At 40.0% G+C, this 144,179-nt stretch overlaps 7 protein-coding genes and 3 long non-coding RNA genes across 13 annotated transcripts; 6 read left to right on the top strand and 4 right to left on the bottom strand.

Moving 5' to 3' along the window:
- Positions 1-2,422: 2,422 nt before the first annotated feature.
- LOC144709444 (uncharacterized) lies at positions 2,423-8,878 on the bottom strand. Of its 2 annotated transcripts, none has more exons than XM_078582997.1 (8): positions 6,701-8,878; positions 6,573-6,606; positions 6,336-6,506; positions 5,964-6,053; positions 5,794-5,859; positions 5,609-5,700; positions 5,491-5,538; positions 2,423-3,001 (listed from the first exon to the last, which is right to left on the bottom strand). In XM_078582997.1, the coding sequence occupies exons 1-8, from the start codon at positions 7,075-7,077 to the stop codon at positions 2,998-3,000; spliced, it is 882 nt and encodes a 293-aa protein (XP_078439123.1). In that variant the 5' UTR covers positions 7,078-8,878; the 3' UTR covers positions 2,423-2,997. The 2 variants fall into 2 exon arrangements, with proteins under 2 accessions (XP_078439123.1, XP_078439122.1); XM_078582996.1 differs by lacking the exon at positions 2,423-3,001 and adding an exon at positions 5,067-5,197.
- Positions 8,879-31,454: 22,576 nt separating this feature from the next.
- Positions 31,455-35,046, top strand: LOC144709326 (phosphoenolpyruvate/phosphate translocator 1, chloroplastic-like). The gene is made up of 8 exons (XM_078582855.1): positions 31,455-31,909; positions 32,643-32,765; positions 32,855-33,007; positions 33,271-33,356; positions 33,447-33,531; positions 33,753-33,872; positions 33,953-34,021; positions 34,647-35,046. The coding sequence occupies exons 1-8, from the start codon at positions 31,508-31,510 to the stop codon at positions 34,854-34,856; spliced, it is 1,248 nt and encodes a 415-aa protein (XP_078438981.1). The 5' UTR covers positions 31,455-31,507; the 3' UTR covers positions 34,857-35,046.
- A 4,871-nt stretch (positions 35,047-39,917) lies between these two features.
- On the top strand, positions 39,918-46,416 carry LOC144709912 (DEAD-box ATP-dependent RNA helicase 14-like). The gene is made up of 9 exons (XM_078583583.1): positions 39,918-40,010; positions 40,542-41,012; positions 42,426-42,605; positions 43,235-43,303; positions 43,922-44,191; positions 44,690-45,040; positions 45,116-45,393; positions 45,459-45,818; positions 45,885-46,416. Exons 2-9 carry the CDS (start codon positions 40,689-40,691, stop codon positions 46,276-46,278), a joined length of 2,226 nt encoding a protein of 741 aa, XP_078439709.1. The 5' UTR covers positions 39,918-40,010; positions 40,542-40,688; the 3' UTR covers positions 46,279-46,416.
- A 26,547-nt stretch (positions 46,417-72,963) lies between these two features.
- Positions 72,964-75,459, top strand: LOC144709611 (uncharacterized). Of its 2 annotated transcripts, XM_078583183.1 has the most exons (8): positions 72,964-73,461; positions 73,679-73,712; positions 73,822-73,992; positions 74,413-74,502; positions 74,608-74,673; positions 74,764-74,855; positions 74,925-74,972; positions 75,257-75,459. In XM_078583183.1, the coding sequence occupies exons 1-8, from the start codon at positions 73,055-73,057 to the stop codon at positions 75,375-75,377; spliced, it is 1,029 nt and encodes a 342-aa protein (XP_078439309.1). In that variant the 5' UTR covers positions 72,964-73,054; the 3' UTR covers positions 75,378-75,459. The 2 variants fall into 2 exon arrangements, with proteins under 2 accessions (XP_078439309.1, XP_078439310.1); XM_078583184.1 differs by lacking the exon at positions 74,764-74,855.
- Positions 75,460-88,518: 13,059 nt separating this feature from the next.
- LOC144709845 (uncharacterized) lies at positions 88,519-90,871 on the bottom strand. The gene is made up of 2 exons (XR_013583114.1): positions 89,925-90,871; positions 88,519-89,548 (listed from the first exon to the last, which is right to left on the bottom strand). It is a non-coding gene; the product is annotated as an uncharacterized LOC144709845 (long non-coding RNA).
- Positions 90,872-101,333: 10,462 nt separating this feature from the next.
- Positions 101,334-103,277, top strand: LOC144709571 (large ribosomal subunit protein uL29-like). The gene is made up of 4 exons (XM_078583148.1): positions 101,334-101,517; positions 101,750-101,885; positions 101,974-102,130; positions 103,037-103,277. Exons 1-4 carry the CDS (start codon positions 101,349-101,351, stop codon positions 103,109-103,111), a joined length of 537 nt encoding a protein of 178 aa, XP_078439274.1. The 5' UTR covers positions 101,334-101,348; the 3' UTR covers positions 103,112-103,277.
- A 5,806-nt stretch (positions 103,278-109,083) lies between these two features.
- Positions 109,084-113,134, bottom strand: CRK2 (cysteine-rich RLK (RECEPTOR-like protein kinase) 2). Of its 2 annotated transcripts, none has more exons than XM_078583457.1 (8): positions 112,891-113,134; positions 112,083-112,818; positions 111,905-112,018; positions 111,697-111,845; positions 111,414-111,624; positions 110,771-111,005; positions 110,554-110,704; positions 109,084-109,687 (listed from the first exon to the last, which is right to left on the bottom strand). In XM_078583457.1, the coding sequence occupies exons 1-8, from the start codon at positions 112,993-112,995 to the stop codon at positions 109,343-109,345; spliced, it is 2,046 nt and encodes a 681-aa protein (XP_078439583.1). In that variant the 5' UTR covers positions 112,996-113,134; the 3' UTR covers positions 109,084-109,342. The 2 variants fall into 2 exon arrangements, with proteins under 2 accessions (XP_078439583.1, XP_078439584.1); XM_078583458.1 differs by having other exon boundaries at positions 111,697-111,836.
- Positions 113,117-120,707, bottom strand: RCK (DNA helicase ROCK-N-ROLLERS). Its single transcript, XM_078583459.1, has 25 exons — positions 119,778-120,707; positions 119,436-119,533; positions 118,750-118,933; positions 118,195-118,356; positions 117,554-117,791; positions 117,445-117,481; positions 117,321-117,367; positions 117,032-117,069; positions 116,932-116,953; positions 116,636-116,848; positions 116,381-116,537; positions 116,231-116,282; positions 116,033-116,104; positions 115,845-115,894; positions 115,638-115,755; positions 115,494-115,557; positions 115,341-115,424; positions 115,139-115,264; positions 114,378-114,763; positions 114,079-114,318; positions 113,968-114,017; positions 113,873-113,890; positions 113,727-113,809; positions 113,483-113,653; positions 113,117-113,418 (listed from the first exon to the last, which is right to left on the bottom strand). The coding sequence occupies exons 2-25, from the start codon at positions 119,501-119,503 to the stop codon at positions 113,117-113,119; spliced, it is 2,982 nt and encodes a 993-aa protein (XP_078439585.1). The 5' UTR covers positions 119,504-119,533; positions 119,778-120,707.
- LOC144709815 (uncharacterized) lies at positions 114,760-115,645 on the top strand. Its single transcript, XR_013583109.1, has 2 exons — positions 114,760-115,235; positions 115,345-115,645. It is a non-coding gene; the product is annotated as an uncharacterized LOC144709815 (long non-coding RNA).
- A 19,655-nt stretch (positions 120,708-140,362) lies between the features above and the next one.
- LOC144709388 (uncharacterized) lies at positions 140,363-141,018 on the top strand. The gene is made up of 2 exons (XR_013583018.1): positions 140,363-140,480; positions 140,866-141,018. It is a non-coding gene; the product is annotated as an uncharacterized LOC144709388 (long non-coding RNA).
- The last annotated feature ends 3,161 nt before the right edge of the window (positions 141,019-144,179 follow it).

Below are 144,179 nucleotides of genomic sequence, written 5' to 3'. Positions count from 1 at the left end.
CAAGAAGGACATCAGAATATTTGGTTAGAATAACAATATCTAGCCTCACTTATAAAATGAGTATGGCTAGTCCTATAGCTATTAGTATGGAGAACTCTAATGATAAATAGTGGGTGCTCTTTAATGGAAAGAGTTCACCAAATTGATCGGTATGAATCCCTAAATGGTATTATACTAAATTATCAATCATGTTGATTTGCATCATGGTTGTATAAGTGGTCCTCAGACTTAAGACAACAAAGATGTTTTGTACAAGGTCAATTTTACTTAAGACAACAAAGATGTTTTGTACGAGTTCCTAATCATGGGATTATAAGCAGTCTTAGTCCAGGTGCATTAAGAAGTTTACGAAGATGATTAAATGGTTAACATGGGATCGCCCACTCTCTATTTAAGAGGAGACAACTCAAGGAAGTTCTTTGCCAAAGTACTGAAATATTGGAGAAGATTTCTTCAATAATTTCCAAATGCATCTGAACTAACTTAGATGACCAATTAGAGGTTCGATAGTTGACAATAACCTAAGTTCTCCTTGGAGTATCAAGCGAATGAAGGAGGTGTAGCTTCTCAACCCAAAGGTTGGAGATTCATCCTATCAATTGGGTTAAATTGATCTAACATAAATTCATCTATATGATGATATAGTTAATTAATATGGAAGGTCAATAAAGGTTACTAAGACACTAGGGTCATCAACTAGACTGATACATGGCTAGAGGGTCACACACTAATGGTCTTTTGGACTTAGAAGATATACTTAAAGTTTGGGAGTTTTATGAAAAATCTACTTAGTATAAATAGGGGATGGCCCTAAACAAAATTCAACCAGGCCTGAATTATTTAGGGGTGTTAACCTTTTTTTCCCTTCTCCACATAGCCCCCCTCCATTCCCAGTGCAATCAATATAACGTAACTAGGATGATGAAGGGTGAACAAAGCTCATCAAGGTGAAGGAGAATATTCGATGTGCCAAGGATCATGTAGATACTTCTAGAGGCCGTACACATGAGCAGCTACACACGACTCATTCAAGTATCAAAGGAATCATGGATGCAACTCATGTCGAGGTGATTCGTTTCATGGTTTTTAATCATGGTAGTTCAATTTTGTTTGGCTTCCCCGATGAATTGTTCTTAGTTTTTTCAACTATATCAATGACACATAACCAAACAAAGGTCATCTAGGAAGCCAGATTGGTGTGAACCTAGCTGATGTTGGACGTCATTCGATCGACACAAAATATGATGGTTCGGTGCCGATAAAGGATGATGGTATCAACGTCGACGGTGTCGCCGTCCGACGGATGAACCCTGATGGTCGATGTAACTATGATGAGGTGAATGAGTGCCCTACGTGTTGTACATGTAGGCTCCAACTCGAGGGAGGCGCCGAGCTCCAAGCTTGGACTAGGTCACTGAGTGTCGACGACTGTGGCCTCTCGAACCTCGTCAGAGTGACGAAGGCATCTACGGCCGAATGGAAGCAATCCGTTGGGCTCGCATGTGATTGACGGACTCATTTGTATCGGTAAGACACTCGTGATGTCCTAGTTTTCTCTCAATTATTTCCTCTCACACCTAGCTAGCCCGAGCGCGGTGGAATCAATACAAAAAGTACACTGCAAAGAGTAATATAACAAGCGGCAAAGAGAGGGCGTACCTCGTCGTCGGGCAGCTCATTGTGCAGGTTGTTCGTCGATACGACTGCTGGCGCAGATACGATGGAGAGGGTGCTGGATAGTGTGGGCTGGGAGGTTGAAGAGGGGCCGAGGGGAGCGGCACGAGGCAAAACTTCAGCTCAAGCGAATGAGGACCCAGCTTGCACGTCCCTATGGAACCGACATAGGCAGGGTCCGAAGACGGTCGCGAGCGATGATGCGTCTCAGCGATGGATCGTAGGACGCCACGACTGTCAGCAGCAACACAAAATTCTTGCAGTTTGGTGGAGGCGATGACACAATCTGGGTACCAACACGGATCGAGCGACGCCAGTTAACTGGCATTAGTCTGATCGGAGACAATTGATCAGCGTTAACTCGAGCAATGTCGGCTGGACCATGATAACTGGTCAGAGTGATCGGTTCAGCAGCAGCAATATCAGGAACCAATCGATCAGATTCGAAGTGACTCCGATCAGTCTTGCGTTGGCCGTTGCCTACCGGTCGATTGTCGAAGAGTTGTTTGATCAATCAAGGACATATTCTGCTTCACTTGATCACTACACCCGGTTGTTTTGCCGTCGATTCGATGACCCCTTTTTAAATCATCGGCAGTGTAGGTTGGAGACTTGATCAACGACCGTAGATCACAATCATGTTCTTGCTGCCGGAGACTCACGAATCGAGGAATTTCTATCGGTGATGATTTCAGATGGTGAAGAATTGAGAACTCACAGTGGCTCATGGTGAATTCCCGTTTACTCCGGGGTGAGAATTTTCATTCTGCCGAAGTATCTAGATCTTCTGTCCAGCCAATTGTCGATTTCTGCGATCGTAGACTGGTCGAGAAATGCCGCGGCGTAGAATCAGTTCAGCGTGGCCGAGTTTGGGGGATCAACATGATTCCCACTACTTGAGTTCAATCTCTGTGCGTCTTCCACGGGCAGGAAACTGGTCGATTGTAGAAGATTGCCTGCAACACTGCTGTGGGAGGGGCTCAGCAAACTTGGGGCGAGGTTACCCGTCGCCAAATCTGTTGAGGGGCGAACCTCCTCAGGCGATCGAAGGACAAGACAAGGGGCAATGAAGGGGATCCAAAAGACTAAGGATCCCTTCACTTTGATGGTGAAAACACAAACACGGGGTGCATTGCCATGCTAAGAAGATGGGACGACCGCGACGAAAACACGAGACACGACTAGGAAAACAACGAAAATCAAATGGGATAATCGAGCATTTCTTTCACCCAGTCCTCGACGACGACGGCGGGTGGCTTGGACGACGTCGATGACGCTCCTTGATGGTGTGCGCCATCACTAGCCAAGCATCTATCTTTCTCATCAACTAGCCTCCCAAGCATCCATGTAGATAGTCAGCAAGGTAGTTAACCAACAAAAGATAATATTTAAACACCAAGCTGATATCAACCAACAAGCTCCAACCAAAATAGTATTAACGATTCACCTTACTATTAGGTAGCTAAACAAGGAGACAATACAAAGGCACTCAACCAGACAAGGAGACAAATAAGGAGTGCATAACTCATGTGACATACAAGGTGAGTATTTATTTCTTAAATTTATTATGAGTATACTTTAATATAATTAAGTTACTTAATTTAAAATAAATTGATTAGGTGTAGTAGAACAACCAGCTTTTGCAGCACTTAGATGCCCCTTAGCACGTCGGCACAGAGGATTTTTTCATTTGAATTTTAATTAAATTTTATTGTATGAGTTTAATATTCTTATGTTTTTGAGACACCCATGTTAGTAAGGCCAACCCTAGCGAAATGATTGGCCAAACAGACAGACACATTTTACCATTTGATGTAAGTTGAAAATAAAATCAGACTATATGTCCATCTCAACTGTAGTGACGTGAGGGAATATGTGGAAACATATGAGTATGTAACTATGTGACAAGTAAATAATGTGATATATTGTAATCACAGCCATATGATGCAGATTATTTATAAATGGACTCAAAAATCTCAGCGGTGTAGAAAATCCATTATACTATTCTATTAGGATTTTGTTTCAATCTGATGCAATCTTAGAGATGAATCTATGTGTGCCCAAAACAATAGATTTGATTCCAAATTAAATGCAAAATACACTTGAAATGAGGGCCCTGTCATCTATACAAATGAGTTTTTAGCCTCTTATCCATAAAAAATAGATCAGTAGAGAGGTAATATTTGTTACTTCAGTGTCAATATTTATTACAAATGTTTTTCACATTTATTAATTATTATTTTGATTGTACAATCGGATCACAATAATTATGAAAATTTTATTTTATTTATGATTTGAAATATCTGGATATTCCTTTTGTTCTATCCCTTTCATTCCAATACTCTAATCCCTATATCTTCTACCTAGTTTTTTACCTTCTTGATATTGATTATTCCTACACGAATACCCACCTCTTTTGGTTTCTATAGCAAAATCTTTGAGTTCTTACTTAATACATACACTTTGGTTTTAATACGTTTTGATTGATCCTGTGACAAGAATTGGAATGCTGGAGAAATATACCAGATGGTTAAAATATACCACAATTTTACAGGTTACATGAAGTTAATGAGATGATAGAATAGAAAATATCAATTTTTGCTTTAGGGAAACGTTAATCAGCTTGTGAAAGTGTAACACAGTTAGTGAAACCAGGAATGTTGTTAAAATATACTACAACTTCTGAGGACATGCTCAACAAGAACCGATGAGATGATAGACCGGAAACCCTCAATATTTTTTAGGGAAACATAAATCAGCTAGTGGGAGTAGTATCCAAAGATAAATAATTATCTTAAAATTAAATTAAATCTTTCATATGTTAACTGTAAAGCCATATTGGGTATTTAATTCTAGATACTACTATGTGTAAGCCATCAAGTGAAAAAATGTTTTTTTTCCACTATAATATGTTTCCACACAAAAAAATTGAAACTAATAACCCAAAAGTGAAACAAATTGTAAATAGTAAATATTTTGTCACTCAATGACAATGTGTGCCCTTTCTCATTGTCCAATTGAAGCAGATACATCTTTAACATTAATGGTAGTGCACAAATTGTATAGCTTAAATTATATAAAAAAGTTGAATATATATATATATATATATATATATTAACATAAGTATTATATTTTATTTTTCTGATTTGGGGTATTGAATGCACTTCATGTTCTCTATTATTTTTCACATATGAAAATGGCTCACAAATTTTATTATTTTATGCATCAATTCAATACATGATCTTGATCTTTTTGAAGAAACAAAATCTTCCACAAATTATTTGTCAAAGATATTCTTCCAAAAAAATACTGAACAAGTCCCAGAATTTTATCCGGCAGCATTGTTGGTAATTTACAGGTAAATAAATATGGGTGAATATGATTTTACCAAATTTACTAGCTTTACCCAATGGTATTTTTGTAAGATTGAGGAAATAACTTAGATAACAACATATGTTTTGACTTCATTATCAAGGAGAAGATAGCAAAGCAAGGAATATGTAGCAACCCGACAAGGAAATACCTGAAATTCAAATCATGGTGGTCATCATGATGGGCTCTATTAAAACTTGCAAAGAGATTAGTAATTAAACAAATTTACAGCAGGGCTAGGAAAAAATAAAGAGATATAAAAAAATCCTACAGGTTGGACTCCCATGGATATAAGAGTATGTATTAAAATGTGAGTCAAGAAAAAAATCTATCTCCTCACAAAACCTAAGATTTTAACCCATCAAAAACTAAACCTAGAGTTTAAATATCTTTCAACTATTTGAAGTGATCAATCATCAAAAGAACATAGATAAATAATCTTACCACATTGGGGAAAAAGGAGAAGACATGTCTAGAAAAGGATAAGGCCACCTGAAACAATAAAAAAATGTTATGAAAGTCACATGATCATAATTATTTGAGGTTATGTTTGGAAACTTACCAGATTTTAATGGATGCATGTAAAATCCATTGAAAAATTACATATGTCACCGTCCATAGGAAGAAATAGGAAATCCGAAACCAGGGGAATTTCTATACAGCAAGAAATAGAAAATGATTTAGGACCCAAGTTTTCTATCACAGGGATAAGGACTCGGTAAGTGAGTGTATCCAGCAGGAGCATACCAAAGAGTTAAGAGCAGCCTCTCCAAAGACAAAGATAGCGTTTACTGAGTGCATCCCAATCATAATCTGCCAGAGTTTAAATTAAAAAATAGGGGAAATGTCAAAAAAAATCTATTTTCCTAAAAGTTCCCATTTTTTTCTTAAAAACAGGGGTGTTCCTGAATACTAACAAAATTAAGACTGTAATTTTTGGTGGCCAGAAATGGGACTATGACGACCCAAAAAACGAGGTCGGTGAGCATCACAGCTCCTGCATTCATCTGTAGACCAAAGAACAGTGAGGATTTGAAAATCAAAGCAATGGAGAACATCATGCGTCTTGTTTTTATACGAAACAAGACACATCTATGTATTTATAATAAACTCATCTACAATGCTACAAAATATCTTTCTGAAAATGTGTTATTAAGCTCACAATCTTTTATATAACATCGATGACGACTTCCGGAATGACTGATGGAATTGCAATCCCCACCATTTTCAAAGAGTTCACCCAACCAAAATTTAAAATACAAGATTTTGAAAGATGATAATTCAATTACCTGGAAAATAATTTGGAGTGAGCATCCGAGAAAGGCAGCAATCCGATGAACCCTACGGTCATCCAAATTTCTATGAGCACTTCCTGCCTCCACCTTTGTGCTACTTGATATATCATCATCATCGTTCTTTAACAGCTCATAGCAACCGCAAACGGACAGCAGAGATCCGATCTGCATGCAAATTCTCAGTAATCTGATGGATTTTCCACCGCACGATAAACATGAATAATTGCTTACCCCAAAGTAAAGAGTGACCGATGCAAATGTCCACCTGTAGAAGCAAAGATCAAATATCAAATACAACCTATGAATATAAGATGGATATATCCTAAAGTCAAGCATTAATCTGATAGGCGAATACTTACTGGGTGTAGTAACAGAACATCTGTCCACCCTTCAAATACAGGGTGGTGATGAGAAGTGCCAGAAGAAGAAGGAAGGCCAACGCTCGATAGATCAACAGCCATGCAGGATGAATTTCCTTGAGACAGGGCCTCCAAGATTCTTCTTTAGATGAAGAACCGACAGCCTTTTCTCTGGCTTCCTCTCCGCTCTCCTGCGTTGATTTTAATCCTTCGTAACGCCGTATTAATATCCCTGCCATGACCGTAGCGAAGATAATCCAGATGGAGCAGAGCAAGACTCTCCAGTTCAGCCAGTACTCTGCCGTGTTCGTCACAGAACTCGCGGCCGGCCTCCATGAATGGTCTGAATAACCTGGAGAAAAATGGATGCCGATCATCTTCTTTCTTCTTCTTCTTCTTCTTCTTCTTCTTCTTCTTCTTCTTCTTCTTCTTCTTCTTCTTCTTCTTCTAGGTCTAGGCGTTATATATGGGTAGCCATTAATGTGGAGAGTAAATTGGGTATGGAGCACGAGGACGAAGAGGAGTAAGGGGGGGCTTCCACATCGCCTTCAACTCCGGAAGAACTTAATACATCAGTAACTCAACCAAACCGTTGGGAACAAATCTCTAGAAGTTCTCCGAGAAATTCCGGGCATTGATTTCGATACTCACCGAGAACATGATGATGAGATGACCCAGAACAGAATCCAGAGGAAATTAGTGACGAATCATGAGTTCGATTCTCCGACTTGACCGTAACCCGACCGACAGAATCATGTTATGAACAAGCGGAAGACCTTCAATGACGATAATCAGATGGACGAAACTGATTAAAAGAAGAGATGCCTTGACTTGCCTCTTCACCAAGCTGATCAACAGGTAGAACAAGAGAGAGAGAGAGAGAGAGAGACTTAAATTCTTGGAGCTGGCGTAGGACTGAGACAGTCGAATAAAGGAAACGGAGAGCCCAGTTGCCTTCAACAAAAACTTCGTCTCTCTCACTTCTCTTTGCAGAGAACATGCGATCTACCTTCTTCTCTCTCTCTCTCTAGAGCGAGGATTTGGCGCTGGACCGGAGTAAAATTATTGCGCGGACCAAAAGGCAATTTAAGTCCAATGGCGTATTGACGGCGTAGAACACAGCCCACCTAACAGTTTCGTCAGCGGAGATGTTGCAATTCCAAAAACAACATCGCTGTACGCCACAATCGGAGTAACCCGGATGTTTGTTCCTCTTCTCCTAAAAGAATGGGATTTCCTATTCCTTTCCAGGGACAAGACCAACTATCGCTGGCAAAAAGGTTGAACCTTTCCATGAATACCTCCGTCTCACTCTACCCAATTATGAGTAACCTTTTCTCGAACAAGAGTGGAATTACCCTGAAATCCACTCTCTCTCCTGGGGCATGACCAACTCTAGCAGGCAAAAATGAGCAACCTCTCTCTCTCTCTGCCCAATACTGAGCAACCTTTTGTCGAACAAGAGTGGCATTACCTAGAAATCCACTCTCTCTCTCTCCAGAGGCATGACGAACCGTCGCAGGTAAATATGAGAAAGCTTTCCATCTCGCTCTATCTCTATCTCTCTATCTCTATCTCTGGCTGTATCTCTATCTCTCTTTCTCTCTATATATGTATCCCTCTCTTTGGCTGCATCTCTATCTCTGGCTGTATCTCTATCTCTCTTTCTCTCTATATATGTATCCCTCTCTTTGGCTGCATCTCTATCTCTGGCTGTATCTCTATCTCTCTTTCTCTCTATATATCTATCCCTCTCTTTGGCTGCATCTCTATCTCTGGCTGTATCTCTATCTCTCTTTCTCTCTATATATCTATCCCTCTCTTTGGCTGCATCTCTATCTCTGGCTGTATCTCTATCTCTCTTTCTCTCTATATATCTATCCCTCTCTTTGGCTGCATCTCTATCTCTGGCTGTATCTCTATCTCTCTTTCTCTCTATATATGTATCCCTCTCTTTGGCTGCATCTCTATCTCTGGCGGTATCTCTATCTCTCTTTCTCTCTCTATATGTATCCCTCTCTTTGGCTGCATCTCTATCTCTGGCTGTATCTCTATCTCTATCTCTATTTCTCTCTCGCCATTTCTCTCTATCTCTCTCCATATCTCTCTCTATCTTCCCTCTCTCTCTTCTCTCTCTATCTATATCTCTCTCTCTTCCCTCTCTCTTCTCTCTAACTATATCTCTATCTCTTCCCTCTCTCTCTTCTCTCTATCTATATCTCTATCTCTTCCCTCTCTCTCTTCTCTCTATCTATATCTCTATCTCTTCCCTCACTCTCTTCTCTCTAACTATATCTCTATCTCTTCCCTCTCTCTCTTCTCTCTATCTATATCTCTATCTCTTCCCTCTCTCTCTTCTCTCTATCTATATCTCTATCTCTTCCCTCTCTCTCTTCTCTCTATCTATATCTCTATCTATATCTCTATCTCTTCCCTCTCTCTCTTCTCTCTCTATCTATATCTCTATCTCTATCTCCTCTCCATATATATCTCTCTATCTCTCTCTACCTCTATCTCTCTCTATCTCTCTTTATCTCTCCATCGCTATATTTATCTCTCTCTACTCTGTCTCTCTCTTAGATTCGTCGGCAGGAGTATGGGGGGAAGTGCAAGGATCTTGGGGGGCACGCATGCTTGCCCCACTCTAGATTTGGACGTCTGGTTCTTTAATTGCCTTTATTCGTCCTATTAAAGCTTGCTATAGTTTGTGTAGAAGAAATTATTCAACTCTTCCCTCTTTCTTAGAAGTGTAACAGAAGGAGGCATTTATAAAAATATTCGATTAAAACATTCGGTAGAATGCCACAGTAGCCTCGAAATTACACGTATTAATTAGAGGCCCAATACCCTTTATTACGCAATTATTCCTATGGTTGACAGTATATTGATTCGAAAGTTGGCATGGCTTTCTCGAGATGCTGAAACTGTACAGTATCTTCATGTGCTTATTTAGTGAAAATAAATATTCCCCAAACTCTACAAAGTCACTAATAATTTATGTGAAACATTAGGCAGCGTAAAAGTTTTATGAGTTAAGTGTTGGATCTCAAAGTGGGCTTGCACAAATTTTACTGTGTATCCATGGTCATTATTGAAGTTGTTTATCTCATTTGATGTGGATTTATAATGTGTGGGATTAAGTCATCAACCATATTGCTATGATTGCATACATGTTTAGAAACCGGGTCAGCTATATAACCGTAATGGGTGTTTTGTAAACTGACATGCCCGGGAAGGCCTATAAGAGAATGGTTGTCGTCCCTAGATTAAGTAGAACGTGAGACCCTCCAGGCCCCATTTGCACTTGAGGAATCAGTCTCCACTATTGTGATCCAGAAGATTCACTTCAGGCCATCAAGGAAGATGGACTCTGGCATATTTTGTTGATGATAATTTCTATCAATTGGTATTTGAGCATCCTTTGATATAATCCACTCCAATTAAATCCAGTGCCTTCTGTTTTTGTTAACATTGACATTTAAATCATCTTTTGGGTGCCTGATGATCGTATCACAATTGCATGCTACTTATGCGTTCTGAAACATCAACAATTATTGGATTTCATGTTCTGGAAATACAAAATAAAAAATAATGAATAAAAAAGCAAAATAAAAAGATGTGAGTGATCGCTTAAAGCGACTGCCACGGAACTTAAAAAAAGGCTTGTGAGCGATCAATTTAATGAACAGATCACCCAGGTCAAATTGACCAAAGGCTGGGGTGAGCTGTCGCTTAAAGCGACTAACCCAAATCCAAGTTTAGAAAATGGCCCAGTAGGGCAGTTTTGATTATTAAAGGTGATATGGGCTGTATTTATTATTGTTACTAATATCTTTGAGAGCCCAATACTCCAAAATGTCAGTATGGCCGCCCATCAAGTCTAAAACTTGGACACGCGAAATGGCCCATTAAGGGCTAGGGAAAGATTAAAAAATGGGTAGCTCAATATGCATAACTCATCATAATTCTCATCAATTTTAACTTTTTTATTTATGCAAAAGAACCAATTTCATTCTAAATTCAATTCAATTATGCAATTTTCTATTTGCATTATATGCATAATGAATTGGATACGTTGAAATTGGTGAATGAGAATTATTTTGTGCATGATACCCATTTTGATGCACATAATGTACTTTAAGATTATGGTGTGCAATATGTTCATGCGGACGCTTATGGGCCCAAAGGAAAATAGGTGTTTGGCCAAATTGAGTGCACAAATGTCTAATCAAAATAGTGGTATTGTCACGGTATTTATTTTTAGAAATATAGTGATGGGGGACTATCAATCCTTAAGGAGTTATCTTCCTTGTTTTTTTTATGTTTCTCTGTTTTCTGTTTTTTTGTTGTTTCATCTTCCCTAAAACCTCTTGGGCTTCCCCTTTTCCCCTATAAAAAGGAAGGATGCCCATTGTAATAGAAGAAGACCAGACTTGAAAAATCGAAATTGAAGTGTTTCCAAAATGTAGCCCCTTGTTCTTTTGAGTTTTTAGGCATTTTAGAAGAGTTTTCAAGATTATTTTGAGGGATTTTAGAAGTTGGGACAATTTACGTAATTGCCCTCAAGAAAGGGGCTGTTAGGGCTTCTCCTCGTCGTTCTCGCCCCCCCACCCCGACCAGTCCAGCGTCCGTACATCCTGCCTTCCGGCCTCCATGGATTCCTCACCCTTGTCAAGCTGCCGCGATCGCCTCTGTCACCTCGGTCGAACACGGCCATGATCGCTATGGCCGTGGCCTCCATGATCGCTACGGCCGCCCTACTACAGCCGCCGCCTGGAGATTCGGGCACCCTCGGCCTTCTGCTCGGCCGCTCGCTCGGGTGCGCGGCAGCCCTCAGCTGTCTGACTGTCGCTCGGCTGCCCAGCCGCCCACGGGTCGCATGGCCTCCCTCGGTCGCAAGGCTGCCCTTGGCAGCTCAACGGCGCCGCCAGGCCGTCCCTTGGCCTCCCTGGCTCCCTGCAGCGCCATCTGGTCGTCCTGGATCAGTTCGCCTCTTGCCCGCCGACGGTTTCCAACACCTCCGGCCTCGAGCCGGCCGTTACGAGCCACCCGACCACGACCTCCTCCTGCGGTCGACTACGCGTGCCTCAGCCGCCCTCGATCTCCTCTTCTTGCTTAGCTCCACGACCAATTATCTTCATTCGCCCCGTCGAGATTACTCGGGGACGAATCCAGAAGAATCCAGACTTTCAGTTCTCGATGGTTGACGTTGCCAACATTTCTTCGTCGAGATCACTCCGAAGACTTGTTGACGACCCGCCGCCGCTGATACCCTCGTCAGTTACCGTCCATTCGTAGTTAGTTAGAGCCCTCTCAGTCACAAGCCTACGCAGTTGGGACCCTCTTGTTACGGGCCTCGGAGTTAGTCGTATCCTTCAACGCCCTTCGATAGGATATAGATGTAGCCGCCTTATGCCGCTGCCTTCGTAGTTAGTTCGTGGTCACTGCATTCCCTCACGTCGAGATTACTCCGTGAGTCATCACTATGCATTCTCATGTCGAGATCACTCCGTGAGTTTCCACCTCGTGACCTCGTCGAGATCACTCCGAGGACGTGTTGACATCCCCGCCATCAAACCCCATTTTCTTACCAAAATTTGGCCCACCCCGTCACAACCGTAGAAGCGTCCGCCCCATGCTGCCGCTCCGCCGCCCTGACCTCCACTCCCTGTGGTGTTTACGTGCGCCGCACGATCCCGGCAGGTCATGTTACATCAAATAGACTTTTAGTTGAGATGTTGCAAAGACAACTTCTGGTTATGAAAGTATGTCTATTTCAATACTAAGACATATGTTATGTTATTTTTGCGAATACTTGTTGGCCCAAAGGAAAATAAGTTACTGGCCAAATAACACTCATATCAGTAGTAGGAAATTTGACAATTATTAAGATACAATGTCGACATTGAGTCAGCCCAAAGGAAGGTTCTTTGAATGTCATTTTTATCGATGATATTTGACTATCATGCCGAGAGGATCACTTAGAAGTTATCCAAAAATGAGAAATGATGTTGTAATAGATCTCTTGAGATGGGAAATACCATTTTTGAATTATGCCTAATTATTTTTCATTATGATGTGTGTGTTTAAATCCTTGTTTAGGCTCAAGTTCAGTTTCAAATATTTGCGTGAATGTTATAATAAATTTTAATAAATGGAATGAATTTGTGACGCTTTATCTCGGTGCAATGGACCAAGACTATGCATTGAGAAATGATCAACCAAAGGGCATTAGAGACTCTTCGTTGGTTTAAAAAAAGAATGTCTATGATAAATGTGAAAGATAAAATCACATGAGTTTGATGGTCATAAAGTCCACTGATCCTGAATCCTCGAGGGATACAGTAGCTGAAGAGGTAACTAAAGCTAAAGTTATTCTTCAAGAGCTTGGAAAGAGGTACTAAAAAAGTGATAGAGCTGAGATTAGCACCTTTACGAATCGCCCAACTGCCATGAGGAATAAAGGTAACGGTAACATAAGAGAGAACATATTTGAAATGTCTCACTTAAGGCTCTATGTTCGGAACTATCTGAAGACTCTATTGTTTACATGGCTCTCAATTATCTTCCTACACAATTCAATCAGTTCAAAGTGAGGTATAACTATCAAAGATACCCTTGGTCTCCCAATGAGCTCATCTCCATTGTGTACAAAAATAAGAGATTGAAGTCTGAACAACGTGAAAATGCTCACCTCATTGTTGCCTCCAAGGAAAAATTCAAGGATAAAGGAGGGAAAGCAAGCTGCTAATGGTCTACCTAGAAAGAAATAACATAAGGAATGTGCTTTCATTTTGTAAGCATGGTGGAGACATCAAGAAAGAATGTTCTAAATATCATGTTAGATGTAGGAAAAATGGTACACATTTCTCTCTTGTTTTTTCAGAATTCAACCTTGATTAAGTACCAAGATACACATGTGGGTAGATTCCGGTGCTACTACTCACACAAGTGTATCAGTGCAAGGCTGCCGCAACCATCGCAAGCCGAATGAATATGAACGATTCATCTCTCAAGCTGATGGCAAAGCGATGGAAGTTGTTGTTGTTGGTGTCTTCAAATTAAAGTTAAATACCGGTTATAATTTGTATTTAAATCAGACTTTTATTGTACTATCCATTTGGACGCAACTTAATACATATTTCTGTCTTGGACAAATATGTTTGTCATTATTCATTTGGAGATAGGAAGATTAGTCAGTTTAAAATTCAGTACTCATAGGTACTAGATGTTTGGTGGCTTATGGTAACTTGTATTTAGTTGACACTATCACATCTTCGTTAGATCTGTCATTGCAAATCAGTTCTTCAAGTACGAAATGCAAGTTATGTAATCAGAATTCCTCATCTTTTGATATAAAGTTTGGGCCACATTTCTCAAAAGAGAATTGCTAGGCTTGTTTCATAAGGAATTATTAATTCCCTAGATTTTAAATACTTAGACATATGTGTCAAATACATTAAGGGAAAATGGACAAACGTAAGGAGAACATGTTCCCATCGTGCTTTAGATGATTATTCTCGTTATGGATAATTGTACCTCATCCATGAGAAATCTCAAGCAATAGACATGGTCAAAAGTTAAAAACCCGAAGTTGAAAATCAACTCGGCAAAAAACCATTCGTTGTGACGGAGGTGGAGAATACTATGGCAAAAATGATGGCTCCGGAGAACAACATCCAGGTCATTTTGCTATGTTTCGTTATTTAGGTTCTCTATTAGTTTTATCTTAGTTAAGTAATCTAGCATGTTTCTAATTAGAAAATGAGGTAGATGATATGGGAGACACATCTTTTAGACAGCTAAGGCTAGACTAATCCTTGATTTGTTCAGGGTTATCCATCTCAAGGTCCTGACGTGCCCTAACCATGTTTGTGTGAAAAGCTAAAACTTGAAAATAGGTATGAAAAAGGATATTTATAAAAAGAAAAGGTCAAAGGCGATATGTCATTCTCCACCCCCAAAGTCTTCCATGAAGCAATGGTGCTTGACATACTTCAACTAGGCCCCTGAAGCCTTCTCTATTTTAGCCTCCGAAGCCTTCTTCCTATGGCCCCAAAAGCCTTAACCTATCTAACCACAAATATCTAACAAGAGCAATATATTTCTCAATAGTATGGATTTCTCCTCAACACTAATTAGTATATAATTGATCTCCTTCAGTAGTGTTCGAGCAAAGGCATAATTTTGTCTATTTCTACACGAATATTATTTCCTTGTTGGAATATTATTTCACCCAAAATATCAAAAAGGCATAGAGGCTAGTTTTTACTTTTAACCTTGAGAGGTGTTTTGAGCTTTATAGCAAAATAGTAAATATAAAAATTCAAAATTTAGAGCTCTACTATTTCATATTATCTAATTATTACTAATACATATGATTGTTGGACTCTTAATAAATTACCATTGTGCCTCTTTGGATTTACAGGTCCATATATATAGTTTTGAGCCCTAATTTCAAATTCTCCTTCTCCTTCCTCTCTGAAAATAGCAATCCAAATGCAAGAGATGTTTCACACCTTGAAGCATTTGTGAAAATAGCAATCCAAGTTCAAGTATTTTTTCAGCATTTATGAAAGAAGATACTTTTTATAACATCAGTTCAAGTCCAAAGGATTTGGAATCCTATTTTTGAGTGTAGGGTGATTCAAGATTCAAAGGAAAGAAAGTAGGCCACCACATTTCCACGCCCTCAACCCTTGTGATAAGTTTGATATCTTTAATTTAAAATTTAGGTTGATTTTGATATTTTGTTCAACTCACAACTAGTTTTTAACATTCATATAAATCCATAGAACTCAGACCTAAAGTTTTTGATTTATTTTTGAAAGATTTACAACGGTTTGAACTTGGACGTGGAGGAATCAAGTGATTGACTAAGCACGTGGAAATATCAACCTCTAGAGATTGGTTCTGTTTCATTATGAAGATTTTGTCTGAGACAAAAGTTGTTTCTTATTATGTATTGAATACATATGAGATAGAATCATATCATTTGGTGGAGGAATGAAGGACATAATCATATCATTCGGGGGAGGAGGGGGGGCATTTAGTGGGACATGCCTCATTCTAACCCCTTTTAATTATTTTATCTGAATACTCACAAATATTCAGATAATTTCATCCAGATAAATTTTTGAGAATATTCAATAAGAAATAATTATTAAATGTATTTCAATGGCAAATACTTTGAATACTCAATCAAGTATAACAATATGGTTCGATTTACCTTGCTTTTGCTTATCTCCTAATTCATTATTCCATTGTTTTTTATCTCTATATCCTATAGCATATTTTTTATAATTAATCTTTCTTTATATAAATTCACCAACCTTTTGATGGAAATATATGTGGCCAGCAAGCCAATCACACATTCTGCATCTCGTTCCATGTTGATTAATAGAACATATTCATTATAGTGCATGTGTTATGCTTGTAATCAAGTCCATGAATACAAGATCGGACTTAGTGAATTATGATGACATCATAATACGGAGATCACTAGTCTTTAAGCACGTGTTCTAAATATTCATATTCAAAGGATACACGAGAAGGACATCAAAGTATTCAGATAGAATAACACTATCTCACCTCACTCATATGATGAGTATGGTCGGTCCCGTAGCCATTAGTGTGGAGACACTAAGTATAGATAGTAGGTGCTCTTTAGCGAAAAGAGTTCACTGAATTGATACGTACAAATCCCTGAAAGTATTATACCAAACTGTCAATCAAGTTGATTCACGTCACGGTTGTGTAAGTGGTCCTTAGTCCTGAGACACCAAAGACCTCTTGTGGACAGACGATTGTACTTTGACTGTGGCCAATGAGTCTCTAATAATGGGATTCTAAACGGTCTTAGTTCGATGCATCAAGAAGTTCACGAGGACTATTGAATGGTCAAGATATGATTGTCCACCCTTGATATAAGAGGTGATAGCTTAAGGAAGATGATGCGATGAAGTCCTTGGCCAAGGCAGTGAAATATCATAGAAGTGTTCTCCGATGACCGATTAGGGTTTGATAGTTGACCATACCCTAAGTCATCCTTGGAGCGTCAGGTGGATGAGGGACTATACGCACATGGTCAATGATGATGAACAGGTTCCGTGAGTGAGTCGATACACACTCCTTTGTATCTTCTAGAACACAAGGTGTAGCTTGGCACCCCACGTTGGAGACTAAACCTATCGATTCAGTAAAATCCATCCGACAGTAATTAATCTATAATGATGATATAGTTAATTAATTTGGAAGGTCAATAAAGGTTATTAGGCCATTGGAGTCGTTACTAGACTGATACATGGGCCTAGAGGGTCACATGCAAATGGTCTTTTGGACGTCCAAAGATATGCTTAAAATTTACGGGGTTTAATGAAAAATACCCACTTAGTATAAATAGGGTAAGACCCTAAAAAAAATTCACCTAGGTCAGAATTTTTCAGGGCCCTTTCCCCTTCTTCTCCCTTCTCCCCACAACCCCTTTCCTTCCCCGATATGATCGGCATGACCTAACGATGACAAAGGAGATTAAACTAGGCTCATCAACAAGGAGGAGATTCAATGTGTCGCGGATCATGTGGATACATCTAGAGGATGCACTCTTGAGCAGCTTGACATGTCTCTCTCTGGGATCCAAGAAATCATGGATGCTAGCTATGCAAAGGTACTTTGTTTCAATAATTTTATAGATGTCGTTCGATTCCGTTTAAGTCTTTCGCTATGGAATTTTTTTATTTATTCATCCATGTCAAGGCCTCTAGAAACCAAAACCTTTGATGATGCATCAAAATCAGTTTCTTCATAAGCATAATTTTACTGTAACTAACTAGGTTAATTACTATCGTTGTTTATAATCAATTTATACAATAATATTTATAATAAACCTTCTATCTTAAGATGTACATGATGAGTAGAGGGGTCGTCCACATGGAGGCAAATTTCAAGGATTTAATTTAAGCTATTTAGAATGTATTTTTAGTAGGTTTAGTCTTAGTTATATATGATCTTCAGTGAAGATCATATTTCCAAAGTTAAATGGGTATGATTTTTTTTTTCAATTTAAAAAAAAGGTTGATCCTTACAGATCATAAGGGAAGAAAATTGATAAGAGGAGATACAAGAAATGAGAGAATGTTAAGAGAATATAGGTCCTAAATTCATTCACTGTGATCTTTAAAAGAAGATCCAAAATCAGAATTTAATGAGATAAAGGAGTACTTAATGTAGGGTTCTTAAAGAATGATGGTTGGTGAAGAATGTGGGGATTTAGAGGTTAGTGAGGAATAGATAAAACATCTAATTTATATAGTATTCTTATATCTGATAATAGAACTTGATCATTAGCTAACTTCCTTCTTGAATCAAGACAAGGGCTAATACATTTTTCACTAGCCAAGATGATTTAGGAGAGCACAACTCTAGATCAATGAAGATGGAAACTAAAAATCAAAAAAATATCAAGACAATAGTTCATCCAAGGAGAGCTTCCCTCTGAGTGTAGACTGTGGTCGAGCATCCAAGAATGAAAAAAAAGAGAAAAATAGGGTTCTATATCTAGGGTAGAGTGAGACAATTCTACTTTTGCCCCCACATATTCCTTAATTTTCTTTAGTTTGGGAGCTCCTCATGTCCATCCATCCATACGGATAGAAAGAGGAAACAATGAAGAATTAGCCCTCAAAATTTGAGCTCAGTCAAATGGTTGGATCTTCAGATATTAACAGTTGATTATGGAGCAATCTAAAGCATTTGATCATTTTGGCCTTCTCTCTCTACAAAACTTGCAGAAAAACCCTTTCGTTTTTGCAAAATTTTATTTGGATGTTTCACTAGAAATATTTGGATACATGCTTCTCAGCTCCTATTTCACCTTGAAATTTTCAAAAAACCCCTCTGTTCTTCCAAAACAAGTAATAATACCAAAAAACTTCAAGAAAATAGGAGCTTTACACCTGCAAAAACTATCGGGAGCAGTTTTAGAGCCCTTTTCTTCATGTTCTCCACTAAATAATTTCTAGAAAAAACCAGGAAATCAGTGAAAATCAGGAAATTTCACAAGAATATAGTAAAGACAAATTTGTTTCATTTTTAAGATAACATGTAAATATAATCATTTAAGTATAAATAAAAATGCAATATGTATAAAAGTAATGCTATAAATTACATGTTATCATATACCGCCATACTTGGATCATTTCTAGTCCCTGGCAATGGTATTTGTGTATTTCTGGGCACAGTTTTTTGTCGTTGTAAATTCTTTAAATCTGCTCTAAGAAATATCATTCTGAATCCAGTGGATGTTGGATGAAGTTAAAACAAACTTAACTTGAAATTTTAAATTTCTGAAAAATTATATATCTGATACTTTCTCCTTGAAATGCTACTTTAGAGAGAGAGAATAAGTAATTTGACATTAGGGCTTGATCTGCTTATATGCACTTGAAAATTGAAAGGCAAAAGTCTTAAATCTTCATAAAGACAACAAATATTTCCATTTCCTCCTTGAATTTAACATCAAAAACTTTGAAAAAAATTTACATGTGTGAATTTTCAACTATATTTAAGCTTATTCAAAATATTTTAATTATTGAATTTTATTCAACTATGTTTAATATATGATATGTGTATAAATCCATGTTGGCCATTATGGTTCATGGACCATGTTGACCATTAGACACACATAGTCTACAAAATCTGGGAGATCATATGAAGGTGAATTTTCTATCTTCCATTAAAGGCTTGGAGGTTACACAGCCCCATGATGATGGCACATGATTGAGTCAAATGGGTCCTAGTCAATTCGGTTGATTTTTGATATTATTATGATTTATCACTTTTTTCTTATATTTAGTTGAAAAATAGTAATTTGTATGTTTAAAATTACATCCAGACATTTATTTTTATAAGTTTACTTATTTTGTTTTAATTTGAGGAGATATGCGGTTGGTTAAAATGATCAATAAATAAAGAGATTAAGTTGAGCTCAACTCAGAGATGAAGATAAAGTCAGATTGAATGATGTATGATAGATACTATGACAACAGTAAATTAATTAGATCCCATGTTTATGGCTAAAATTTTAAGTAAAGGCATATTGGAGAAAGAAATGTAACATCTCCATGAAAATATCATGTTATACAATAAAAGTTATACAAGGATTAAAGAAGTAAAACAAAAAAATTTAACTAGCTTTGATTGATTATTTATATTATAACTATAATGTTAATAAAGGCATTTCCATTGGTTTAGCAATTAAGAGAGCTTTAATTGAGAAACTAGAGCGAAAGAAAATCCTCTAATCAACCCAGAGCTTTTGGAGGATATCCTAGCTCGGAAATGTGAAATCCTTGGTGGCATTCTCAAAGGAGCCAAACCTATAAGATTTTTTTCCGGTGCATATGGTTAAGGTCTTAGTGATAAATTACTGATAGGGTTACAGTGAGAGTCAATTTTAGAAAGAGAACGCCCACAACAGCACTTGTGAGTCCTCTGAATCTGCATAAAAGCTATTATATTATTTTACATCGCAAATAGTTATAGAAATTAGTTCTTTAACCTATAACCGACTCTTTAGATACCGTCATAAGTAGGCATAACTACATAGAATTTAAGATTTTTATTCACTTTCCTAGGTTTTTCATCATCGCCTCAAGTTTCCAACAAAGTCGTAGTACAAAAATTAAGTTATATTATCTAATCTACATAGTTGAATTATGTTCATTAAAAAAATGTTTGAAATAAGTATGTAAATTCAATATAGTAATCATAGTAGATTACCATTTGTCTGTGCGTATAAGAGGGGTAGGAGATAAGGGGCTAAACTATTTTTACATGTTTGGATAACACCTAATCATGTTGTGCTTAACTTTTCTTTATTGAACTTCCTTAATGGTTACATTTTTCCTTTACATTTTTCAAAAAACTTGATGAAAAATTTTGTGTTGTTTTATCTGATTTCAATTGTTTATCTCTTATGTGTGTGTATGAATAATTTAGTAGTAATTGAATCATAAAGTTGACCGCGCGTATGATGTCAATATCCTTGGACAAAAACTTTCAACAATGAGCAATCATCGGACTACAATCTTCCTAGAAATTCTTAAAAAGAGAACATCATACTCTTTATGGAACATTAGAATGATGATGATACTAATCAGATATTACACAATAAGGTCATGCAAAAATCTTTCATAAAAAGAAACAAGACTAGCATAAATTTGGGTTAAAAGTGGACAGGGTGGAGACATGAATAAATGAAATATATATTAATGACGGGGAGCCTACTTAAATTTGAAGTTATAGCTCCAAATAAAAGCATACACACTGTTTTTGCCAATTTTAACAAATAGATGATGGATCCATCAATTAGATTTCTTTATATATCATAACAGTATTTACTGAAGTATAATTGAAATAAAAAATAAATGATTCTTAAGGATTCTTTAATATAACATTTGATTTGGTTAGAATAATATTCCAATTGGGTTGCCCCACTTAGAGTTTAGCATGAAATCAAAGTTAATTCATTACAATGGAGTTTTTTGCAAACCTATAAGTTCCATCCTCTTATTTAAAACATTTAAAATTTTATTGTTTTACATCTGAGAAAATTGGAAAGTTGTAAAAGACAATAGTCTGGACCTTATAAAAGACAACATAATTAAACCCTAATTACTTGCTCATCAATATTCTAGACCACATAAAAGATGACAAAGCACACATTTCTAGGCCCACCAACTCCCAGAAACTAAAAAACATATAATAAATAGAAATCAGCCAGCCAACCACTAACATAATTCGCAAACTTATGTTCAACTCGGTATATTATATCAATTCTGGAAAATGGTCTTCACCTAGTGAAAGATGGCAAAGTATGCATTGTCAGGCCAACAAAATCCAAAAAAATTATTCATTAATAATAATTAGAAATCATTCATCCAACCACTAATATAATATCACAAGCGTATGTTCAAATCTGTAAAATCTGTATATTATATAATTCTTAACATAGTCTTGACCAAGTGAAAGATGACAAAGCTTGCACTACCAGGCTGACTTAGCCTTGACCTAGTGAAATATTACAAACATAGAATAATACCCAACTAACTCCCGACAACTCAGGTTTTTACAATAAATACTAACAAACTTATTTTCAACTCTGTATATTACATGAATTCTCACCATAGTCTTGATCTACTAAAAGATGGCAAAGCATGCACTGCCAACCAACCAACTGCCAGGAAAACTTAGACTTGGCCTAGAAAAAGATAACAAATATAATACTCAAAAGCTCATGTTCAACTATGTATAATAAAAAAATTAACAACATAGTCTGGTCCTAGTGAAATATAACAAATACAAATACTCACCAGCTTATGTTAAACTCTGTCTATTAAATCAATCAACAACATAGTCTTAACCTAGTGAAAGATAAAAAATATAATTCTCACAACCTTGTGTTCAAATCTGTATATTAAACCAATTAACAACATAGTCCTGAACTAATGAAAGATAACAAATATAATACTCACAAGCTTATGTTCCACTCTGTATACTAAACTAATTAACAACATACTCTTGACCTAGTGAAGGATGACAAACATAATTCTCACACTCTTATGTTCAACTCTGTATATTAAATCAATCAAAAACATAATCCTGACCTAATAAAAGATAACTAATATAATACTCACAAGTCTATGTTCAACTCTGTATATTCAACCAATTAACAACATAGTTCTAACCTAGTGACAGATAACAAATATAACACTCACAAGCTTATGTTCAAATCTTTATATTAAATCAATCAACAAAATATCCTTGACCTAGTGAAAGATAACAAATATCATACTCAGAAGCTTGGGTTCAACTCTGTAATTAAACCAATCAACAACATAGTCTTTGACCTAGAGAAAGATAACAAATTATAATACTCGCAACCTTATGTTAAACTCTGTATATTAAATCAATCAACAACATAGTCCTGACCTAATGAAAGGTAACAAATATAAGACTCACAAGCTTATGTTCAACTCTGTATATTAAATCAAACAACAACATAGTCCTGACCTAATGAAAGGTAACAAATATAAGACTCACAAGCTTATGTTCAACTCTGTATATTAAATCAATCAACGACATAGTCCTGACCTAGTGAAAGATAACAAATATCACACTCAGAAGCTTGGGTTCAACTCTGTAAATTAAACCAATCAACAGCATAGTCTTTGACCTAGTGTTAGGCCCCTAACTAGGTGGCATTCCCTGCCCAGAGGCCTGCATGCTTATTGGGATGGCGTGTCCGTGTATTTTGGCTCACGACATTAAAGGACTGAGTCATTATGGGTAGCGATGCCCAAATACCTGATCTTTCAGGCCATTGCCCCTGTACGTGGTGATACACTACAGACGGTGCACGTGCCCCTCCACGCCCAAGGCGGGACGGATCAAGTATGGTCCGCGCATACTGGGCGCGCTGGCTGATTGGTGTGTGTGCGCGCGCGCCAAGCGCCACGCGCCAACGCCAAGCGCCAACACCAAGCGCCAACACCAAGCGCCAACACCAAGCGCCATGCGCGGGCGCCAACGCTGAGCGCTTGGCGCGGGGGCGAGAAGTGCTGTGCGCGGGTGCGGGACGCGCAAGCCGGGCGACGTGCCACGTTTGCAACGCGCAGAGTTGTGCGAGGTATCGCGTAGCGGCCGCGCGCACATTTCGTGTGCGGGGCACGGGGCCAGGAGACATCCCGTCAGGAGACTAAGGCATGTGGCGCACAGAGAGCGCCGAGACGGCACAGCGGGCGCGTAGCGCTCCTACGGGTAGTGCTGGATGCACAGCGCCCACCTCGAGGGCGTCGAATGCGGCGGCGTCATGCAGGCTACATGCGAGGGTGTAGACACGGGTGCTGGTGGTGTGTGCGATCGTCAAGGCAGGGGTGGCGTGTGTGATTGCCACGACCGCGGGCGCGCGGCGCCCGGCCCGGCGCACTTGTGTAGCGGCAGAGCATGTGCGTATGCGCGGAGCGGCGGCCTTGAGGCGGTGTGGTGACATTACCTCGGCGCAAAGCGCCTCGTCTCGTTCCTTGTATCACCCCTCGTCTTCCCCCATGTAATGATCCCAACGATGATGTATTGTTTCATGATATAAATGCAATGACCTTATTCCCTGACGAGGCTGCGTCCCCACCATCTTCTCTAACCCCTTCTATGCGATCTTAAGCAATTGCAAAGCTTTCGCTGCAAGAGATCAAGGCTGCTCAGTGTTTTGCCCTGAACATTGAGGTCGGCACACGCCAAATTTGAGCAAGAGACCTAGCTCAGGATTTGACCGTGTGACAACTGGTATCAGAGCCAGGTTGGATCGCCTCCCCTTGTGCTTCTGACTCTGGTTGAGGAGATGGAGTTGTTTTGCGCACAGTTACACGAAGAGAGACGGCAAAAGGAGAAGGAGTATAGGCTGACTATTCGCTTGCTGCACAAGAATATGTTGGGTTTGAAGATCCACGTTGACAGGAACTACGATGAGTTAAAGTCGGATGTAAAAGACTTGCGGGTGGAGACCCGCCAGAGGCACGAGGTCCTCGAAGAAACTGGGAGACAACATGAAGACATCATCCGACAGTTGACCGAGATGGTCTTGACCCTAAAACTCAAGGTGGAAAAGCTGGAAGCAGGACCCAGCAGTCGTCCCGACAGCGATGACAAGGAGAAGCACTCACTCCCTCGACCGCGGTTCGACGGATCTCGCAGGGAAGACGCAGTGGCGGATTTCCTATATGACAGCGACCGGTATTTTGGTGAGAGAGACCTCTTAGACGAGAGGAAAATACTACGGGCTAGTTACTTCCTCATAGATGAAGCCAAGTTGTGGTGGCGTCAGTGAGAGGAGTGTGGTAATTGGCCACCTCCCACATATGAAGACTTTGTGCGAGAGATAAAGGAAAGCTTCATGCCACACAACACGACGTGGATTGCGAGGGGAGAACTTAAAAACCTCAAGATGATGGGCAATCTGAGGGAATATGTGGGCCAATTTGTGTCCATAATCCGGAGGATCACCGACATGTCTGAGGCGGACAAGCTCTACCGCTTTGCCAAGGGCCTTCCCCACTTGCTCTAGACATTTCTGGAGAGGAGACATTGTAGAGACCTAAACTCGGCCAACAAGGTCGTGGAAGGAACAGAGCTCCGCCCCGCTAGACCCGCCAAAGTAGAGGATAAACCCATGAAAGGGAACAAGCTGCGCCAAGAGCGCGCCGAGGCACCAGCAGGACCAAGCAGTCAAGGCCTGAAGAGGAAGTTCAAGCCAGGCCACGGCAAGAGCCGAGACAAGGGCAAGAGCCCGAGAGTGTGGAAACAGGCTCTAGGCGATGGGGCCAACAAGTTAACTTGTTTCGCTTGCGGAGGACCCCATTTCATGAGGGATTGCCCAAGAGGGACGGCGGCGGCCACCAACGTTAATGCAATGGTCGTGCCGCCGGCCCAACCGAATGTTCCAGGGGGTAGTAGTACGGTGACCTTGAACCCCCTCCAGTGCTTGGCAGCACTACAGGGGGGCGCCCCAGTCCAGTATGAGGGTTTGAACCTCTTGCACATCCCGATACTGATCAACAACAAGCCCTCCACGGCCATGGTCGACACGGGGGCGACGCACAACATCCTCGCCGAGAGAGAAGCCAAGAAGCTCGGCTTGAAGCTGTCCCCAAGTACGGGGAAGATCAAGGCCGTTAACTCGGAAGCTCGAGACATCGTCAGCGTGGCCAAGGGGGTGCTGCTGCAGGTGGGAACGTGGGAGGGCCGGACCAACTTCACGGTGTCCCCCATGGATGACTTCACGGTCGTCCTAGGTCTTGATATTCTAATGGGTTCACGCGTTGTTGTGTTCCCCCAATACCACGGCATACTGTTCCCGGAGGGATCTCACCCATGTTTCGTGAGGGACCAAGGAGTCCAGAAGCCGCAGAACACCGCTCTCTTGTCCGCTATGCAAATTAAGGACGGATTGAGGAAGGGGGAAGAGACCTTCCTTGTCACCATATGAGGGCCAACACCCTGGAAAAAGGGTGAAAGGCAGGGGTGTGCACCAGCTCGTTTGGCGACACTTAGTTGAGGTGACGACGACGACAACAACCCTGGTGCAGCCGCGGGTGGATTACCGGGGCCAATTGTAGATGTACTACGGGAGTTTTCCAAGGTGATGCCCGTGCAACTCCCCGCGAAGCTGCTGCCTAGGCGGGATGTGGACCATGAGATCGAATTGCTCCCCGTTACACGTCCCCCTGTGTGGGCACCCTATAAGATGCCCCCCCCCTTACCTGGAGGAGCTAAGGAAACAACTCCAAGAACTGCTGGAGAGCAAGCTCATCCGGCCGTCCAAGGCTCCCTTCGGCGCCCCAGTTCTCTTCCAAAAGAAGGACGGGTCGCTCCGACTTTGTGTGGACTACCGAGCGTTAAACAAGGTAACAGTGAAAAATAAATATCATGTACCGAATGCTGAAGAGATGTTTGACAAGCTCGGTGAGGCTCGCTACTTCTCACAGATGGACTTGAAGGGCGGGTACCACCAAGTGCGGATCAAGGAGGGGGATGAACAGAAGACGGCGTGCGTGACTCGCTATGGATCCTTCGAATTTTGTGTGATGCCCTTTGGGCTCACGAACGTTCCTACTACTTTTTGTTGCCTCATGAACACTATTTTTCAAGATTATATCGATGATTTTGTCATCGTGTACTTGGATGATATTCTCGTATACAGCCAGAGCTTGGATGACCATGTGAGGCACCTGAGGAAGGTGATGGCCAAGTTGAAGGAGCACGAGCTCTAACTCAACCTGAAAAAGTGTGAGTTTGCCTTGTAGGAGATTGAGTTCCTTGGACACCTAGTCGGGAAGGGAAGTGTGCACATGGATCCCTCGAAGGTGAAGGCCATCGAGAATTAGACGGAGCCGAAGGGAGTGCCACAATTGAGATCGTTCCTTGAGTTGGCTAATTACTACCAGAAGTTCATCAAAGGCTTCTCCCGACTAGCTGCCCCTCCAACGGACTTGTTGAAGAAAGATGTGAAGTGGTAGTGGGTAGACCGGTGTCAAAGAGCATTTGACAAGTTGAAGAGTGCAGTCTCCAGCGAGTCGGTGCTCCAATTGCCCAAGTTCAACAAATCGTACGAGGTACATACTAATGCTTCTGTTTTCGCACTTGGAGGTGGCTTGATGCAGGATGGACACCCCGTGGCTTACGAGAACTGCAAACTTAACGACGCGGAAAGAAGGTACTCAGTACACGAGAAGGAGATGACAGCGGTGGTCCATTGCCTGAGAGTTTGGCACCACTATCTCCTCGGAGGGAAATTCGTGGTCTACACCGACAACATGGCCACCAGTTTCTTCGAGTCCCAGAAGAAGTTGACCCCGAAGTAAGCGAGATGGCAGGACTTCTTAGCATAGTTTGACTTCGACTTGAAGTACAAGCCGGGGCGCGCCAATCACGTGGCCGACGCCCTAAGCCGCAAAGAATCAGAAGTGTTTGTGGCTGCACTTTCAGCAGTCCAAGGAAGCATCCTCGACGAAATCAAGTTGGCGCTGAAAGATGACCGGGAAGCCATTCGCCTGATGAAGCGCATCGCTGCGAGCAAGACAAGGAGATTCTGGAGCAATGATGGCATCATATGCAAATGGGAACAGGTCGTATGTGCCGCGTGCGGGTGGGTTGCGCCGGAAGCTCCTCTACGAGGCACACGACGCACCCCACGCCGCACACCCAAGGCAGGCTCGGACGCTTGCACTCTTGTCCAGCAACTATCACTGGCCAGGAATGGAACGTGAGGTAGAAGCCTATGTTCGTTCATGCCTGGTGTGTCAACAAGACAAGACGAAGAAGGCAAAGGCAACTGGAATGCTAGAACCTCTCCCGAGGGCGAGCAGACCGTGGGAGTCCATCTCAATGGATTTCATCACTTGCCTTCCACGCGTGGGTGGGCACGACGCTATCCTGGTTGTCGTGGATCATTTCTCCAAATATGCGACGTTCCTCCCCACCATGTCGGAGGTGCACGCAGATGGCGTGGCTCATCTGTTCATGTCCTATGTGGCGCATCACTGGGGTCTTCCACTGGACATTATTAGTGACCGAGATATAAGATTCACAGGGCATTTCTGGGAGTCGTTGTTCAAGTACATGGGCTCCAAGCTCAAATTTTCTACAAGCTTCCACCCCCAAATAGATGGTTAGACGGAACGTGTTAACTCCATGCTCGAAGAATACCTCCGGCATTACGTTTTGGTCAATCAAGAGAACTAGGTGAAGCTGCTGGATGCAGCGCAATTTGCACACAACATCAACCGGAGCTTGGCTACGGGTCACTCGCCGTTTGAGATTGCAACGGAAAGACAGCCATTGACTCCTCCGGAAGTTGTAAAGAGGAAAGGGAACGGGTATTTCCCTACGGCCTTTCGATTTGAGCGCGACCATCATGCTCGCATTGAGGAAGCCTGTGAGGCATTGGAGCGTGCTGCTCAAAGAATGAAGAAATACACCGATCAACACAGAAGGGACGTAGAGTTCCAAGTTGGCGACAAGGTTCTGTCGAAGACCAACACGTAGATGTTGAAGACGAAGCAAGCAAAGCAGCGTCACAAGGGTCTGGTACCCCGCTATGATGGACCTGTCGAAGTGGTAGCAAAAATCGAGCGGGTTGCCTACCGACTCAACATTCCTTGTTGGCTGGCGGTCCATCCGGTCTTCCATGTGTCAGTTCTGAAGAAATATATACCAGATCCCGAAGACGTGGCGAGGAACCAGCCCCAGCGTGCGCCACCAAATGTGCAAGCGCATTTCGATCAAGAAGTAGAAGCTGTCCTGGCGAAGTGGGAAATTGATCGGGGAGGACATCATGGTTGCTATCACAAGATCGAGTACCTAATCAAGTGGAAGGACAGACCAGAGGAATCAGCCACGTGGGAGCGCGACTTGGACCTATGGCAGTTCGAGGACCTACTACGAGCATATGAAGCGGAGCAGCGGGCGTCGACGAGGGCGTCGACAAGTTCAGGCGGTGGGGGCGTGGTAGGCCCCTAACTAGGCAGCATTCTCTGCCCATAGGCCTGCGTGCTTATTGGGAGGGTGTGTCCGTGTATTTTGGCTGACGACATTAAAGGATTGAGTCATTATGGGTAGTGATGCCCAAATACCTGATCTTTCAGGCCATTGCCCCTATACGTGGTGATACACTACAAACGATGCATGTGCTCGTCCACGCCCAAGGCGGGACGGATCAGGTACGGTTCGCGCATGCTGGGCGCATGGGCTGATTGGTGTATGCGCGCGCGCCAAGCGCCATGCGCGGGCGCCAACGCTACGCGCCAAGCGCCATGCGCGGGTGCCAAAGCTACGCGCCAACGCTGAGCGCTTGGCGCAGGGGCGGGAAGCGCCGCGCGCGGGTGTGGGACGCGCAGGTCGGGTGACGTGCCATGGTTGCAGCGCGCGGAGTTGTGCAGGGTGTCGCGCAGTGGCCGCGCGGGCAGCGCGCACATTGCGTGTGCGGGGCGCAGGGCCGGGAGATATCCCGCCAGGAGACTAAGGCATGTGGCACACAGAGAGCGCCGCGACGGCATAGCGGGCGCGTAGCGCTCCTACGAGTAGTGCCGGATGCACAGCGCCCAGCTCGGGGGCGTCGAATGCGGAGGCGTCGCGCAGACTGCACGCGAGGGTGTAGACACGGGTGCTGGTGGCGTGTGTGATCGTCAAGGCAGGGGTGGTGTGTGTGATCGCCACGCCCGCGGGCGCGCGGCGCCTGGCCCGGCTCACTTTTGTAGCGACAGAGCGGCGGCCTTGAGGCAGTGTGGCGACATTACCTCGGCACAAAGCGCCTCGTCTCGTTCCTTGTATCACCCCTCGTCTTCCCCCATGTAATGATCCCAACGATGATGTATTGTTTGATGATATAAATGTAATGACCCTATTCCCTAATGGGGCTGCGTCCCCACCATCTTCTCTAACCCCTTCTATGCGATCTTAAGCAATTGCAAAGCTTTCGCTGCAAGAGATCAAGGCTACTCAGTGTTTTGCCCTGAACATTGAGGTCGGCACACACCAAATTCGAGCAAGAGACCTAGCTCGGGATTTGACCGTGTGACACCTAGTGAAAGATAACAAATTATAATACTCACAACCTTATGTTAAACTCTGTATATTAAATCAATCAACAACATAGTCCTGACCTAATGAAAGGTAACAAATATAAGACTCACAATCTTATGTTCAACTCTGTATATTAAATCAATCAACAACATAGTGTTGACCTAGTAGTGAAAGATAACAAATATAACACTCACAAGCATATGTTAAACTCTGTATATTAAATTAATTAACAACAAAGTCTTGACCTAGTAGTGAAAGATAACAAATAAAATAATCACAATCTTATGTTCAACTTTGCATACTAAATCAATTAACAACGTAATCTTGACGTACTACAAATATCAAATATAATACTCACAAGCTTTTGTTCAGCTTTTTTAGGTAAATCAATAAGCAACATAGTCTTGACCTAGTGAAAGTTAACAAATATATTAGTCACGCTCTTATGTTCAACTCTGTAAATTAAATTAATCAACAACCTAATTTTGACCTACTTAAAGATATCAAAGATAATACTCACAAGCTTATGTTCAACTTTTTAACTTATATCAATTAGCAATATAGTCTTGACCTAGTGAAACTTTACAAATATAACACTCACAACCTTACGTTCAACTCTGTATATTAAACCAATTAACAACATAGTCTTGACCCAGAAAAAGATAACAAATATAATACTCGCAAGCTTATGTTCAACTCTGTATATTAAATCAATCAACAACATAATCCTGACCCAATGAAAGATAACAATTATAATACTCACAAGCTTATGTTCAACTCTGTATATTAAATTAATCAACATCATAATCCTGACCTAATGAAAGAAAACAATTGTAATACTCACAACCTTATCTTTAACTCTGTATGTTTAATTAATCATCAACATAGTCTTGACCAAGTGAAAGATAACAAACATAAGACTCACAACCTTATCTTCAACTCTGTATGTTTAATTAATCATCAACATAGTCTTGACCTAGTGAAAGATTACAAAGAACTTTATGTTCAACACTGTATATTAAATCAATTAACAACATAGTCTTGACCTAGTGACACGATAACCAATTAACAATAAAGTGTTTGCCTATTGAAAGATAACAAATATAAGACTCACATGCTTATGTTTAACTCTGTATATTAAATCAATTAACAACATAGTCCTGACCTAGTGAAAGATAGCAAACAACCTTATGTTCAACTCTTTATATTAGAGCAATTAACAACATAGTCCTGACCTAGTGAAATGTAACAAATATAATACTCAGAAGCTTTTGTTCAACTCTGTATATTAAATCAATTAACAACATAATCTTGACCTAGTGAAAGATGACAAAGCATGCATGAATAATTAAAAAATGATGGAATATTACACCGCCCAGCCAACCAACTCCCAAAAACTCAGGCATTTATAATGAGACGCCAACCGGGTATAGCGGAGCCTCCAAAGCGGGTCCAACGCCCGGTTCGAAGTCACTACTCCTTCGTAACACGATAATCCTCCATTCCCATCTACGCGGCGGCTCCAGAGCCCGACCCACCGCAGAGCAACCTCAAACATAACCTATTCCGCGGCGCATTGTAAAGTCTGATATCGTATTAGAAGTTCTTCGATCCAGCGTTGTCTTCTTCTTCCTCGCGCTTCAGAGAGAGTGAAGTTCAGAGAGAGAGGGCGAAATGCAGGGGGCGGCAGGTGCCCTATCGCCGGCGATCTCCTGCATTGGCCATGGCGGAAGCTCGAGGAAGATCTACGGATCGAGTAGGCTGAGATTCAGCCCTTTTGCGGTCTCTCAGGCCTCCAAAGCTTGCCGATTGTCGCCTGTTCAGTGCTCGATTGGGTCTCCGCCTTTGTCTTCTTCCTTGGATCAGTGTTTCCAATCTGGGTTTGGAAGGTTTTCGGAGAATCAGCGGTTTTTGCTCTACGGGAGGAGGGCGGAGGTTAAGGCCCGGGCTAGCTCGACCCCTGATAATGCTGAGGCGAAGCCTGAGAGCGGCGGGGTTGTGAAGACTCTTCAGCTCGGGGCGCTTTTCGGGCTCTGGTATCTGTTCAATATCTACTTCAATATCTTCAACAAACAGGTTTCTCTCGACTCTTAATCGTCTGCGTTTTTTTTTTCTTTTTCCTGTATGTCCGGTTAGTTTTTTTATGCTGATTTCTGAATTCGCGCATTCGGGGTTTTGTTTTTTTGCATGTGATTTAGTTTTCGATTATTTTCTTGTTTAACTGAATGCATTATAGGTTGATGTAATTTCCCCTACTTTCATTCATGAGTTATTGTTCTTCCATTTTCCTTGATTTTTTTTCCATGATGATTCTATCTTTATGTAAGACAGTTCTTAATTACTTCACGTTCAACCTCACCCTTATTTTTATAATTTACTTACTTTTTCTCTGTTTACATGCATTTGGCTCTACATTACTGCTGTAGAGTCCAGTAATTTATTAGTTTAATGCTTCGAAGGACGGAATAGCTTCGTCTTTCATATATGTTCTTCTTGCCAAATGTGCGTCTTTGCTGATGTTCTGCTTTCCGACAAATCAAAAGGGGACTAGATTTTCATGTATTGGATTATAATAATAAAAAGGATTCCCGACTTGTTTTTCATGTATTGGACTGGATTTATGTTTTACGGCTTGCTTCACAATTATGGAGTTCATTAAACGGAAGAGCTATTAGTTCTGTTAAATATTCGTTCTTCACTTATTAATCCCATCCTATGATACACGGGGTCGACTTTTCTGCTTGAAATTTACCCTCATTAAATACGGACTGAGATTTTTTATTTTTTATTTTTTATTTTCTCTTACCAGGTTCTAAAAGTCTATCCGTATCCCGTTACAATAACGGCAGTACAATTCGCTGTCGGGTCTTCTTTTGTTCTTCTGATGTGGATCACCAACCTGCTAAAGAGGCCGAAGATCTCTCTCTCTCAGGTTTTTTACTTCTAAAAATTTACCTTTAATCTCGTTATAAAAGTAATTTTCAAAGTGTCCCCAAAGTTGAAATTTAACCAACTCCACAGATTGCTGCAATACTTCCACTAGCTGCTGTACACACGCTTGGAAATCTCTTCACGAACATGAGCCTCGGAAAAGTGGCCGTCTCTTTCACGCACACGATTAAAGCCATGGAACCGTTCTTCTCGGTTCTTCTTTCTGCACTTTTCCTTGGCGAGGTTTGTGTTTCTACTCTTCGTCAAATTACTTTTTAATTGTTAGTTAATTTTCTTAACTAGTATCGGAGAAGCCGCTATTTTTTATCAGAACCTCATTTCTCTCGGATTAAGTTGCTTCTTTTAGAAAACTTGTGATAAGTATTACTTAAATTGGAAGGCCAATCTTAATCAATTGGTATTTGAGGCACATTAATTTCATGTGGACGAGTTTATGGGTTTTGCAATTTGTTGCTAACTGTGATTTCTGGCAATATCATATACAGAAACCGTCTCTTCTTGTCTTGCTGTCTCTCGCACCCATTGTCGGCGGGGTCGGGCTCGCCTCTCTGACTGAAGTTTCTTTCAACTGGTAGGCTGGTTTTGTTTTTCTTCAAAAAAATCGTATTTATATTTATTTGTCTAAAAAATATTTTGGTTCTCTATACTTCTTCCCTACCAGGGCTGGTTTCTGGAGTGCGATGGCCTCCAATGTAACGTTCCAATCTCGTAATGTTCTCAGCAAGAAGCTCATGATCAAGAAAGAGGTATAACCCATGACAGATATTCTCTCTCTCCATTTTTTCCAAAATTTTTTTTCTCTTCATCTCTCTCTCGCTCCCTCTATTCTTTTCATTAAGTTTGTATATCATGGTCAAGAAAGAGGTATAACCCAAGACCCAGACATATTCACTCTCTTCATCTCTCTCTCTATCTCCATCCATCTATCTATCTCTATTTCTTTCACTGACTTGATATAATGATACAGGAATCGCTGGATAACATATCTCTCTTCTCAATAATAACTATCCTCTCATTCGTTCTGTTGGCCCCCGTCGCCCTGGTAATGGAAGGAGTCAAGTTTACTCCCACATATCTGCAGTCTGCGGTAAGGACCTACTCCCAAGAAAAAAATTTAATTTTTAATTTGCGGCTTTTTAAACCCATGTTTATTTTCATCTCTTACAGGGTCTAAATCTCAAGGAAATTTACGTCAGATCCCTCCTTTCCAGCCTCTGTTTCCATGCTTACCAGCAGGTTAGTCCCCATCCTTCATTGCGTTATGTGGGCATGACAATTAGTGTTCGAGAATTTGATCAGATCAATTGACTGATCGGCTGCTACGATATTCGATCTGGCTGACTGGCTGCGGGTTCAGTTTGTAATCAAGGCTGAATGGATCAATCAGTGATCTAGCCTTGTAGATCGATCAGCGATCGTGAGTCGATGCGATCTGCAATCAGATCATTTGATTGGATTGCACAATGGATGACATGTTCCCATTGACATGTGGCAGCTCTCCATGACACTATTGACAAGTGGCAACTCTCCAGTGGACAAATGCGCCTTTCGTCATTAATACGCAAGCAATAGATCAGATTGAAAAGTTAAAATCTGATTGCCAATCTATGATCGAATGACTGTAGAGATTGAATTGTCTAAGTAGCATGATCAAGATACAGCTCACTTGATCAATCTGCTAACTCGATCAGATCGACTTTTTGATTGTTGGATTGCTCGACATCGATGATCGATAGTGATCTGATCTAATCAATTGATCGGATCAGAGATTCCTGATGATGATGATTTGTCATCTGTGTTCTTGGCTCTCCATCTTTTGGTTTATCTCTCTCTCTCTCTCTAACGCCATGGGTGGGGGCAGGTGTCGTATATGATACTGTCTCAGGTGACGCCGGTGACGCACTCGGTGGGGAACTGTGTGAAGCGGGTGGTGGTGATCGTAACGTCGGTGTTCTTCTTCAGGACGCCGGTCTCCCCCATCAACTCTTTGGGTACTGGCATTGCCCTGGCTGGTGTTTTCCTCTACTCCTGGATCAAGCGCCTCAAGCCAAAGAAGCTCAAGTCCCCTTGATCTCTCTCTCTCTCTCTCTTCTTTACATCTCTCTATTTTCTATCTCTCTATCTTTCTCTCCGTATGTTCCTAAGTCGCACTTGTTCCATTCTTCCTGAGATCTTTGAAATAGCTGAGTCTTCCCTTTAATCAAACTATTACTGTGGTAACTTATGATACGAACCCCAATGTATCTAGGCCTTTTTCATCATTTGGCACAATAGGGGCATTTAGGTCATATGGACCTTTGTAATCCCTTTAAATAGAGCAGCCCTCCCTTGAGGAGGGCAGCCAAGAAGTATTCCAGAAATGTGTTTGGCTCTCTCTGGCGACGTCCACTCCACCGGACCTCTCTCGTAGGCGACGTCCATTCCGCCTGCCCTTGTCCTGCCGTAGTCCATCCTAGCACGCCGGCGACCATCCCGGCGCCTTCTCCCTCCCTTTTGTCTTCTCACCGCTACGAACCAGCAGGTTCGTACCAATTGGTATCAGAGCCATTCTCCATGAGGTTATAGAGTCGTGCCTTCAGTGGCTGGAAGACCAAGCTATGGAGTCACGCCTTCAGCGCATGGAAGAGCAGCTCGAGCAGGTGCTCCTTTTGTTGGAGTGGCATTTCCACAGTTCGATTGACTTGCTGTCGGGGGAGCCAGCACCGCTCGTTCTGCGAGAACTGCTGCACTTGCCGCAAGAATCGCCGTGTCACCGCCACCCTGCCGCCGGGACCTCCACCGTGTGTGCCTCCTCCACCGTCTGATCCTCCACCGTACCAACTTCATTGTATTCTCCCTTTTTCTCTCAGTATAAAAATGGATAATTACATGAAAAACTGCCTCTGGAATAGTGTTTAGATGGTAGTGTCGCTTTGATTTATTACTATTTTCCAATTATTTTTTCTTATCTTCTTCTCTACAGGGTCTTAACCAAGGGTCAGGTCTGTCCCACCCCAGGATTGTACCTACTTCACTTTTAATTATTATTTAAGACTCAATCGTTTGGTTTAATAAGCAATATATTTATGAAATGCAACTATTTTATGTTCATCATTATTCATACTGTGCTATAAAATTTTACATGTATTGTACCTATTACTGCTACAAATTTAATTAAAATCATCTATCCCAGAATACAACACAACTTAAGTTTTAATTGAGCTATTTACTAATTGTATTTGTTAGAAGTTAGAAGTCAGAAGCTCATTTCCAAACATGTTTTTCTTCTATATTTGTCATGTTATCCTCGTTATTTCATTTATTTTTATACCCAATGTAATGTACATCTCTTTCATGGCCATTGTAAAGCGCTCAATAGTGTTCGTTCGCCTAATATCTGATAACGGACAACGTATATCGAGACGAAATAGAGGCAATTTCATATACCAGATATCCAGATGAAATCAAGGAAACCGATGAAATCACGGCAATTCCAAATATCCACCTGATACTCGATATTGGGAATGATATTGTATGGCTCAGGATGTAGCAGATGCCAATACCTGATACAGGATATTGAAATCCTCACCTAAAAATTGGTTTTTAGATTTCAATATCCCAAATTTGTCATCTGAATGCTGAGATGAAGACGACACTGATACCTGGCTGATGCTGTATGAGTTGCCGATACTATAGCAACCGACATCTGATATCATCATCTGATATCCAGATATCGGTAAAGACAGATATTGGATTTTCCAATTTCTGATATTAGATAAAGCATACGTCCTGATATCATCATCTGACATTGGTCTTGTCGCAGGTGAACACTAGCACTCGTATTCACATCTTACGATCAGAACCTAGCATGTACTTTATAAAATGAGCCCTTCGCCCTATCAATAGACAATTCATTTTTATGTTAATGCCACTGGTCATCTCCATGCTTGGATTTTCCACAGCTGATCGTGCATTCATGTATTTTTTACGTAGACATACTACTCATATTCGACATTGCAAATTAGTAAGAGTCAACTGAAGGCATCGATACAAATTTGTCTTATTAAAGACAATTGATAATTCCATGTCCATTTAATGCCAACTGATATCAGTTTCTAAACTATTTTCAAACCTTGATTGAGTTCTATTTTTTCCTGTATTTAATCCTTGAGAATGACTCATTTCGCATTTGAATTACATATATTTTAAACTATATATTTATAAACAAAGTAAAATTTTGAAATCATAAATAAAAAAAATTAAATGTACATAAATTATTCAAACATCTGTTCATATAAATTTAGTTAAAATGTATAAACTCTTTTATACATAATATCACAGTCTGGAAAATCCATATGTAAGTAATATCACTAAACTCATATGTATAAAATGCTGCTTATATTTCTGATCCAGTAATTACTTTCGCAAGATTTTTTTTTAAATAATAAAACTAAATGTACAGTTTTATTTGCATCAACTCTCAGCCATCTTTGGATACATAAACATCCAAATTTATTGCACATTAATAATATTCGTCTACTAAAACTTTAAACATGAAGTTTTATGAGTTCATATCTATTCAACATCAAAATCATAATCACTTTACTATTTGTCTTTTCATGCCCATAATGAATCTCCATTTGTTCCCTCCATCAAACTCGTAGCCCAATTGATGATAAAGGCTAACTGCATCGATTATTATGCATTTAATTTATAATTTCGTGTACACGCTTAACATTTATTGTATTGTAGAGTAATACGACTTAACTGACAACACTTCAAGCATTGATTTAAGTTATTCAGGTAAAGTCTTCAAATTCAATGTATACGTAAATAAAACCATTATTATTTATCTTTTTTTTATACAATATTCGAGTTGTAATTTTTTCCTATTTCATTTAGATAAGAATGAAACTAAAAGTAACTTTTTAAGTTGCAATTTTGTTCAATTATATCCCTTCTCTATTCATTGTTCGAACTATATATTAATCACAAATTATAACATCTGTTTCATTTGTAATACAACATAATGTACATCTTAACTGTATCCATTTTTATCCTAAATTAAACAACTAAACGTAACCAATAACATTCAATTTATGAATCATGATGGTTTAACTAGGCTGAATAAGTCGGGTAATCCAAATGACTAAATGAGTTCACTAGGATGATCTAGTTTGATAACTAAACATGACACACCTACCTAGGTGACGCAGACTGTCTACCTGGTCCTCTAGTTGACCTTATACAGAACCCTAGTCCAGGTTAATAGTATTTTTAAAAAGTTGAATATTTTGCCTATAAAAAATAAAAATGATTAAATTCAATAAATGAACCTCTAACTACCATTCAAAACTTCAAGTTAAAGCAAACATTTATGTCACTTGACCTTAATTGACTGTACTTACCTCGAAGAAAGCAAATTAAATTTCTACCATACCTGACCTGCCCCGGGTTGACCTAATAGGGAATTTAGTCAAGTTTAATAGTATTTTTAAAAAGTTGAAAAATTTGCATATAAGAAATTAAAATATAATTTCAATCAAGGGTTAATAGCACGGTATGTCCCAAACTTTTTCAAAAATCTGAGATATAACCTAAACTTTTTTTTTGGCACGGTATATCCCAAACTCTCTAAGTCGACGCCGACATATCCCGGTGATGACGTGGAATCCATCGTGGCTGCCAGGTGGATTTCCGGCCAGATTTTGACCTGGCGAAATCCACCTAGCACCACGATGGATTCCACGTCATAACGGGGATTCCACTGCCAGGTGTTTTCTGATAAGAGAGAGAGAGGTATTCTAGAGAGAGAAAGAGAGGCTTTCTAGAGAGAGAGAAAAAGGGAGACGAAGCGGCCATGGCGTCCATGGCGTCCGCCCATGATCGCTCACCCCAAGCTCGACTCAGTCACCAAGGAGCTCTTCTCAATCGGATACGACGTCGTCCGCAAACCCAACCTCCGTTATTTCTGGTTCTCGCTTGACGGGAAGATGTCTACCAGCAGATCATTTTTGAACTGAAAGAGATGGTCCGCGGAGGGTCCCCTGTCGTATTCAACAAGACGAATGTCACAAGATTCGGGATTCTCCCTCGTTAAGCGGAGGATGCGTCCGAGCTGAAGTGGGTTGACGTTCCGGGGTGCTTCTGCTTCCACATTTGGAACGCTTGGGAGGAGGTTGAGACGGGGGAAATCGTCGTAATCGGGTCTTGTATGACCCCCCTGAACTCGGTGTTCAACGAGGGCGCGGAGGGCCTGAGCAGCGTTCTGTCCGAAATCAGGCTATGAAAGAGAGCGAGAGTATAACGCAAACTTCCTCTCTCTCTCTCTAGAACGCCTCTCTCCCTCTCTCTCTAGAATGCCTCTCTGTCTCTCTCCTTATCTCTCTCTAGAATGCCTCTCTCTCTCCCCCTTATCGGAAACACCTGGCAGTGGAATCCCCGTTATGACATGGAATCCAACGTGGCTGCCAGGTGGATTCCGCCAGGTCAAAATCTGGCCGGAAATCCACATGGCAGCCATGATGGATTCCACGTTATCACCGGGATATGTCAGCGTCGGACTTAGAGAGTTTGGGATATACCGTGCCAAAAAAAAACTTTAGGTTATATCTCAGATATTTGAAAAAGTTTGGGACATACCGTGCTATTAACCCTTCAATCAATGAACCTCTAGCTACCATTCAAAAGTTCAAGTTAAAATCAAACATTTATGTCACTTGACCTTAATTGACTGTACTTACTTGAAGAAAGCAAAGAAAAGTTCTATCATACCAGACCTGGCCCCAGGTTGACCTAATACAGAACCCTAGTCCAGGTTAAACTATGCTTTAAACATTTCGAACATTTTACCAAGAAAAATTAAAAATATACAATTCAATTGACAAACCTCTAGCCACCATTCAAGTTAAATCAAACAATTTTATCACTTAGTCAAAGAAATCAAATAAATAAGAGACAAGAAAATGATTCTAGTTATTTATTTTTCTGAGTTTAAAATTTTCTCTTATTTAAGTTTTTGAGTGGCAGAGAAGGGAGGGAAGGGAGGTGAGAATAACGACCGGTCTTTTTGTTGGGTGAGCGGGTAATCTCACCAGGCGGTGACCTGACTACGGTTCCGAGCCTATAAAAACCCTGACCTTGACTGAATCGTAGTTTCCGTTGGTGTTCTTCCTCGCTCAAGCGGTGAGCAAGCGTCGCCTGAGCGGGAGAATACGGCGGCGAGAGGCTCGATCTTGCAGCTGCGGTACAGTCTTTGATCGATTCGTTTCCTTCTTCGTTATAGACCTCTCCGATGTTTGATTCTTGGGGTTTTTTTTTGGGTCGCGGGAAGAATAACCTAGCCCTTCATGTAGTCGTGATTCCCTTTGTGCATTTCTTCGTTCGTGTTGGGTCGTTTGGGGATATGGTTTCTGAGGGGGAAATTTGATGATTTGTCGGGTTGATTGATGGTCTTCGTGTTGTTTGTGGTCTGGGTTTGGTCTATTTTGGTTAGGGTTTTCTTTTTTGGGGGGAAATTCGGTTTTTTTTAGGGGCCGGCAATTCTGTGTTCATGATTTTAGTGACGGTACTCATGTTGCCCTAATTCTCATCTTATTATGATTATTATCGCGGGTTGATGAATTTCTTACTCTTTGAGGTCTGGGGTTGTACTACTTTGGCTAGGTGTTCTTGTTTTTTGAACAATATGAAATTCTTGTTTTTTGGTCAGTTTCACGTTCATAATTTTAGCGACGGTTTTCCTGCTGCCCTAATTCTTATCTTTTTATCCTCGCAGGAATTAATTTCGTGCAATAGACTCTGCAAGGATTCCCTTAGAATGTTTATGCAAATGATACACTAGTTTGCTTGAGAAATTGTAGTCAGAAGGGATTGTTTTGTGCGAACTGTTCTTAGAGTTTTAAGTATTGTTCGATCTTGGGCAATGATGGCTTCTGCGGCGGCCGGATCTACCTCTGTGCGATATGCCCCTGAAGATCCAACACTACCCAAGCCATGGAAAGGCCTGATCGATGGAAACACTGGATATCTTTATTTCTGGAATCCTGTTACAAATATTACTCAGTACGAGAGGCCTGTTCCTCTTGATGCTCCTAGCTTGCCTCCTCCACCACCCAACCCTCCAAAGCCCGTAGTTCTTACTCCGAACTCGGTCATACAAGGGAAGCAAACTGTTGCTGCAATGCATGGGCACCAGCGCGATATGAAGGAAGACGATGGACGACACGGCGGGGCTCGTGGCTATGGGGTATAAATTCTTTTGCGATTTCCTCGCGGTTGTTGGGATTAGAGAAGTAAATTATTATTTTCTTTTGATTTTGGAAATTTTTTAACCGAAAGTCGTTTTTATAACTTTGATCATGGTATCCTTATAAGTTCCGGTTATACTAATGTCAAATTCACTCAATAGTAACCCTGAACGATTGATTTAGTTTGCTTCTCATTTTTGTCTGCTTGCGAATGGGGGAGAAGGATTTTATGATTAACAATATTTTATTTGGTTTCAGCAACATGGGTCTAAGACTAGTACATACTCATAAGTTCCGGTTATACTAATGTCAAATTCACACAATAGTAACCCTGAACGATTGATTTAGTTTGCTTCTCATTTTTGTCTGCTTGTGAATGGGGGAGAAGGAATTTATGATTAACGATATTTTATTTGGTTTCAGCAACATGGGTCTAAGACTAGTACATACTTATAAGTTCCGGTTATACTAATGTCAAATTCACTCAATAGTAACCCTGAACGATTGATTTAGTTTGCTTCTCATTTTTGTCTGCTTGCGAATGGGGGAGAAGGATTTTATGATTAACGATATTTTATTTGGTTTCAGCAACATGGGTCTAAGACTAGTACATACTTATAAGTTCCGGTTATACTAATGTCAAATTCACTCAATAGTAACCCTGAACGATTGATTTAGTTTGCTTCTCATTTTTGTCTGCTTGCGAATGGGGGAGAAGGATTTTATGATTAACAATATTTTATTTGGTTTCAGCAACATGGGTCTAAGACTAGTACATACTCATAAGTTCCGGTTATACTAATGTCAAATTCACACAATAGTAACCCTGAACGATTGATTTAGTTTGCTTCTCATTTTGTCTGCTTGCGAATGGGGGAGAAGGAATTTATGATTAACGATATTTTATTTGGTTTCAGCAACATGGGTCTAAGACTAGTACATACTTATAAGTTCCGGTTATACTAATGTCAAATTCACTCAATAGTAACCCTGAACGATTGATTTAGTTTGCTTCTCATTTTTGTCTGCTTGCGAATGGGGGAGAAGGATTTTATGATTAACAATATTTTATTTGGTTTCAGCAACATGGGTCTAAGACTAGTACATACTCATAAGTTCCGGTTATACTAATGTCAAATTCACACAATAGTAACCCTGAACGATTGATTTAGTTTGCTTCTCATTTTTGTCTGCTTGCGAATGGGGGAGAAGGATTTTATGATTAACGATATTTTATTTGGTTTCAGCAACATGGGTCTAAGACTAGTACATACTTATAAGTTCCGGTTATACTAATGTCAAATTCACTCAATAGTAACCCTGAACGATTGATTTAGTTTGCTTCTCATTTTTGTCTGCTTGCGAATGGGGGAGAAGGAATTTATGATTAACGATATTTTATTTGGTTTCAGCAACATGGGTCTAAGACTACTACATACTGTCAGAGTTATACTAATGGATCAGTTAGCATCGGTCATGGTACATCGTCAGTTCACATTTCCAAGTCATCTCTGAGAGGCCATGATTCCGCGGAAATTGGAGCTGCTCTGTCAGTTGAATCTTATCGCCGTCAGCACGAGATAACTGCTATGGTAAGTGTCATTGAACATTTATTATAATTGAAAGGAAAATCATTGAGCAATTATTTAGGATTGTTTTTATTTTTGAGTTTATTGACTTTTAAACGTCTCTTTTTGTGAGTTTTAGTAGATATAGAAATCGTGTTCTCCAGCACTTCAAGTGGTTCCTCATGGATCCTGTTTCTAGTTTCTCTAATATTTGATCATTTTTCAAATGATCCATTTCTATCTATTTTTTTTTGAAATTTCCCGTTTTCGCGCGCGCCAGCTGCTTCAACCAGAGGGGGGGGGCGCGCAAGCGCAACGCCCAACTCTATCTATAATCCTCATTCTGTCTTTTTGTCGATATTGCTTGCAAAAACATGTCACCATTGTCTTACTTTTTGCGTCAAAAAGAATTTATCTTTGAATGATTGTTTATTCATGCATCACGGGTTAGGTTTACGACATAATTAACTTCCTCTCTTTGAAACCAAACATGACTCTGATGGGAGACAAAAAGAAAGGTTATTGTCTTTGTTTGATTGACACGTAGTGATAAAACACATAAGATTTTACCATTTTCAGTACTAAGTTAACCTTCTAGTTTGCAATTTTTTCTCACGGCTGATTATTTCAGAATATCATATTTTACTTTACAGGGAGATGATATTCCAGCTCCGTACATGACGTTTGAGTCTACAGGCTTTCCCTCTGAAGTGCTGCAAGAGGTACACATATTTTCATAGATTCCAGCCAAAGTCGTTGCTTAGTAATCCAGGAATGTGTCTCCTAGTTCTTTCAAACGTGCGATTGGCGGGTGGCGGACATCGATTCTAAGACTCATATCCACGTTTTTTCCGGCTTCTGCATTTTGGTCGCAGGTGCGATATTTGCTCCGGGGTGGAGCTAATGTCGTACGCTGCGCATAGCCGGTGCCGCCTTCATTTGGCGGCTTGCTTAATGGGGGCGGTGGTGGACCAGCTTTGTCGGGTGGTCCTCTGAGCTTACATCTTATGTGGCTCAGCAAGAGCCCGGCGGCTCGGTCCAGTCCACCTCTGAGCGGGACTTGTGTTCCGCCCTCTTTTTCTGGCGGGGCGCGTTGCACAGCATGCAACTTTAGTTTGGGCTGGCGGTGTTGCTGGTCTTTTCCCATGATGACTGGTTCGCCATCTGCCGCCTTCATTCCTCTCACTGCGGATGACCTAATTGTCCGCCTTAATTGGAGAAATTTAGTGGGATACTTTCATCAGCGGCCAAATTAAGGAGGGGAAATGTGGACAAAAATGGTAGGTCGGGAGGTTTTTATTTTCCCAGAGTGTTTTTAATTCCGTTTTTTTTTCTGATAGGTGCAACATGCTGGGTTTTCATTTCCCACCCCAATCCAAGCTCAGTCCTGGCCTATTGCCCTCCAGGGCCACGATATCGTAGCCATTGCAAAGACAGGCTCTGGGAAAACTCTCGGCTATCTATTTCCTGCGTTCATTCATCTAAAGAAGGTCCGGAACAACTCTCGAATGGGTCCGACTGTGCTGATCCTTGCTCCTACACGAGAGCTTGCGACGCAGATTCAAGAAGAGGCCGTCAAATTTGGGCGATCTTCCAGAGTCTCCTGCACGGTTAGATAGCTAGATATACATATAATTAGGTAGATTATTTCATGGATAGATTGATTGACTAATATTTTGATGGATAGATACAAAGATAAGACACATAAGTATGCAAAAATACAGATAGAAAGTCATATTTACAGATTAATTCATGGATAGCTTTTAGATAGATAGATTCATACGTACAAAGATATGTATAAAGACTAACAGATAGATAACCTGATTGATGGATTGATATATAGATTGAAAAATAAGTATATTAGTTGATGGATAGATAAATACATTATTAGGTAGGTGATGATACATACGGATAAACAAATAGAGAGCTAGATATATAGTAGCATAGATAGATTGATTGATTGATAGAAAGTGACAAATATAGAATGATGGATAGCTAAATAGGTTGAAAACTAGATGGATGGATAGCTAGATAGCCAGATATATAGATGGATGGATGGTTGATCGACTGGAGAAGTTGAGACCTTTTTTTCCTTCTGTTGACTGTAGTGCTTGTACGGTGGGGCGCCAAAGGGACCACAATTGAGAGATATTGAACGGGGAGCTGATGTGGTAGTTGCAACTCCAGGCCGGTTAAATGACATACTGGAGATGCGGAGGATCAGCCTGCGTCAGGTCTCATACCTCGTTCTGGATGAAGCGGACCGGATGCTGGACATGGGCTTTGAGCCCCAGATCCGGAAGATCGTCAAGGAAATACCAACCCGTCGTCAGACCCTGATGTTCACAGCCACCTGGCCCAAGGAGGTCCGCAAGATTGCCGCTGATCTCCTCGATCGTCCCCTCCAGGTCAACATCGGCAACATTGATGAGCTCGTTGCCAACGCCGCCATCACCCAGGTATCATCATCTTCACCACCATTATCACCATTGCCATCACCATGTCATAATTTGATTTTGGATGCTATGTCACAGTATGTGGAGGTGATGTCATCAATGGAGAAACAACGGCGACTGGAGCAGATCTTGCGGTCACAAGAGCCTGGTTCAAAGATGATCGTCTTCTGTTCGACAAAGAGGATGTGCGATCAACTGTCCCGCTTGCTGGCGCGCACCTTCGGTGCAGCAGCCATCCACGGAGACAAGTCCCAGAGCGAGCGGGACTTTGTGCTGAACCAATTCCGCTCTGGCCGTGCCCCCATCCTCGTCGCCACTGACGTTGCCGCCCGAGGCCTTGACATCAAAGACATCAGGTCCGTCAATCCTCATCATCATAATCATCGTACATTTGATGGCATAATTATTATAATAAGTGCAGGGTGGTGATCAACTACGATTTCCCGACGGGGGTGGAGGACTATGTGCATAGGATTGGGCGGACCGGGCGGGCGGGGGCAACAGGCCTGGCCTACACCTTCTTCTGTGATCAGGATGCCAAGTATGCGGGAGACCTGATCAAGGTGCTGGAAGGGGCGAGCCAGCGGGTCCCGTCAGAGCTGCGGGCCCTCGCTACCCGTGGTGGATATGGCAAAGCCCGCAGCCGCTGGGCCCCCACCTCCGGCGGCCCCGCCCGCCCCCATGCCGGTGGCCTTGCCAGAGGCCCGACCTGGGCCTCCTCTGCCACGGCCACTGCCGGAAGGTCTGACCGTGACCGGGACCTCCACCACCATCGCGACAGGTAATTCATTTCATTTTAATATAATTAAAATAGAAGTAAGCACTGATGTCACTTATATTGTTGTAGGTATGATAGAGGGTACTACGAGGAGCCACGAAAGGGGGGGAGAAGCCGGAGCCGGAGTCGGAGCCCGGCTAGGGGAGGTCACGGTAGGGGCCGGAGCCGGAGTCCAAGCCGGGGAAGGGTCCACAGTGCACGTCGTAGCCGGAGCCACACCCGGAGCCGTAGCAGGAGCCGAAGCCACGAGAGGTACGAGCCAGCTCATGTGTCGGCACGGGGATCGCCATCCCGGTCAGCAGAGAGGGGTTCAGGGTCGCCTTACGGTGGAGGCGGCAGAAGGGAAGAGAAGGGCGGGTCACCTCGTAAAGGGAATTCGCCAGTACCGAGGTTTGCTGCGGACGAAGAGGATGCTGGCGTTGCCGGTCCTGTCGCCAACGAGGTCGAGGCGGCGCCGCAGTAGTGGGCAGCTTCTGTAAGCGTACATCTCCCTTTTTATTGCCAGCCATTTTGCTTCCCTCTCATCTCTGCGTTTGCTGAGAGGACGATTTTAGGCACTCACAATTGTGTTCGTTTGCTAGTCGTTGATTGTTTAACTCGACATGCTCTCTCACTAACGCTCTTCTCACTAAGTCCAAAACTGAGGGGAGGGGAATACTCCAAAACTTGTTCCCAAGTTCTCAGTGATAGTCACTTTTGCAACTTTCATTTCTAACTTACTATCCACTCAGAACAAGGTTTTAGAGGGTTGTGTAGTGAAATGAGCATTTCTTCCTTGACCATTTGGATTATTGCCGGTGATGCTTACCAGAAAGTAGGGTTTGACTGTCGTGGTCTGGTCCGGTTTTCCGGCATGGACCTAAACCTAACCTGAAGTTTGGTCTGGTTCCAGTCCTTTTGGTCAATCCCGATTCGGTCCGGTACGGGGGGTGGCGGAGGAGCACGGGGGTGGCGGAGGCATTGTGAGCGTGGAGGAGTGACGATGAGTGCTTGGGGCGGGTGATGGGAAGGGCGACGGGGAGGGGGATGGTTAGTGCATGGGACAGGGTCCGGTCTGGTCCTGTTTTTTGGCATGGACCTAAACTGTACCTGAAGTTCGATCCAGTTCTAGTTCCGTCTTGTTCAGTCTCGGTCCGACAGGTCCAAAATGTCAAAGCCTACCAGAAAGTACACTTCTTTTATCTCTTCACTGATTCTTCAATTGCGCCTGTTTGGGTCTTCCCTCCTAGAAAAAAATACACATTAAGATAGATATCAGTAACATATTATCCTTCCTGATGTGACATGGACATTTTTTCTCAAAGGGTTTTTTTATAAAGAGCTCGCTTATATGCAATCTCATGGGAACGTAGGACGACATGTTGAATTCGAATGATCTAATTTGTCTTCACTGGTTTTATTTTATTTGCTGTTCTACTTTACAACCGGCTACATTTCCAGGTACAAAAATATAGGGAGGAGGAGATCTAGATATACAGAATTTGTACAGATTCTATCAACTTTTTCAGGGGGGTATTTATACTGACTCGACCCCATTTCCTGATTCATATTTCTCTCTCAGTGTTTGACATCTCTTTCTCTATACTATATCCAGTCCTCATCTTTTTTGCTGCTCCCCGTGCAAACCAGATTTGTATCAAGTATCTGCTGATTTCGGAGAAGGTACAAGCAATCTATTGATATTATATTATATTAAAGAAAGTTCATCTGGGGTACTGAATTCATAGCATGAAGTTAGGAATTCAGAATTCAGTGGCTTGTGCCTGGTAGGTAAGAGTGTTGCTAAAATATTGATAGTTATCATGCTGTGATGACATAGCATGTGAACATCAGATTCTACTCACAGGTGGATGCATATTTAACTGTTGTGAATTTATATTGAACGTTCTAACTTCAGAACCTCATTCTAAATTCAAAGTATCAATTGTTATTTAAAAACTAGATTCTTAATCTCCATCTTACTTCAGTGAACTTGTGGATTACACCTAGATCAAAATCACTCTTATCCATTTTAACCCTTGTGATTAGAACATGAGTCCTGCAAAAGTTTTAGTCACAATGGGCATGATCCTGAGTCTTTTATGAGTCATCAATCTATTTTCATCACAGTCTGTAATCCTATGATACTGATAATAAAAAAATAATGTTAATTTTGATAGTAATTTTATGAATCTTTTGTGTGTATTCTCATTGAAATGATCATAAACACATGTTATTAAGGCTTAAAATGATTAATTAAATTTTTTGAATGAAGTTAATATTTTTTATCATTTTATAAAAATAACCAAAAATGTTCTGACATAAATTTTACAAATAAGATAGTTAGATAGGTTAAAAATTATATACTTTGGTTATTTTTAATGGGTTTTTAATATTTTAAGAACGAAATTCTGATTTTTTATATTTTGGCTATTTTTATGGAAATTTCTGATGTTCAACTCACAATATTTTTATGTTATGAACTATAAAATTGAATTTATTTGAATATTCTTAATGTATTTTTGACTTTTCAAGTCTTCCTAGAATTTCATGTCATGCAGGCAATCTGCCACATGGATAGAAGAAGAGGGAAAATCAGATGGCTTTATTTGCTATAAATTCAAACAAAAATATCTCACCATCCAAGAGTTTTGAGGGTAGTTTTGTTTTTACCTCTTTTATCCATACTCCATCTTGGATCTATAAATTGACCCTTCCATCTTTGTAAAAAAGACACACTTGGATTTTTTTCATAATTATAATTAGTAGAGTGATTTCCTCATCCAAAATCTTGTTTAGTTCCATTCTTGCATTCCAAGAGCAAAAGATTGAAGGGAAGACATTCTGATCTGGATTCGCGAATCAAATGCACAACTCTGTTTGTTGGGCACATGATTTACTTCGTGAGGAGTAGGTTAGGTATGAGCTGTCTTTTTTTTTACTCACTTCATGCTTTTTCGTAGTTTTTTGACACCGATAGCCTAGGTTTTCACCATCACCCATGCCACCTCTAACTCCTCCACTTGTCTGTGCACATCCACCTCCATCTACTCACCACTTGTGATGGTAAAAGTATCATCACTCATCCTCACTATGTCTCTTGTGGTATTTCTTTCATCTGCCTCACTTCACTAATGGCCAATGTTGTCAGCCCTCACAAGTACTACTTAACTAAATTTATTTAATTTTTACAAAATAATTTTGGGATTTTTTATGGAAATCTATAATCAGAAATACAAATTTAATTACAATTAAAATAGATGTGTATTAAAATAAGTTAAATTCAGAATTCACTTTTTCAATATTTTCTCCCTATAGATTCGACCCTTGCTCTATGCTTGCAATGAAAGTATATAACTATTGTTGCATAAAACAGAAGGTCTTAAACTACATATTAAACCCTAATTTATGGTTCATCAGATACCTATTTGAATCACAAACTATCGGAGTTAAAAACTCTTATCCATCAGATACCTATTGTGAGACCATTTTTATTTCTCTTACGCAAAAAGTCTCTGAGATTGATAAGTAGAGTCACTGTATGTCTGTAACCTTGGAGTTTTAATTCTTGGCCCCTATAATCTTGAAATACATATATGATCCTTGAGTAATTAAGAATCTATTTCATAGCTTTGCAGTGTTCTTCTCTTGGATCAACTTGAAAGCTGCTTGTAAAACTTAGATCATAAGCTAGATATAGCATGTACTACACAATTGACCCTATAACCGAGCAAAAACCAACTCTTTCCATAATTTCTTCATTTTAGGTGTTTTTGGTGAATGATTCTTAGATATCTAAACTTTGTGTCTCATGTGATGAGATCTCTCTTAGACTTTCTTGTGGCAAACCTTTTGACTTAGTGATCATGTAGATGGATTGAGAGAGCACAAACAACCCCCTTATAATGTCACTGTAGCCATGTATTCCTAATACATATATTTTCTCTCCCAAATCCTTCCTTTATAATTTCTTTCACAGCCAGACCCTCATGAGGGAAAACATCATTCATAGTAGACTATAACCTACCCAAGAGCCACATATGTATTTTTTTCTCCTACTTATCTTATTATAAACACATGGGTCATAAATTTGATCATTTATAACATTCCAATGATAAGAAACTTGCTTCGGACAATAAATGGATTTGTTAAAGTTTCACAGTGTTTGGAAATTATTTGGGTTTATAACCTTAATGTTATATTATAGATCCATCTTCATCAAGGTTCGAGGATAGGGGGAGGATAATCTTGTAAATTTTTCATGGGACCGAATGGAAATCTTCATCATACTCAACGTCTTATCTGTGAGGGTGGTAAACTCAAATCTAGGGTGTTAATTTTTCATTAATATTTTATTTAATCAATAAAATTTATAAACCTTTATTCATAAAATAATTTGACTATTTAATTATGAGCCAGGGTTGCCTCCACATAGAACATATTTTAGGGTTTATATACTGTTTGAATGATGATTCAAGAGGGATGAAAGGAGATACATATAAAATAAAGGGTTGTGAGGTGATGAATCCAAGGTGATGAAAGGGTGCGAGATAGATCAAATGGAAATGAGAGTGTGAGATACATGTAGATATGAAGTGATGATGGACGTAGAAGATGAATTAGAAAATAGGATGATGAAATGGATGAATGGATGTGAGTGGATGTGGATGGAAGTAGATGGGTGACAGTGAAATAGAATGGTGAAATAAGAAATGGTAATGATCTAACTGATGGATGTGATGTAAGAAAGGTGGTTGGGAGATGGAGAAGAGGATGATGGACTAGATGATTTATGGTTTTTATATGAGACGAAGGTGACAAGATAGAGATTGAGATTGGATGTAGCTGCAGTTGGGTGAGATGATGGAAGATGGTGATGAGAATGAGATGATGATGAAAATAAGGATGTATATCTAACTAAAGGGTTGTGAAGGAGAGAAATCAATGAATGGCAAGAGACTAACCTTAGATCCCTATGTTCTTCCGGCATGAAGGCACTTTTCTGATGTAGATTGTCCTCTCCACTTCTCCGTTGATTTTCCCCAATCACTCACAACACAAACAACACCTTGATGGATCTTCAAGATCCTGACTCTCTTTCAATTAGAATCTCTAGGAGGAAGCAAGTTCAAATGTAGTTTTAAAAATATCCAGTACTATATTTATAGATCCAACCATATGGATGAAAAACGGTAGCTAAAAGCAAGCTCCACTCAAAATTTCAGCCCCAAAATCCTTCTGGATAGACACATATAGCGATTTGAATTTGGATAATTCTCTGCCCATCAATTTTCTCTCTCCTTCGATTATGGAAAAGTCAAAGAGCCATGAAATAATTCCAAATAAACATATTAATTCATAAAAATGTTAGAAAAATATCCTTTTAATTAAAAAATGACACATCTTCAAATGTAATGCAAAAAAATTCAGGAAAAATTATATTCCGATTAAAAAAATTATGTTCCTTCAAAATTTGACATCAGAAAAATTACTTAAAAATTTTCAAAATTTATAAAATTCAAAACATCATTCTAAAGTATATTTAATCATTTTACACTGATAACACACATATATAATAAATTAAATGCAAATAAACATCTAAATATAGTCATATTAACCAAATAAAATTATCAAAGGGTAATCTCTCACAATAAATCTTTGCAGCTTTTCCTTCAAACTTTGTATTTATTCATAAGATGTGGTTATGCTTGATGCACAATACACATTAGGCATGGTTAACTAAGTTCCAATATTTTGGTGCATGTGAATTGAATCTCAGAGTCCATCATTGATAAAATGGAAAATCACATAGAAAAAGCTCACATATTACACAAATATCTGTGTCAAAATATCTATATTTTTAAGCTATCATGGTTGAAATTGATTAAAATATATCTTAGTGCGATTTTATGATTTCTCCAGATTTTGGTACTCTATGGTTTTTTTTGCCGTTAGATTCATGAAAAAATTATTTTTCGAAAGTGAGACAATATTTTTCTAGAATTGCTGTAGGCATTTGTAACTTTTCTAGAGTTTTTAATTATTATAATATTATGAAAATATATTTAGAGACTTAATATATGAAATTGTTATATTTTTACACCACATAGCCGCTCACCCCATGTAGGCATCGCGTTACCCGATTTGTGTCCAATGACTGGAACATCCAATCATTGGAAGATGAATCATTGTGGACTCATGATTTAGAATCCCATACTTACTAAAGGATTTATATAATTTTGAGGGTTAAAAGGATATCTGGTGGGATGTGAATGATGCATTTTAGTATTACACGTGCTTTAAAGGGGTGCATACGTGGACAAATGCAAAAACGATCTTTTTTTGCAATAAATGTGAGTAACGTGTTGTCCATGGACCATTGAGAAAATGAGTCCCTTTTTAGTTCATTAAGTGACACATCACTTACTAGCCAATGTAGAAATTCTAAGTATGCTGTGATATTTTTATTTCATTTTAAATTGGTACCTTTAGGGCGTGAATATCACTGTCATTACAACACAATTTATAAGATCAAATATTTTTTTATGTTAACACCATACACAGGGTAGAATAAATTTGGTTGTAAAGAAGGAATGCTGAAAACTTCAAACCATGTTGGCATATAATGATTATCAACAATATTCATGATTGAATGATTCAATTGAGTTCTTAGTATTTTTCTGAATATTTTTTAATACAATAGGACAGGTGACACTAGACCATCGGTTGCCAGTGAAATTGAGGAAAAGGCCCCAATTTTGGGGGCAATCTCATGTTTTGACCCTCCATCCACCCATAAGGATGAATTATTAAAAAAATAAGGGAGAACAAGATAAAGAAAGAACACCCCAACCTTAGTTGGCCTAAAAGGGCGTAATAACTGCTTCAATAAAAAGATCTAGCATTTGGATTCAAATGCTATGTCTCCTCCTCGTCTCTTCAGTTCACTTTGTTGGGTTCTAGAGGCCTAGATATGGATGAAGATGAAGATTCAACACAATGGAAGACATGTAACGGAATTGAATAACATCATAAAAAACATTGAAACAAAGTATCTTTGCACGGATCACATCCATATTTCTTGGTTCCTGGAGTGAGACGAGTTGAGATGCTCAAGTGTGAAGCCTCTAGACATATCCACACGATCCTCGACACATCGAATCTCCTCCTTCTCGTTGACGAGCCCCGTTCAATCTCCGTCGTCATCATTATGTCATCCCGATCGCATCGGGAGTGAAGAGAGGTTGTGGGGAGAAGGGAGAAGAAGGGGAAGGCCCCTAAACAATTCCAATCTGAGTGAAATTTAAACTAAGTGGATATTTTTCATAAAGCCCACAAACCTTAAGTATATCTTCAAACATCCAAAAGACCATTTGCGTGTGACCCTCTAGGCCCATGTATCAGTCTAGTTAACGACTCCAGTGGCTCAATAATATTTTTTGGCCTTGTAAATTAATTAACTATATCATCATACAGATTAATTAATGTCGGATCAATTTAACCTAATCGATAGGTCGAGTCTCCAACATGTGAGGTCCCAAGCTACACCTCATGCTCTAGAAGATACAAAGGAGTGTGTATCGGCTCACTTAATGGAACTTGTTCACCATCGATTACCGTGTATGTATAGTCCCTTATCCACTGGACACTCATAGGACGACTTAGGGTATGATCAACTGTCAAACCCTAATAGGTCATCTGAGTTAGTACTGATGCATTCGAAAATCATCGGAGAACTCTTCTCCGATATTTTACTACCTTGGCCTAGGACTTCTTCGTATCATCTTCCTTGAGCTGTCACCTATTATACCAAGGGTGGAAGATCCCATCTTGACCACTCATTTGTCATCGTGAACTTCTTGATGTACCCGAACTAAGACCCGTTTAGCATCCCATGATTAGAGACTTGTTGGCCATAGTCAAAGTACAATTGTCCGTCCACAAGATGTCTATGGTGTCTCAAGTCTAAGGACCACTTACACAACCGTGACGTGAATCAACCTGATTGACCTTCGGTATTATACCATTTAGGGATTTGTACGGATCAATTCAGTGAACTCTTTCCGCTAAAGATCACCCACTTTCTATCCTTAGTGTCTCCACGCTAATGGCTACGGGACTGACCATACTCATCATATGAGTGAGGCTAGATAGTGCTATTCTATCTGGATACTTTGATACCCTTCTCGCATATCCTTTGAAAAGGAATATTAAGAACACATGCTTAAAGACTAGTGATCCTCATATTACGATCTCATCATAATTCACTAAGTTTGATCATGGATTCATGGAGTTCATTATAAGCATCACACGTGCATTATATTGAAGATGTTCTTAATGAACATGGAACGAGATGTGGAATGTGTGACTGCCTTGCCGGCCAAATATATTTCCATCACATTCTTGATTGTCTCTAAAACCTAGAGCCAGGGGTAATATATACATGGCCTAGGAGGATTTTTGAGAATGAGAGAACTCATTTGCATTTGATATCAAGATTGAAAAACATAAAAAAATATTTTATGATGTTAATCATCTAATTTACTATTGGAGATTCACAGATCTATTTCAAACTAACCTGAAAATTCAATTTCTTTGTTTATAAAAGTTTCCTATTTTATCTCTCTTGATTTGTAATTTTATTTTTTAATAATTCAATTTCCTATCTATCCTATCCCTTGCTACAATTTATGGGAAAATCAGTCACTCTCCCCTTGAATTTCAATTTTTTCTTCATCTTGAAACTTTTAAACAGATCCTGCTCAAACTTTTATCTAATCGTACTCTTTTATGAAAGTTAATTTTTGTTTCAGCTGAAACATGGGAATAAATTTCCATTCTCAATTTTTAAGAACAATAAAATTCTCATTATCCTTTCAAAAATCTTAATAATCCTATAAGTATTTCATTCTTTGTCTATTTTCTGTAACCATTATAACCAGTATTTAAATTATTATTATTTGGATAATTGCCTCCATGTAGATCAACCATTTTATCATCCTACACTTTCTGTACTTTGAAAAAAGGAAAAATTATAAATATTATTACATGTATACACATGAAGAACATAATTCAAGTCAAACTAAGTCTTATTACATGACACTAAATTTTATGCTCATCAGTAGACTCTTACAATTTCCTAAAATATGGGTACTCAATGGCCTCCACAATTTTTGAGAGGTTTTATTTACATGCCAAAGTTGTTGTGAGTTTAGGAATATCCGATTTAAAATGTATTAGATAGAAAACTACTTTAACATGTTTCATCAAATAATTTTTAAATGATTAATTCATTAGCGTTAAATTTAGCTCACATTATGATGTGATTTTGCTAGGTCGATTACATTGATTGTTATATTAATGTTATAACTTGATGTATGTTCTTATCTTAATGGGGAGCTCAAATGCATCAAATACCAATCTCTACATCCATTATGTCATATTTAACACATGAGTTTCTACTAATGATCCCAAGACAGTTTGAGTAAACAGTTGGCCCATATTTTCACGATGGATATTATGTGGCCATTAAGCCAATCACACTTCCATATCATGTTTATGTTTATTGAAATAAATATTTATTGATTACGATTCTCGTGCAATGTTTATAATGAAGTACCTGAATACTTCAAAATGACTTAGTGAATTAAGATGATATCATAATTCTTTGATCACTAGAATACATGTATTCTAAATATTCATATTTTATGGATACTTGAGATGAACGTCGAAGTATTTGGAAAGAATAATGTTGTCTGATTCTAATTTTGATAAACATGGCTGATATGGTGTTCATTAGTGTAGAGACACTAGGAAAAGATGGTGGATGTTATTTGGAAAAAAATTACAGTATAGATCTGTATGAATCTCTAAATGGTATTTTACGTATTGTTTAATTGATTCATAATTATATAAGTGGTTCTTAGACTTAACACAAAGATGACATCTTGTGAATGGATGGCTATACTTTGACTACAATTTTCAAGTCCCTACTCATGTGATTCAAATAAATCATAGCCTAGATATAGTAGTAAGTACATGGCGTTGGTTGAGTTGTCAAGATCGCATGGCCTCCTTCTTTTTGGGAGGAGATTGACTCAAGGAAGAAGATGCATTACTTCCCTGGACAGAGTAGTGGAGATATTGGATAAGATGTTCTCCAATGGTCCCCATTACACATCAGTACTAACTGGAATAATGGATAAGGGTGTCATGGTTAACGATACCATAAGTCATTCAAGATTATATCATGGATGAAGGATTATACATGGTAACCAACAATGATGAAGGTTCCATGAGAGAGTTCAATCACTACAAAGTATCTTCTAGAGCATGAGGTGTAGCTAGTCACCCCATGGGTTGGAAACTTAACCTATCGATTAGGTTAAATTGATATTTAACTAGTATATACTTTGATATAGTTAATTAATAATGTTGGAAAATAAATTTTATGGAACTTTAAAGTTATTAACTAACTGATGTGTTGTCCTAGAGGGTCACACACAAAATTCATTGATATTGGTGGATATATTTAAAAGTTATAAGGACTTTTATGAAAATATCTGGAATAAACATAAACAATGGGGCACCCACTTTTGGTGTTCATGCTATCCATATCTGGGATCTCCCCTATCTTCTCTTCATCTGAATAATAAAGCATCCACTACTGGTACTTGATGGTGAGAAATTCTACAAAATATTCAAGGAGAATTGAAGGAGAAGAGGATATCCATTGTAACATTGGTCGTGTGGATTCGTCCTAAGGCACCTAAATCTCTCAAAGAAACTCTTTCAGGGATCAAGTCAAGAGTGAAAACATTTCCACAGAAGGTGATGCAGTCATATACAAATTCATAGACCAATGATGAATTGATTTTTATCTTCTTCTGCATGAATTTTTTAAAAGAAATCAATCAGATCTATAGAACCCAACATGTCACTTATGTAGACACCTTGATTATTGTTGCTCAAGAACATGGTACATGTCGTATCTTCTGATCAAAATCAAAATAATAAGCCCATTTATAATAAAAATAAAACATCTTCTCTCTTCTATTCACTCAATGATAGAATTCAAGTGTTTCAAGCCATTTGAAAAATCTACATCACTCAGAACTATGCTCTTTGACCTATTTGAAATCTAAGATCCATAAGTTTATATTGAATCCAAAATCAGATGAATTAATAAAGAGTCCTCAGATAAAATTACTTCTGAAATCAAAAGCTCTTATGTTTCTACAGAATCATATAAAATGAAAATGCCAAAAAATCATGGATCTCTTTCATTTTATTATTTCAAAATTTCAAATGATTATAATAACTTTGATAATCTATATTTAACTTTGATTCCATTCCTAAAAAAATATTAAAATTCATTTAGTCTCCTTGTGTTTTGTCTGTCTCTCACTGTAATAGAAACTTCATAATTTACTATTTATTTAAATAGATTTAACATGATTAAAAGAATAAAATGGTATCTAGTCATGTAATATTAAGTCCACGACTATCTAGGATGTAGAAAATCTTCTCAAAGCTAGGGACTATCTTCATTTCTTTATCTCATCATAAAATTTTGGGCGTGTAAAATGATTGATATCTAATTTACCACAGATTGAGTTATTCAACAAAATATTTCCTAAAAGAGAGCAAATGATGAATCACTAATTATCGGAGATCTCCTATGGATTATGATAAAGTTTCAGATGTATGGTAAACATACAATATCATTGTGGGGATCATAATCTCAACAATTGGTATCATTATCACAAAGCACATAAAATCATGATACGTTCACAGAGCACCATCTCAGGGGACTTGAAATACATTTTAATATCTAACTGTACTTGAGGTAGCACAAAAAACTACTAAGATTGGTCTAAGCATTACCCTCAAACAGCACATGTAACTTCAGTTATAGTCCTTGTGTCATGTCACCATCTCATGAACCAGCCAGTTCCTATAAAATAAATGGTCATGTGTTATATCCTAAGAGTATAATTATGGAGGATTTTGTCTTAATTTTTTTACTAATTCACTAAGGCTTTTGATGTTTTGTGTCGGCATTAACGTAGGGGTGGAATTTATGTGACATGTGGATCTTACACTTGTCTTGTGCGTGGTATGTGAATGTGACGGTCACTTTATAGCTCTATAGTCAAACTCAAAGGCCAAAAATGAATCTAGATTTTGCAAACATAAAATCTGGATCTCAGTACTCCTACTCTTAAGTCTATCTAGGCTTGTGTAGGTTTTTCAAAAATATAATATCATAAAATATTAGAAATTATGGATAAAATAAAAAATTATGATCTAAAGCTTCTCCTCACATTAAATTATCCTAATAATGAGAATGATCATCATGAATAAAACCTAAAAAAAAATTCATTACATAATTTAAGTATTTCCTGAAATTGAAATAACATAACTTTGGTCCTGATTTGACACAGCCCAGATGTTAGGCCCTAGCTCCTCCTGCCCCACATATAGGATCTCAACTTTGACACCATTAGATGTACACCATATCCACCATTGTTAGATACATACATAGCATTTTTACAACACTATCAGACATGATTCATTAACAAGTATTGGGAAATGATAGGGTATGTGCATTGTGCATGTCACATTTCTGGGCATAAAAGCTATACAAATCTATGCATAGGCCATCTATGGTGGGCTGAAAATCATTGAGACAATGGTTTCTCATGCCATTTGCCTTCCCTTACCATGAAATGCTAGATTCATGTCAATCATGGAGCTTTGGTATTCTTGGGTTTCATAACTACTAACATCCAAATCCAATGTGTGCAACATAAGTAAAACTGAATATTTGCAATGAATTGGATCATTTATGTTTATTTTATAATTTTTTTTGAACATGGATAGATGCCCAATCACCATAGGTATCGGCATGTTGTAAGGCAAGTTGGATCTTCTCAACTTTGTCCTGATAATACAATTAGAAACTCTTCTAGGTAATCTCACCATTTCAAATCACAAACAAATGTAATGGGACCCATGAGAGAAGAGAAAAACAGTTGGATCTCAAGGAGAGGTTTTCATGGGGTTCCTCTTCCTTAGATTTATGACCCTCTTTATACTTATTTAAGCTTTGGAAAAAAATACTCATACTTTATGTATATCTTATGATATCCAATGTACATTGTGTGCATAAACCTCAATTTTTTTTTTCATTGGATTCGAAAGGCTTGAATCTGTAGGAATTGAGTCCAAAATTGCATCAGACGGAGCAGTATAGCTCAAAATCAAGGGATTTAAAGTTTCAAGGCGAGTTTTTCCGATTCGAACTTTAGTTTGCAAAAGCATTCGATTCAGAAGGCGTATATCAGTCATATCGGGGCTTGGATTGTTCATCTAAATCACAAACAAATGTAATGGGACCCATGAGAGAAGAGAAAAACAGTTGGATCTCAAGGAGAGGTTTTCATGGGGTTCCTCTTCCTTAGATTTATGACCCTCTTTATACTTATTTAAGCTTTGGAAAAAAATACTCATACTTTAAGTATATCTTATGATATCCAATGTACATTGTGTGCATAAACCTCAATTTTTTTTCATTGGATTCGAAAGGCTTGAATCTGTAGGAATTGAGTCCAAAATTGCATCAGACGGAGCAGTATAGCTCAAAATCAAGGGATTTAAAGTTTCAAGGCGAGTTTTTCCGATTCAAACTTTAGTTCGCAAAAGCATTCGATTCAGAAGGCGTATATCAGTCATATCGGGGCTTGGATTGTTCATCTAGAGGAGCTTAATTGATTGGTATTATTTTCTCTCTCATTTCAATTCTTTCTCTATAAATTTCATGTCCTAAGATGTACATTTCTGTCAAAATTCCACAACCCGTAAACACATGTGAGCCACTAAATCAGCTCCATTTTCCAAACAGGCATCTGACGTGTCGAACATATCAACGTCCCTAAGCGACATTGGTTCTGACGTGGATGTATCCGATGCATGTTTGCCTGACGTGTCGCACACGCCAGGCAAACATACGACGTCCATGTCCGCTCAAGGATCCATCCAGGTTGTCGAACACGATGGGCTGGATGAATCCAATAGATATCAATTAAAAAAATAGAAAACAAAAAAAGATAAAAAACCTACCTGCCCTGGCCCCAACAGCATCAATGCTGTCGGGAGTGAGCTAGTCAATGGATCTCATTGGACTGTTGAATTGCTGACATGGCAAGATCGTGATGGTCCAAAGCATGAATATATGGACCCGTGCCTAGAAAACCAAAAAAAAGAGTCGTTGGCATTCAATGCAGATGACTCATTTATTACCCGTCCTTATCTCAGGACTGGCCACCCTTCGCATCAGATTTGATGGTGGATAAGCAATTATTTAGGTTGATGGATTTAATATCCACCGCTGGATGTGCTAGGTCTATCATCGTCGATGAAGCATTAAATGCTATGTCGGATGCATCTTCCGTCGCAGCATGTGCTTTCATTTCATTCCCGCCTGCCATAGTTGACTCGCCATCTCAACTGTTAGATCAACCCGGGGTGCATCAATTAAAAGGTGATGATCAGAAGAGCAAAATGCCAGCTCAGTCGAGTGCTGACCCACCCGAGTATGGCTGAGCTGACTCGACTGAGTTTGGTCGAGTTGACTCGGCTAGTGCTGACCAGATCGAACCGGTCGACTCTGCCGGTCTGATCTGATCAACCCAACAGGGTCCGAGTCGGTTGACCTGGCCGACTCTGATTGGGTCAAGCAAGTCAACATAGCCAATCCAAACCACATCGAACCGGTCGACCCAGCCAACTCAGACCTGGTCGACCTGGCCAATCGAAACCAAGTCAAACCGGTTGACTCGGCCAACTCAGACCTGGTCGACCCGGCCAACTCAGACCGGGTCGACCTAATCGATCCAGACTTCTCCGATTAGACCTGCTCGGTCATCTCGCACCACTCTGACTCGGTCGTACTAGCCAGTCCTGACAGGATCGACCAGGTCGACTCAGTCAGGTCTGACCTAGAAGAACAGGTCGATCCCGATCGGGTCTACCTGCTTGAATTGATAGGATCCAACCCGGTCGATCGGGCTAACCCAAACTGGGTCTACCCAGTCAAATTGGCCGGGTGTGCTCCAATCGTTTCGGCCCCCGACCTGGTTGCCCAGGTCAAATTGCCTGGGTCCAACCTGGTTTAATTGTCTAACCTCGATCGTCTCAACATGGTCGACCTGGTCAGGTCTGACGCGGTTGAACAGGTCGACCCTAACCAGCTCAAAATGGTCAACCCGATCGGGTCCAACATGGCCGAATAGGTCGCTCTTACTGATCTGGTGACTGAATTAGTTCTTACCTCTGCTAATCAGGTAGGAAAGACGAGTAGACCTAGTCAGACTACGAGTGAACATGCTTCACAACCTAGACCCGCACGACTTGGATGGAGAGAGACGGACAGACAGATAGACTGACACCACTGATGACATGGGTGGCGAGGGTTGTTGGATCTACACATACGACTACCGCACAACCACTCACAAAGTCTGTCCTTCCCCCTCATTATGATGGCACGATCCCGATGCAAGGTTATATCGAATCTGAGGGAGTGCGCCTTGTTGCATTCACCAAAGAGGAGGTCACGAGAATGGCTGCTGATAAGCCAAAAATAGGGGTCAATTTTGAAATTTTATAATCCCTTGTCGTTTTTTATTTTAGCTTATATAATAAAATTTATAAAACCTTCACTTAAGATGTATAATGATAAGTAGAGGTATCATCCAAGGGAAGCTAGTAAGGTAATTCAATTGATGATCTACTTGAATAACTTGACCCTAATTAGAGTTAATTTAATCTTCACTGAAGATCAAATCACCCTAATTAGAGGAAGAATTTAGAAAGGGAGGTAGAAGAGATGGGAAGAATAGAAGAAGTAAGGAGCTCTAGATTGATTTCTTTGATCCAATAAAAAGGATCAAAGGGTCAATCAGAGGGGATAATAAGAAAATCTGATTTGGTTTTAGTTTGATTTTGGGAAACTTGGTAACAAAATTTAATAGCTATTATATCATAAAGGCAATCTAACATCTCCTAGAAATTTAACTTTTTATAATTTTTTTAATGTGCAAATGGAATAGATAGGTAAATTTCACAATCTCTCCTCTTAATCCCAGTAAGGGCTTGTACTTGCCGCTCAATCCAAGCGATTTAGAAATGCAGACCAAGATGAACAGAAAAATCACAAATTACGCTAAAAAATACTCCAAATGACACTAAAATTCAAATGCAAGGTAATATAAAGCACCTGATAGGGTTGATCCAAGATGAAGCTCATCTCTGTCTTGCAGCTGTGATAGAGCCACCTCTAGAATGGTCCCCTACTCTCAAAATTCGGCTTTTGTACTTAGGTTAAACGGTAAAAACTACCATTTTACCCCGAATCAGTAATTGAATTTTATCCATCAATGTAGGTTTGATTTGAATGATCCAACCGTATAGATAGAAAGAGGTCAAGATGAGAAAATCTATAAAAAAAATCATCTCAATCAGACTTCAGGATCAAAAGTTATTAATAAATAAAAATTGACCAATCTAAATTGTTGGATCAATATTCATTTATTTAATTACTTTTTTTCTTACACGCAATGACATGTCGACGGCTGATTGGATGGTGCATTTTGTACTTCAAATGGTGGGTTCATTCTCGGCGCGCCACATACCCCTGTCCTGAAATCAAAATAAAGAAAAAATAGAAAAAATAGACATTGTACAAAGCGCTTTGCACGTATGTGTGTACTAGCGCACCCCAATCACCAATCGCCACATCATCAATCATGTATGCGATGTGTATGCACCGCACGGAGAGAGAACTCTGTGGAATTTTGCATAAAAGTCCCTCATTAAATGTGCGCAAGCAAAAGGACGCGGCCGAAAAAGTATTTATACATATGCCCCTGTCGCATTCTCTCCCCTCCATATTTCGTTAAAAAAATCATAAAAAATCCTGAATAATTGCAATAACACCCTGTAACTATTTTAATCATTTCTTTACACCTGCATACACGACCGTGAGTTTTTTAAGGGCATAATTACAACAAAATGTTAAGAAAAACCCTTCAAATTCTAGAAATTGCTTTAAAACTCATATTTCCCTTATAAATATATTCTTTTCCAACTTAAAAATACATTTGTTCCTAGGATAAATTCCCAAAGATTCCTATAAAAATTTAGAAATTATAGAAAACTCAGTAATTCATCCCCACAGTAATTAACATCAAAATTAAATTTAAACCTACAATTTTCATTTAAACAGAATTATTCCAAGCTTAAATAAAGTCCATAAATTAACAAAAAATTAGGGAAGATCAAAATTCACTTGAAAAAATTAATTATGTAATATATGATAACAACCCAATTTTAAACTCTTTAAGTGCATAAAATTGTGCTAATTGCTTGAAATAAGTATCGAATTTAGGATGTTATCAGCCGCGCCATTGGCCTACACTTTGATAGGGAGATTTGCTACCAAGCATTCCCTTATAGACTACATCACTTGGTTATATCTAGCACCACGTCACTTTCTCGAACCAGTGGTCATCGGCATGCGCAACCATCAAAGTGTCTACATCCGCTTCCAACTGGAAGCCGATTTTAAGAAAGCTTGGAGTTGTACCACCTAGAATATTAACCACTTCATCTTGCATACCTACTGATCGATTGCAGAGCAGTTGAGCACCTCACGTGATCCTGCCCCTTATTCTGTCCTAGTGTGGAAAGGCTTCTCGGGCCTACGACCTCATCTCTTCACGCCAAGTGCCTTGGAGTCCTTAGCCGGTGATGTAGGAACATTTATACGTCTTGACAAAGACGTACATTTGTTCAACCGCCCAGGATACGCACGGGTTTGTGTGGAGATCGACCTATTAGCCCCTATCCCTTGCATGATTCTGATTAGGAACGGGGATGAGATGATTCACCAAATCATAGTCTACGAGAACTTCCCACAGTTTTGTACACACTGCACACTTTTGGGACACACCATTCACACGTGTCGCCAAAAGGTGACACATGCCACTTCACTCCCCCAGACAGACTACCTCCCTCCATTGCCCTATGATAATTATATAGTAGAGGCGAAAGCCGTTACCCAAGGATGTCGCCCTAACCCGAGACCGTTGCCTATTGCACAGGCGACCCCCTCACCGCAAGGTGTATTGAGTGGGTCGCCCTCCCTAGTCTAGGGCTCCATGGTGGCCAAACTTATTTCGGTTCAACCTACTCCTACAGCGGCACAATGGGTGAAGAAGGGTGCTGATAGGCACCCCAAACCTAGGGCACAAGATGCCCCATCTACTAGCCACTTATTGGGCAAAAGAAAAGAGGTTTGATCCCCTACACTAACCTTGAATGCCTTTGCTCTTTTATAGGTAGTAGATGGATCGGATACTCATGGCCACCTTGAGGTAGGGGTGAGTCATGTTAGGGCCCCACATGTTGCCCCGACTTGTCCTTCTCCTAGTTCCTCTCTGCCTATATCTTCCCACCCCTCCATGCCACCCCTACTCAACAACCGTCCCCCCGTCCTTTACCCGCCTCTCATGTTACTATTAGCCACTCCATTCCTCCACTCTCTCCTCGATGAGTCCCGATGCCCTCCACTCCATACCCCTCATTGCCCACCTCCTAGCCAGCGTACACCTCCCAACCAGCCCATCCCTTTCCATCCCCCCCACCAAGCTTCCTCCTCATTCCCCCTCCCCCCCCCCCCTTATCTTCCCACTCATCCCCACTCATTTGTCCACTCCCCAACCCCCCCGACATGCCCCCTCCGTCTCTCCCCCACACACCGGACCCACTACCTTATCCCCACCCATCCCATATACCACTTACTATGGGTGAATGCTTGAATGATTGTCAAGTCTCTCTTCCTCGTGATGGCACTTGTGGGTATATTGGTGTATTTGCTTCCACGGGCGAGGAGGATGACAATGCCTCCATATCTAAGGACTTAGATACGGACACCCCGCCACCTCTTGGACATCACTCAGATACACCTTACACTCGTCGCATATATAACACTCGATCGAGGGTGCTCCATGAAAGCCGATAGTACTATGATTCCTTGTCTCATACGGTTCAATAAGCCGATAGTACTACGGTTCAATAAGCCCAACTAGGAATAGTTGGGCTTATTGAACCGATGACTCTACCAGATAGCACTCACTTCATTATGAGGAAACTCAAAATGGATCACGTCTCTTGCCACTCCTCAAATAAGCTCTGGTTATTTTGGACATGAGACTATTCGTTGGAGCTCCTATGCTCGTTGGACCTAGTATGTCACATTTATCGTTCAGTCCTCCTCGATGCCTTATACACTCACGATAGTCTATGCCTTGCATAGATACCTCGATAGAGAGGCCTTATGAGAGGAATTTGTCCAGCATATACACACCCATCTGCGTCTTAATGATCTATCATGGTTTTTAGCAGGGGATTTCTACTGCGTACACGCAGTCAGTAAATGCCAAGGAGGTCAGCTGCCCAGGTCGAGATCCATGCAAGCGTTCAATGACTTTTTTTATCGGGCTTCACTGGTGGAACCCCACACCATAGGCGAGAGATGGACATAGTGCAATGAGCGCCAAACAAATGCGTGCATGTAGAAGTGACTCGATCATTGCTTTACTAATGGTATTGCACTGGTGCACTACACTATCACAATTGAGCTCTTACCGAGACATTACTCGTACCACTCACCGATCCTCATTCTTCCAGACTCGAATACTCGAGTTCGTCGTTCCCCATTTCAAGCTATGTAGTTGGAGCATAAAGACTTTCATAGTTTTGTGCATAGCCACTAACATGGAACGATCTTCGCATCGCCTATGGAGAACTTCATTTATAGACTGTAGAACCTTAAGTTCCACCTGAAATGGTGGATTTGAAATGTATTAGTGATGTAACACGATCGGGCTCTCGGACCGAACGACTCGTGTTACACCAAAGGAGGGGCTAATGCGGTCATATCATAGAGCAAAGATGAATAAAGATGATGTCATGTTAAGGATAATGCGACAATAAAATCGATGGGAGGTATGAATTCGTTGTCGACAACCGCCAACACCCACTAGGCCACGGCAAGCAGGACCTGGGAATGCCACTAGGCTCCCAATGATCCGGATATCCGGTTGAAGGCCGACGGTGCGAGATCGGCTACTGCCGCTTTAGCACACACCCTCGTCGGTCCCAACCAAGGACGTCTCAGAGGAAATCCTAGCCCTCAGAGCGTGAATCCTATCTATCACTAATCTAACCCCGGCGGTGGAGAAAACGTTCGGAGGCACTGAAAGAAATAATATAACGCAGATGGGGAAGTTAGAGAGCGTACCAGGAATAATAGGCTCGGGGAATCTTCTTCGGCAACCGTGGAAGGTGAGCGACACGGTGCGGCGGCGGTACTACGATCAGCTGGGATAGGATGCTGGAGATGGCCGAGGCGCGGCCGCGGACAGGTGCGAGGCGTCCAAAGGGAGGCTGTGGGGCCCCCGTACGATGGGACAGCGTCTTCGAGAGAACCTCGGGTGGATGGCCAGGGGGCGGTTGCGGGCCCGTCGATCTAGGGATTTCGTCCCCGGTCGGCGTTCGCGGGCACGGGCAGCTTTGGGGCGACCGCGGTTGGCTTGACGGCCGCGGTCAGTTCTGGCGGCCCAAGTGGCCGCGGTCGACGCTGGCGGCCGGGGTGGCTGTTGGCGGCCGAGAGTGGCTACTGGCGCCCGTGGGCAGCCCAAGTGGCTGCGGTCGCCGTTGGCGGTCGCGGACGATCGCTGGCGGCCGTGGGCGGTCATTGGCGGTCGTGGGTGGTCGTTGGCGGCCGTGGGCGGCTGCTGGTGGTCGCTGGCGGCCGTGGGTGGTCGCTGGTGGCCGTGGGCAGCTGCTGGCGATCGCTGGTGGCCGTGGGCTATCGCTGGCGGCCGTGGGTGGCTACAGGCAGTCGTCGCGCCGCGTGGGTGGTCGCCGGCGCCTCGCGGTCGCGGCGGCGATGGGCGGCCGCCAGCCCTTGGCGGTCGTTGGCATCCTGGGCGGCGCAGGCGCCTCGGCGGCCGTTGGCGGCCCTCGACGGTCGCGCGGCGGGCGGCGGCGCGCGCCCTAGGTGGCGGCTGGCGACCCTTGGCGGTCGTTGGCGACCCTGGGCGGCCGAAGGTTGCCCTCGGCGGTCGCTGGCGGCGCTGAGAGGCCTGAGGAGCCGGCAATGGAACTCCGGTGAGGGTGGCGGTTTTCGGCGACGATGGCGGTTTCCGGCGATGTCGGCGGCGGTTTCCGGCAAACTTTAGGGTTCTCTCTCTCTCTCCTAACTTTGCAGTGGCATTTTCGTAAATAAGTTGAAAACTAAAAAAACACTAAAAAAAATCAGGAAAATGGCTAAACAAGTCACATTTTTTGAGTCTTTCTCCTTTTTTCTTAATACAAGGGGTTCCCTTCTCTTTATAGGGAGGGTCCATGTCAGTTATGGAAGGTGAAAAGACAAAACATAAAACAGGAAACAAACCACAAAACAAAACAGGAAACAAACCACAAAACAAAACAGGAAACAAACCACAAAACAAAACAACAAAAAAACAAGGAAGATATTTCCTTAAGGCTTGATGGTCCCCCATCAATTAGGAGAGGTGCATGCACTAGTTGAAGCACTCAAAATGGAGCTAGATACTATTGAGAGACAACTACATGATGGTTGGACAGACGAAGTAGGGGAGTGACATAGGCCCTGTGAGAAGCTTGATGAATGCGATGCGACGACATGAGATTTTCTACATCTAGAAAATTGCGTAGCTAATGGCTGTGAGAAGGTGATAAAAACACATGTTTCCTTCACGATTCGATTCGCATAGAGCCCGTCCTAATTATGTGACCCTATTAGGGATGTATAGTCAAGACCCCACCTAGCTAGCGAATATTGGCATTGAATATTATAGCTCGCTCCTTGCCTCACAACCGACTAATGTGAGTGAGGACTCACTCGCCTCCATCCCTCATTTGGTGAACAACCAGGAGAATGCATTACTCACAGCCCTTCCTACGCGAGTAGAGATCAGAGAGGTAGTCTTTTCCTTGGATAGGAACAAGGCTCGGGGACCAGATGGATTTTCAGCAGAATTCTATATCGCATGTTGGGATATCATAGTCACGGACTTGGCGCTTGCTATCAAGAATATCTTTACACAAAGTCCTACCTCGAAGTTGGAAATCCACTTTCTTGGCTCTAATCCCAAAAGTGGACAACTCAGCTTCATTTAGAGACTTTTGCCCTATTAGTCTTTGTAATGTATGCTATAAAGTTACAGCCAAGATCATTACAAATCGACTTGCGACCTTCCTTGATAAACTTATCTCACCTGAACAGTGCGGTTTTGTCAAGGGTTGACAGATCCAAGACAGTATCATGCTCGTTCATGAGTGAGCCTTGTTAATAGACACTCATATTTGGGGCTCGAATGTCATCATCAAACTGGATATGGAGAAGGCATTTGATTGAGTTGAGTAGAGTTTCCTTACCAAAGTGTTACGTCGCTTTGGGTTCACCGATGTATTCATCACTCTTGTGGATGCCTGCATTAGAGAGAATTATTTCTCTCTTTTGGTGGACGAAAACTCCACAGGTTTTTTTACGGCCATCAGAGGTCTACGACAAGATGATCCCATCTCACCCACCCTTTTTATATTGATGGAGGAGGTCTTTAGTCTATTGCTCACAAGAGCAATCACCCGTGGCCTCATCCAACAATATTTTATGCAAAGGGGATGCCTGATACTCTCATACTGTCTATTTTCAGGCGATGCCATCATTTTCCTCAATGGATTTAAAAATTCCATTAAGGAACTTATGAGTGTCCCTCATTGTGTACAAGCGGGCTTCTTGCTAACTTGTCAATTCCTCGAAGAGCAGCTTTATAAAGCACTCTTAGATTATCCAACATTTTACCGGGTACTCACAAAGATGCCTCCCTTTTGACTATCTTAGATGCCCTATCTTTCTCGGACGTGCGAATCATCATTATTTTGATGCCTTGCTAGCCAAATTGAGAAAGAAAATAAAGGGATGGAAACTTCATTTTCTATCTCCTAGAGGACGCATCCAACTTATTCGACACATCCTCATGAGTATTTCACTGCATACCCTTGCGGTCCATTCATTATCTCTATTAGTCATCTGCTCTGTGGAGCGATTGTGCGCACGTTTCTTATAGTCCGGTCACCTCGAGGGAGTGAGTCGCCACCATTGGGTTTCTTGGGAGAAATATTGTCGGCTGACGGATGAGGGGGGTCTAGGGATCAAACATCTTTTGGATGTCCAAGACATGCTTCAAAAGAAGCTTGTGTGGCATAAGCGTACCATGCACTCCCCATTGGGGAGATTCATCTTATCGAAGTATGGCGAGTGGGCGCATAGCGAGATGGATATCCGAGGCCATCTTAGGTGGCGGACTTGGTAGGGACATTGGCTTGAGATAGCCACGATCACACGTTGGCATGTCGTCCGAGGCGCGATTACTGCATGGTATGATACATGGCTCACTAAGGCACCCCTAGCCCGTCACCCCTACTTAAAGTCCCATCACTTTAGATTGACCGTGGAGCAGTTACTCCTAGGCGACACCCACCATCTTTGGGAGCAACATGGCCTTCCCATCGACATGTTACCCTAGGCTCTGAGTACTCCCATCGTGCCCTCTCAAGATCGTCTTATTTGGACGCTTACCCTTGATGGGCCATTCTCTTGCCGCTCTTCTTGGGAGCATTTCCGTGAGAAATCCCCCACCCAGCACTAGGGTCGCCGAATCCAGCATCTGACGATCATTACTTGTGTCTCCTTCTTCCTTTGGAGACTCTTGCATCGTGGCCTCCTGACTAATGATCGAGTGAACTGTATCGTTCAACCTCTTAGTTTGCGTTGCCATTGTTGCCCCACATCTCCCTAGGTTGAGACTATGGAGCACATTTTCTTCCATAGTGAGACAACTCTAGATTGTTAGTGTCAAATCACACACCATTGGCGTTCACTCCTCGGTACTTCCTATACGCTGACATCGTTAGAGTGTTTTGGCAAGAAGTATCTCTCACCAACACGCTCCAACTGAAGCCCCCTCCTACACGTCACCATAGATTACTTACTATGGGAGATTTGTAAAGGGCAAAATTCTTATTGTTTTGCATGAAGTCCCATGCACGCCTTGGATATCATGCGACGTGTCAAGCAATGGATATGGCGTACACACCACCTCTTACCACCTCGCGCTCGCAGCTCAGCCCCAGCATGTGACCTCCTTTGATCTTGGAGTATTTGGGTTACCCTCGCCCCCATCCATATTTGGCTACAGATTGTTCATTGGCACCCACCGCCAATCGGCATCCTCATGCTAAATGTGGATGGTGCGACCAAAGGGAACCCGAGGCTAGTAGGGGGAGGTGGTATCCTATGAGATTATACAAGGAGTATTCTCTTTTCTTTCTCCTCTTTTTATGACATACAAACTAATACAGTTGCCGAGGCTATGGCGATATGTTATGATTTACTCCCATGCGAAGAATGAAACCTTCACCACATCGTCATAGAATTGGACTCACAGGTATTAGTTGACATGCTTCCTGCAGGCAAATGCTCCCAGTGGAACTACAAGGCGTATGGCAGGAATCATGCGGTGCCGCCCGTGCACAACTAGTGTCTATCACCAATTGTGCAAGGGAAATCAAACAACAGATGCCCTTGCCAACCATGCGGTACACACACAAACCCCTTCCTCCCTTTTCCATTCTTGGCAGACACTCCCTCTTACAGCTTGTGGATGCTATCGTGTTAAATGCCTTGGCTTACCGGCCCTTCGTATGCATCGCACACTGTCGAAGGAAGGCCTGCGAGAGTGGCAGATAGCAAGGAGTGCTGGAGGCGGGAGAACTCATCCTCTTGCTTGATAGTTTGTCAAGTCGCGCACCTCCACAATGACATTTGCGAATGGAGGGGTGGACTACACAGTACACACTTCACATCGCTACGAGGGCTCCCCCAACGCCTGCTGGCACGAGTGATCATCTCCTGGCCTTCACTAGGTAATTGGGAGTAGGGTCTGTGTAATTGGGACATGTATGCTTGCTCCATGCCTAAAAAAAAGGAAAACACTATATTTTATAAATAAACACCCCCTTGGAGGCGTCCAGGGCAGGGATGGGTCGGTCTACGAGCACAACGGCAAGGTTGGACGTACCTGACACTGTGATTTTGCCAAAAAAGAAAATAATAATAAACCTCAAGGCCCACATACGTACTTAATGGTTCTATTACCCATGTACATAGTTAATGGTTCTTGTGCACGTAAAATCCTTATAGGAATTTTCATTCATTAGTGATATATAAACATTCAGATTACACAATATGATATTTTTTAACCCAATATAGAGGTCGAGCTGGTGCCACACTACACCATAGGATCTAAGAAGGTACAAGGATTCCCTTTCATGGTACCTTTTTTCAATTATTAATGTATAAATATAATTTTCTATCAATATCTGATATGAATACCTTATACCACTATCCATGGTATAAAATTCCTGCAAAATAGAGAATATAATTTTATCAGTATCAAATTTTGACGTTAGATACCATTATCCCCAAGGATGATGGGGCCAAAAATGGATATGTGTGATCATTATTTTAAATGATCCCTCGAAAGATTGTGAATATCATTATTGAGTGTATATATCATCTATAGAGATAAAAAATGAGGGAAAATTTATCCAAGTTTCTTCTTTTGTAGCATACTATGAAGGGCTCTACATGCATATAAAGTTACATTTATGTACATGAATTATATTGTGAGATTTCTCAGTATCCCATCCATATGACATTGCTTTACTGAAGCTTAACAAAACCCTATTTTTTTCCTTATCTTGTGAGTTGTCAACTCATTGCAAGTCATGAAGAAATCTATATTAGCACTCACCCATTCTCTATTTTCATCATTCTTCAAACGCTTTTTTTACTAACCTAGTAAATTGAAAATAAAATATTTAGACTGTTGCAGGATCTCATGATAACCGTTCCAGTTTCCTTACCCTTCCTGTAATTATAGGAATCATCTACCTAATTTTTACTCATCTAGTCTGCCCATGTAAATTACACAATAAAATTAAAGACATAGGGTAGTATTTAGTAGATTACCTCCTTTAAGCACAAGTGTAATCTAAGAGGAAAGAATTAAATATTATATTATTTCTCACTATGGAAAGCTTTAATGTGAGGAATAAATTCAATTCAATAATCATAGCTCCAAATCTAGACAATATTTAACTCTAGTCCACAGACGTAAATTACACAAAAAAAGTTAAAGACGTAGGGCAGTATTCACTACATTACCTCCTTGAAGCACAAGTTTAAGCTAAGAGGAAAGAATTAAGGATCATATTATTTCCCACTATGGCAAGTTTTGATATGAGGAGTAAAGGCAATTCAATAATCATAGCTCCAAATCTACACTGGTGCAAGCATGCGTTGACCCCTGAAGATCCTCCCCTATCCCCTATTTCCCGCCAGCTAATTTTGATTTCACGAGCCAATAGAGAGATATAGATAGATAAATGAGAGAGACAGAAACAGAGAAAGGCAGAGGAAGGTAGAGTGAGTGGGTGAGTGAGTGAGAGAGAGAGAGAGAGAGAGAGAGAGAGAGAGAGAGAGAGAGAGAGAGAGAGAGAGAGAGAGAGAGATGACGTGCTCGTCGGTCGCAATCAGGAGCTATGCCCGGGATGCCCCACCTACGGTTTCAGCCCTACGCTACTCTCCATGGGAAGAAACTCTATATAGGCCTACTCTGATCATAGTCTTCGGACGTTTCCGCATGTTCCCGACACGATATTACCGTGCATGTTCGGGTCACGTCGCAGGATCCGCCTCATTATTCTTCTTCCCAGCAATGGCAAGGCCGTCTGAGCGCGGGTTTCTCTTATTTCTTCTGATGTCTGTTCTGCATAATCTACTCATGTTCTTAGTGACTATAAAAACCAATTGCCCAGAATATCTAGGAGAATTTCGAGAGATTTGTTCCTGTCGGTTTGGTAGGGTTGCAGTCGTGCAAAGTCTTCCGAAGTTTAAGCCGGCATCAAAGGCTCTCCTTCGTTCTCAATTTGCTTTCTACATTAATGGCGATACAGATATAAGGCCAAGGCTCTCACCTGCTTCTACATAGCACAGAGAAGAAGAAGAAGAAGAAGAAGAAGAAGAAGAAGAAGAAGAAGAAATGGTGATGAAGTGTATGATGACGATAATGATTATCGCCATGCATTTTTCTGTAGGATACTCGGAGCACTCTTGGCAGCCGGCAATATCTTTCAAGACGAACACGACAGAGTACTGGTTGAATCGGAGAGTCTTGCTCTGCTCCATCTGGATCATCTCGGCTGCGACCATGGCAGGGATTTTAATACATTGGTACGAAGGATCAACATCAACGGAGGAGAGCGGAGAGGAAGCCAGAGAAAAGGCCGCGAGTGTTTCACTTAAAGACGAAACATGGAAGCCCTGTCTCAAGGAAATTCATCCTGCTTGGCTATTAATCTATCGGGCACTGGCCTTCTTTCTTCTTCTGACACTGCTCATCATCACCGTGTCTTTCAAGGGTAGCCTGATGTTCTGCTACTATACCCAGTACGTGTACGATGTCAATTCACGGGGATCAACATTTCGAAGACTAATTCTTGCTGCTTGAATTTTCATGACTTGTGTTACCTTGGCATGTTTATCTACCATGGATTGATGGGTTGCGCTTGATTTTCATAATTCATTTTATTTTTCTTCGTTCCAACTTCATATGTTGAAAGGAAATGACGAATCTAACCTTTATTTGTGGTGCTGTCTTGGAAAGGTGGACATTTCTATCAGTCACTGTTTATTTTGGGGTAAGAAATCATTACTATGAACTCCAGTTTATCTATTAATCGGATGGTTTTGTGTAACTCTAAAGCCTAAAGTGGAAAGTTCATCACATTACTGTGAATTTGCATGCAGATTGGATCTCTACTGTCCATTTACGGTTGCTGTGGCCTGTTAAGGAATGTTGATAATGACAGATCAAGTAGCACAAGGGTGGAGGCAGGAAATATTACAAGACATTCTGATAAACGTGGGTTTCATCGAATTGCTGGATTTTGGGGGTACGCACTCCAAATAATTTTCCAGGTATTCCTGTTGTCGCCTTTTAGTTTGGGAATTCATGGGATGCATGCAATGAATTCTACTTGATTGGCCTCCTTTCCTCTTTAACTATTGTTTTATCCATCAAAACCAAGTGTTTTTATTTTATTTGTGAGTACTAGGAGAACACTTTTGTGGGCTATAAAGTTTGAATATTGGGAGGATGAGCATGTCAGCTACCCTTCTGGAAGTCATCATAGATATTGTGTGAAAGATTTAGGACTTTGTATTGATTTGTCAGAAGGATCATGTATGAGTAGGTTTCTTAGCATCTTATCCGCATGAAAGTATAGATGCTTTATGTTCTTCGTTATGATGCGGAGCTACTTCCACTTCTACGCTGTCCATCTGCTTTGCTTTCCAAATCTTTGTCACTCTTCGGTCTGACTATTTTAATATCTACAGATGAATGCAGGAGCTGTGATGCTCACCGACCTTGTTTTTTGGCTTGTCATAGTCCCATTTCTGGTCACCGAAGATTATAGTTTTGATTTTGTTAGTATTCTGAAACACCCTTCTCTATAGGAAAATTTAAGATTCTTTACAAATTTTGATTAAAAACTCACATTTCCCTGTTTTGTTAATTATGGTTTCTGAAAGATTGTGATTGGGACGCACTCAGTCAACGCTATTTTTGTTCTCGGAGAGGCAGCTCTTAACTCTTTGGTACGTTCTTCTTGGATATGCTAATTTACAGAAGTCCCTGTGGTAGCAATAGAAGCTTGGCTCCTTAACCCTTTTTCTCTTGGTCCATAGAAATTCCCCTGGTTTCGAATTTCTTACTTCATTTTATGGAGTGTAACATACATCATATTTCAATGGATTTTACATGCTTCCGTCACAATCTGGTTAGTTCCCAAGCAAAACCACAACTGTTTATGATTTTTTTGGATTTATATCTCACATTATGGTCGCAGGTGGCCTTATCCTTTTTTGGACTTGACTTCTCCTTTATCCCCGATGTGGTAAGAATAATTGCCCCTGTTCTTTTCTTGATCAGCCACTTCATATATCTATGACATTTCAACTTTAAAATTACTTTTGACTTCATTATTCAGCTACTTTTCTATCTTTAAAATTCTGTCACTCTATAATTATTTCATTCTGTAGGACTATTTTTATCTCTTTATACGTTTATGATATTTAGATGCCTGTTAGAAAATTGGGGCTCTTTACTATTATTTTTTGCAAGTTTTGGATATCTTTGTGGCAATCTTCAACACTTTAATTCCATGTTTTGGATTTTCAGGTATTTCGTCGTTGGCATGCTGCATATTCCTTGCTTTGCTATCTTCTCGTTGATAATGAAGTCAAAGCACATCGTGTTGTCAAAGTTATTCCCTCAGTCTTACATGAATACCATATGGTGAAGTCTTAGTAGCGAGAAAGTACAGAGAGTTTCAAAACCTTCTCCTCCAAGACGTATTTACCTGAAAAAACCCAATAATTCTGCTCAGCTACATCGAGATGCTGGCTCATTTTTAGTGAGAATATATTTTATCAATGATTCAGGGAATACTTTCTTTTCCATAAAGATGAATAACATATAGAATTATTGCTCAAAGCAATAACTTTTGAGATTGTATCCTCATCTTCATTATAACAGAGATTAGGAAGTGAATTGAATGCATCATTCAGAAATGTCAAATTTTTTCTACCTTTGCCAATCATAATATGTACAGAATTATATATTTCGAATTTTAACATTTGTGCATAAGAATTAATGAAGGAATGTTTTAACTGCTACAAAAATCAATTGAGAAAGTGGTGAATTCATTTTAGGGTTTTTAATCCATCGATAATTCCCTTAAAGAATAATATTAACTTAGAACCCTGAATCTTAGAAATATGATTAGACAGAAATGATGAAAGGTATTCCCCATGGGGAGCATAGGTTAGGGAACGAATCTCTCTTTATATGTGATTAGGGTATGAGACAATTTTATTAAGATTAGGAACACAGAGAATGATGAGTGATGTTGAAATGATCAAAGACTAAATAGAAATAGATAATGAATATATGTATGAAATGTGGAAGGATGGAGGGACATGGATATAGAGATAGGTTATGTTAGAGATATAGAATAGAGTATAGAAATGATGGGGAGATGAAAAGGTGAATATAAAAATATGTATCTAAATGTGTCATAAGGTATATCAAAGGAATCCCATGGCATAGGTGGATGAATGATAGAAAGTGTGCTGCAATGAAACATACTTGGATGAGATGGATTAAATCATTTTAGATGGAGAAGACGGATGTATCTAATGAAAGGGGCACATTAGGAAGAAGATGAAAATAAAAGTGCAACTAATCACTTTGATCTGTTTATTACACAAAGATCATTTCAATTTTCTGCTGCAGGATGAGCCTCTCTAATTTTTATTTTCAAACTTTAACCAACTATTTGTACCAACAAATATGATGGATCTTAAACTCACTTTCCTTCACTAGGCCTACCAATGTCAGAGAAAATTAAAAATAGGTTTTAAAACATCATGGACCGTCTATGGATGGGAAGCAAAGATATAGATAGTACATCTGTAAAAAGTGAGCTCAAAATTTGCTCTAGACCGTCAGGTATCATGCCCACAAGTTGAATCATTTCTGACCCTTGATCATCCTCTCTCCTCCATGACTAATCATAAGCATTCCAGCCAAATCCTCCAATTTGTTGACTATTCCACCCTGATCTCTGTATTTTTAAGATTGCACCAATCGGCTTCTGATGCACGTCCCATCAGTGAAGAGTGTATCCTCAACTTCTCTAAAATTAAAGCCAATGATTGGTGGTGATATTTCAAATATTCATCAATCTGCTTTTCATGTTTTACGTATATCCCATGATGGCCTGAAATTTTGTGTCTTTTCTTTTATCCAATTGTGCCCATACAGGTCTCCCTATGTGGAAAATAAAGTACATATATCAACATATTTATTGATTTTTTAATCCCTGGAACACCACAAACGTGATCCTGCACACCAAAAATTGATAAAGGTTGTCCATGATTGGTACATAATGGTGCATAATTGTAATATTTTGGGAAGCTAATAATTTTCTTCAATCAGAGAAAATTTGATTTTGATAATAAGTGTATCAGGATCAGTTCATGATTAAATGTACTTAGAGCCACAAAATTATAAAATAAATTTCAAATATATGCAAAATTATAAAATTATTCTCTTTAATAATTTGATGTCTTAAAATTCCCAAACAATAACAAGAAATAATATACCGCTATTAAAAGTAAATCATTTTAAATCTGGTAAAATGCAAGTCTGATCATTTTAATGGTAAAACAAACAACTCAAATTAATGATAATTATGCTATAACTAATGTTCAATAAGAAAGACCACATTGAGTGACAAATAAAGATACTGAAACATTTTTTTACTATCTAAGTTGTTGTTATGAGTAGTATTGTCCAGGTAATAATACTCTTCCATTGAGGGCTACACATATTTATATTTTGGATCTAAATACTTAATATGATCCTAGTCTTAATACTTGAAAATTTTACTATATTATTCTAGATCTATTTATATTTGCAGATTATTTTTTCTAAATGGTTCATGTTTTATTATAAAAATGATTATCTATTATGTTGCCTCGTTGGTTCATACCAAGCACGGGACCACCTTGTCTAGTTCTCCATCTTCCCCCTTCTAATAGAATTATAAACTTGAGGCAATCTATGAACTTCAGGCAAGTAGCCTTTGAATCCTTCAAATAAGATGCTCTAAATTATTACAACCACTTTCTTGGTCCCTAGCTAAGTCCTTGTTATTATCCTTTTATTTTTGGTTTCAACTTAGTTAACCATGTAGAATGTTATATTTTTTCTGATACTAGGAAGGGCTAGTTGATGAACCAGAAATTAGGGTTAAATACATTGTTTAAGGTTTCTGGTTTGTACATCAATATTTATAATTTCCTTTCAAGCATAGAGCGAGTAAGGGTCGAATCCACAAAGAGCAAGTATTGAATAGGTGAATTTTTATCTTTGATTTCCATTTTTTTAGAATTTTAATATTAATTTAAGGAAATAAAACTAGTTAAAATAAAATTAAATTAATTTTATGAATTTAAGAAAATATTAATCCAATTTAACCTAATTTAAGGAAATTATTCTTATTTTGCAAGGTCTACCATGAGAGCACTAGACGTCATGCAACGCATCTGGCAATAGCTATGGAGAATGCACCATTTTGTACCGCCCATTGCCCGATGCCCACACTCACATGCAATATACTTCACACCTAGGGAATTTTAATGTCTTTGATTTCCATCACCACTCGGCTGCAACTTGTCCATTGGCACCCAAGGCCAATAGGCTTTCTAAAGCTCAATGTGGATGGTGCAGGCGCAGCATGTGGAGGTGGTAACCTACAAGACCACACAAGGACTTGCTTTCTCATCTTTCTATGGGCTACAAACTGATATGTGATGGCTTGCTCCTCTAGAAGGAGTGAAACCTTCACAATATCATCCTAGAAGCAGACTCACAGTTGTTGATCAACATGCTCCGTGCAGTTTCATGCTCCTAGCGGCATCTCTAGAGATCCTGGCAAGACATCATGCGACGTCGCCCACACTTGACCAGCATTCATCATCAGTTGCATGAGGGGAACCACATAGGGATGCCCTTGCCAACTATGTGGTATGCTCTCATAACCTCTTCCTATACATCACTTGGTAGGACCTTCCTTAGGAGGCTCTCGGTTGCCATCGCGTTGAGAGCCTCGACTTGCCACTCTCTGCATGTGTCGCATCCTATCAAATGCTGGCCCTCGCATGTGGTATATTGCATGGATAACTAGAGGCAAGAGTGTGTGACCTCTTGCCCAATTGTTTTACCCTCTGCGTACCTCCATGATGATATATAATGATGGCACAAGGACCAGTTATACTCCATGCATCACCACCTCTGAGGGACACCTCCATGGCATTCTTCGGGAGCTGCACATGTATCACCTTTGTATCTTTTTCTTTTTTGCATCATCAGCATGGCCGAGTAGGGTCCGGGTGTAATTGGGACATTTACGCTCACTCCAGGCATATAAACACTTATGAACACTTCAGTTAATATATAAAACCCCCTAGGTGGCGTCTAGGGCACATCTGGATTGGTCTAAGGTACAACCCTTGGGTTGGCCATAACCGGGCTCGTGTTTTTTGCCAAAGAAAAAGATTATTCATATTTTATAGTATAATTCTCAGAATTTTATTATGTCTTTATATCAAAAAAATATTAGTTGATTCTTATTATAAAATTCCATAGCCGACTCTTTGGTAGTGTCGAATGATGGTAGACGAAGATGGACGTGAGTGGAGTGGAGTGGATGAAAGAGATATCGTGCTGGTTGCAATAGAGCTGATAGCGAATACGTGTCGATGTGCAGTGGAGAAGGGGCAAGTGTTGATGATTTTACGATTGATGGTTCGATGGAGATGAAGGAGGATACACACCGACTAGTGGCGGAGTTGAAAGTGATCTGTGAGAGAGTGAAAACCTAGGCTATGGGCAACAATAACCTAGAAAAGGGACAAAGACGTAAATAAAAATAAAGATGAAGATTACACTAACCTTGTTGTCACATGCCCAACAGGCCGAGTGGTGCTTTTCTTCACGTGTCTTGATTTGAATGTCGCGTTGGGTTCTAGAGGCCTTGACATGGATGAAGACGTAACAGAATCATAACGACCTCGATAAAACTATGAAATGAAATACCTTTACACAGGTCACATCCGTGATTTCTTTGATCTTGGAGTGAGCCGAGTCGAGCTACTCAAATGTGCAGCCTCTAGATGTATGCATGCGATCCTCTGCATATCAAATCTCCTCCTTCTCCTTGATGAGCCCCGTTCTACCTCTACCATCATTGTTACATCGTCTCGATCGCATCGGGCATGGAGAGAGGGTGTTGGGAGAGGGGAGAAGAAGGGGAAGGCCCCTGAAAAATTCTGGCCTCCATGAATTTCTTTTAGGGCCTTCCCCTTTTGTATACTAAGTGGGTATTTTTCATAAAACCCCCCAAAACTTAAGTATATCTTTCGAAGTTCAAAAAACCATTTGCGTGTGACCCTCTAGGCCCATGTATCAGTCTAGTTAACGACTCCACTGGCCCAATAACATTTATTAGCCTTCCAAATTAATTAACTATATCATCATATAGATTAATTAATGTCGGATCGATTTAACCCAATCGATAGGTCAAGTCTCCAACGAGTGGGGTGACAAGCTACACCTCGTGTTCTATAAGATACAAAGGAGTGTGTATCGACTCACTTCATCGAACCTGTTCGTCATCGATTTCCATGTATGTATAGTCCCTCATCTACTTGACGCTCCTTGGATGACTTAGGGTATGGTCAACTGTCAAACCCTAATCGGTCATCCGAGTTAGTATTGATGCATTCGGAAATCATCAGAGAACTCTTCTCTGATATTTCATTTCCTTAGTCAATGACTTCATCACCTTGTCCTCCTTGAGGTGTCACCTCGTATACCGAGGGGGGATGATCCCATCTTGACCACTCAATCATCTTCGTGCACTTCTTAATGTACCCGAACTAAGACCATTTAGAATCCCATGATTAGAGACTCATTGGCCATAGTCAAAGTACAACCGTCCATCCACAAGATGTCTTTGGTGTCTCAAGTCTAAGGACCACTTACACAATCGTGATGTGAATCGACCTGATTGAAAGTTCGGTATAATACCATTCAGGGATTCGTGCGGATCAATTCAGTGAACTCTTTACACTACAGAGCACCCACTATCTAACCGAAGTGTCTCCACACTAATAGCTACAGGACCAGCCATACTCATCATATGAGTGAGGCTAAATAGTGCTATTCTATCCAGATACTTTGATGTCCTTCTCACGTATCCTTCGAAGAGGAATGTTTAGAACACATGCTTAAAGACTAATGATCTCCATATTACGATCTCATCATAATTCACTAAGTCCAATCATGTAATCATGGGATTCATCATAAGCATCACACGTGCACTATAATTAATATGTTGTATTAATGAACATGGAACGAAATATGGAATGTGTGATTGACTTGCCGGCCACATATTTTTTCATCATGTCGCACATTTAATCTTTCGCCCTTGGAGTACAATAACCGACCCAAACGAGATTTTAAATGAGCAAATCATGCCGCTTATCATAATTAGGAACACCATCCAAGGGTTTTTGTCTTACAATGACGAGGGGTTCTATTTATAGATCCAATAATATATTATGAATTCAATGAAACCGAACCCCTTAAATTAGACTTTTTTCCAATTACTACAATATATGATAATATGATTGGAGATAGTATCAAAGTTATGTATTCTGATATTAGAAATGCTAATATGCCTAATGTTAAATCACTTAAGTATAAAAAGTGGCATATATCATATAATATAAACACACTTAAAGCCAAATATAAACATAAATGTAGGTCTTTCATTGTCGCCGATATAGAGACTGTAATGTTGAATGAAATTCATGTCCCTTATGCAGTTGGTTACTTAGTGGTGAGTCCTGGTGATGATATGACTTCCATCCCTTACTATTCGATTAATACATTCTTTAGTGAGGATCACATTTCTATCCCAAGTTTCAAGAAAGGAGTGAGAAAATGTTATCTGATTTTATCCTTAATTTGGAAGGATCGTGGTGATAAGTATAAAACCAAAACCTTGGTGAGGAGTCATAGATTGTACGAGTTGACAGTCTACGTTGGCATTAATTTATTAATCTATTTTAGAGATTCTTACATGTTGCTTACTAGCACTCTTGACTCATTGTCTCAAACTTTATGCCGTGAATTAGGCTCCAAAGGTTACATCCCACACTCTTATTTGAGTGTCAATAATCTTAAGGATCATAAAGAGGCTATAGTTAACTATCTTTGTCAGGATATTATTATCTTAGGAGGTGTGATGAAAAAGGCTCAAGATATTTATTGGTCTCATTATGAGATTGATATTGAGGATGTGATGACAGTCTAAGCCTTTTCCCTTAATATCATATTATAATTCTAATATAGGCAGAAAAAGTATGAGAACAGAAAATTTAGCAAATCAGAGACATACCCCCTCATATCATAGGTATAAAAAACAGGTTTATGAGAACAAAATAAGCCTCAGGACAAGGATTTTAAACATAGAGGTATTATAAAATGTAAAATATGTAAACAAAATAAAAAAAATCAAAATAACGGAGATAATGAAAAAAATGACAAAAAATAGAAAAATTGAAAATTAAAAACTGTAATTTTTTTCATAAGAGTTTAAATTATAATTAAAATAAATTATAAAAGTTAAAATTATAATTAAAATAAAATGAGCTAGCAAGTTTTGAGTGAAAGGCTTTGCTGATTAAGAAATCCTAAGCTCAGTACTTGGAGGCTTCGCCGATTGAGAACTCCTCAGCTCAGGCCTTGGAGGAAATATCGAACTACCCTTAAAATTTCAGCCCAAAAATCCTTCTAGATCATTAGATATCATTGTTTCAATTTGGAGCGATCTGAGCCATCCAATTTTCTCTTTCATTCAATTTTCACTCTCCTCCAAATTTTATGACAGATTTCCAGCCTGGCAGCAACTTCTAGGAGTGGAAAAGTCATTTGATTCATTTAAAATATTGAAATAAATTTAAATTTTCATCTTTTGAATAATAAAATTATTTTATTTATGAATTTAACTTCATAAAATTCCATAAAAAATATTATAAAATGCATAAAATTATAATGCCCCTTGAAATATTTAAATAATCTAAATAGATATTTTCTGATTTTTGAAAGTATTTTATTCATGAAACTGATGTCATAAAATTATGTTAAAACACCATAAAATAAAGAAAATTGTAAATTCATTATAAAAGTGAAATAAATCATTTTAAACTCTAATAAGATGGTTTTATGATAATTTCAAGGACAATGAACACATGAAGTGCATGAAATTAATGGAAATTACCATGTTATTTGTGATTATCACTGGTCAATTAATATAACAATAAAATTGGCTCTGAATTACATGAAATAATTGACAATCATTATTATCTTCAAAAAAAATTATGGTGCTCAAATTGATTGGTTATGAAATCAAATTTTACCTTAATTTACATAGGTTAGCATGTATCTAGAGTGCCCTTAATTATTTTTTCAATTCACATCAGCTACATAGATGTATAATTTCCATTATTCTACAATGATTAATAGCATGATATTCATAATACTGACTAGGAGAATGATTTTTATGTCGTTCATATTCATTCATACACATACTTTAATCTAGACATACACGTACAATGATTTATTTGGTGTTATTCGGTGCTTTCTGCACATAAAATTGAGGGATTTCCATCTTGTTATTCATGATATCGATTTCCCAATTCATCATTTCACCCATTTTAAAAAATTTAAAATCTTATTCATCATATATTTAACTCTATATCTACATTTTTTAACATATGTTTAGGAACGGATCATCAAAGAATATTATGATTTCAAATATGTTCCTAGGAGGTAGTTTTCATAAGCCATAACACATTTTTAAGTTCTATTTAGTAATGTGACTAATCATGTTTTGGATAAATATTGATCACCTAACTATTGAGAAATATGTCACTCTAAAATAAATTATTAAAAATATCTGGGATCCTAAAATATTTCCACATCAAAAATACCCTCATGAAGTAATTTGTACCTATTATGCATTGGTTTCTAGAAGTTTTTTATTTTTATTTTATTTTTTTTGGTTTCTAGAAGTATTATTCCTAAGACAACATGAAATGATTATTAAAAAATGCAAATGACATAATTAAATACACAAACCTAATCTCCATAAATTCTTTAAAACCTTCTTGTGCACAATTATAAATCATACAAATATCTTAGTCCTCTCAATTTTGGACCAGGGAATCAGATGAGCAACTAATACGCAATAACTCGAAAATTTTGAGCCAACCTATCTTTGAGAAAATGGACATCTTGAATTCAAGGGAAATCAAATATTTGAATATTGATCCTTGGTTCATGACACATCAAGAACAATGGTTATCTAATTTCTCATTTATAAACCCAAATTGCAAACATTATTAAACATATTCATATGACAATAAAGTTTAGGTAGAGCCCAAGAAAACCAAACGGTGAAACTGAAGTTTATTTGAAACAAAAATAGGTTCTAAAGATAAAGCCATTTTGGTTATATTTAGAGTAATAGAGGAAAACGGAAATCAAGAAATCATATCATAATTAAAGTGAAAATGATAAAAGGTTGAAACATTTAAATCCTTAATTCAATGTATAAGATGGGGAATAGGAATAAAATTTAATAGAATGGCTGTATTCAACCATAACACATATAACTAATATGAATATCCTCCACATTGATATAACTACCACAAGATCAAAGCATTTAGATGCATTTTGTATTTTTCAAGAGCCCCAAGTTGAAGTTAATTCTAGTTCTAGATTTGATATCAAAGCTATTATTTTTTACTGAAAACTTAAACTGAGTAAAAAATTTCCATACCATTCTGATAATTTAATAGTTTATTTAATTTTTTGGAACTGAAGTTGTGATAAATCGGAAGTTGGGTTAAAATAAATTCTTTTTAAGGCTTTATGATATGCAACAATATTTATAAAAGTTACTTAAGTATGGAATAAGGGTCTAATCCATGGGGAGTAGAAAGCAAACATGGTTTACAAAGAAACGGGCAAATAATTTAAATTAACATGCTCTAACTCTTCACCCCCTTGATTTTACTAAAACAAATTAAAACTCTAATTTTTTAGATTATCTATGCACTTCTTATGTATTGGGTTTGTTTTTATGATCTAGGTCATGTCTTGGGTTTCTTTTCCGGGTCCAACGCATGGCTTCCATTTATTTTGAATAATTCTCCAAAAAGATGTGAGAAAAATAAATTTGACTCAGCAGAGTCCACTTGGGTTAGTCTCATAAATCAATAAAATACGAAAACATTGAATGCTGGAAAATAAAAAAGATTTGTCTCATTTTAACTTAAATGATGCATTACTGATATGTTTTGGGTTTAGTCATGATATCATGAGATGTTTTTTCTTAAGATTTTATTTCATGAATTTTATTTATAAATATATTGAATTTGAGAATGATATCTAATCTAATTAATTTTCTCATTTATATAAAATTAGAAATTAATGGGATAAGAATTGTCTACTCTTCTACTCCTCTTAGAGGAGTGTAACCTTCATAATATCATCTTAGAAAATGACTCTCGTGTATAAGTTGATATGCTCCATCAAGGTACATCCTCCTTTGGTGCCTCTAGAGCACCAACTCTGTGGGAGAAACAAGATCGCCGACATGCTTGAGAATCCTATTTTACCCACATCTATTTTGCATGATTTTTTCTCCTGGCAGTATCTTCTTAGAGAAGCACATGCCATCCATCACCTCAAGCACCTCCATATACCGGCCATCCAAGCATGTCACTCTCTCATCCTCAACAGTGCTTATGGGTGTTTATTGCCTAATATGGTGAAATTAACTTATTTTAAAATTTTAGTTGTGTGAGCATGTTATAAGCAGTAAAAATTAAATAATTCCCTCTCTTGTCAGAAATAAAAAAACATATCAAAATCAGGGTTAAAAGACATCTCTATCAGGGAATGAAGAAGGTTCCTCAATCAAATCTATTCACCATCAATGTTTATACCCATGAAAATTGTGATATATCTCAATATTTTAAAGGTGAATGATAAGATGATTCAGACATAAAAATTTTATTTTTGTGAAAAAAGTGGGAGGAAAATATAACCTACTTTCTTAGAAAAGATCTGACATTGTGAATTATAATTACTGAGAGAAAAACAGAGTAAAAAAGATGGATACCATTTTGATATTTTAAAGGAGAAAATGTGAATTAGAAAAGCAATCAATATTGTGCATAATACCTATTTCATAAGAATTATAATTGGTAATAAATAGTTAGATACCTCAAACTAAGAGTAAGATTTTAAAATAAATAAAAGTAAAAAAATAGTACCTCCATCAAGTTAGCTTCAAAACAATCCGTTAGTATATCAAATAGTCAGATTATCACTCTAAAAAATAAATGTAATAGTTTTAATGCAAATAATATAAAATTTTCATGATATGAACCAAATTATTAGCTTTTTAACAAATGACACAATCATTCCCTTACATGTTTTTCAAACTGGCAAGCAATAAAAACAGAAAAAATATCAGCAATGGGGAAATAGTAACGAAAGGCAACATCAATGGAAAAATATCAGCAATAATAGATAAGATAGCTATTTGATGATTTACATTTCTGATGTTACTAAATTTTTTCTATAATAGTGATTTATTGTATGCCACATGATAACGCCCTAATGTCGGTCTTTATTTCAAGCAATTTAGCACAATTTTATGCATTTAACAAGATTAAAAGGCTTTGTTATCATATATTTACATGAAAATAATGTTTGCAAGTGATTTCTTTTTTCCCTAAATTTCTGTTAATTTTATGAATTTTAAGGGATATATTAGAGCTTGAAATATTATTTTTAAATGAAAATGCCAGGTTTAATATTTAATTTCAAGATTTATTAGTATGGGGATGAATTACTGATTTTTTAGAATTTTCTAGGATTTTTTAGAATGTTATTGGGTTTTTCTGAGATTTATTTGAGGAAGAAATGCATTTTTTATTAAGAAAATGATATATTTATAAGGCCGAAGTGAGTATTAAAGTTATTTTCAAACTTTGAGGCACTTTTTGTAAATTTCAGTTACAATTAGGCCATCAAAAACAGCTCTCAATTGTGTATGCATGCGTAAAGCTATTATTTAAACAATCACAAGGTTTTATTGCAATTACTTAGTATTTTTAATGGTTTTTATGAGAAATCAGAGGAGAGAGAATGCGCAAGGGGCATATACACAATTACTTTTGAGTGGCGTCAGACGGCAATTTCACATTTTAAAAAGGACTTTTACGCAAAATGTCCAATTGATTCTTCGGGAGTCGACGTGGCCTCATCTCAGCCGCTAGATGCAAATCCGATGGCGTTTGATGATGGGCGCCATTGGGAGGTAAGTTCACCGCCCATGCGGCGCATACAACGCACACGCACGGGCGGTGATGTGGCATTCGTTGACTCGCCCGTGCTGTACAAAATGCACACTTAAGTCCATAGCAAAATGTACCACGCTCATTTTTATCACCTTTTCTCTTTGTTTTTATTTTTTCGCTAGGGGGTACGTGGCGCTCGGAGATCAAACCCAAAAAACAAAATTCAAAATGCGCCTGCCAATCTGCGATCAACACATCATGGCGTGTTAAAGAAAATTTAAATTAGATAAATGAAAATTGATCCAATGGCTATGATTAGTCAATTTTCATTTATTAATTACTTTTGATCCTGAAGTCCGATTGAGATGCTTTTTTATGAATTTGCTCATCTTGATCCCCTCTTTATATTTGTATAGTTGGATCATTCAGATCAAGCCTACATTGATAGATAAAAATTAATTACTAAATGGGGATAAAATGGTAATTTTACTATTTAACCTAAGTATAAAAGCTGAATTTTCGGAGGAGGTGATCATTCTTGATGGCGCTCTATCACAACTGCAAGACAAAGAGCAGATCCAACTTGGATCAACCTGTTTGGTACTTTTTCCTTCTTTGTATTTAAATTTTTGGTGTATTTTGGATGTTGTTAGTTGAATCTCTTAATTTTTCTTCTTGATTCTTGTCTGAACTTCTAAATCGCTTGGCTTGAGCAGCATGTACAAGCCCCGACTAGGATTGAGAGGAAGTGAGAGATTTACCTAGCTATTCCACGTGCATATCAAGAAAACTATAAAAAAACATTAAAAAATGGTCAACTTTCTAGGATATTAAATTTCCCATTTCATTATCCAACAAAGTAGTTATTCATGAATCATCAAACCTACAGAACCAACCAAAAAAAATCTAAATTTTCTTCTTAATCCCTCTAATTGAATTCTTTGATTCTTTCAATTGGATCAATTAATTCAATTTGGAGCCCCTTATTTCTTCTATTCCTCTCATCTATTCTACCCCCCTTTCTAACTTCCTTGTCTACATAGGTTGATTTGATCTTCATTGAACATCAAATTAACTCTAATTAGGGTTGAATTACTCAAGTAAAGCATTAAACTGGATTCCTTACTAGCTTCCCTTGGATGATACCTCTACTTATCACTATACATGTTAAGTTAGGGTTTTATAAATTTTATTGTATAAGCTAAAATTAACAACAACAAGGGGTTTAAAAATTGCAAAATTCACCCCTATTTTTGGCTTATCACCACACTATATAATCTAACATATTAGAGAATAATGAGATAAACGTGAATGGATTGGGTATTTCCCAATTTGCCCTTCCTCCTAAGGTTATGAAGTTCAACGTTGATAAAGTATGTTTACAAGAATAATACAGAACATAATTAGTAAATATTCTAAAGTTATACAAAATAAAAACAAAATTCCAAACATTGTATATGATACTTTTGATTTTTATTACATTAAAATTTAAATAATGTAGAACGTTTTTACTCACCAATAGGGAGGAGAAAATGGAAATAAAAAATAAACAAATTGTCAATATAATAAATGGATAAAGTAATAGAAGAATGAGAAAATTAGATAAACGTAAATAAAATCCGTGAGCATGATACCTATTTGACCCCTTTTTATGAATAATTATTATTTTAGATGATGTTGTTATAATGAACTAGGTTGAGTAGGCAAGGAATGGCCTTGATGCAGGATGACTAGATGTGACGGAGCTAGGTGATGACAGGAATTGGATCCTAGGACAACTAGGGGTGATGGGATAAAACAGACCACAAATCACACGGTCGAGTTCGAAAATTAAATCTGGTATAAATACTGATGGTGCAGCCCCTCTCATCGTCGAGGGTGGGAACACTGTCTTACAACCACCGTGGCGATTCAAAGCACCAAAATCAATAACTTTGAACGGGCGATCGCTAGAAGATTCAAAGGCCTATTCAATCTATTTGCTTGAAGATTCAAAGTTCAAATCTAATCCAATGGCGGCGAATGAACACTCGAAGAATATCGGATGAAGAACACAGCACCAAAGACTGTAGAAGTACCTCGACACTCGATAGTGCATGAAGAGGCTGCGGGAAATTCTGAACGAGTCGTTGACGAGTGCGAGGCTAGACAGCAAGGCAAGCATGAGGGCGTGGGGAGTGATGTAGTGGCTAGGGTTGGGTGCGGTGGCGTGATCGCATGATGGTGTGGAGGGCGGTCAGCGTGGCAGGTTACTGGTGCTGGTGTCCTGTGCGGCGGGCGCCTGCACAGGGTGAGCGTCTCTGTGGGCGAATGCCTGCGTGGGGTGGGCGCCCGTACAGGCGGGCGGCCTGTGCGGGGCGGGCGCCTGTGCGGGCGGGCGCCTGCACAGGCGGGCACCTACGCGGAGCGGGCGCCTGTGTGGGCAGGTGCTTGTGCAGGGGGGTTGATGCAACACGGACGGCTGGGATCGTCGGCGCGCGTTGCATCACGCGGGGCGGCGTTCAATTCCGAGAAGTCAAGTTAGAATTATTTAAATTGATGCAGAAATGCACGAGAATAAACGAGAAGTACGTATCCGCAGCCAAATGGCCGAAGGACCCGGCAGCGTCCCGTACGGTCGGACTCCCGCTAACCCGATAGATCACGATAGCGCCGACGAGCGGGTATCCACTGATCTGGTCGTAACTCCCCGTAGCAGACGTTGAGAGAGGAAAAGGAAAGCGCAGAACTCTCCCCAACCCGAAACGAGGTAATGTAGGGAAATGATAATTCACGGCCGAGGAGCACACGATCGATATCGTCAAGGGGTAATAGCACTTAGAGGAGCGTGAGCTGACCTGCGGACCAGGGTCCGGGAAGGCCGTGGTGGACCGTAAGCCGGGAGAGGTGCGGCGGGCGGCGGGCCTAGTCGATGTTGAGCGAGGGACGACGGCGGCTGGGCGGTGTGGGGGGCGGAGGGACTCGGACGGGGCCCGAGCGGCAGGCGTCGGATGGAGAAGCAGAATGCTGGGAGTGGCGACCACGGGCGTCGGCAGCTGGCGCGTTGGACGGCGCGTGAGAAGAAAAGGGGGGGAAGACGGGGGGGGCACAGCCGGCCAGCAGCGACGGGCAGTTCCCACGGCAGCGCTGGGCAACCGAAAATCACGCGGGAAAGGGCGCCGGCCGGGGCGCAGGCGGCGGTCGGCAGCGGCGGGCGGCCTTCTCGGTCGTCGATGCCGAAATAGCACTCGCAGAGGCAGGACTGACGGGGCTGCGGGGAGGAGGCTGTGGGCAGGTCGCCGAATGAAGGATTCTCTCTTCCCCGACGACCGGGCGGACTGAGTTCCTCTTCTTCTTGCTCAGGATGGCGGCCGCAGACTCCTCTTCAGACGATCGGCGAGCAGCAGTCTCCAGACGTTTTCTCTGTGTTCGGAACGGCGGAAGAGGCTCTAATACTTATCGAATGGCAGACTGTAAGCCCAGGGCGCCCCCCCCCCCTTTCTTCTCTCGATGGTGGAAGAGGGGCTCCCTCCTTCTCGTCGGTGGGCGAAGGGTTCCTGGCGCCGTGTCTTCTGCTCCGGGCAATGGGGCGAAGGGGCTCCTCTCCTTCACGTTCTGCTACCAGAGATTGGGAAGGTGCCCCCTTCTTCAGCTCGGGCGGTGGCGCAGGGCTCCTCTCTCCCACGATCGGTGTCAGCGTACTCTGAGTGGTCTTCTTCCGTCCAGAACGGCGGGAAGGGGTGTCGATCCTTCACGATCCTGCAAACGAGAGCTCACGGCGTTTTTCCAAACAAAAACATTCTCATTAAGAAAACTTCTCCCCTCTCTTAGGGCATCCTTTCTCGTTTTATAGGGCAAGGAGAGTGGATAACCCTAGAGGTTTGGGGCTTGGTTAGGGGAAGAAAACCCCACAACTAAGCCACAAAGTACTAAGTTCTTCTGAAACAGAGACGGGCCGAACACGAGGCCCAGAGACATGACGACGGGAAAATGTGCAGAATTACGAAAAGGAAAAGAAGAAAGAAAAGAAACAAGAGGCGAAGATCGTCAAGCCGTATACTTGAAGGACGAGTATTTCTCGTCGGCTCGGGCTTCACGGCGGGGTTGCCTGCGAGGTTCCACGGGCTGGTCATTGACGCTAACTTGGGGATGGTCCTCCATCAGGGGGCCTGTGCGGGCAGGCACCTGCACAGGGCAAATGCCTATGCGGGTGAGCGCTTGCGCGGGGCGAGCGCATGCGCGGGGTGGGCACCTATGCGGGTGGCTGTCTGTGCGAGGTAGGCATCGATCTGGACGTAGGGCAGCGGCCAAGGAACAGGGGCGCGGGCGGTCTGGGCGTTGGGCAATGGCCAAGGGCGCAGAGCGTGGCGGTGACCGGAACGGAATGGGGAAGATCGGGCGACCCTTCCAAGGAGAGAAAAAAAACTTCAACTCTTGAAATAAACTCGCTAAGTGTTCTTTTGCAACATTGGCCTACATATAGGCCTTGGAGGAAAGAGAAAATGAGAAATAAAATAACCATCAAGGACGAGGCGACATGTCGACTCGTCACGTCACAAATGGTTCTGCAGTTCTCGTTGGTGACATGTCATGACGCGGGATATGTCATGCGTAAGTGGAGGCACCTCCGTCGTCGGTGCGTTGATGTGGTCATCATCATGGCGGTTCTTCAGTTGCCTTTGATGATGGGTTGGGATGCGAGGTGTCTCGGATGACGGTGGCGGCACGTCCAAAGATGGTGCGTTGACGTCGTCGCCACCAGGCCTACTTGTGGTAGCCTTGATCATGAGGTTTCCCTCCAAGTTAAATGGTAAGTTTAGCATGGATGATATATTAGCATGTATTACTGACTTTTAATAATCCAATTCTACATGTGTTAAAGGTATAAATTTGCAAAAACATTTTTTATAGAATAAAATTCTAAAATTATAAATAAATATTTGATTATTTCATTTAGCTCATAAAATAAGTTCTTTTCTGTAATTCATTATTTCAGAGCTTCCGAGATTTTTAAAATTATAATGAGGCAATAAGGACATAGTGGAGGTTTGGAGAATTTTTAAAGTTACCTAGGATTCATCTTCATTAGTTCATGTACAACTTCTTATTTCTAAGAATGGATTTATTCAGATAAATTATTGTCTTCCCTGAAAAGTACATTTTACACATTTTTACATGTGCACTAAGGTATTCTTAAATTAAACTCGATCACATTTTTATTATTCAAAGACCCATTCCAAAGGGGTTTTTAAAATTTTGAAGACATATCATAAAATATTAAAAAATCATCCAAAAATATATAAGGAAAAATATTATAAATGAATTTAAATAAGAATTAAAGTGTTTATCAAATTAATATGTATAACATTCAATACAATATTATTTTATATGGAATTATGATTCTCAAGGTATATTTTAAAGATACATAAATCACTTGGGGTTTAAAATCAAATATTAGCCCTAAAACCATGGTAAGAATTGTTTTAACAAATCTAAGGTGATGTACAGTGATAGATTGGATAAAGTTCATATTCTAATTCCCATCGCATAATTTAAAGCAAATGTTGATAAATGAAATGAGAAGTTAAAGAAATGTTATGAGGACAATTATCACGTGTATCAGATCTTTTGGAGTGCAAACAAATCACATATTCTACATATTGTTCAACACCAAAGGTTTTTTTATTTCTACCTGATATCCAATATCGGTTGTCTGATATGGAATATCATACAGATATCAGATGGGCAATCACTAGTCATCAACTGCATAAAAAAATTATCCCAAAACCCAAAAATAATTTTCTTTTAGGATATGATTTTAGAAAAATATCCAAAAATACCTAAAACTATATCAAATTTAAAATATGATTATAAAATACATTTAATCATTTTAGTTTTGATAACACACATATGATCCTTTTAATCAAAGTAAACATGTAAATATGGTCGTATTAACCCACTAAGTTGTGCTTTTACATTAACAACTTATGTTCCCTGAAACAATAAAATTAGGAAGCATATTTAAAGACAAGTGACACCCATATTATTATCTCATCACATTTGACCTACTCATTGCATGTATTTATGTAATTCATTAATAAGCATCACATGTGCAGGATAATGAATATATTATCGAGGTCGTTTATGATATCAGATATCAGACGAATATCAAAAAATCCATCCAATATCGGATATGGGGATGAATATCGCGGGGCTTCGAACGTGGCAGATGACGTTACTGGATATTGAATCCGATAGTTGGATATCGTATATCGATATATGGATATCAGATATCTATATCTGGAGATCGGGATATCTGATATCATTATCAGGATATCGGATATCAAAATTCGTACCAAAATGGTATCCGGATAACGATATCTGATGTCCGGATATCAGTATTAAGGAAGAGGAATATTGTCTCATATGTAACAAATAAAAAGTTTTGAGTAGTATAAATATATTCTGTCAAACAGATATTGAAGAAAATCATGTGTTGCACCAGATGCCAGGCCTTTAAAATTAATGGGCCTAAAAAGTGCTCTGTTGTGACAAAAATCTAGCACATTTTGTACTAGGACAGACTAAGTGCAATTTCATGACAGAAATGTAAATTAAAAATCTTCAAAAGTCATAAAATACCAAACAAAACAGTATATTTGACTTGCAGTAGCTTAGTTACGTATGAAAAAAATTTTAAAATATATTTTAAATTGGTATATGAGATATCAAAAAAATCGATATCGGATGTCAATATCCGATTACGTAATCCAACCTTTGAGATGAGGACAGATGCCGATATCGAGACAGATAACGGTATCAGGTATACTGTAGCAACCGAGATCCAATATCATCATCTCGCATCAGGTATCAATATAAAGCGATATCGGTAAGTCCATTTTTGAGATATGGTTCACCATCTGTCTCGATATCGTCATCCGATATTGGGGCTGGGACAAGCAAACACGATCGATGACATTGATTTTGAAGATATTATTTTTCTAAGTTGGAAAATATATATATATATATATATTAGGACTTTATTAAGAGGTTTTCAATCTTTATTGTTCATAGTGCAATTCGATTGGTCAAATGGCAGCTAATTTATATTATTTGTTTTGATTTGACCAGATAATCATTTCCAAAAATATATCATTATTGCATCTGAAATCTTGATGTCATAGTGGCTAATCATTACTGACTTGATTTTATATTTTTAATTTTCATGGGTGAAGTAGAAGAAGGAAAAAATCTTAAATTAAATTGCAACAAATATTATTTTTAGAGCCGAGAATAAAGGAGATAAAAATATTTGTAAATTGATTACCTGAAAAGACAAAAGTGGTGGCTTTTTTCATGGTACACATGTAATATTGCAATCAGACAAAAAACAAATGCACTCTGACATGGTGCGGGAAAACACGTCACCACGTCACATGCATTAAATTTTCAATCATTGTGCTTTTTTATATAAATATTTTGAGGAGAAGTGGCATCTTGCCAATAGATGTGGTGCACGTTAACATGTCGTGGGGTCACATAATTATTATATTATTTATTTATTGTTTTAATATTTTTTGCGTGAGGACATGTCGCATCTCGTGAACCATTGATTGAGAATGATATATTAAAAACTGAACCACTCATTGAGGACAGAGATTTTAAGGAACAAAACCCTAAATGGGGTGTAAAGATGGCGAAGATGACATAGAAAAGTATATAGTATAAATCAATGGCCAGGATTCATCTAATTTCAGAGCTTCATATTTGACAATCCACAAGGCCAATGGAGCTGAACATTTTAGGGCAGCTTCATCTTTTTGTCCTCTAACATTTCAATCTTTGAAAATGTTAGGGCAGCTTTGAAAGAGATTGAGGTTTTTAACATCCATCCAGTTTTCATTGGTGTCTTGGGTGCTTGAAGAGAGGTAACAAATAAAAGGGGAGGCTTGTCTGCATCAGCAAAATGCCCTGGTCATGGTGGAATGTAAGGACCTAGGATATGTTCTCTCCTTTTAAAATGACTTGTCTCCGTCTCATTTCATAGATTAGATATATCTCCTTCCTTCTTCGCATTTCATTTTTCCATTATCATATCGTCTCATCCTGTCATCCTTCTTTTGTCTTGTCATCTCATATTTATTTAAAACATAAACCCTAAGTCATACACTTCTTCATTTCCATCTTTATTCCCTTTGTCTTTCCATCATTTAGGGATCGGGTTTAAAATTGTTAATCAGATTGATCAAATTTTTATCGAATAATTTGGTTGAACAGGGGGATTCCATATGAACAGAAAAAACCTCTTGATTGAATGAGGATTTTTCTCAAGTTAAATCTAACTTTTTGATTGATTTCATTTCAGAAAACAAAATAGACCAAAATTTTATTTGAACTGTTTGAACAAAATTCAACATTTTAAAAAAAAGAGAATTCTCTTTCTCTCTCTCTCATGCTCGCTCACTCTCCCACTTGCCACTAGTTCTCTCTCTCCCTCTCGTCCTCATTATCTATGTTTGTCTCACACACACACTAAGTCATTCTCTCTTGCTCTCTTGCTCTCTGAATCTTGCTTGTTCTCTCTCTCTCTCTCTCACTCCCGATCTCTCTCTCTTTCTCATTCTCTTGCTCTTTCTGCCTCTCTGTTTGTCTCTCTTGGGATATATATCTCTCATGTGATCTCTCTCATTTGCTCTCTCCATCTCTCTTTCTCTTTGGATCTATCTCTCTCTCTCTCTCATTCTCTCTCGTTTGCTTTCTCTATCTCTCATTCTCTTTGGATCTATCTCTCTCTCTCATGCTCTCTCTCATTCACTCTCACTCTCTTTTTCTATATCTCACTATTTGTCTTTCTCTCTCTTGTTCATTCTCTCTCCACTCTCTCAATCTCTGTCTCTCTTTCTCTCTCTTTTTTGTTCTCTCTCCACTCTCTCACTCTCTGTCTCTCTTTCTCTCTCTCTCTTGTTTATTCTTTCTCTGCTCTCTCACTCTTTTTCTCTCTTTCCCTGTCTCTTGTTTGTTCTCTCTCTGCTCTCTCACTCTACTTCTCTCTTTCTCTCTCTTGTATGTTCTCTCACTCATTCACTCTCTCTCGCTCTCTCTAGTTCTCTATACCCTCTCTCATTTCCTCTTGACATCTCTCTCTCATTCTTTATCACCTTATAGCTATCTCTCTCTCAGTCTCTTTCACCCTATGGGTATCTCTCTCTATCATTCTCTCTCACCTTATGGGTATCTCTATATTTCATTCGCTCTCATCCTATGTCTCTCTCTCTCACTCATTTTCTCCCTGGTATCATTCTCTCTCATTTTATTTATTTATTTATTAATTCAAACAATGCTTTCCAATACGATCCTAATTGGAGAGTTTTAATCAAATTAGTTTGGGTTATCTGAATGAATTGGTCATTTTGAGTCCAAGTCAATTTTCTGGCCGACTGATCTTGGTTTGGATTTGATCAATTGAATTCTGATCCCAACTCATCATCAATTCTTTTTGTCTTTTTCTATCTTACTTCTACTACCGCTCACTTCTTGCATGTCCTACTATCTACTACTAGCATAAATATTCATCTTATTCTAATGAAATCACGATTATCATCTTCTCACCTCAACATTTACACGTTCCTACTATCTACTATTTTATATATCACCTCTTGTTTCTCCTTCAGCACAACTTTAATAGTGTTAAATCCCTAATCATCGATCCCTAAGGAGAATAGCTAGAATTAATTATGTCAATATATGTTTTTATAAATTTATTACTTATACACAAAATTAACAACATCAAATTACCCTAATTTTATTTTCATCAAGAATCTACCTAGGTGTACCTAATTTCATGCAAACTGTTTAATAAACAAATACTGATGGGAAAACATGGAGTGCTGATCTTAAATTTTTGTGTTGATATATTGTTGGTAATTGAGTTAATCAAAATACTCTATATAACCTCGAATCCCAAAAAATCATTAACAAGCAAGTGATGTCTCCAAATGGAATGGAGATTAGGGAATTAATGCTTGTTAAAATAGTGATTAGGAGATAAGAATTACATAGATATGGTGGGATGAAAATGATGATAATAATGCATAGACATATGAAACTATCAATGCACATAAATGGAATGGATATGTTGGAAAATGATAAAGGGTGATACAAATTAGATGTGGATAAATGGATGGAATGGAAGGAAGTGTATGGATGGGTTTCAAGAATAATATGATATTAAGTAAAAGGAACTCAAAGTAGATATGTATATTCCTTCAGGACCAATCTAATTCGAAGCTGAAGGAGAGATCCTCCACTTCTCTTTTGCCTTCCAACTTCAATGAAAGATTTATTACAATAAATCTTGATGAACCACAAAATCAATTTCTTTCTCTCACCCTTCCAATATAGTACTAATTATAATTATATATAAATAATATGATATAAGATAAAAGCCCACGCAATAAACTCTCTATTCAATATCAATTTCTCTTTATAAAGTACTCCAAACCATATTAACTAATCTCCTTCAACATGAAATTATTCATCAAACGAATGTATTATCAATGCTCAGTATTGACTATAATGCATGATAACTGAATTTTAAAACTCAATTTCAATTTGACTTACAATTTTGTATCTCAAATTAAACTCCTGACTCCCCTTGTCTCAATAGGAATAGGCATCATTATCCAAAATAATAAATCTCATACTGTATATTTACACAGGAAATATGATCAATATCTAGTAACAATCACACTAAAAAATTTCACTTTCTTACTTATCTAAGTCGTTTGTTCATTCCTTATTTATTTATAATAAGTTATCAAGTCAAAGTTATATCCTTCCAATATCCACAATAGCAACAGATGTCAATCAATGAATATAGTAAAATAGGAGGGGGAAATATTTAATAAAATAAATATAAGATAATCAAAAGCTTCACTCAAAAAATAATGACAATTAATCAAAAAAATATGATTAGAATATATCAAAATGTAGATGAACGTATATGAATTATATCAATTCAATTAAGATAAAAAGTATATTGACATTTTAAAACTATATCAATCGTATGAAATAAATGATCAAATAAAATATATTCTTCTACCAATAATTGAATTCCATAAAACACTTTAGCTTTATGTAAATTTAAGCCACGATTATATATTTTTTAAATTGAAAAAAATATCAACGTATAAGTACAAAAATTTCAATACTTAGTCACTGAATGAAAAGATGAATATGCCATGAAAACATATGTGATAGAGAAACAGGGGTTGTAGATGTTACACGTAAATAAGTTATCTTGAAGATTATGATATTTCCAGAGTTTAAAATTTAGAAACTAATTAAAATATTTAGGTAATATTAAAATTAAAAATTAATTAAAATTTATAAGTTAATGAAAATATTGAATATCAGTAACTATCAAAATTTTCTTTAAAAATTTAGGGAATTTTTTTGAGAGATATGAGAAATCAGTATGTATACTAATAAATCTAGTTTTTAATAAAATATTTTCAATTTGACAATAAAATTGTATTAATAAATCATGTAATTTTCACATACAAAAATCAAAATAAAACTTTCAAGACCAGAATAATTTTTCAATCATATATTTTTGTTCATTTTCAAACAAGTTAGACGTAGAAGCATTACATTAGGAATCAATATACACTTTACGTACTAAACACTAGTACATCAGTATTACTTACGGAATGGCTACAAGGGGACTTTCCCTTATATATTTTTTTACTCATGCACCATTTTGATAAAAAATATTACCGTACTCTTTATTTTTAAAATCATGATATTTAATGTTACAGTTGACTCTTAATGAATTGAAATGATTGATTATCACAAAGTAAATTATCATGAAAACTATGGCAAGACAAACTCATGATATTTTTGGAAAAGTCTTGAATCAAAAGATAAGTATGAATTATAGTGTCACAAACTATTAGAACTATACTAATATAATGACATTTATTTATTCTCACTGCAAGAAAATCAATAATCAGAACGATCAAAGTTGATAAGCTTGAACCAAAAAATTCCAAAATTTTTTTTTGCTCATAGCCGTCAATCAAGCTTTGAGATGCGTCTTGTGGCTCAGATATTTCAAAATATGTTATGATATCCTATGAATTCTAAAATTAAATACATTGAGAAATACTTCAAAAATGAGATAGATGGTAGAGAAATTTGCAAATTTATCTAAAGAACTGAGAGGGTGAATGTGGAGAGATCTCTTTTAAAAAATAATTGTTACATAGTCACATCTAGGAGTACTGAATTACATATTATCTCAGTTTTCAAAAGATGAAATTTCCAAATCATATATTCTTCTCTTTCTAAATATTTCTTTTCATGTTCATGTCCATTGAAATAACAGTAGGGAAACGTATTTAAATTTATTGAGAATTTTAATGCTGCCATGATATCTGTTATTTCACAGCAGTAATAACTATCAATGATAATTGAATTCCTGATCATCAATGACCTTTTATTATCTAAAGAAAATTAAATAGAAATTCCATTAAATTTAAATGGTATTGTAAAACATCGAAATAGCATGTGTTGTAACACTTAGGAAACAACTGTTTACTAGATTGTAGGAAGTTTAGTATGATGGATGCAAATACAAGTTTGCATGATACCTTGAATATGATAGAGAAAATAATACATTCGAAATCATTATCGTAAATGATTTTTTTTTTGAACATTAAGGAAGACCACCCGAAACCGGTGGCCTACCTATCATAAATGATTATAAATGTTCTGAATGAGTTTATGAGTCTCATTCTGACCTATGAAGACAATAGGCTTAGAAAAATCCAAATCGTTAGAGGTCCAGGTGACTGATAGTACTAAAGCTGAAGTGATTCATTCACATATAAATCAGAAGGAATTATAACTAGAAAACATTAGGTTAAAATACTTCTTAAAAAACATAATGGGTTGTAATTTTTTAATTTTTTTATAATTGCATAGAGTGATTAGCTAAAAACCCACGATCCAAGAGGTTTGTATTCCCCAAAAGTTGGGGTAAATGTATCGTTATTACAGCAAACCCAACCCTGAGTTCAAAGAGATCTAGTGTAGATGGGGTCTTGACTGCAAGCAAGTCTACACTGGCTCATTCTTTCAACCGTTTTTTTTAAACGATCAAGGAATTTGGACCTAATGCCTGGCAGCGTATAAAAATGGGGTGCTGAAGAAAAATGGCTCTAAGGAATTTAGTCAGCGTAGGAGTACTTTTATGGTCCATGCATTTTGTACAATCACGAATATATACTGATTTTTATGTGATAAAGATAGACCAATCAGACTAAGAGTAGGTGTGTGTCCTAAAACCATGAAATTATTTGTTTTATATAAAAAATAGGTAAAGAGAAATTCAAAAAAATTTCATCTGATTTTCTGTAAAAAACTAAGATCTTACGAGGTATAACTCGTCCCTCTGATAAACAACTTGAAACTATGGTGAACCCTACTTGTAATTACACACCTTAGCCACTGGCCAAACATCAAAAGTTGGCCCATCCAATATATTAAAAATGATGACGGTTAAGGCATATGGTTCATCTAGATGTTTACTGCATAAAAGCACAGCTTGTATTTCAGTGAATTAATTGGAGGATTCAGTCCAAATGTTATTCTAGATTTGAATAGGGAACAACAGCTATCATTTGTCACGTCACAGGTCACGGTGATGACAATGTGACGGATGACGTGACGTTGGCGGTGGCAAAATTAGGGACCCGTGATGGTGACGGTGATGCAACGGAGACGGGGGACCTCGGACGGGTGAGGTGACGGGATGGCGACCACGCATAACAGCGGTGACAGATTTTTAAAAACTTTAAAAATGACCAAAAAGCTTAGAAATCATTCTATTTAAGCTTTCAGATGGCCGAGATTTTGCCTCGTGGCATCGCTAACTCAATTCCTTGCCATTTTGCAGAAAAGTCCCTGCATTAATTCGCGCGCGCAAAAAAATTGGAGATATATACCTCCGGTTTTCTCTCCTCCGTATAAACAGTATTCTTCTCTCAAACAGGATTATTTTACTCGTCACATGTGATGGTGAAGCCGTCCGGTGACGGGACGTGACAGGATGCCGCAAAGAGGGACGCATGATGCGAACGTGGCAGATTTTTCCAAAATCCGTGGACATGTGACGAGATGGTGACGTGACAAAACGTGCCGTCCGGGGCGTTATATTTAAGCTTTCGTTAAAATTCCTCATATATTATTTGAAATGTTAAATGGGCCTTTCGATTGGCATGGAGATCGACGGCCCACATTTCTCAGGCTCTCATCAAAACCCTAGCCGCTCATCAACAAAGGAGTATAAATACCATCATCAAGGCTCCACCTTTCTTCTTCAGGCCGTCGTTTCCGCCGTCGAAGCCCTACTCGCAGAGAGTTCCGTCTCGAGCAACTCCGCAATGGGTGAGCGTATAATCTGTTCTTCAACCCAAAGTCGTTTACTTTCCTTGATTGCGCTTGTTTTAATTTTTCTCATTGCACAAGTGTTAGTCTTGGATTTGTGTTCCTCATCAGTTGGCGACGAATCCCCGTGATTCTACTTGTTTTTTAAATTTTTCTCTTTGAATAAGCATTTATCTAGGGTTTTTGTTAGCCGTTTTGTTAATTATGATCTCGTTTCTTGGCGTTCTTGTAGCGAGGATTAAGCCCCATGAACTCCGCACCAAGTCGAAGGCTGAATTGCTTAACCAGCTGAATGATCTGAAGACGGAGCTTGCCTTGTTGCGTGTTGCCAAGGTCACCGGAGGGGCTCCCAACAAGCTGTCTAAGATGTATATAATTTTAATATCATAAACTTACGGAGTTCTTGTTTTTCAGTATTAAATGATATAATCGTTTTTGTTTCGATAACTTTTGCAGCAAGGTGGTGAGGCTCTCCATTGCTCGGGTTCTTACAGTCATCTCTCAGAAGCAGAAGGCTGCGTTGAGGGAGGCTTACAGCAAGAAGAAGTTCTTGCCTTTGGATCTCAGGCCTAAGAAGACGCGTGCCATTAGAAAGAGCCTGACGAAGTATCAGGTAATCCTTATCTTTATCCGCGTCTTACTTTTTCTGATTGAAGCATTTTCTTGTTTGATTTGGGTGGAACACGAATTTTAAATCCCATTATTTTTGTATGGAGAATCTAATAATATTTTACTGAATCCTTTATCATTTCTTTTAGTTTTTGTTAGTAATTGTAGTATGTTGTACGAAGTCCTACGCATTGGATTCTGTTTTTCTTATGTTGTTGTTGGGGTGATTAGTGGCGTTGATTGTTTGATACGATCCACTTTTCACTGATTAATAATTAGATCCGATTTCTTTCACCAACTAGCAAATGAAATTGTTTTCATTCATATTTGGTATAATTCAATTTAGTTCATCGAAGTTGTATGGATTTGTAATCTTCAGATGATTTACGAGTCGTATGGAGAATATCATGAACTCTTCAGGATACACCTTTACAGTCTACTTGTTATAGGCGATCCAGTGTTATTGTTCTGTGATAGTTGGTGAGCAAGTCGAAAGAATTGTGAACATAAACACTAATGATTTTGAATAATTTTAATTGTTGACTTTCTTACAGATGTAGAAGCGATGCTTCATTTTACTGTGCTTAGATTATTTTTAACGTCTAGTTACCCGATTGCTCTTCATCATTACCGGATTTGATGAATAATGTCTTAACATGACTGCCACTTCTGTGAAATGTATGAGTGCATTCCATGGCTGCAGAACCAGAAAATTATCATCAATGTCAGAAATCAAATGTAATCATAGAAATCGGAGAATTCCCTTGTTTTGGCTTATGGGCTTGAAATTTTTATTTTCAATGTTCAATATGTTGAAATTTGTCTTTGGCCTGAACTTTAACTATTTGAAAATATCGTGGTATATGTTTCAGCTCTCGTTGCTCATTAATTTTGTATTATATTGTGGCAGCTATCTCTGAAGACAGAGAGAGAGAAGAAGAGGGAGTTGTACTTCCCCATGCGGAAATACGCGATCAAAGCCTGATTTATCCGCAACAATGCTCAGCGCTTCTCAGTGGAGAACAAACTAGTTTTCTTCGTTTTCTTTCAGAGAAATTTTTGTTTATCATGGAATATCTTATTCAGGCAACACTCCTAGTATTTCCATTTCTCTTCTATTTCTATTTACCGTTATGCAGTTGATCCAACAAGAGACTTCTTCACAGAAACCTCATTTACAGTAAAAAGTTGGTGGGATATTGTGCTCTAATTTTGCACTGTTAAATAGTTAAAAATGTTAGAGAGAGATAAAGTATTGAGAAAGTGTTTTCATAGCACTTTTATGATGTCATAAAAAAATTTCCATCATCTCGAAACTTGATGCCAAATGCTGTTCAAGTATTTTATAGTAAAATTAAATAGTGAAGAGAGATTAGAACGAGATACCTACAGAGACACTCTAATAGAATTTTCTATGTTGTGTTAAAGCTATTTCAATAATGTCCAAACACACTGCAAAATGGCGTTCATTTTTTTTGTAAAATCAAGTATTTGAAACTATTGAAAAGGTTTTAAAAGTCATTTTCATGTTGTGATAAAAACATTTTTATAATGTGCAGATATAGAGTGCAAACAAATTGCTAAATGACGTTTGAATATTATTTTCTAAAATTAGAATTTTGAAAATGTAGAGAGATGGAAAAGAGAAACAGACATAGTGAGCTTGTCAATATTAGTATGTTCCATGATGTGATAAAACTATTTCTGCACTATCCAAAAACACTCCTAATGCCGTTGAATTTATTTGCGATACTAAATCTTTGAAAATGTTAGGGATAAAGAGATATATATAGAGAGATAGAATTTTAATAACAGTGTTTATGATGTGATAAAAACATTTCTACAATGCCAAACACTTAAATAAATGTGTTTAAATATCTGAATGTAAATGAAATATCTGAAGATGTTAGAAAGGGAATAAAGATAACATTTTAAAAACATTTTTATGATGTGAGTAACATATTTCTCTAATGTCCAAACACATTGCGTAATGCCAGTCAACTATTTTGTGTAAAATCAAATATTTGAAAATGTTTTAGTGAGATATACAGAGCAAAAAAAAGATAGAGAGAGAGGGAATGAATTAATAACATATTTATATAATATCCAAACAATTTTATAATTAGGGTTAGATATTTTTGAACCGAGGATTGATCAGAAAAACCCAGACTTTGAGTTCCCTATTTTACCGTGGATCAGCCTATCCTTCCGAAATTTGGTTTGGGGTTCAAACCCGATGAGGACAACCAATACTTATAAAATAATTATATATTTTATGTAAATATTTGTCTTCATAATAAATACCTCTCTCTCTCTCTCTCTCTCTCTCTCTCTCTCTCTCTCTCTCTCTCTCTCCCCCTCCCTCCGCCCCCCTTCGCAGGCTCCTACCTCTCCTTCCTACTCCCAGATCCCCTCTCTCGCTACCCAACCATGTTCCCTCCAAGATCCCTATTCCCACTCCCATTCCCTACCCTCTAATAGAAATATGTGGTCGTCAAGCCAATTACACATTCCATATTGCATCAGCATTCATTTATACAATGTATTCTCTATAATGCACATGATGCTTACGATTAAGTTCATGAATGTACAATCCAACTTGGTGAATTATGATGAGATAAAACTACGGAGATTAATGATCGTTCCAAGTATTTCTACTCAAATGTCCCGGAAGGATATCACTATCTAGTCCCACCCATGCGATATGTATGTCTAAGCCTGTAACAAGTTGTGTGGAGAAGCATAGGATATATAGTGGGCACTCTTTAGAACAAAGAATAGATTGATCCACCAAATTTTCAATCAAGTTGATCCATGTCATAGTTGTGTAAGAAGTTCTTTGACTTGAGACATCAAAGTCTTCTAGAGGATGGACATTTGTACTTTGAATTTGACTTGTTAGTTCCTAACAATTTAATTCTAAAAAATCTTAGTTTGGGGGAAGAATTAAGTTCACAAAGATGATTTAGTGATCAAGATGGGATCATCTGCCCTTAATATATGAGACTACTCAAGGAAGATGATGTGATGAAGTCATTGGCCAAGGCAGAAAAATATCGGAGAAGAGTCCTCTGAGGATTTCCAAACAATTAATGCTAACTCGGATGACTGATTAGGCTTTGATAATCATCTTAGGAGAGTCAAGAAGATGAGCACTATAAATACATGGTAACCATTGATAGAAAGGTTCAATAAGTGAGTCAGTATACTCCTTTATACCTTCTATGACACAAGGTGCATATTGGTACCCCTAGGTTGGAAACTCTACCTATCGATTGGGTTAAATCTACTTGTGATTATATAATGTATATGTTGATATGGATAGTTAATTTGGAAGGCCTCTAGAGTTGTTAATTATACTGCTATATGAGCCTAGAGGGTCACGCACAAATGATATTTTATACATTTGAGGATATACTTAAAGTTTACGGGTTTTATAAAAACATTCCACTTAATGATGTAGGACGACTACGGAGTGATTGACTAGGGAGTGGACAATGAACGAATGGACGATTGGGTTGACGAGGCAAACTATGGGTAGAGGGATGACGAGGGATAAAACAGCCACAGAAATCACACGATCGGATTTGGAATTTGAAATCGATGAAAATCTGGTGGTGTAGCTCCGACCCTTATCGAGGGCGGGAGTACTGTTTTCCCCCACCGCGACGATGCCTAAGCACCGAAATCAATATCCGAATTCGTGTCACGAAGAGACACTCGAGAAGAGAAAGAAGTGGAAATCCAAACCAAATCTAATTCTGACGGCGGTGGAAACTTATCGAGAAAACACTAGACGGAGAACACTTTTGACACCAAAGAGTTCAAGCGTACCTCGGCACCGTAGTGCGTGAAGAGGTTGCGGGGAATTCAGATCGTGACGAGGCTGGGCGAATCCGGGCGTTGAGTGGCCCACTGGACGAGGAAGATTCTGGGCGTTCTTGGCGCTTTATGGCCCTGGTAGTGAGTAGATGTTGTTGTCGTAGAGTCATGCGTAGGCGACTACCCGCGCGCGCGGAGTGCGCGGAGGGCGCGCAGCTCAACCTACGCGCGCGTAGCGCGCGCAGCTCGAAGCGTCAGACGGCGCCGAAGATGACCGGCGGCCTGGGGCGCTTTGGCCCGCGGCCTAGGGCTGCCCTGTAGGGGCGGCCTGGGGGCGTCCTTTAAATAGAAAAAGGTTTTGTACCCATGACACAGTTGTTCAGGTGCCTAACCTTTCTTCCCCATCCTCCTCTTTGCTCTGCTCCATTCCCAATGCAATTTGGATGACATAAAGATGATGAGGGGGTAATAAGGTGCTTGTCAAGACAGGATATTCTACATGGCATGGATTGCATGGATACATCTAGAGGTTGGACACAGGAACAACTCAACCCGTATAGCTCCAAGAACAAATAAATAATAGTTTTAAGCCATGGACAATTGATTTGATCATTATTTTGTAAGTTTTATTATGATTGCATTATCATTATTCAATTGCATGAATCGATTTAGTTTAATCTTAATCAAATACATAGAACCCAACACTCTTAGCTCCTTACGCCCAGCTCTCTCCTTTCATTCCCCTCCTTAATCCCATTCCCTCCTGCAGCTTTGCAGCCATTTTGACTCATCATTACCCATCCCGATTCCCTTACAATGCATAAATGCCACTTCCTCCTCACTGCTAACCACTCCTACCCACATTTGTCTCCCCACCTCTTATTCCTCCCTCCCCCCCACCTCAACCACTTTCAATTGCATTTTCCTTCCCCCTTCTACTCCCCACCTCTATTCCCCTCTTATTCATGTTCCTTGCTCTTGCTTCCCTCTCCTCAAACTGCTCATGTCCCATACATGCTTGAGATTTATAGGTTCCTTTTCCACAAAGGCTATGCCTTTTTTTTAATTTTGGCTTTGAATTTGACTACTCCAGTTTCACAAAAGATGTGTCTCCACATCACAATGATTACGTACTAAAATTTTCTTTTCTCTTCTTCCTTTGTGATTAGACATCTGACACCCCCAAAGTTGGCATTTACAAAAGACGAGGGATCCACACCAATCATTAAATGAATGATTATTTATTATTCAACTGTCAAGGAATACGAGGAAGAAACATCACCAATGAAAAGGAGAGAGAAAAAATGGACAAACAAGATTGCTCCAACTTCAAAGCTTCATACATGACGATGTAGAAGACCGATTTAGCTGAAATTTTGAGAGCTGCTTTGTCTTCATCCCTCTTTCCATAAATGCCCTCTGATGTATAATTAGAGGGGTGGATCCTTCTCAAATTTATCCTTAAAAACGCTTCCTACACTTTGTGGGTTGATTGAAAGCTCGTGAGTTATTGAGATCCATTAAGCTTATTCTTGGTGTCTTGGGTGCGTGAGAAAAGGAAAAAAAATAATAGGGGGAACTTGCACTCGCAAATCACTGTGATCCTGGAAGAATGCAAGGATCTAGGGTAAGTATATTTGCCTTAAATGGGTTATTCTCAGAATCAACGTCAGGTTACAACCATTTCACCATCCCAATCTTATGCCACATTTCATCTTCGCACACTCGATCACATCTCACATGTTACCGTCTCCTTGTCATCTCTCACATCATGCCCGGTACACAACTCATTATTTTCATCACATCACTATCGTTATCATATATTGTTATCATCACTCCATTCTCCCTTTGAATAGTCTTCTAATTATCACCATCTACTATATACTATAATCATTTTTAATTTTTCATCCTCTCTCCTTTCATTTATCATCATTCAAGCTTGTATTTTATATGTATCTAATTTCATCACATTAATCGCTACACAAAGAATACTAATTCCTTAACTATCTAAAGTGAGTAAAAGTTTGGATTTTTATTAGTTAAATTCAAAAAAACCAATGACATATTAAAACCCTAATTTTTTAGTTTATCGCCCTACTCATGAACCCCTTCTCCCCCTTTTTCCACCTCTCCCCTCCACGTTCCCAACCTCCAACTCCTAGCTCTACACTCCCCACCTACCTAACCAAAAAAGAGTACAAGTTTATATTTTAACTCAAGAAAACCAACAATTATTAAAACCGTAATGTTTGAGCTTATCACCCTAGTCTTGAAACCTTCTTCCTTCTTCCCCCTTATTGCTTTCACTCCCTTTCCTCGCTCCACCTTCCCACTCCACACTCCCAACTCCTAGCTCTTCACTCCTTCCTCCCTATACATCCCCCCTTCTGCACACCTTATCCCTATTGCTGGAGTGAAGGACATTGAAGACAAAATTTTGCAATCATTTTTTGTAGTATTACTATGTAAGTTTTTTGTCATGTATGTTCCAAAGTTTTATTATCTTAAAATTTGATGTGTTTCTTTGGCTGTTTCAGATGGAAGCAGTGAGGCAAACAGATGCAATGCCCTGTTGGATGTGGTGTAACAAATGAGTAAAGCCAAGACAGCTAGGAACCTTTTATTTCCAACATGGAATTTATAGATTTTTTTAATACCTTATTCCCTGTCCACAAAGTCCATGTCAAAATTTTAATTCACTTTAATTCTTTCACTTTAACATTAACTAGATTACTCGCCCAACCAAGACTCACCTGGACTGGACTAGACTGGACCAAAACTGGACGGAACTTGAGATGAGCTTCAAGTCTTTTCCAAAAAAAGTAAGGCTGCACTTGAGTGTCAAACCATATTGCTGAGAGTGTTTAAATACTTTGTGTAATATTAAATATCTGAAAATGTTAGAGAGACGGATAGAGAATATTTTAAAACCAGCTTTTATGATGCGATAAAGACATTTATATTATGCCCAAACAAATTTCCAAATGCCGTTTAAAAACTTCTTTGTAAAATCAAAAAATATAGCCTGTTATGATGTGACAAACACATTTCTATAATGTCCAAATGATTTACTAAATGCCGTTCAAATATATGTTTGTGAAATAAATATTTGAAAACGGTAAGGAGAGAGAGAGAAAACATGTTAATAGGAATTTCAATGATGTGATAAAATCATTCTGTTAAGACCATACGCATTGCTAAATGCCGTTCAAATATTTTGTTGTAAAAATCAAATATTTGAAAAGGCCATCACCACTTTGGCAACCAAACCCATCAGCTCTTCGTCCAATTCTCCCATACCGTCATCGGCGGACATACCCGTGACGAAGATGATGAAATTGTCATCGTCCTCTAACCCAGAGACTCTTTACTCTACTATAGTTAGAGAGCGGACTCACCTGGGGCAGAAGGAGGTTTCTGAGACAGTGGCAACAGAGCCGAGATGGCGATCAGACGAGAAGGTAGAGATGTCAGCGGCCAAGTCCCCAAGTTCCATGGTGCTCTCGTCGGTGAAGGGGGGGCGCGTCGGAACAGGAAGAGCTCCCTCTCTCTTCTGCAACATGCGTAACGCTCCCAAAGCTGAGGGCCGTAGAGACGGCATTTCCTGTGCACATAAGAGAGCTACTTGCACTGCCCTTGCCGCCTCCTCCTTCACCTTCGTCCACCGATCTTCGTCTTCCGGACGCATCCTTGGATCGATCATCTCACCTGCTGCCCCCAGCTGGAAGCACTTCCACACCTGAAATCAGGGACGATGAAATCTTGACGCAGGTAAAGAAGATCGAGAAAGACGATCTCTTGGGCGTTGACAAAGTCAATGATCTCGTTGACATTGTCGTCATCGAATCTTAATGACGTTGACGTCATCGTCATCGAGTCTTGGAGATACTGACGTCATTGTGGTTGAGTCTAGGAGACGTTGACATCATTCTCATTGAGTCTAGGAGACATTGGCTTCATTGCCGTCAAGTCTAGGTGGCATCATCATCATCGAGTATTGGTACAGTTGACATCATATCTATCAAATATTGTTTGATATCAGCATCATTGTCATCAAGCCTCATTGACAATGATGTCATCCCCATCGAACCTGGTTGATGGTGACATCATCCTCATTACGCCTCACTGGTGTTTGCGTTGGCATTGACGTCATCGTCATTGTGACTTGTTGGTGTTTGATGAGTTTGAGGCCATCAACTTCATCAGGATGACCCAAAAAGATGGATGAAGGAAGTAACCGGCGTCATCCTGTAGACGATGTTATTGACGATTTTTGGCTGGTTGACGATGATCCTGAGGATGACAGTTAGTCAACGTCATTGGGACGTGCCTAACACTCCTATCTGTTAACCTTAACGAGTTTGACAACCTTATTATCCGTCACAAATGAGGATGACAAGTCGTCATTGTTCCAGGACAACAATGACAAAATCGTCTCGTCATCGCCTTCCATGATAACATTGTTCATTCGACTACGGCCAGGATGACGACAATGAAGTTGTCATTGTCACACAAGCCGAATATAATGACGATGATGATAATGTTTGCTGAGAGGCTAGATAACGTGGCTCTATATAATCTATCTAGAATGAACAAAAGGGATACCTGCGTGATGATGCCTTCAGACTGGTCCGAGTCATTGCTCTTCCTATTGGACCTGCCGGTGATAATCTCAATCATCAGCACCCCGAGGCTGTACACATCTGCCTTCTCCGTCAGCTGACCCAGGGCTAGGTACTCTGGCGCCATGTACCCCCTGAGAATTAATAATTAAAATTTCTGAAAAGTTTGAATGTTAATATTGAATTTCCCATGGACCTACAGAGTGCCGGCGATGGCAGTGCTAATGTGACTCCGGTCATCTTGGAAGGACCGAGCGAGTCCAAAGTCAGCAATTTTGGGCCGGAACTTGGTGTCCAGAAGTATGTTGCTCGCCTTGATGTCCCTGTGGACTATCCTGACCCGGCTGTTACCATGCAGGTAGGCCAATCCTTCAGCAGTTCCGGTCATTATCTCAAGTCTCTTATCCCAGTCCAGCAGCCTTCCTTTCTCCGGGTCTGCCGAAATTCAACCTTCTATTAATAGTAAACTACATAGAGGGTTCCTTTGAAAGTTGATGACGTGTGACGATGATGAGAGATTGACATTTTGACGATGACTCGGTCAACATGAACAGCATTAAAGTCAACAGAACCACCCCGTGAATTGCACAACTGCTCTTCCCAAGGGTCTGTGCCATGTGTGGGCCGGATGATGATTTGTACCATCCCTCATTTCCTTGGTATCCCGGCATCCTTAACGTCACACTGTCAACCTCCTGTCATTCAAAATTCTTCAACGTCATCGGCATCGGCAACGTGGTCGATGACGTTGACGTTTAAGAGATGGGTTCGCCGAACTCTAGCCTGACGAGGATGATTTAAGATAGTGTAGGAATAAATAAGCTAGAGGAGCGGAGAGGGTACCGAAGAGGAAGAGGTTGAGGCTCTTGTGGGGGACGAACTCGTACACGAGAAGGCTCTCTGGACCCATGCAGCAGCAGCCCAGAAGGCGGACGAGGTTCTTATGTTCCACGTCGCTGACCATGTTGACTTCGTTGTAAAAGTCCGAGGCTCGGTGTCTGTTGCTCAAGTACAGTCTCTTCACAGCGATCTCTCTCCCGTCTGGCAGAACTCCCTGAAGAAACGTAGACTTTGGGGAGTCAGCGGCCGAGGAGAACGGCCAGGTAGCGATTTATTCACTGGTTACCTTGTAGACGGAACCGAACCCGCCCTGGCCCAGCTTGTTCTCGGGGGAGAAGGATCCGGTCGCCGTGTCTAGCGTGGAGTATTTGAAGTTTAGATGGCTCTTCCACAACGACCGTTTCGCGTTCTCCGAATCGCATGAATCTGAGGGCACTTACATTAAAAACTATCAATCACTGGGGTATTGAAGGAAGAAACGAGGAACTTCTTACCTCTCCGTTTCCGTTGTATTTTGCTGCGCTGGCGGACGAGGAGACCGGCGGCCACCGCGGCTCCGACGAGAACCAGCAGACTGAGAACAGAAAACAGGACGGGAAGAACGATTCCTGCAGAAGAAGAAAAAGAAAATTTTCAGCGATAGAAATCGGAGAAGAGAGAAAAGAGAGGTACCTTTAGAATGGCGATGGGCTAAAAGAGGATTGAGAAAGTCCTTATCGGAGAATCTCAAGAAGCATCCGGTCTTGAGGGCGCGGCCTTCCGACCAGGGTAAGCACCCGGCGGCCATTTCCGCCGCGTCCGCCAGGCAAGTTCTGCAGTCCCCAGCGCTCAAAGTCTTCCAGCAACTGGCCAGGACATGGACAGATTCATTAGACCCGGATAACATAGAAGAGGCCCTGGCGAAGCCCCCATTGGCCGGCGCCTTAACGGCCGCTTCAGACAGAGAATTCATCGCCAGCCGTCCAAACAGAGCGGTCTTCCGAGTCGTGTTGCCGCAGACGGCCTTGTCCTCTGGGCCGGCGAACTCGTGAAAGAAGCTGTAGTTGTCGGACCGCAGGAAGCAGCCGTCGAGGAAGATCCGGCCGCCGCGGTAGGGGAAGCACTTGGGGAGGATCGTGCGGGCCTCGGCGTAGCAGAGGACGCAATCGACGGTGGAGAGGTCGTCGTGGCACTGGCCCAGCCCGTAGTTGGCGTCCGGGCCGGACCCGACAACGGCCAGGCCGAACCCGGTGGCTCGGACCTGGTCCGCGATGGCCTGCATGCCCGCGATGAAATTGGGGACGTACGCGGTTGTGTTGTGCTCCAGCTCGGTCGCGCAGATGACCTCCACCGTTCTCGACCTGGGGTTGCCTAAACTGACGCCCAGCTGACTTAGCATCACCAAGAGGAAGATGGCAACCATCTGAAGCTGGAAATCGACGCGAGAACGAGATTTTCAGGAAAAAACGGGGAGGAGGGTAATTTGTGATCTGGGTCATACCTCAAATCGAAGCTCGTCTGATATAAGGACACGAGAGAGCGTCGACTTCGCTTCCATGAGGAGCTGGAAGTGGGAGAGAAGTGGGGAGGAGAATGGGCTTTGCATAAGCGAAGGTCAACGGGATTGACTCCCCACCCACCGCCAAACCGCGTAACAGGAAACGGGGCCCGAGAAATAAAACTACTGACATCTGCTCTGTTGATAAATCTTGGGGAAAGACAGGATTTCAGGGATCTGGGTTGGGTTTTTTGGCCCAGAGAAAGGAGAAGATACTTTCGAAGACCGGGGTTTCTGCCGGTTTGTCAGTTGGCTCGGGAGAAGAAGAAGAAGAAGACTCACCTTTGAGAGTACCTGTAACGACTTGGCAGGTTTCGAAGTTGTCGTTCTGGGTGCGGCGCCGCTTGAGAACCAGCGGCTCGCGAGGGGAGGTTGTCGCCGTTGACGATATTATCACCGGCAAGTCCCTCGACTTGCGTCGGATGTGATCGAAGACGCTCTGCTCGGTCAACACTCCGCCTTGGGTCAAATCTGAGAAAGCCCGACAAGGTCAGATTGGAAGGATTCGGAGTGTAGAGAGCAAAAGGACAAGAACCTTCGTCATCGTCTTCCGAGAGAAGGTCAAAGCTGGGGCCGGCGGCGTCGTCGTCTTCTTCTATTTGGTAGATTCTTTGGGCGAGAGGGATTGGTGATGTCCTCTCGAAGGAGGGTTTGGTCGGCGCGCTCTCCCTATTGATTACGTGCTTCTTGTGCACGTCGATGCCGACTTCGGCAAGTGGGAATATATCAGCCAGCAGCGTTGATGACGCGAGGAAACCATCAATAATAATTTTATTTACCATACTCTTCGAAGATGAGGTCCGCACCGACGGTCAACCTTCCGTTTTGGGGGCACCAAGCGAAGATCGGGACCGAGTAAGGGCTGAGTCAACGGCAAACATTATTAAACTAGTAAAAATATAATGCCACGTTTGCGGATTGCTACCTCTGGAATTCTTCGACCCTAGAAAAAAGGGAAGCGGGATTTGTTAAATTAATAAACGGGTCAGACTTCCCTTTCTCGTGTAGATGCTGAAGTACCTTATTCTTTCGTGAAATAGAATGAGGTTGTCCTCTTCAGAGCCGACAATCTACAGTGGATTTTTAGTAAGAGGACGGCTGTGAGCGATAAGTTTGGTTGAAAATGCGTACCAGTTCGGCGTAGTGGCGATTCCTGGAGGTGGGCTCTGTTACACGCGTCAACCAGATCAGAAGCTTTGACTTCCCTTGCTTATCCACCTCTATCCGTAGCTCAACTTTGGGAGGGAGGGACTGAAGGGACCCCTTGATCTGGTCTCCAAAGGGGTATTTTCTTCCGGTGACCATCTCTATCCTTCGTGGGTCAGCTTCCGCCATTGAATCGAACGAGTAAATCCCAGCAGAACGCAGCGCCTGCGATTATTTCCTAAAGTTAATCAACGCTGATAACAAAAAAAAAGATAGATGCTGACCTTGGCGGTGACGATTCCGATTCCGGATAATTGCCTCAGGAGAAAAGGGCTGTTCTCCCAGAGTCGCTGGTCCAAGCACTTGGCGAGAAGCGTGGCGTTGAGAGCTCCTCGGTAGCTCTTTCTGTAGAGGAAGCACTCCTTTGCGCACTTGGCGATGCGGCAGCCGTTAGAGCAGATGGAGTTGAGATCTTGAATGAGGGACAAGTCGTGGACGAGAGGGTCGCCGGTTAAGCAGTCGTTGATGAGAACGAATATCTTCTCCTCCGTCGTTTGGATCCGCTTCTTCTTCTTGCCGTTGTCGGTGAGGACGTGGAATCTGAGCCGTCCGTCCTTGTCGCCGTTGATGTCGTTGAGGAGCTTCTTCTCGTTGCGCCTCAACTGGATCCCTTCATAACGCCGCGCTCTTGTCGTGTTAAGTTTTCTTTCGACGATAGATCTCGTCCGAAGTAGAGTAGCATACAGGTAGACATGGTTGTTCTGTTCTGTTCGTTTTAAACGAACAAAAACGAACAAAAACGAACAAAATTCGTACAAAATTTGCACAAAAGAACCACAAAGGGCATTGTTCTTTGTTCTGTTCTTTTCTTTTTTCAAAAATGAACAAAATTCGCACATCCGCACAAATTCGCACATTCGCACAAAACTAGAACAATGTTCTGTGCGATGTTCTGTTCGAATTGTTTTTTATTCTGTTAAGAAAACCGAACACAACAATTCGCACAAATTCGTACAAAATGAACAGAACGACCGCGTCTACTTACAGGAGATCTCGTCGGAGCGGCATACTAGGCGGATGACGTCATCCAGGCTGCAGCCGTCTGGAGCTCGAACGATGTTCTTCATCGTGCCGAACTTCAGGTAGTATTTCGTCATCAGCTTTCCTGGTTCTGGAAAGAAAAAAATGAGCATTTTTTTCTCTTTTTTTTTCGTTGGAATTAGTAGAGTTTAATTTGATGGGCATACCCAGAGGCTTTAGAAGGAAACCGTCCTCGTCTGTCCAAACGAGGCCGTATTGGGAGAGTTCGTTGATCCTTTGAACGCATAATTCTGAATGCATCTCAAGAAATAAAAAAGGCGCGCTCGGGAATGAAAATCCGGAGAAAATCGAAGTTAAACCTTGCATGTGCTTGTCTAGGTTTTCATGATGGAGTTTTCTCCGCACACCGTAATTCTCAGGGTTCTGGACGGAAAACGATGGAGTTTTGTTCATACAAAGATGTTTTTTTTTTCAAAATTATCATAATCATAATAATTACTCACCTTTTTTATTCTCACGTAGAGATATGAATATTTCAGCCATTCAATGGCCAAACATATGTCCGAAATGGTTAATTGGACGATCTCCGCGTTCAGGTGTTCCGTCATGCAGGTGTGCAATCTGCATTAAAAGTTTAAATAAAGATCTAGTTGAAGGGTCGCCGAAGTTTAGAAGCCAACGCTAATTTTGACCCAGGATGAAGAGTTTACTGGGATTCCACCATTTCGCACCCGCTTAAGAGATTCTCGTACAAATGGACCTAACATTAATAGAAAAAATAACAATTTGCACTGATTAAATCTTGGTCGTTAGATGAGTGCATGGAAGAAAAAGGACGCCAAAGATAATGAATTTCCTTTAGACGAATCATAAAGCTATGTAATTACGAGCTACTCACAGTCTCTCTTCGTGTCATTATTATAGCAGTACCGGTATCGTCGAATGGCGGCCGGCCGGCCCTTCCACACATCTGACGGTCGTAAAGAAAGAGTGAACCAAGGGAGGAACAAAACTTCAAGTATATTGTAATTTTCCTTTTTTAAAAAAATTTAAGAATAAAAATAAAAAGTATGTTGTAGTTAGTCAATAGACAGACCTGCAGAATCGTTGACCGATCGTACTCCACGTAGCGGCCTTTCTCCTTGTTACTGCCATCAAGTTCCGAAAACATTAACAACGTTTGTCATTTTAAACTATTTTATCACGGATACTGAAAAAGAAAAAAAAAATGATGTTTCTCACATACAAGTGCTGGGTAGATTTGATTATCACTGTGTGTGCTGGCAAGTTGATGCCGTGAGCGAGCGTGTTTGTTGTGCATATAACTTGAAGATCGCCCTCTAGAAAAAGCCCCTCTACAAGAGTTCGATCTTTCGAACAGAGACCCCCGTGGTGGTACCCCACTGCAGTCAACATTTCGCTTCTATTTTAAGGATTTGATGTTAAGAAAAAAACCATAGTTTTCTTCAAAAAAAAAAAGAAAAAAAACCATAGTAGTTACCTCCGTAAGGGATGAAAGACTGCATTTGCTTGTCACTGCAGGATAGAGAAGCTTCTTTCAGTCTTTCTCGTTGCTGATTTGATTTTATGAATCGATTTGCATATCCGAGCTCCATGGCGCTTCGAGCAAGGCATTGTGCTGCCTCTTGTGCCCCCCTTCTGCTGGAGCAAAAGACGAGGGCGGATTTTCCCCCAGAATGTTGCATGAGGATATCTGTGAAATGTGTTCACAATGTTTATTTTTCATGAAATAAATTACCTCTAACGGAAAAAAAGGTTTTAGTAGTAATTGCTTACCAAAAAGAAAATTTTGGAGGCGCTGGCAAAATGAGAAAATATGTAGAATCAGAGGTAATGAATGAGAAGAAACCATGTTCAGAGATTTTCAACCACTTACTCTTTCAAACAAAAAGTCGTTTTTTGCCGGAGTATAGCCTGAAAATTACGAGCAGCGATAACAATGAAACTCTGCTACAATGCCAGATGCCATTAAGAAGAAAAAGAAGAATCGAAGTCTTCGCTTGTAAACGTTTTTAACGAAATTGACCATCATTTTTTAAACATAGGCCTCTTTCGAATGCCATCTATGAACCCGAATGTTCTGTAAGTTAAAATTTAAAACTAGCATTTCTGTATATTTTTACAATCTATCTCGACAGCTTCGTGATTTCCCGCAAATGACGTACCGAAAACTTTCGTCGTTAACTTCACAGGCCTCATTTCTTCACCGAATCTGTAGAGATATGATTTTAGAAAGGCATTAATATGTAAGAATCATTAGATGTCGCATTGGCGGTAATAATTGGTTACCGCTTAACTCCTTCCTGTGGGACCATGAGCCATTCAGCTACAAGAAAAGGTTACTCCATAAGGAATTATAAAGAAGATTATTCAAAAATTTAGGAGGAAAAGAAAATACCCAGGTCTTCAATATTCGGGATTGTAGCAGAAACCGCAAGGAATCGAACAAGGGCCAAAGGCGTAGATTTCATTTCTGGAATACGAGAGAGCATTTTAATCCTGCTAACTATAGCTTCAAGCGCAGCACCTCGGGGATCGTTCAGCAAATGTACTTCGTCAATGAGTACCAGAGAAATATCGCTGAAAAAACTTATACCGCCCGCCTTTATTCGATGACAGGTCATTGCATCAAACTTCTGCAAATGAAGCCAGAAAACGGGGTCTGACTTATTCAAATGTCTGATAGAACAGATTAACGTTGTAGAAAGAAAATAACCCACTGCCTCAAGCATTTATTGGGGACTTATTTAAATTTCCGATAACGCGGTTCTTTATCCTGTAGAAAGAACAACAACCCACCGCCACGAGCGTTTATTGGGGACTTACTGAAATTTACGACAAAGCGGTTCTTAATTTAGTATGAAAAATAACCCACTGCCACAAGCGTTTATTGGGGGACTTAGTAAAATGTCTGATAAAGCAGTTCTTAGTATTATAGAAAGAAAAAATGACCCATTGCCACACAAGTTTATTGTGGGTGGTTTACTAAGCTTACTAGCACCTTTTACAAAATGGCAGGGCCTAAGGATAAACACTAACCTCAGGAGTAGTTAGGATGATGTCAGCGTCTTGTATACTTTTGCCATTACATGTTTCATTATCGCCAGTCATTTCTAAGCAGCTGACCCCGCGGGAACCAAGCCTCGAGTTCCAGTCTCGGACTTTGTCTTGCACTAGGGCCTTTGAGGGAGCTATGTAAATCTTTGACAGTCCACACCAACAGAATGACTCAGAATACTTTTTATGAAATGATTAAAAAGGTGCGACTAGGTAATCATTTTTTGAATTCAATGTAATTTCAATCATTCTTCGCCATCGAAATGTGAAAAATCGAGAAACTGTAGCCAATGTTCGAAAAGCTCATCTTTCTTCATTCAAAGTTTTTGTACAAATATAAGGAAATAAAAATTTACCCACGACCATGAAAAATATTGATTCGCATTGTCAATATAATAGGAAAAAATGTAAAGAAAAATGCTCAATCATCGATTTTTCGCTGGTGACAACCTTGTATCTGTCAATATCTTCACAGAAAGCCAAAGCAGTCGAGATAACGATTCTCAAAATAGAACTTTTGCGGAGGAGGCTACGTACCGTTTTAAGCGTGCCTTTAATGAGGTTTAGATTTCCGTCCCGAGACAGAAACCTCGAGAGAAGTCTCAGTATGCAAAGCTCGAATAGCACTGTTTTTCCGCTTCCAGTGGGTGCAGAGATGACCATGTTCATGTCCGAAAGGAAACAACAAGGAAAACATTCGCTTTGGAGAGAATTGAAGTATCTGCAAGTGAGTTAAAATTCAACAAAGATGAAGAATTCGTCTTTTGGACACAGTAACCAATATAAAGACACATCATTTGATAAATGATCATCGACATTCTGCAGGAGTCAACTCATTGCCCGATCAGAAAGTAATTTACATGAGGGAAAACATCTTCTCTCTGATAGATCGTGGAGGATATGCCAAAAGGCAAGGCCAAAGTCACGTTGATAAAAATTTCTCTAAACCTGGGAGAAATTTTTCGTACAGTTTTTGAGGCATATCTGCCAGTAGATTTCAGAAAAGTCTGTACAAATCCAAACTATCAATCCAGAAATTCAACGAACAGCATGTCTCACGAATAGGGATCTCATGAAGAAATCGATCGATCAGAATCCTCTATGAGAAGGAAAAAAGATTCTTATCCGGAGAAAGCTTAAAAAACTATGGAAGAAATAAAGAAGAATTTTCAGCAAAGAAAAAGAATATCATTTAGTCTGTAGAATCACTTAAAAGAGAGTACCTAAAATTAAATATGCTGCGGAAGGTTTCTGGAATATCTGAAACTGCTCTCAAATAGTACGAGTCCATGGAAAGAAGCTTCCGAAAGATTGAACAGTGCTGTGTCAGAGAAATAGTGGAAGTTCATGCAGAAGTCAGCCATTGGGTAAAAAGGATGATAAACTAAAATTATGCGAAGTTTACAAAATACTGAAACAAAAGTTTAGCAGATCGATAAACTCTTCCCTTTGGCAATTATAAGTTATCGCATGTATAAATGATATTGGAATTTGCATTTTGAAATGAGAAGGCTAAGAGTACATGCTAAAAATGTGGTAAAGAACAACAAAGTAGAGAGATTGACCCGCTAAATATTTTTCTGCGAGATTCTTCTTTCTGACCACTTCCTCGATGACTCTACCCTGATCTTGTAGAGCTGCACCTTTCAGAGGCTACAATTTTTGTCGCAATGTACGGTGATGACAATTCTTGAGGAAACTCAACCTCATGTCTACAAGAAGAACATGTCTCAAAATGAATCATCTGTATGAAGGACGCCGAAGAAGAACCGAGAACAGGAAGCAGAAGTCATCAATCGCTTCTTCTCGGAGAAGCAGAAGAATAACATGAAGCACAGAGGAGAAGAAGCCCGAAGAGAAAGACGAAGGAGAGAAGCAGTCCAACGATTCCACAAACGTTGAAACGCAGAAAAATGTCGAATCCACGGCGAAATTGTCAGATCTGATGGATTCCAGCACTCTCTTTGGAGCGTCTGTCTACCGCCGAACAAGGGATGAGAGTAGACGAAAGTGATCCTACTAAAATTCCTTATCGCCAGGGATTTCAAGGTTAAGGAATGCGATATACTTTCAACGGCGGAAGGATGATAGAGAGACAGATCCAGAGCCTGAATTTCAATCCCGGTGAAATAAAATCAAACCTCCAGATCTCAGATCCCAAAAATTAACCGTAAACTTGCAGAAAAGATACCCGCAACGCGCTGCAGAACACCGTCGGCCAACTCCAGAACAACTGCGGGAGTACTTCGGCAAGAACATTCAGGAACAGATTCTAATTTGATGAAATCAGACTTTCGCGCCACGAGATAAACTTGCAGTCGAGATAAGCGGTAGCATACGTGGATCGTAAGAACATCAGAAGATAAATCTGGAGACACGAGAATGTCTGCGATCTAGAAATCTTCGAAAACTTTTGGAATTTGAACAACAGATCTAAAATAAGCAAAACACAAATAATAACTAATTGTAGGAACAGAGAAACTCGCCATCATTTACGAAGATTGAAGGAGATATCATTCACCTCGGAAGAAACGACGACAAATGTTGATTGTCTTTTGAAACTGACGGACTATCTCAAATTTAAAAATATAAGCGAATAGAACTGCTTTTGGCGGGAAAAGACCACTCAATTTATATATTTATATTTATAATACAAATATATTAATATTAGATAAAGTACTTTTCCGATTCCTAATAGTATAAACGTCATTCGGCCTCATACATGGAGGAATTTAAAGTAAAATAAATTTTTACGAGTTTATATTACTGATTATACGAGATTAATTGCCATAGAAGTTTATATGTGGTGATTATTGATACTAGTTAGACCATATTTTATTAACTAGTATTATTATTTCTTGATAACCCCATATTTAGAGGATATTTTCCTTTTGCATCGATCAAGGGGAAATAATTCACCTTGAAAAATAAGGTTGTCATGTGAGTGATTACTAGAATGGCACTGTCTAGAGCAATGTCCTGCTATTTATGGTTTTGGTCAATGTTAAATATAGACAAAGAAAAAAGTGCATAGAAGGAATTTTTGGGAATTCTGCTTTATTTTCGCTGAGAATTTCTTCATTGTTGATCATTTAATCTCTCCCACCGACGCGCCTGTCCCCTGCAAGACAGATATAAGAAATTTGATAAACATAAATAACTTTCAATTGTATGCAAATAAATAAATAAATGGTGTAATTCTTGGGGATTGCTTCTTGTGTTTCATGGATGAGATCCCAAAAAATTGAGTTCAGAAATCTTTTTTCAAAAAATTCCCTTCTAACCTCTAATGTAAGTATCTATTCGGCTGTTTTTATGTTTGCAATTTCTTCCTATTTTATTTTAAAACATTTTTTGTTTCAGAAGTTTTCTAATTTAAATATCTATTAGGCTGATATGTCTTACGCAAAAAAGATAAATCACTGAAGCAGGAGCAGCATGTGCACGACATCAGGAAATAATTCAACATGAAGGAATTGAAGAATTCATAAGATATTTTTTATTTTTCATAAGCAGAATGTGTGAATTCCCTAGATTGTTGGTCCCAAAACATTATGAGCATTTTTTAGACTTGCAGCACTTTTATATGATTGATTCTGATGAACATATAGAACCCAAAATAAAAAGCAAAAAGTGGTGCCCCATAGTTAGGAACCCAAAATTTATGTGTAGTAGGACAAGTTATAATTGTGTAACTGATTTATCACAAAAATCAACAGAATAACACAAACATACAAATTGTGAGTATTCTACATTTTTTTTTTGCAAATAAACATTTGGTTTTGATGTAAAAAAAAAGCTATTTACTTCATAGTTTCTTATATTATGACTATTTTATGAATTTATGAAAAAGGACTTAGTCCATAGTGCATCAATATGACCTAGTGTAGAATGAGAGATATGGTTTTGTATGCATCCAAAAACATTCAATGGATGGGCGTTAATGAAAAATATGCATCACACTTCCACCGTGAGTGCATATGACCAAGTTCATTAGGAGCATAAATGAGAGAAACATCAAATGATGGTTGAAGAATCTACAAATAATTTAAATTGATCAGACATGTAATGTTTTTCAACACTAAATGTAGTTCGCATAACAATATATAATTTAATGACTAAAAAATTATAAAATATCCAGCTCATGACATCATAAGTAATTTAAATTATAAAATAAAATTGGTAACTAGTCATGGAAGATAATCCAAAATCAATGAAAAAACCATTTACATAAGTATTATTATCCTTTTATTAACATATTTTTCTGGAATTTTTTAACGTCTCACAAATAGTATTAAATTACACAATATGATTGATAAGATGCACATCTATCATGCATTTATGCACACATTTTGACGGTCCCAGCCCTATCCTTTAAGTTCAACCAGGTTGTGGTACGGTCTTGTCTGTTCCTAGCACAGTAATGTTCACTAGTCAATGTCAGAGTTGATGGAGGCAATCTGCAGTATTATTTTTAATGTTGGTGCAGATTGAACTCGCTTAGATCAACTAAAATATTTAATTATAAGAAACTCACTCAAATGCGTAGAATGAGAGTGAGGTCATCTCCACATGGAATGGCCCTTACAGATACAATCTAATAACTGAGTTTGAATTAGGAATATAGGAGGATTACGTGGATAATAAAAGAATTTATTTATATAGGTTATTTGGAGAAAGGATAAAATAATAAGGGGAAGGTAGTGAAAGGTTAGATATTTATAATATAAGAGGTTCACTATATCTGAGTTGGATTATTACTTTTAGCGGTATTTGAGAAAGTGAGTGAATGATTTAGTAAAAGTGTTCTTAGCAAATTATGTTAAAGAATTCTACTAAGATAGACGATAGTCTAATTATTTTTTGATTTATTTTAATTAGGTGCAATGAGGTGGGCAAGGATACTATGCTGAATAAATGATATACTTCATGGGATTATTTATTTTAATAAATATTTGGTGATGTGTAAGATAGAAGTGTTATAAATAGTAAGTAGGGATATTAAGACTTGGGTAGGCAGCGAATAATTTAAGAAGAGTGGAGAGAAAATGGGAAAAAATATCATTGATCATGAGAACAATATTTTTTATCTACATACATTAATTATGGGAGGTGATTATAGATATTGATAGGAGTGTAAGACTTGGCGAAATAAAATCAGTATAGTATTATGTATTTTAGAAGGATTTAGAGAATTATGAAGAGAAAGATTATCTATTTTTAATCATTTATAGAGATATAAGGATTTATATAGAGATGGAATGATAGAAGATAGTGATGAGTGATAAACTCAAAAATAGGGTTGAACTTACGTCGTTGGGAATTGGAGTTTAATCGATAAAATTTATAAACATATACTCATGAATAAATTAATTAGCTAGTGATGAGTAAGGGTTGTCTCCCAAGGGAACGGATGTTAAAGAAAGAAAAACTCAATCAGGTAAAATCACAATATGAGAAGAGTTATGTTTAGCGTACACGGTAGTGAATGAGCGACAATAGTGATCACGATGGTGATAGTAATGATATGAGTATCGTGTTAGTACTAGTATTGGAAGATAGAGTAAGACGCAAGGTGAACATGAGTATGACGGGGGACCATCCAGCGGACGCCAAGACGGGACGACTCCAGCCACACCCAGCTGCTCGCGCCGATGCTCGCCACCTGGGGTTTAAGTACTCCGCGTAAGCATCTTACCTTTGTCTTTTATTTGTTTTATCTTTGTTTTGTTTTCTTTCTTGGATTTTACGGACTGGGCCGGTATTTTGGGCCTTGTCCGCATTATGTTTTCATTTGATTGTAACCGTTAAAGAGGGGCCAAACCACGTCTCGCGACGGTTCGTCCTCTCCACGATCTCACTTGGCACCTATCCTCATTATATAAGGGGATAGCATGCCCAAGTGAAGGTGGAGCCATTTGTTGAAGAAAATTTCCAACTTTGTCTCCACCTTATCATAGCTCGAGTGTAGAGTGGATTGGCTGTCCTCGCCCACGTCAAGATTACTCCGTGGTTAGAGCCCGCGCCATCACGTCGAGATCACTACGTGACGATGTGCCTCAACGCCCGTCGAGATCACTCCGGGATGCCTAAAGAATCAAGACCGCCATTTCTTGAAGCCGAAGACTCCTTCGTCGAGATTACTCCGAGGGTATCTTGAGGTTCAAGAAGCGCCCGCAGTGGGGGTATCGTCGCCAACCGTCCTCGTCGAGACCGCTCTGAGTCCGTGCCGCCGACGTCTTCCTCCAAGAGTTGTCAAGAACTCTCCAAGACCCTCCAAGCAGATCAAGAAACATCCTCTCCATCAGGGTCTCTTGGGTGGTTAGACTTCAAGAAAGTTTCTTTCTTGGAGACTCACACCGTCGCCGCTGCCACCTATTGCCCAATGCCGCCGCCGGTCTCTGCTTGTGCGGGCCCCGGCGCCCCTCTGCACCCAGCCTGCGCGGCCCCGCACGCGCGCCGCCGTCCGTGCCCGGAGCGCCCGGCGCGCCCGCCGCCTGGGCGCGATCCGCGCGCCCACCATCCGGCCACCGCGCGGCCTTCTGCACGCGCCCCACGGTCCAGCGCCCACGAGCACCCGGTGTTCAGTGCCCGCGAGCGCCCAGCGCCCGCCCTCGCCCTGCTCGCGCAACTCCCCCGCGCACCTTAGCCGTCTGGCATTCGCGCGGTCCCCTGCGAGCGCCCCAGCCGTCCAGCGCCCGCGATTCCGTGCGCGCGCCCTACTGTCGGGCATCCGCGATCCCTCAAGCGCCCACCCACGCCCTGCACGCGCGGGCTCCGCACGCGCCCGGTCATCCGGCGCCCCCACAGTTCCCGTGCGCGCCCTCTCTCCATCGGTCCCTGCCGCCTCCGCGCCTCCGCCTCCACTGCTCGCTTGCACGCCCACTTCGCCAGCCCGTTCAGCCTGCCGCGCGCAGGCCATCGCCCTCCCGCGCCCAATCTCGCCACCGCGTGCGCCAGCATCCCCACCTTACACCTGCCGCCTCGTCCTCCAGCTGCCTCGCTGGACTATCGCCAGATCAGGTACCCATTCGTCTCCCTTTCGTTAATTCCAGTATCATTACGTCTTGCAGTAACGTCTTCCGCTATCTTTTCCTCTGCCGGGTTTTCACGATCTTATCGATAGGATAGCCACCTTTGTCAAGAGATAGGTTTTCTTCTTGTGGTAAAGGCTTAGCCGTTGATCTTGGCGTCGGACACCTTTGGGCCGTCAAACGCCCCTCACTTCTTAGTCGACGTAGTTGGTCCCAAGGGTCATTAGGGGTCTAATCCGATCAATATCTTCCTTAGTGGACTACGTTGATCCTGATCCCTCTTCAGAAATGTCTCGTTGCTCATTAGGTGGTTTTCTTGACGTGCATTCATATCATAAATAATTATGAATCCACTCATTTTTATCCTGTGACGTAATACGAGCCGTTCGATCCCAGCACGCTCATCGTATTACATCAGAGTAGCATCGTGAAATGAGGTTGTGAGTAGAGATGGGAGTGAATGATAAGATGAGAGGTGTCCAATTAGTGTTGTATTAACTAGGGTTTTAGATAGACGAGGATGGAGAGACGAGATGGGATCGGGACCGCGGTAGTGGCAGTGGTGTGGTAGGTGGCGGATGTTGGTTTCTGTAGCTTGGTTCAACCATGGAAAACATGGTTTCCAAGATGCGAAAGCATGTTAATCTATTCAAAATCGTATCATTGAAAGCATACATCTCATGTACCTTATGGAGAACTTGCTCCACCCTTGACTTTCCAACTCTGAAATCATTCTGAAGTCGCTCACGTGATCACGTTGCACTTGGATCTCCATCTCTTCTTCTTCAACTCTTCTTAAAAATCTTGAAGATCTTATCACCATGAAGACACTCTCCTTGGTAGAGTGGAGAAGAGAGTAGATTGAAGAAAGGGGATGCTCTCAACTCTGGCTGGCCTAGGTGCTTGAAATGAGTATCCCTTCTCTATTTATATTTTACTTAAGTTTTTTTGAAAAAACCCCACAAAGTAAAATATATTCACCAATGCCCTATGCTCTTATGTGTGTGACCCTCTAGGCCCATGTATCATTCTAGTTAATAACTTTAGTGGCCCAATAACAATTATTGGTCAACCTTATTAATTAAAATTTTATATTCATTATTGGGCACCCCACATGCTAGAAATTTAACCTATTTGTTGGGTTAAATCGATCATCTGCATAAGACTCTCAGGGATCATTGAAGAGTGCTTTCTCCAATATCCTTACTACTCTGGCCAGCGATTTGCTGCATCATCTTCCTTGAGTCAATCTTCTCTTATACCAAGGGCGGATGATCCCATCTTAACAACTCAATCCTCTCTGTGAGCTTCTTACTACATCCGAGCGATGACATGTTTGAATCCCATGATTAGATGCTCGTAATTCGTAGTCAAAATACAGTTGTCCATTTACGAGACGTCCTTGGTGTCTTAGGTCAATGGATCACTTATACAACCATGACATGAATGAACCTGATTAAAGTTTAGGTATAATATCATTCAAGGATTCATACAGATCAATTCAGTCAACTCTTCCACCAAAGAGCACCCACTATCTGTCCTTAATGTCGCCACACTAACAACCACATGATCAGCTATACTTATCGCATAAGTACGATCAGTTTGTGATATTCTATCTGGATAATTTGATGTCCATTTCAACAATCCACCAAATAGAAATATTTAGAATACATTTTTAAAGACTAGTGATATGTGAATTATGATATCATCATGATTAAGTAGATCATTGCATGTATTCATGGACTTCATTATAAATATCGCATTTGAATAATAATGAATATAAATTTTATTCGGTGAACTTAAATAAACATGGTGGTGTGATTTTGCTTGAAGTCCACATAATAGCCATCAGTGGTTATGGTGAATGATGTAGTGATACTCAGATTAGACGGGAGTGGAGTAAATGATGGAAATATATGTGGCCGGCAAGCCAATCACACATTCCACATCTCATTTCATGTTCACTAATACAACATATTCATTATACGGAAATCATTATTCATTAAGCATGTGTTCTAAACATTCCTATTCGGAGGATATGTGAGAAGGACATCGAAGTATCCGGATAGAATAACACTATCTACCCTCACTCATATGATGAGTATGGCCGGTCCCATAGCCATTAGTATGAAGACACTAAGGATAGATAGTGGATGCTCTTTAGTAGAAAGAGTTCACTGAATTGATTTGTACGAATCCCTGAATGATATTATACTGAATTCTCAGTCACGTTGATTCATGTTACGGTTGTTTAAGTTGTCCTTGTTAGTTTAAGTGGCCAAGGAATAACCTAAGAGGAGGGGTGAATTAGGTTCTCTATTTATATTTTATTTTTATTTTAATTAGCCTATAATTTTTCTACTTAAGAAATGAGGTAGGGGAAATGGGAGACCGTTATTTTTTTTAGACATCTTAGGCTAATCCTTAATGTTGTTTGGGGGTATCCGTCCCGAGGTGATGATGCGCCCTAACCAAGTTTGTGTGAATGCCCCCCAAGCAAATCACTTGGAAATAGGGTTGAACAAGGATACCAAGGAAAAAAGAAAAAGTCGATGAAGCTTTGTCGTCCTCAACCCTCAAAGACTTCCACAGAATGATGTTACTTAATCTACTTCAACTTAACCACCAAAGTTTTAACCTGAGTGATCACAAAGATCTAGTAATAACAAAATATTTCTGAATAATGTATTCTCCTCAACAACACTTACTATTGATGGCTACTCAAAATAGTATTCAAGACAATGATCAATTTTAAGTATTTCAACAAGAAAACTTTTATGTCAAAATTTAATTAATTCAGAGATAAAGATTCATGTGTTCTAATACCTTCTTGTTTGTGGTGGTTCTTTCTTTAGTCCTTTTCTCCTCCACGTTTTTCTTTGGATAAAATTTTCAATTTGTGTTTGACATATGATGCTTAAAACTCTAATATCTTTTTCAATCCTGCACCAAATGCAATGATTCTACCTGTAATGGTTTCACAACAAAACTTTTCACAACTGTTATGTCACACAAAGTATTCAAAAACAAATCAGAGAAATCTCCAGAGATCAATCTTTCAACGTTCTTTTATTTACTGCTCGATTCCTCTATGTCCAACTTCAAACCCTTGTAACTCTTTCCAAACTCAACCTAATGATGCTATTCAAATTTCTTTGGTTTTTTATGGATGTTAGAAAAAATTCATTTGTTGAAAAAAAATCTCAAAATCAGTATAAATTATAAACTTATCACAGGGTCGAGGATGTGCGAAGTTCGGATCCCACCCTTCTTTTCTTTGAATCTTGAAATACCCTGCACCAAAAACCACGATTCATATTCTATGAACTTGGATTGATGTTAGAAAAAAATGATATCTTCAAAGAATGCTCAAAAACTGCTTGAAAATTGCTCCAGGACTTGAGAGATCTCTCTAGCTTTTGGACTACGATTTTCAACAGGCAAGTAAAAGGGCATTTGAAATTAAGGCTCAAAACTGCATATATGGACTTGGAAATTTGAAAGGACATAATGGTAATCTGTCAAAAGTCCAACAGTCATATTCATTGATTATGATTAAGCAATAAAAAAATTATATTTATAATTTTTATTTTTATTTTAATTTTGTCATCAATTCAAAATACCTTTCAAGAGTTAAGAGCAAAAACTAGTCATTAGCCAAGGATTGGAGATTTAAAATAATATTAATTTTTTAGATATGTTTACCACAACATTTAAATAAACATATAACACCATCGGATAATAGTATCTTGATGTAATTATTTTCATTAAATCATCAATAAATTCAGCTTTAAATACTCGAACGTAGTAATGAAGATTTTGAACAAATTATTCAACAAATAAAATGAAGACAAATTCACACAATTACCTGAATAGTGGTAAAAACTATGTTTATCTTCATTTCATAAAATTACATGTCATAAATACACGATTTGACTTGTTCAGTGTATGGTCAAACTAAGTAACCTTTTAATATATGTAAGGCTCTTATTTTATCTTCACATACAATCAGTCAACTACTTGACTGAGGGCCTATTGTGCTTTCATCAAAAACCATATTGAGGCATGCATCACTTTGAACATTCATCAAAACACACATCAAAGCATTGTGTTAAAAATACCCTTAAGCATAATCTTCAGTCCCTAGACCTGAGACACCAAAGACATCTTGTGGACAAACGGTTGTACTTTGACTATGGCCAACGAGTCTCTAATCATGGGATTCTAAACGGTCTTAGTTCGGGTACATCAAGAAGTTTACGAAGATGATTGAGTGGTCAAGATGGGATCGTCCACCCTCAGTATAAGAGTTGACAGCTCAAGGAAGACGATGCGATGAAGTCCTTAACCAAGGCAGTGAAATATCAGAGAAGAGTTCTCTGATGATTTCCAAATACATCAATACTAACTCGGATGATCGATTAAGGTTGACAGTTGACCATACCCTAAGTTGTCCTAGGAGTGTCTAGTGGATGAGGGATTGTACGTACATGGTGACCGATGACGAATAGGTTCCATGAGTGAGTCGATACACACTCCTTTGTATCTTCTAAAATACGAGGTGTAGCTAGGCACCCCGCCCGTTGGAAACTCAACCTATCGATTGGGTTAAATCAATATGACATTAATTAATATATATATGATGATATAGTTAATTAATTTGGAATGCCAATAAAAGTTATTGGGCCTCTAGAGTCGTTAACTAGACTGATACATGGGCCTAGAGGGTCACACGCAAATGGTCTTTTAGACGTTGGAAGATATGCTTAAGTTTTGGGGTTTTTATGAAAAATACCCACTTAGTATAAATAGGGGAAGGCCCTGAATGAAATTCACCCAGGCCAGAATTTTTCAGGGGCCTAAGGCCCCTTCTTCTCCCCTCTCCCAACACCCCCTCTCCATCCGCGATGCAATCGGGATGACATAACGACGACGACGGAGATTGAACGGGGATCATCAACGAGAAGTAGGAGATTCGATGTGCCAAGGATTGCGTGGATATGTCTAGAGGCTGCACATTTGAGGAGCTTGACTTGTCTCGCTATGGGATCCAAGAAATCACGGATGCGATCCGTTAAAAAGGTACTTCGTTTCAATATTTTAATGATCTCGTTATGATTCCATTACGTGTTTTTCACTGCGTGGAATCTTCGTCTTCATCCATGTCAAGTGATGGAGGACCATCTCGACCGCACGACGACCCGCCGTCAACAACCGCACCGAGCCGCTCGAGCCGACGCCTGCGACCCCTCGTTCAAGTACTCGAAGTAGAGTCCAAGCTACACGCATGTTTTCTACGTTTATTTTCTTCATATCTCTGTTGTAGTTCATCGATGTATTTTGGACCAGGCCGTTTGTGTTTGGGCCTTGTCCATCTCGTTTATTTTTATTTTATCATTTTAGAGAAAACCGCTCGTGTTGAGACGGTTTTCTCAAGTTGTGCCGATTGGGCATGACCGTGCCCCTATATATGGACGGCATGCCCAAGAGGATGGACATGACTTGTTGTGAGGAAATCCAGTATTGTCTTTTTTTTCTCTTGTTCCTTTAGTTCTAGCCTAGAGTGTAGTGGTATTGCTAGATCGTTCCAGGACGTGGGAGACGTGGTTTCCTCCACGACGAAATCTACGTGGAGTCCTCGCCCCCCCTCCCCCCTTGGTTCTTCGTGTTCTCTCAACGTTCAAGAAGACTTATCCTTGGTAGTTACGATACAAGAATTTTCAAGAACGTGGTTCCTGGAAGATTTCTTGGAGCCTCATCACCGCTCTCCCCAAGAACTTCACCACCGAGAACGCCACTGAACGTCCGCGCTTGCGACCGCGCCTGCAGCCTCCAAGCACGTCACGCTCATCCGCCCGCGCCTGCAGCCATCAGGCGTCGTGCCCAATGCCCGCGCTTGCAACCGCCCGACATTCTGTGCCCCTTTGCCCGCACCTACAGCCGCTAGGCGCCGTGCCTGCCGCCCGCGCACGCAGTTGTCGGGTGCGCCGCACCCTCTACCGCGCCCAATTCTTGCGCCCACGCCTGCAGCCGCCTGGCGCGCCGTGCCCTCCAATCGTGCCTACAGCAATCAGGTGTCGTGCCCCTCCGCCCGCGTTCGCAGCTGCTAAGCGCACCGCACCCTCGACTGCGCTCACGTCTACGCCAGTGCCTGCAACTGCCAGCGGTCCCGTGCTTTCCACTCCGCCCGCCACCGCCATGTGCGCCGTGCCTCAACCGTGCTCGCGCCTGCAGCCGCACTTGCAACCGCCAGACGCACCTTGCCTGTGTCTGCGCAGGCGCCAGCGTCTACATCTGCGCCCTGTGCCTCGCTCGCGCCCGCGTCTGCACTCTACACATCCACGAACGCGATTGCCATCGACATCGGCGGATCCCTTGAAGAATTGCCAGGTTCACAGTAATCATTACCCCCTTTCGTTTGCAGATCATTACTTCTTTCGATATTCGTCTCGTTGTGTTTGTGCCTCGAGAGTTAGTACCCCATCAGATCCATCTAAAAACCTTAACGAGAGTAAATAGGTCATTTAATTCTTGTGGTAGTGCATTTTCTCCTTCGGGGAACGTTGGACGTTCTTGGATAGTCGAACTATCCCTCGACTCACACATTCGAATTTGGTCCAAAGGGACGTTGGGAAGTCGATTGTGATCAATCGAACTTTGCCAACTTAACTACTCGCTGAACTTGTTCATCGCATTACTTTGCACTTGTCGTTGTTTCTCAAAATCCCTTAGCATACTACTTAGCCATTTTAGTGGTCCTTTATACATTAATTGTGGTGTAGCTTGAGCCGACCGGTCCCGACAGGTCGTGTTACATCATCAAGGCATCTAGAACCCAACAATAAAGTAGTAATGTTAGCTCAAATGGGGAAGATAGAGGTAGGTAATGAGGTTTTGTGATGGTGTAGGAGTAGACGTGAAATCGGTGAGAGTGGATGATAATGGATGGTGACAGAGTGGATAAATGATGGTAACGGATGAAGATGATGGGTTAAGTTGGCGGATGGAGAAGATAGTAAAACTACCAAAATGTGATGGAGAAGATTCAATGTAAGGCGAAAAGCTTAACCTTAGATTCCTATATTCTGCTAGGATCAAGACGTCTTCTTACTATAGATCAACCACCCCTCTTCTCTTTTGAACCTCTCCAAACACTAGAAATACCACGGAACACTTTATGGACCTTCAAACTTCACTTTCTTTCTATCTGCCTCTCTAGGAGGAAGTGAGATTAAAGATGTTTTTTTACAAAGATTAGGGGCTCAATATGTCATACAAATGGATAGAGACTAAAAATGAAGTTTCCCTAAAAACTTCAGCTTAATCTGAGTTCTGGATCGTCAGATATTAAGCCTGGAAGTTGGATGATTCCTAGCCATTGATTTAATTCCAATATTTCTCATGCGTCATCCTCGTTAGCGTTGTCACGTCATTTGGTTTGGGTTTTGTCTTGTTTGAGCATTAAATGTGATGATTGGTTGAGATTATGCCTCATCGTCTGCGATCGACGTCTCTCACATGCCATGTGGCAACCTGAAAAAAAAACAAAAAGGAGAATATAATAACATATTATTTAAATATATTCTGTATCATCTAGTTTGTAGTTGACATGGTAGTACGTCATCGCATGCCATGTCAGCGACTCCCCTTTAAAATCCAACGAAAATGCTCCACATAGGCACCATGTGGACACATGTCTGCCACGTGGACCTGTGGTGGCACGTGACATATGACAACTTAGCGGTGCTAGAATGTTTAACCATTCCAAGGTGATGTAATACAACATGACAGTGTCGTCGAATTGGATTACATCAAAGTAAATAGATGAATGTAATGCCATAAATGATGGATGCAATATTTAAAACAACGAAGCATAGTAAATTTTTGCCGAATAGATTGATGGATAGGGGGGCTAACACGAGAGGACTAGGGTCAGGGCAGGCTCCCGATGACCTGATAAATCAGTTCGAACACCGACGAAGATGGGGAGGCAATCGCTGCCCGTAAGTGGCCCAACCTTCGTTAATGATGAATCTATTCCGACGCCAAGAACAAAATTATTATTCTTAAAGATTGATGGTGATTAATCCTATAAAATAACTCTCTGGCAAGGAGGTGAGAATCGGCACTGGAAAATATAATTAAGCTGAAAAGAAATATAGGAGAGTCGGAGGGGAAGGATATGACCTGAGTGGGAGATCTTGTATGTCATTGTGACGCTTGAAATATCTGGAGAAGGGAGATCAGCAAGCAGGTGTGGCCATGTTTGCTCCTCATCGAGAAGAAATATACTTCTGGTTCGGATGATGTTGGGCGGTCAAAAAACAACTCGGATGACAAAAGGATCCCAGTGTACGAGTAACCGATTTGTTTTGTCCAGGTCCGTCAGTGAACGATGATAGTCGATCGTAATCGTCAGTCTGCATATGGTAGAGTAAACAAAACGAACTTGAATCAGCAACCGTGAGTCGTGAACCATGATAGAGGTCAAGAGGGTGATGTTCTTGTAACAGTGACGATTGTTATTCTCTCAAACATCTCTATGACTGTGAACCTAGGAGAGTGGAAGGAGTCGATGGTGGCGTGAAGAGATCTGGTGTGGCTTATTTAACCCAATGATGAAGCCAGATCCGAGTTGTTGATCACCGTCCGAACTCAGACGAAGAGACGTGATAAAATATGCAATAACCATCTATTCAATGCATGATTTTTCAGTCGATCCTCCAACGAAGACACAACGTAGTTCCAAATTCCCAGCGACTGAAGAGAAAGACCAAAAAATTCTTGGACGGAAGAGTCCTTCGACGGTATCGATGGCGGATACCTTTGGTGGCGGTGTTTGTCTTCACGATGATGGAGGACCATCTAGAAGCTCCTATTCAATCCCACCATCAACCGTGATGTGATGCCCAAGCTGACACGAAGAACCCCCACCTTGAAGTACATGGCTTGACGATCGATCTGGTAAATTACACAGCTTATTTAACGCATTTCTTTATGTGCAAGGACTTTTAAAGGGGCCACCGGTTTAGACCTTGTTTATTTCTGATGTAATTGTTTTAAATTGGCCCATTAGGGGAAGTTCTCTCACTTGGACCTTTCCCCAAATGACCCATTAAGGCATCCACCTATATAAAGGGGGGTATGCCTTAATGGAGGAGACATATTGTCATTTGGAAAAGTAAAAATTGGAGCTATTTTGTTTCCTTCTTTTTTTTTTACTTCTTCTATTGAGTGGGTCCTGCCTTAGATCTGCCACAAAAAATGTTGCGGTTACAATCATCGCCGCCTGCATTTTGTCATGATAAAGTACCGGCGGCGTTCTCCTCCGTCAATTTCCTGTCTTCATCATCAGTGACGTGTCATACCGTCGACCGAACCACACAAAAGGAAAAGCCACACCATAATCACCTACTGGAACTTTTTAAAGAGGCAACTATCACTATCCCCTTAGTTGATGCAATTCAAAATATTCCTTCGCATTCAAAATTTGTAAAAGAACTATGCACTCCAACTAGGAAACAAAAGAGAGTGCAACTTTCAGATAATGTCAGTTCAATTTTATTGAATGAGATTCCTAGAAAGAAACGAGACCCTGGGGCTTCTTTGAATAAATGTGCAATTGTAGTGATATTTAAAATGAGACCCCTCTATTTATACTTATTTTTGGAACTTTTCTTAAATGTCCTCACAAATAAAGTATATCCACTGGCATCATTTACTCTTATGTGTGTGACCCTCCAAGCCCATGTATCAATGTGGTTAATAACTTAAATGACACGATAACATTCATTGACCAAATCAACGATCGATTTGGCCAAATCGATAGGAGTATATTTTTTAGATATTTAGAGAGTGGATTTGAGTAAATATTCTGTTAGAGTGTATATCTTATGTTAAAAATTCTATCTGAATCAAATAATAGATTAATCTAGATATCCCTACCATACTTAGAAGCATCAGAAAGCAATAAATAAAATACCAGACCAAGATACTAGCCTATGGAGATAGATGAGAGGAATGAACCAAGTATCTAATAACTGAACCCAGAGTGGGCTACATCCACCAAGCCCATGGCTTGGGTATGGTATAGTGTCCCCTGCTTCATTTCATAGTATGAAATATAATATTTCTCATTTTTTAAAGATTACCCGTCCAGTAATTTAGATTTTAGGTTTGGAATCACTTGGGCTTCTACCAATTATTAGTGAACATAAAGGAGATGCCAAATAAAATTAAGTTGAAACTTTCTGAAGGATGATAGCACCAATGACAAGAATATTGTTGCAGTAACATACCCCACAGAGGTATATGTGGAAAAAGGTTTAATCATCACTATTTAATATGTCCCCATACAAAGTCTACATACAAAAGAAGGAGGGGCTCTTTTAATAGGGGTGGCACTAGAGACCATTAACTCCGCCCTCAGTTGTGAAATTCTTGCGCTAGGGTATGATCATCGGTATGGCCTAGTGGTCAAGGTTTTTTATAAACGATGATGTTCACCAGTTTTAATGTATCAGTTTCTATTGTCAATTTCTACACTTTATAATAATGTAATTCATGACTATGTTGCTTAACAATTTGTTTATGACATCCATTGAACTTTTACTTTCTATAAGAACATTTGATTACACTTTTGTTTGACTATAAAGCTTGACTATCATAGAACTATTCCCTAATCCTCAACCACTATGGCATATCACTCTCAGAAGCTCATGGTTCATGAAGATTGTCACTAGTGCTTTAACTGTCCATTGAAAACAGTTGTCAGAGAATTTGGGATAATTGGCTAATTAAATCTGCAGTCCTCATTGGATATAAGGGTACAACGAGTAACTGATAGCTTGACACCCATTAAACCCTAAATTTCCATAAAATACATACCCTACTACTAGCAAAGCTCTTAAGTGTTCCCTATTGAAAACAATTATCAGAGAAATTGGCATAATTGGCTAACTAAATCTGCAGCCCGCATTGGATACTAGGGTCCAATCAGCAATCAGCTGCCGGACACCTCTTAAACCCTGAATTTCCCAAATACATACCCTGCCACTTGAAAAGCTCTTAAGTGTCCCCTACTGAAAACAGTTATAAGAGAAATTGGCATAACTGGATAACTAAATCTTCAGCCCTCATTGGATACTAGGGTCAAATCAGCAATTGACAGTTCAACACTCATTAAACCCTAAATTCCCCTATAAATAGGGAAGGACATAGTCTGGACGCAGTCTGGTTTTGCCAAAAAACCTAAACCTAGACCTGAAGTTTGGTCCAGTCTCGGTCTTGGTCTGGTCCAGTCCCGGTAGGTCATGTTGACTAGTTAATGTGAAAGTCAATGTCAGGTTGACTTGGTCTACTCATTGCATCAAACTAGACGCCATGTGAATGTTACCTCAGGTGCAGAAGTTGTGTTTGATAATTTGATAATGTGTGTTTGTGTGTGAGAGAGAGAAAGAGAGAGAGGACTATAATTAGAGAGTGAAAGAGTGTGAGAAGGAGAGAGGGAGAGAGTGTGAGAGTAATACAGTAAAAGGGGGAAGAATGAGAGGGGGAGAGAGGGAGAGGGAGGATGAGAGGGAGATAATGAAAGAGTGATAGAGGGAGAGCGTGAGAGAGTGAAACACGGAGAGAATGAGCACGAGACAAGGAGAGAGTGGGAGAGAGATATAGGGAGAATGACAAAGTAAGCCTGAGATAGTGTAAGACAGAGAGAATACGAGAGTGAGAGAGTGAGAGGGTGAGTGAGGGGGCGAGACTAAGAGAGAGTGTGTGAGTTTGAAAGAGGAGAGAGGGAGAAAGAGAGTGAGATATTGAAAGAGGAAGAGGGGGAAGTGAGAGGAAGACAGTGCAAAAGGAAAGGGGCTGCGAGAGGGAGCAGGTGAGAGGAGAGAGGGGGGGAGCAGGTGAGAGTTCGAGAGGGAGAGAGAAGGCGAGAGAGGAAAGGAGAGAGGGAGAGAGAGAATGAGAGAGGGAGAGAGAATGAGGGTGAGAAGGGAGATAGGGAGAGCGTGAGAGAGAAAAAGAGTGGGGGAGGAAGAGAGAGAGAGCGTGAGAGAGGGTGAGAGGAGAGTGAGAGAAGGGTGAGAGGGAGAGGGACAGAACGATAGGGAGAGAGGAGAGTGAGAGTGGGAGAGAGGGTGAGAGGGAGAAGGAGAGAACAAGAGAGAGAGAGGAAGTGAGAGCGGGAGAGAGGGTAAGAGAGGAGAGAATGAGAGGGAGAGAGGAGAGTGAGAGCGGGAGAGAGAGAGAGAGAGAGGAAGAGGGCGATAGAATGAGATGGAGAGAGGGAGAGAGAGATAGAGAAAGAGAGAGAGCGAGACAGAGAGAGGGAGAGAATGAGATGAAGTGAGTGTGAGAGAGAGGGAGAGAACGAGATGGAGAGAAGAAGAGAGTAAGAGAGGAAGAACAGAGTGAGAGAGGGAGAGAGGAAGATATTAAGAGAGGAAGAACATAGCGAGAGAGGGAGAGAGGAAGAGAGTAAGAGAGGAAGAACAGAGTGAGAGAGGGAGAGAGAGCGAGAGGAAGAGAGGGAGAGCAGGATAGAGGGCGACAAAGAGAGAGAGAGAGAGAGAGAGAGAGAGAGAGAGAGAGAGAGGAAGAGAGAAATAACAGAGTGAGAGAGGGAGAGAGGGAGAGAGGAAGAGATTAAGAGAGGAAGGACATCGCGAGAGAGGGAGACAGGAAGAGAGTAAGAGAGGAAGAACAGAGTGAGAGAGGGAGAGAGAACGAGAGGAAGAGAGGGAGAGCAGGATAGAAGGCGAGAGGGAGAGAGGGGGGGGGGAGAGAGAGAGAGAGCATAGAGTGAGAGAGGAAGAGATTAAGAGAGGAAGGAAATAGCGAGAGAGGGAGAGAGGAAGAGAGGAAGGACAGAGTGAGAGAGGGAGAGAGAACGAGAGGAAGAGAGGGAGAGCAGGATAGAAGGCGAGAGAGAGAGAGAGGGAGAGAGAAAGAGAGGGGGAGAGAGAGAGCACAGAGTGAGAGAGGGAGAGAGGAAGAGATTAAGAGAGGAAGGACATAGCGAGAGAGGAAGAGAGTAAGGACAGAGCGAGAGAGGGAGAGAGAGCGAGAGGAAGAGAGGGAGAGCAGGATAGAAGGCGAGAGAGAGAGAGAGGGAGAGAGAAAGAGAGGGGGAGAGAGAGAGCACAGAGTGAGAGAGGGAGAGAGGAAGAGATTAAGAGAGGAAGGACATAGCGAGAGAGGAAGAGAGTAAGGACAGAGCGAGAGAGGGAGAGAGAGCGAGAGGAAGAGAGGGAGAGCAGGATAGAAGGCGAGAGAGAGAGAGAGAGAGAGAGAGAGAGAGAGAGAGAGAGAGAGAGAGAGAGAGAGAGAAGGAGAGGGAGAGCAGGATAGAGGGTGAGAAGAGAAGTAGAGAGTGAGAGAGAACAAGGTAGAGGGTGAGAACGAGAGGTGGAGAGTGAGATAGAACGATATGGAGAAAGGTTGATGGGGAGAGAGGGAGAGAGGATGATGGGGAGTAGGGAATGGCACGTCTGGGACGTGACACCCTGGACATGATGGGACGGATGATGATCTGTGATGGACGTGTGACGGAAACAATCATGTGGAGGAGAGAGAATCGGAGGGGCATATCTCCAATTATCCTTGGGCGGCATCCTTTTGTGCGCAAATAAATGCAGGGACTTTTCTACCAAATGCCAAGAAATCGAGTTAGTGACACCACTTGGCAAAATCTTGGCCGTCGAAAAGCTTAAATCTAACGATGTTTAAGCTTTTTTGGTCATTTTTAAAAAATTGTCATGGCCGTCATCCGTGATGGTTGTCCCGTCACGTTACTCATTCAAGGCCTTCTGTCATCGTCGTGTCACCATCACACCCAGTTCGTCATCCGTAATCTGCCATCGTCGTAGTCACGTGCCCCTAATTTCGTCACCGTCACCATCACGTCTGATGTAGCCCAGAAGCCCATTTTCTGAGGCCCAATTGTAACTTGTGGCCCAAGAAGGAGATTCTTCTAGAACTGATAGGATCTGCAGAAATATACTTAGAGCCCCCTCAAAATTTCTGACAAGATTTTCTCTGACAAGATCTTCTAACATGATTTTTTCTGATAAGATCCTCTGATAGGATTTCCTCTGCCAGATCCTTCTTCTGCCAGGATATCTGCTCTAACTTGCCAGAGCTGCATATCTTCTGTTTTGTCCCATCAGGATCTTCTTGAGCCACACAAAAATCTCTTGACAGCTTCTACAGGCCCTAGAATCTGCAGAATATCTCTGCTAAGCCCTGTCAGGTTGCATATCCTCTGTTTTAGCTTGTCAAATTTATTTTTCTCAATGTTTTAACTTGTCTTGTCATGGGTATAGTCATTATGGACGACCTTGCACTTCTTGTGGCCTATATAAGGCCCCCATGTACCCCTGAATGAGCATTATTGAAATCTATTGTCTTGTTGAAATTGTTGTTTCTCCTCTCTAAGTGTTCTCTTTGTTAGAGATTGCTTCTATGCTTGTGGATTCAAGTACAACCCCTTGTGGATTCAAGGGTTAGAGAGGCTAGTTCTGTGGATTCAGGACTTAGCTCATTCAAGTAGAGCAAGGCTTGTGGATTCAAGTCCTGATCTTATGTCGTTCGTGTACTAAGGATGCGTCAACGTCATCCGTCACGTTGCTGTCACCATGACGTGTGACGTGACGGATGACGACTGCCGTTTCCTAATGGGGAGAGAGGAAGAGAGTGGGCAAAAGAGAGGGTGACGGGGAGAGAGAACGAGAGAGAGGGTGACGGGGAGAGAGAAAGAGGGGGGGAGTGGATGCGGTCTTCGGTCTGGTTCAACCTGCGAATCCGAACCGCGACTTAATGTCCAGCCAGTCCTAAAGAGGCTGACCTACGGTTCGGTTCGGTCTGGTCTGACCGAATTTAGTTCAATCCGTGTCCTTCCCTACCTATAAATATATACCCTTCCATTAGCAAAGTTCTTAAGTTCCCTTATTGGAAACAGTTATCAGAGAAATTGGGATAATTGGCTAACTAAATCTGCAACCCTGATTCGATAGTAGGGTCCAATCAGCAGTGGACAACTGGACACCTATTAAACCCTAAATTCCCCTATAAATACATGCCCTGCTTACAGAAAAGTTCTTAGCTTTTTCTTTCTTTTATCCAGCTTTTAGTTTGTTCTTCGCAATCTCTGATTTTTTTCATTGGATGAACGCAAGAACTTCCAATCCGGGTGCGACGCGAAATGGGCATCCCGGCCACCTCTTGCGCAGAGTGAGATCTAACGCTTGTTCTTGTTCAAATCCCCGCAGATCCCTCTTGCTCTGTGGCTTCAATGTCGTGTTCCAATCTCTCTGAGAATCATGGGATTCGGTTGATTATCGCAATGCGTACACTAACCCTGGTTTTTTTTCGCATATCCTTGATTGGATTTTCGCGTCTTCTCCTTTATTTGCACTTGAATCGTGGCAATATCTATCGTTTTCTCGGATGTTTTCTCGCTTGTTTGCGAAGATCTTTTCCTCTCTTATGAATGGATGGCGATTAAACTCTAATTAGTGGATCTAAATTTAGCGTTTTGGGTCTGTTTGTCTCTGGTCTTCAAGACAAATGGAACTGTTTTATATCTCTTAATAACTACCCTTCAACTATACCACAGGGTGAACACTGGAGTTAGCTTCGTTATCGTTCAGAAACGATGATTTTAGCTGCAGCCTCGTTTAGTGGAGATTCGGAATAAATAATCTTTTATCCAGCACAGAAATCTGTTTATGTTGATTTGGAAGATTCAAATTTTAATGTTGATTTGGTATCCAGATCAGATTAGATTGAATCAATGAAGAATCGGCAATCACCATTCAGTGATTCAATCTAATCTGCATGTTAAATTAATCGGCAAATGGCGACCCACAAGAATCCAAATTTTCAACAATAAAATCAGAAAGGGAGAAACCAATGTAATATTGTGCACCATAGTCTGATATTACAAGCCTGACCTAGTTACGGATTTGCATTGCAAACAAGTTTTCGAAACTTGTTTCTTTATGATATGACAAATTATTTTGATCAAAATATAATGATGAGAAATTGTTGAGTAAGGTCAATAACATGGAGGCTGAATCTTCTTCTCCCTACTATCAAAACTGTCTCTCTTTTCATAAACAATAAAATTAGAAAGGGAGAAACTAATGTAAGATTGGGAACTACAGTCTGATATTACGAGCCTAGCCTAATGAAAGGTGTGTATTGCAAACAAGTGGTTTTAAAACTTGTTTGTTTATGAACTGACATTCTTAAAACTTGTTTTTTAAAACAAGTGGCCTACTGAAGGGTGTGCATTGCAAACAAAGAAACATTTACGAAAAATACATAAATATGCAAATAACATAAATATACAAATAACATGTACAAAACGTACATAATACACAGATCAGGTAAAGACATGAATAGCATATATTAAAAATGTATAAATACACAAATATCATGAATAAAAAATGTTGTAAATACAATAATAACATGAATATACAAATAATAATGAATACAAAAATACACAAATTACATGCATATGTTAATATGGCAACATAACTAAAAAATCTAAACACCTAGATATGTAATTGTGTAAATATGATAAGCCAAAAATAGGGGTAGAAATTATGAGTTTTTAGCCCTTGTCCTTGCAAATTTTGACTTATGCAATGAAATTTATAAAAAAACTCTACTTAAGATGTATAGTGATAAGTACGAGTGTCGTCCAAGGGAAGCTAGTAAGTTAATTCAATTGATGATCAACTTGAATAATTTGACACTTATTAAAGTTAATTTGATTTTGAATGAAGATCAAATCACCCTAATTAAATGAGAAGTTAAGAAAAAGGGGTGGTGGAGAATAGATGAGATGAATAGAAGAAATGGGGAGCTCTAAATTGGCTTCTTTGATCTAAATAAAATGGTCAAAGAGTTCAACTAGAGAGGTTGGAAGGAATTTTTGATTTGAGTTTGGTTGGTTTTTGCAAGTTTGATAATTCAGAAAAGAAGCGTGGGTAATTTAATCTTCAAAGAATTAAATCTAATTTTTAGAGTTTTTCTTTGGGAATGCAGTTGAATGCCTAGTTAAATCCCTCAAATTCTCCTCTCAATCCTAATCAGGGCTTGTACATGCCACTCAAGCCAAGCGATTTAGAAGTTCAAATCAAAATCAAGAAGAAGAAATATGAAATTGAACTAATTTCATTCAAAATGCACAAAAATCCAAATACAATGAAAGGGAAAAGTACCAAACAAGTTGATCCAGGCTGGGGCTCCTCTCTGTCTTGCAGTTGTGATAGAGAACCATCAAGAATGATCTCCTCCTCTCGAAATTCGGCTTTTATACCAATGTAAAATGGAATAAATTACCATTTTACCCATAATTAGTAATTAATTAATATCTATCAATACTGGCTTGATCTCAATGATCCAACCATACAGATAGAAAGAGGGGATCAATACGAGAAAATCCACAAAAAAATCATCACAATCGGACTTCTAGATCTAAAGTTATGAATAAATGAATTTAAACCAATGTGAGCCATTGGATTAATTCATTTATTAATTTATTTATTTTTCCTAATCGCACGCTGAGGTGTCGCCATTTCATTGGCGGCGTCGTTTCAATTTCTTCAGGCGGGTGCTTCCTCGTTGCGCCACGTACCCCCTGGCGAAAAAAGAAAAAATAGAAATAGAAAGGTAAGAAAACTATTTGTATACATTAAGCTTGCACGTGGCTCATGGTTTTTAAACTGCATGGATGAATCCGCATGCGCCACGTCACCGCCTGTGCCACGTTGACATGCGAGAGATTCCTTGCTCTTTTTCCCAACGAAGCCCTTTATAAAATGAAAAATTGCAAGTGAACGCCGCCCTAAAGTATTTGTGTATCTGTCCTTCCCGCATTCTCTCTCCTCCGCTTTTCTTCTAAAACATTAAAACAATAAATAAAGTATTTGCAATAGAACCCTGGAAGACTTTAAATTACATCTTTACGCCTGCAGTGGCGACCGAGAGTTGTTTTCAGGGTCTTTTTGCAACGAAACGTTGCAAAAAGGCCCTTCAAAGTTTGAAAATTATATAAATACTTTTTTTTCTTATAAATATACCTTTTTTTCCTTAGAATAAATACATTCCCTCTTCAAATAAATCTCAGAAAAATCCTCAAAATTTGTAAAAAATTCTAGAAAATTCTAGAAAATTCACTTATTCATCCCCATGCTGATAAATATTGAAATTAAATATTAAATTTGCTATTTTCATTCAAAAATAGTTATTTCGAGCTTCAATAAATCCTTTAAAATTCATAAAATTAACAGAAAATTAGGGAAAAATCAGAAATCACTTGAAAACACTATTTTCATGTAAATATATGATAACAACCCCATTTTAAGCTCATTAAATGCAAAAAATTGTGCTAATAACATAAAATAAAGACAAAAATTAGGGTATTATCAAAATACCTAAATATTTACATATATAAATTCACAAATACATAAATTCAAATAGAAATAAATAAAAATGTGCACAAATACAGTTCTGTGTTTGATTCTGTAGTGAATCCATGGCAAACATGGAATCTTTATGTAGTACAGTTGTTTCTTTAACTGTTTTAATTAATATTTTTACCTGAATTTTGACTCTGATTTTTAAAATTTCAATATTATTTTTTTGCAGAGTTATGTGTGTTGAGGATGGAGAGGAAGGAGGAGAGAGATGGAGAAGAAGACGGCACTAGATAGATTTAGGATTTTCTCCATAACTTGTGGGACAAGCCCATACAACCCTTATAAAGGGCATGTGCAGAGAGAGTAAGAGAGAGAGGGATACACATGAGAGAGATAAGTTTCTCCTAGAGGCCCTTATTGGGCCAGATCATTGAAGCCCAATAAAGGCTTCACTTAGGATGAAGTAGGCCTGTAATGACCTACATGGGTAGGCCCTTAT

This window comes from Wolffia australiana, chromosome 11 (assembly GCF_029677425.1).
Source record: "Wolffia australiana isolate 7733 chromosome 11, ASM2967742v1".
NCBI classification, from domain to species: Eukaryota; Viridiplantae; Streptophyta; class Magnoliopsida; order Alismatales; family Araceae; genus Wolffia; species Wolffia australiana.
This window is presented reverse-complemented; position numbering and strand designations above follow the sequence as displayed.

What these genes read in the sequence shown, in the direction of transcription:
- LOC144709444 (XM_078582996.1), bottom strand. Translation starts at nt 7,077, where the DNA reads ATGATCGGCATCCATTTTTCTCCAGGTTATTCAGACCATTCATGGAGG. An exon ending in CGGTCACTCTTTACTTTGGG is followed by an intron (nt 6,507 to 6,572) that starts GTAAGCAATTAT and finishes ATTTGCATGCAG; the next exon opens with ATCGGATCTCTGCTGTCCGT. An exon ending in TCTCCTTTTTCCCCAATGTG is followed by an intron (nt 5,198 to 5,490) that starts GTAAGATTATTT and finishes TTTGAATTTCAG; the next exon opens with GTATTTCCTTGTCGGGTTGC.
- LOC144709571 (XM_078583148.1), top strand. Translation starts at nt 101,349, where the DNA reads ATGGAGATCGACGGCCCACATTTCTCAGGCTCTCATCAAAACCCTAGC. An exon ending in CTCGAGCAACTCCGCAATGG is followed by an intron (nt 101,518 to 101,749) that starts GTGAGCGTATAA and finishes GCGTTCTTGTAG; the next exon opens with CGAGGATTAAGCCCCATGAA. An exon ending in AGAGCCTGACGAAGTATCAG is followed by an intron (nt 102,131 to 103,036) that starts GTAATCCTTATC and finishes ATATTGTGGCAG; the next exon opens with CTATCTCTGAAGACAGAGAG.
- CRK2 (XM_078583457.1), bottom strand. Translation starts at nt 112,995, where the DNA reads ATGCAAAGCCCATTCTCCTCCCCACTTCTCTCCCACTTCCAGCTCCTC. An exon ending in CAGACGAGCTTCGATTTGAG is followed by an intron (nt 112,819 to 112,890) that starts GTATGACCCAGA and finishes GTCGATTTCCAG; the next exon opens with CTTCAGATGGTTGCCATCTT. An exon ending in CTGAAGGCATCATCACGCAG is followed by an intron (nt 109,688 to 110,553) that starts GTATCCCTTTTG and finishes CCCTGATTTCAG; the next exon opens with GTGTGGAAGTGCTTCCAGCT.
- RCK (XM_078583459.1), bottom strand. Translation starts at nt 119,503, where the DNA reads ATGGACTCGTACTATTTGAGAGCAGTTTCAGATATTCCAGAAACCTTC. An exon ending in ATCGGTCAACGATTCTGCAG is followed by an intron (nt 116,105 to 116,230) that starts GTCTGTCTATTG and finishes TACGACCGTCAG; the next exon opens with ATGTGTGGAAGGGCCGGCCG. An exon ending in CCTAGACAAGCACATGCAAG is followed by an intron (nt 115,425 to 115,493) that starts GTTTAACTTCGA and finishes AGATGCATTCAG; the next exon opens with AATTATGCGTTCAAAGGATC.
- LOC144709912 (XM_078583583.1), top strand. Translation starts at nt 40,689, where the DNA reads ATGATGGCTTCTGCGGCGGCCGGATCTACCTCTGTGCGATATGCCCCT. An exon ending in AGCACGAGATAACTGCTATG is followed by an intron (nt 42,606 to 43,234) that starts GTAAGTGTCATT and finishes TTTACTTTACAG; the next exon opens with GGAGATGATATTCCAGCTCC. An exon ending in CCTCTGAAGTGCTGCAAGAG is followed by an intron (nt 43,304 to 43,921) that starts GTACACATATTT and finishes TTTTTCTGATAG; the next exon opens with GTGCAACATGCTGGGTTTTC.
- LOC144709326 (XM_078582855.1), top strand. Translation starts at nt 31,508, where the DNA reads ATGCAGGGGGCGGCAGGTGCCCTATCGCCGGCGATCTCCTGCATTGGC. An exon ending in TCAATATCTTCAACAAACAG is followed by an intron (nt 31,910 to 32,642) that starts GTTTCTCTCGAC and finishes TTCTCTTACCAG; the next exon opens with GTTCTAAAAGTCTATCCGTA. An exon ending in CCACATATCTGCAGTCTGCG is followed by an intron (nt 33,873 to 33,952) that starts GTAAGGACCTAC and finishes CATCTCTTACAG; the next exon opens with GGTCTAAATCTCAAGGAAAT.
- LOC144709611 (XM_078583183.1), top strand. Translation starts at nt 73,055, where the DNA reads ATGGTGATGAAGTGTATGATGACGATAATGATTATCGCCATGCATTTT. An exon ending in CAGTCACTGTTTATTTTGGG is followed by an intron (nt 73,713 to 73,821) that starts GTAAGAAATCAT and finishes ATTTGCATGCAG; the next exon opens with ATTGGATCTCTACTGTCCAT. An exon ending in AAGATTATAGTTTTGATTTT is followed by an intron (nt 74,503 to 74,607) that starts GTTAGTATTCTG and finishes GGTTTCTGAAAG; the next exon opens with ATTGTGATTGGGACGCACTC.